Source organism: Hesperophylax consimilis, chromosome 27 (genome assembly GCF_061612785.1).
Source record: "Hesperophylax consimilis isolate HC1 chromosome 27, BYU_Hcon_1.0, whole genome shotgun sequence".
Lineage (NCBI taxonomy): Eukaryota > Metazoa > Arthropoda > Insecta > Trichoptera > Limnephilidae > Hesperophylax > Hesperophylax consimilis.
Window position 1 is genome coordinate 28,457,107 of NC_142862.1, and position 144,179 is coordinate 28,601,285.

The 144,179-nt window shown below is 35.4% G+C and overlaps 4 protein-coding genes and 1 long non-coding RNA gene across 13 annotated transcripts; 2 read left to right on the forward strand and 3 right to left on the reverse strand.

The window, feature by feature from the left end:
* Window positions 1–8,768: 8,768 nt before the first annotated feature.
* spdo (sanpodo) lies at window positions 8,769–39,194 on the forward strand. Its single transcript, XM_089647905.1, has 5 exons — window positions 8,769–8,948; window positions 34,515–36,093; window positions 36,434–36,611; window positions 38,380–38,500; window positions 38,977–39,194. Exons 2-5 carry the CDS (start codon window positions 34,592–34,594, stop codon window positions 39,192–39,194), a joined length of 2,019 nt encoding a protein of 672 aa, XP_089504031.1. The 5' UTR covers window positions 8,769–8,948; window positions 34,515–34,591.
* A 949-nt stretch (window positions 39,195–40,143) lies between these two features.
* Window positions 40,144–47,038, reverse strand: LOC149410895 (uncharacterized). The gene is made up of 3 exons (XM_089648465.1): window positions 46,839–47,038; window positions 45,348–45,429; window positions 40,144–45,152 (listed from the first exon to the last, which is right to left on the reverse strand). The coding sequence occupies exons 1-3, from the start codon at window positions 46,844–46,846 to the stop codon at window positions 43,842–43,844; spliced, it is 1,401 nt and encodes a 466-aa protein (XP_089504591.1). The 5' UTR covers window positions 46,847–47,038; the 3' UTR covers window positions 40,144–43,841.
* Window positions 47,039–55,193: 8,155 nt separating this feature from the next.
* Window positions 55,194–93,457, reverse strand: LOC149410896 (uncharacterized). 8 transcript variants are annotated; one of them, XR_016304977.1, is made up of 13 exons: window positions 93,299–93,457; window positions 87,192–87,309; window positions 86,675–86,788; window positions 85,569–85,677; window positions 82,851–82,928; window positions 82,113–82,249; window positions 81,868–82,024; window positions 81,360–81,433; window positions 81,196–81,241; window positions 77,253–77,591; window positions 73,819–74,600; window positions 56,949–65,879; window positions 55,194–56,819 (listed from the first exon to the last, which is right to left on the reverse strand). XR_016304977.1 is itself a non-coding variant. In XM_089647855.1 (12 exons), exons 1-12 carry the CDS (start codon window positions 93,442–93,444, stop codon window positions 65,826–65,828), a joined length of 2,154 nt encoding a protein of 717 aa, XP_089503981.1. In that variant the 5' UTR covers window positions 93,445–93,457; the 3' UTR covers window positions 55,195–65,825. The 8 variants fall into 8 exon arrangements, 3 of the variants coding, with proteins under 3 accessions (XP_089503981.1, XP_089503978.1, XP_089503979.1); XR_016304974.1 differs by having other exon boundaries at window positions 55,194–56,640; window positions 56,698–65,879; XR_016304976.1 differs by having other exon boundaries at window positions 55,194–56,396; window positions 56,454–65,879.
* Window positions 93,458–93,764: 307 nt separating this feature from the next.
* On the forward strand, window positions 93,765–107,398 carry dgt1 (KAT8 regulatory NSL complex subunit dim gamma-tubulin 1). Of its 2 annotated transcripts, none has more exons than XM_089647856.1 (9): window positions 93,765–93,896; window positions 94,284–94,534; window positions 95,511–95,716; window positions 97,176–97,289; window positions 97,786–97,883; window positions 99,756–100,073; window positions 102,300–102,436; window positions 105,210–105,476; window positions 106,955–107,398. In XM_089647856.1, the coding sequence occupies exons 2-9, from the start codon at window positions 94,397–94,399 to the stop codon at window positions 107,027–107,029; spliced, it is 1,353 nt and encodes a 450-aa protein (XP_089503982.1). In that variant the 5' UTR covers window positions 93,765–93,896; window positions 94,284–94,396; the 3' UTR covers window positions 107,030–107,398. The 2 variants fall into 2 exon arrangements, with proteins under 2 accessions (XP_089503982.1, XP_089503983.1); XM_089647857.1 differs by lacking the exon at window positions 93,765–93,896 and adding an exon at window positions 94,069–94,198.
* Window positions 107,399–110,259: 2,861 nt separating this feature from the next.
* Window positions 110,260–113,716, reverse strand: LOC149410898 (uncharacterized). Its single transcript, XR_016304981.1, has 2 exons — window positions 112,855–113,716; window positions 110,260–110,640 (listed from the first exon to the last, which is right to left on the reverse strand). It is a non-coding gene; the product is annotated as an uncharacterized LOC149410898 (long non-coding RNA).
* Between the last annotated feature and the right edge of the window lie 30,463 nt (window positions 113,717–144,179).

Here is a 144,179-nt window from a genome sequence, read left to right on the forward strand (position 1 = left end):
TCTATCCGATAGTTTGAGAAGTCTGGTTTCGGTACGTAAGTTATTATAATTTATAAATTCGATGGGAATATTCATTTTAAAATTGATGTACCGAAGAAATTTATTTTGTACCTTTTCTAAGGCTTGAGAATGGACTGTGACCATGTAGAACGGTGACCATACTGTTGAATTATATTCTAATTTACTTCGTACTAATGAGCAATATAAATGTTTTAAAGTTAACACATTTTTAAACTTTGCCCCCATTCTCCAAATAAAACCGAGCATTCTCATTGCATCGCTAGTAGTTTCATCGATGTGTAAGTTAAACTGTAGACTTTCGTGGAATAAGATACCGAGATCTAGAATCTGTGAAACTCGAAGAAGATTAGCGCCATTAAGGTTAAACGCAACGCTCGTTGTATTCTACGTGTTCATAGATTTTTATTTTTTATTTTATTTTATTTGGAAAACCAACAGTTATAATAATTACAAAGTATGGTGTATTAAGTGTTAATTATTTAACCAATAATAGGTTTTCACTTAAGTATTTTAATTATTTAGTGAATATATAATATTTATGTAATAAAAAAAGTTACATTAGCCTATTGGGATGGGATGGGGAAGGGAGGGGTATGGGATGGATCTAGTCTGTGTAATGTGTAGCATGTACGTAATAAAAAATAAAAATGATAATATAATTATTTATTGATTTTAGGTTTGAAATTGTGGGGTGCTGAGTTAAATAAGTCTAATTCACAGTATGAAGTATTAAAATTGTATGAAGCACGGTGAATAAAAGCATTTTGTTTTGAGTTCGTGTTACATTGAGGGATGTTTAATTAATTCATTGTATTAAAACACGCTTTTTGCAAGGTATTGCTTTACAATATTAAGACAAATTATTTGTTTGCGCCCGCATATACGCAATATGAATATGAATAAATAGTTTTGTCCATATAAAAACTCAATTCTATCGAGAAAGGCATACAAATACAATATTGTATTGAATCATCGGTACAATATTGTATTTGTGTGCCTTTCTCGAAAGAATTAAGCCTTTAAACGAACAAAACTATTGATTCATATTCATATTGCGTATATACGGGCGCAAACAAATGATTTGTCTTAATTTTGTAAAGCAATACCTTGCAAAAAGCGTGTTTTAATAGAATGAATTAATTAACGCCATCTATGAACACGTAGAATACAACGAGCGTTGCGTTTAACCTTAATGAAATAAGAAAAATAAAGAGGATTTTTATCTTTGTAAAAACTAATAATCTGGCATTTACTAATATTTAGTTGCAAATCATTTTCTGAACACCAAGCAAATAGTTTATTCAGATTTGACTGCAAAATAGCGCGATCATTATCATCTTTAATTATTCTGTAGATCTTCAAATCATCGGCAAATAACAGAACTATGACTTTGCTAAAAATATTTATTATGTCATTGATGAACAAACAAAATAATATTGGGCCCAGATGAGATCCCTGCGGTACTCCACTTGATGCCGCAAATTTGTAAGAGGTGAATGAATCAACCTTTACCGCTAAGTACCTTCCCAAGAGATAACTCTTAAACCATTCAAACATGCTCCCTCTCACTCCCAACAATTTTAATTTACGTATAAAGATTCTGTGGTTTACTTTATCAAATGCTTTACTGAAGTCAGTATATATGGAGTCAGTTTGATATGATGTGATTAAGCCATTAACAATATCATTAGTGTATAATATTAAATTGGAAAACGTTGATCTTCCTTTAATAAATCCATGTTGAATTGGTGAGATTACTCGTTTAAATTGAGATATCAACTTGTCTAGTACTAGGCTTTCGAAAAGTTTGGGTAAAGAAGACATTATGCATATTGGCCTATAATTTGTTACTTCGCTCTTATTTCCTTTTTTGAAAATAGGCGTCAAATGACTAAATTTCCAAAGGTCAGGAAACACACCTGATGAGAGTGACTTCATAAATAAAGATAAACAAAATAAAGAAGAAAAAACAACATAATGAAACTGAGAAAATAACTTACGCACAGCAGAGGGTAGAGGGTTCGTAACTAACAATTTTATTAAAAAAAATCCAATGTAAATTTATTTCAGCAATATAATTAATGTATTTGGAAAATAAAATATCAGTGTCTGAAAAAATATTATTGTATTTTGTGCACGTCCTTCTTAAAAATGAATGTTGTGTGTAGTTAGCGTTTAAGTGTGGGATGTGGAATATTTAGTTTGTTTGTGTGCTTAGTTATGGACAACCACGTCAACAGCGTCAACAGCGTCAACAGCGTCAACAACGTCAACAAAGACGGATATATCTCTTCCATCTTGTAACATTGGTAGTTAATGGAATGCTAATGAGTGAATGTTGAATATAATATTCGAACGGAACTTGAAAATGAACTTTGAAAATTGATGAATTCTTCAAATTCTATGAAACAACTGGCCCTAAGTGTTTCAGAACCGTTTTACTCCTCCTAACCTTTCAATATTAACTTTATATTGGGGATTTCTTATTACTGATCCAAATTCCAATATTAAGCGAACAAAAGAAATATAGTATTTTTATTACGTGTGGTAATCTAATTTGGTTTCAATTCTGAATGGTTGTCTTTTTGCAGGGCGATAACCCCCAATGAAGTGATGGTAAGTTAGTTACTTATAAATAAACAATAGATTCTTACTTTTAATAATCACGGCATCTTCCTTTGCAAAAGCAGAACTAACGCACACCAAAAGAAAAACTGAATAAAAAAACATTGAATCCTATGAAATGTAATTCCACCGATGGTTCTCTCGCAAGAATGGATGGCAGAAAATGGAAAATGCGGTTTATAAATCATTATTGCTTTATCTGCACCATTATTATAAGTAAAAATATAAACATTATGCATGTAAAAGTGTCTAATTAACCTAAAAAGCGGATAATAAAATTTACTAATAATAATGAGTTAACAAGAAACAATTAAATAAATTCTAGGTAGGTACATTGCTTTTGTCGTAAATTTTGCACTAATTGTCTAATCTAATATTGGATTTTAATTACAGTTAGTCAACGGAAGTACTTATATACTTGAAATAATAATATTATCTATTGCTTTCTGATATTTTTAAACTACTCTAACCTATACGAGATTTTCAAAAGGCATTTCAAGTGAACCATTATATTTTGCTACAGATGCTTGAAGGGATAGGTAAACCATAACACAGCTGGTACGTATTAATGGGTATGAGTCATTACCCACAGTTGTTTCTTCAGGCGTACCCCAGGGGTCCAATTTTGAACCTTTATTATTCATTATTGGTTAATTAATAAGCTTAATGTGTAGTCTAAATAATGTGTTTTTAAATGTTATACTATAACTTACACTCGAAATAGGTGTAGAAAGAATATTGCGTATTCCATTAATAATTAAAATTTGAAAGTAGTTACTACCATAAGAGTTCTTGTTTTACAAATATGTAGATGTTTTAAGGCTTTACCTTATTACCAACAATAGATTAGACAATATAATAACAGATTGCGTTCACCACCGGTACGTCAATCAATACATCCTCCAACCTTTTGATATAAAAACCATTAAAAAAGTAACCGACTTCAATAGAAGTATTAAGAAATGGATTATGAACCCGGGGAGGAAGAATATAGATATATTGTTGCATCCTAAAGATCAACGCTATGTTATGTTTTCATCTATTATGTTGTGTTTGGCTTTATTTTGTTTTTGTTACATTTTGCTTTATAATTTTCCTCTCGTTATAAATCCTTCCTTTAAAAACTTAACATGCTTACAAAAAACTTGGCCAAATTTACAATTCACAAAAATAACCATGTACAATGTGACCTTAGAACGGAGTACAGTAATGTCACATAATTTTTAACAGTTACGTACTACGTATAATGTACAATGCGTTCGACCAAAGAAAGTTTATTTTCGAATGTTTCTGGCTTTTTAGTTCAAGGGCTTCATTTCAAATTATGGAAAGAGGAAAGGTGAATTAGGCAAATTTCGTAATTATTTGGAAGAATGGAGAGAAGCTCAGATATAGAACAAATGAGATGTTGAACAGATGAGAGGCATTTGTTTAGAGAGAGACAGCCAAAAACATGTGATCTAAAGTTCCCACTTCTAGTACACAGAATGTACAATCTGGGGGATCGAACTGAATGTGATGCTGCGTTAAAATTTTGGTACATATGTTATTTATTTATAGACCATATCTGTTGAGATTAACAAATATCTAGCTATTCATAGCTGGTCACCTGACACAGCTAAAACCATTTCAAGCAGCCTTTCGATTCTGAAGGGTGGTCTTTCACTTGGGCGGATTATTTTACAGAATTTGAACAGTTCATCAAATTTAAAAGAAGTTGATATTTATTCAATTTCTGTAAGAGTCCTATAGAAGTTCTGTTACTATCCAAGAATTGTGCAATAACCAGCCAATGATGAAAAAATAACATAACTTGAATAGAACATTCACAGAACTTTAATTTCGACTTCGAAATATGATGAATTGTTTTAATTCTCTGAAACCATCCTAGGGCCCAGTTGTATCGCAGAAATTCAAATTTAACATTGTCATCAAATGGCCACCAAGCGCCATTTTTGTTTTTTTTTTGACATTCGAAAGGTCTTAATATGTTATAGCATGTCATGCAAAAAGTGAATCTTTATAAAATAATTAACTTAGCGCCATAGATATGAACGTGTAGATAATAATATATCTTAAGTTTACCTTTAACGGGGACCTTTTCAATGATAAAATACAAAATGGCACTAAATTCCCATTTGAATTTCTATGAAACAACCCGTCCTAAGAATACATAGGTACCTCTGTTGACTAGAGAAAAGATATTTCTAGAATTAGTTCAGTCCATTCAGAAACCTTGCCATATTTTTTTATGTTATTTTTATCTGTATTCATTTTATTTTTAATAACAATATCACATGTAACCTACTTATTTCTAAAAACCGAATGGCCAATACATTAAAGTTTAATGAGCAATATAATGTGCGTGCGAATATTTTATTTTGATGTCTATTTTACCTACCTACCACATTTCTACAACCTGAATAACAACTAATCTCTTTATCTGTCTATTGACACAATTTTCTGTATATAATCGATAGCCGCCATGTTAAAATGGCTCAGCCTAATAGCGTCGTAGCATTTTTTAAATTTTGATTGTGAATATAAAATTATACAATTGATAAAAAACCGTTTATGTAAAAACTTTAATAATAATATTATTATTATTATACCTAGCTCTCTCATTAAAAATTTAGGCGTATTAGATCCATCAAAAAATGCAAAAATCAGTCATTTTAAATACATGTAGGATTACGAAAGATTTTTTAAATATTTATGTTGATTTTAAATGAAATAATAATATTCAATATGATCAGTAGGATTTATAGGCCCTGTTAGGAGCTCTACCGAGCCGAACCCTCTGATATTAAAATATCTGGTTCGGTTCATCCTAGACTTGAAGAAAAGTCAATAGATGTCGCACATTAAAAATTTAAAAAAAAAAAAGTTAGGTTTATCTAAAACACGCTGTCTAGATTGCATTTAGTTCAGGTTGAATCTTGCGATCATACATAAAGATAGTTGCCAATAAAAAAAATGTGCGGTGAAAAAATGAAGACAATGTTTATAGTTCTTATTCGAAGTATGATAAGTTAAATGTGACCGAAGGGGATAGGGTCCCATTAGCTCAGTGGTAGAGCGGTGCCCCGGCAAGACAAGGGTCCTGGGTTCGAGTCCTAGATGTGACCATATCCTTTTCTGATTTTTCTGTTTCAGATTTTCGTTTAGAAATCGCTTATATTGTCTTCAATAATTAAATATTACAATTTGAGGTTTTACTCAATAAAGTTATTCCAAAAAATATAGATATATACACCCAAAGAGGGTTGTTTATCTGTTGTATAAACTTATTATTTATACAACAGATATTTTAACAGGTATTTTAATGTGCTATATATTTCTCGTTTTTGAAGATTTCGTAAAAATAGATATCTTCACTGGGATCTCCCGTGCTGAGGATTTCATTCGCATATTATTAAAAGTTAGAAGTATTGATAATACAAAGTAATTATAAATTTATTATATGGGTTTTTTTCCAGAAATAATTATAAATATATCACATGGTGATCAGTTGAGTGGTTACAATTTCAGTCTGTATCTATTTCTGATCTCCCTATGTTTTGTGTCCAGCTTTTTATTTGTAAGTTTTGAATGAGAGTGGGATTAACGCAACTATAGAAGAAAACCTTTGAGTTTTGTATGGGAGCGGACGGTTGGTTTAATCCTAAAACCGTAAAACGTTTAAATTAATGACAACTTCTTTTAATAGGACATCTATTTGGCAATCTCCGCGGTCGAGGGCACGAGGGCAATTTCAATAATTCATCGAATTTCAAAGTTAATATTCAAGTTTTGTGAAAGTTCTATTCAAGTTCTGTTGTAGTTTCGAGTCGAGATCAACTAATGGAAACTGAATATCAATCCACAAAATAACGGAAACCAATTTCCACGCCGGGCTATTTTAGTTCCGCAAACTGCATAACACATTAGGTATGTAACTTGTAGAACGACAGGCGTTTTGTACAGCAAAACAGAATACTACATAAGGCGAAGCTTAATGGCAAATCACTATTTTGATTAATCTTTGTAACGAATTGGTGTACATTATGAAAACCAAAAAATATGCTTTAGTTAAATTGAAGGTTTTCCTATCGCTTTTCGCTTGAGTAGAATATAAATAAATAAACAAATTACTCAATAAAAGGTATAAATGTAACAAACTAAAAAAATATTTTTTCAATAGAAATGTATGAACTCATAAAGGAAACAACTTTAAAACACAGTATTATAGCTATGATTATCTGTGACAGTTTCACTTGATTAACCTTTTTGCTTTCTTATAAAATTATTTTCAAAATAAATAAAAAACAGTTTTATGCTTGAAATCGAAGTTTCTAGACTCCGTTTGTCAAGCGATTTTAATGCCTATTACCTATAATATAAGGTATATCAAGAATATACACATGTTTGGCTTCTAGCTTCCTTTTAATGTTGATCACTTTCGTAGCAGAATGGTGCAATGGTAAAGCAGGTATCAGACGGTTCACTCGAGTGAACGTTCATTCTTATTTTATTCTACGTTCACACAGCACGTACATAATGATATAGAAATGAACATTCATCCGTCCTTTCCCAGTATGATGCCGTCGAACAATACTTGATATACGCCTTGGTATACGTGAATATATACCTACATAATAAAACTGAAAATTGTACTGAGAGAAATGAACGAGCGTTCTTTCCGTGTTCAGACTATCATTTTTCTTTGATTTTGAGCGCGAGTGAAAGATGCCGAATGCCGAAATCCATTATCTCCATAAATAGTTAAGTAATAACATAGATCATTGTAGAAATGTATTATAAGTTTGTACAGCGCCCGTCGGGTGATTTTGCACAAAAAGTCATCCAACATTATTATTATTATTATTATTATCGACGGATCGGTTTAGCAATGAATTCATCTGTCACTTCTTTAATTTTGTATTCAGACGTTTCACTTCAAGTTAACCGTCTGACTCCTGCTTAAGTAACCCAGATATAACGGGTTTCAAACCCAGCGGGATTTTTATTTTCAGTTATTGAAAATAAAAATAATTTATAGCCTCCGTGGACGAAAAAAAAATTATTTGATTAATTTTGTGTTATTTCTTTAAAATTACTATTTAAAATAATAAAGTTTTTTCACGTCCAAGCATTTTCCAGAGTGGAATATATACCCTCTATGTAAGACAACCATCCAGAATTGAAACGTTGCTTTAAATGGCTTTGGCCGTGTTTTGTGACCAGATCTGAATAGACAGGTACTTCTCCACCTTCATCTCTCCCATATCCTCTCCCCCCCCCCACTACCTTCAGCCTCACAAAATATCCCAATTAGTGATGCTATAGTCTCACTAGCTCCAGATGGTTGGGAACAGTTGGGACTCTTGTGCGGTATTCACATAAAAAGGCATAGAATTATCAAAATGAATGGCAGCTTAAGTGTATTCACAAAACCATTTTTATGTTTTATTTCTATTACTCGTACATAAATCTCAAGGTTTCTAGTTAGTGTGATAATAACTGTACACTTACTATATTTTATGCTTCATTTATTATACATTTTTTTTATCTTTGTTATACTTTTATATCCACTTTAATTTATAATCGTTTTGTAAAATCCTAAAAGGGAAATAAATAAACAAATAGAAACGTTCTTTATTCTATCTATGACTGTATGAGACAATCTCATTATTCTAGCCGACCTCACTATGTATCTGTCTCTGTCTCGCGCATGCGCATTGCAGCAATAAAAGCGCGCGAAATCGGTCGCAGCAACTGTCAGTTAGTCAGACGAAACGGAACACAAATAATAATCCCAAAACGCTCAACTTCCTCGGTTTTCATGCGCTCCTGGTATCCTCTTCTCTGCTTAGATACCTTTTCGCATTCTCGATTGCTTTGCATTATGGCCCGATTGATAATAAAAGCTCATTACACACACGGCCGTAGGTATTTATATTATAGCTCACAAGTATGCCACATTTCGCGATATCGCAATCCACACAATCGATCGGGTAATAGGTACAGTAATATAAATATATTTACTTGTAGGCCGAGCGACATCATCCGTTGTATGAAATGTATGTGTATGTATTATATTCTGCCCCTCCCCAGTCTAGCGCGTGTTCAGTTCTGTTCAGTCGTCCGGCCATTACATCGCATCCTACGCTGACGCCATTATTATATCATCATGAAGTATTTAATCGAAAGTGTACACAAATATCCGTGTTTGTGGAAAGCCGATTTAGCAGACTATAAAAATATCGAATTGAAGAAAGAAGCATGGCTGAAAGTGATTCAAGATTGTGATTTGCCAGACGGTATGTATGTATGCTTTGACAGTTAGTGCGATTAGAACCCAATGTCAAGCTAGCCTACGCTGAACTCTAGTTGTCTCTGGTCGATTGTCGTTGTACCCAATACCTAAGCTATACTAAAGCTACGTTCCGCAATATTATAGGTGTACGATACTTGCTACACAAGCGACGTGAAGATAATATAATACATTTCGTTTTACCGGGCGGAATTTATCGCCTAAATCAACTTGGCCGCGTGTATCCACGGCACACGGCAGTGATGCCATATCCCAAAAATGAAAAGTCCATGTTTTACCATTTTGAAGGATTAAAAAAATAAGCGTTTTATTGAACATTTAAATTAGAAAACTGTGGTTCCTAAGTAAATTATCTATAACATTTTATCAAAAAAACAATAATTTTATAATTTTCCTTCGAATAATAGAAAAAAAAAGTTTTTTTAAAAAAAAAAACACCATAAATAATAAAATCATTAAAAAATCAAATAAAATTATTTGATTTTTATTGTTATAATTTTTTTTCTGTAGATCTCCATTTTAAATTAAATATTCAATATGATCAGTAGGATTTATAGGCCCCGTTAGGAGTTCTACTGAGCCGAACCCTCTGATATGAAAATATCTGGAGTCGGTGAATTATTTTCCCATTTGATCTCTGGTGAGTTGACGTGTTGTTCTTGTATTGTTTTGTATTTATTTTGCTTATATAATGCACTTGCATAATATGGATTGACTAAATGATCATTTTTGTGTAAAAGTTTTAGGAAGGGTTTAGTTTTTCCTATGGGGAAGATTTAACCCGGACATAAAGTCGGAAAAAATACTTCAATACAAATAAAAATTAAATTTCAGATCTATGAGAAGAAATTCTACCACAATTCCAAATTAATAATTGTTTTGTTCTTCATTTTACAGTAGTTACCTTAGGACGGGTTGTTTCGGAGAATTTGAACAATTCATCAAATTTCAACGTTCATTTTCGGGTTCTGTGAAAGTCCTATTCAAGTTCTGTTATTATATCATCGTAGGCTAGTTGCTTGAAAAAACTGAAATAAAAACAGAACTTGAAAAAATCTTTCACAGAACTTGAAAATGAACGTTGAAATTTGATGAATTGTTCAAATTCTCCGAAACAACCCGTCCTTAGTGCACCTAATTAAAGATAATTCATTTATTATTTTACGGTATTCATAGGAAAAATATAAATGATTTCTGAACATCTTCAAATCATGATTAATGATCTACAAAGAAATGTAGGCCCTGCATACAGTACAATGTGCACTGTGCAGTATGTACTGGTGCATCTATCGTATGTTGACAAAGATAATAATTAGATAAAGAGACATTGTGAATCGCACTGAAGTTCAAGAACTACATTCCTGAATTAGGAATTTCTCGGAAAAACCACGGAGGTAGAAATGCCCCAAAAATATGAAAACATGGTAAAAACCGTGCATCTGGCAACACTGATCCACGGATGGCGGGGGGAAGGGGGGGGGACTCTTCTCGCTCTCTTCTCTCCCCAAGCTACCGTGGGTACACGGCTAACGGTAGCGACGGCAATACACGCGGTGGTCGAGGCGATATATCGCCGTACATATTATATGCAGTGGCGGCCGGTGGTCAAAATATGTGGGGGTTCACCGGATTACAACATTAAGTCATAAAATAAATTAAATAAATGTACATACCTATTTATAAAGAAGTTCTATTCTCTGCTCCTTTTGTTTAGCGAAGACCTCTATCAATGCAACACTGATAGTGCGTTCAGTCTGTCCTGGCTCAACGTGTTTAAAAAAGATTTTATTCTTTTTAACGTTGAGAAACATCTTTAGCTTTCAACTGAGGTCATTCCAAAGTCATGAATGGTGCACAAAAGTTTTAGTAATTTCACAGTCTCGGGAAAGTCTTCTAATAAACAAGTACTATAAAAAATTTGTAAAATTGATAAAGCGCCGTTAGCTTTTGAAAAATCGTCGCGGGCGTAAATTGCACAGAGTTCACTTTTACTTAACTTTATTTAGGAAGTCATACGTTTTAAGCGTCACATTGAAATCATGTTCTGGGAAATTTGACCTGTATCGATATTTATTAAATAGCTCATTATGGTGTTTAACTTAGGCACGGTAGCCTGAATCCAATTGCATTCTGATGTCAACTTTTCCTAAAACCTTTAAGCTCAAGACTTTTTGTAAATGTAAATGACAAGAATTATATTTTTTGATTTTTTCAGAAAGGTGAGTTACATCAGTAACACCGCTGATTGTCCAAACTGAATCAACATCGTAAATTCAACACGTAAAACAAAATAAACTATTCAATTGATCACATGCACACAGCTACGAACCTTTGTTATACATTGTTTTGTTAAATGATCGAGTAAACTTTTTCGATCCAGATTTTCACTCTTGTTTTATTATCAGTTCAGGTTTTAGGTGGACCGGCATTTTTTATTATCACTTTGTTTTCAAAACTCGACCTATTGTTCACATTCAAACTCATTCTTAATTTATACTTTGAACAAACACAAAAGTAATCGTAAATTAGTATAACCTGCAATTGATATACCTTATTAATAATTGATATACAAGATCGATATAACCTGCAATTAAACTTAAAAACTTTCGCAGAGTAAAGACATTTTTTAATTCAACAGACCGTGCCCGGCAACGGCGAGTACCTACTGACTAAACTGATAATAAGTAATCTGACCATCACTCATCTCTTTGACAAATTTTATCTTAAATGCTTGTATCGAAGAAGCGAAACATTCGCTGAAAATAGCAGACGGTAAATTGAAACCACGATATCGACAATAACATTAAACATACGCGTTTTAGTTTAACTTTCTACTGAATAAACCGTTCCTTCTGATGTGGTGGTAAAACCCCGAACGCCGTCCATGATATGGTATTATTTGCAAAGAATAGTATGAACTGGTATGTACCCACGCTTTCGACTGTTCCACAGAATATGCGACAAAGCAGTTAAATTTTGGATCGTAATCGAAAACGAACTGCTACGAACATAGGCACAAGTCAAAGTCTGTCTGCAAGTTAAGCGCGCTTAATAAGTAGGTACCTTTTGAATGAGATATTAAAACCGAACCGAGTTTCGTATTGTGATTAGTCATGTCGAAAATCTTGTTGGTTGTTCGGCGCTCAGGAGCACATATTAGCTGGTCGCCACTGATTATATGTGTGTACTTAAACCGTCATTTCACACAACCGTGATCCAAAATCACTCCATTTTTAATGTTCTTATATGTCCTTAAACAGGGTTTCCTCGCTGATATTATCTGACGTATTTGAAAATAACATTAGAAACTTTTATTATTCTATAATATATTATACATAGTTGAAATTAATAATAAAAAAATAAGTATTTAGTCAATGTGTTTGGACCATAGTTGTATGAAATATCGGTACCTACCTATAATTATCTTCGTAATATTTTGACTTCCTTGTACAGCGATATGATAATTCCGTCTTAATTTCGACTACCATAATACTACTATGTGTCTAGCGTGGTAGTCGAAAAGCATGTAAAAAACTGAATAGAAATATATTTTACGAATAAAGGAATAAAAAAAATTAGATTAAATTAATCAATTACCGAAGTCCATTTTGGCAAGTTTACAAGAAAAACAAATTGTTTATTTTTCAAACTATGTGAGTGTTAGCAGAAGTCGGGGAAGACATGACACGATCAAGTGAATCAGATACTTGATTCGGGCCATGTCAAGTGCCAGAATAATAGAAGAGTATGCATGCATGTGAATGCGGCAAGGAGTGTGTGCCAGGATCCTGCAGGGAAACGGCGTGATGATAAGTTAGATCTAAAGGTTGTTGCCAAGTCCTTGTAAATCAAAATAATTTTGTTTCAGTGAAAGAGGCCAAGAGCATGTGGAAAAACCTCAGAGATGGACATCGGCAAGCAATTTCAAGAAAAGGAACTTCTTCCACGACATGGAAATATGAACACCAAATGGAGTTTCTTCTACCTTGGATGACGAAAAAAAACCAACAAAACCTTGATACTATTGACGTGACGGAATCCCATCTTCCTACACAATCAAATGTTACCAACACGCCCCAAGTAGAAGATATCTCTAAAATGGAAATAGTGCAGATTCTTCTACCTTGCATGACGGATATAACAAACCAATCAGATGTTAAAGATGCACCCCAAGAACAAGAAGGTGCTATGGAAAGACTTGAAATTGATGATAATTGCGTAGCTGATTCACCTCGTGTCAAAAGGGAGATAGTTTCACCGTTATACAACGAACAGGAAATGAGAGAAAGAAGACCAGAAGAAAGGGATTTTCAAGTATTAACGAGAAAATTAAGGAAGCATTATATGGAAAATGAAGCAAATGTAGCTTCACATAATATCGCTCTAGAATCTTTTTTTTCGAGTATGTGCCAAACTACGATTAATCTACCGGTGCATCTTCAAATCAAAGTTCAGCGAGGTATATTTAATGTAGTAATGGAGGCTCGGGAAGAAGCTTCACTGGATCCAACACTCCGCCCAGCCGCTGGATCGTCGGCCAATCTCTATAATGTACATATCGACAACTCCAAGGAAGACGGCAGCAGCTCTTCAAATTAACTTCAATGGATCCAATTCTCCGCCCAGCCGCAGGATCGTCGGCCAATCTCTATAATGTACATATCGACAACTCCAAGGAAGACGGCAGTAGCTCTTCAAATTAACTTCAATGGATCCAATTCTCCACCCAGCCGCAGGATCGTCGGCCAATCTCTATAACTTACATTTCGACAGCTCCAAGGAAGACGGCAGTAGCTCTTCAAATTAACTTCAATGGATCCAATTCTCCGCCCAGCCGCAGGATCGTCGGCCAATCTCTATAATGTACATATCGACAACTCCAAGGAAGACGGCAGTAGCTCTTCAAATCAACATCAATGGATTCAATTCTCCGCCCAGCCGCAGGATCGTCGGCCAATCTCTATAATGTACATATCGACAACTCCAAGGAAGACGGCAGTAGCTCTTCAAATTAACTTCAATGGATCCAATTCTCCACCCAGCCGCAGGATCGTCGGCCAATCTCTATAACGTACATTTCGACAGCTCCAAGGAAGACGGCAGTAGCTCTTCAAATTAACTTCAATGGATCCAATTCTCCGCCCAGCCGCAGGATCGTCGGCCAATCTCTATAATGTACATATCGACAACTCCAAGGAAGACGGCAGTAGCTCTTCAAATCAACATCAATGGATTCAATTCTCCGCCCAGCCGCAGGATCGTCGGCCAATCTCTATAATGTACATATCGACAACTCCAAGGAAGACGGCAGTAGCTCTTCAAATCAACATCAATGGATTCAATTCTCCGCCCAGCCGCAGGATCGTCGGCCAATCTCTATAATGTACATATTGACAACTCCAAGGAAGACAGCAGCAGCTATTCGAACCAACATCAATGAATCCAACTCTCCGCCAATCTCAGTGACAGACCAAGCTATAAGCGCGCTATATTCTCTGTTGGCTTGGCCTATTTTAGCGTATCGCTCGCCATACATCCCCATTAGTAGTGTACGGTGAGCGACAAGCCATGACCTTATTGAACATAGTATGAACGAAAGATGTATTATCGCTGTTATTTTTAATTTGTATTTTTTTGTTTGTTTTTTGATGATCATTATCACCCTTGTTTGATAATGATCATTGTTACTTCTATTGAATTGTGAAATTATTAACATCAATACTAGTTTAGTCCTAGTGAGGTTAATAATTCTATGGAAAAATACATTTAGTTTAAACAAGTAATCCTTATTCCCTAACTTAGCAGTATAGTATGTACATAATTAATTAGTGTGATCTATTTACTAATAATTTCTCAAATTTTTCATTTTCTTATAATTCTCTAAATTCTCCATCCTCTTCTTGCAACCCAAACTAGCTATACATCATTTTTCTTATTTCTCTATTTTATACTATAGTAATGTATAGATTCTATGTCCGCAAACTGTAAAATTCACCCGCCATAACACAGGGTCATCCCTAGCATGGAGGGTGAAATATCACAAAAACCACATGTACTCTCTAAATCATGTATCAATAAAATAAATAAATCAATTGTTATTACAAAATAAATATATATTCAATAATAAAATAAAACTCCTGAGCAAATAACAAGATTTTAAATATTAAAGTGATCCTCCTGCAAAATTACCTTTAAGTAACATTTTAATATTACTTACTGCTATTTTCCTTAGAGCAGTCTATATACGGGTGTAACAATACGTACCCGAAGGATTTTAACCGGCGACACTAAGCATATTTGGAGTAAAATTAGATGTCATTTTTTGAAAATTGTAACAAACTACATTATAGATTCCTAAAAGAGAGCTCAGCACGCAAGGTGCAATAGCAAAATTAACTTCAATTGTCTACGATGATTCAATATAGATAAAGGATTTATGGATCTCAGGAAAGCGTTCGACAGCATTTGTTACTAGAAACGATTGAAGAAATTAAATAGTATCTTTACGCAGTGGAATAAAACCTTTCTAAAAAAAAACGACCCCAAGTTGTTATAATTAACAACACTTGGTAGTGATGAAGAAATTTCAGATGTTGGTATCCCCCAAGGTACTGTACTATGGCCAGTATTATTTACTACACTTATAACGACTATTTTCAGTCAATACACCGTCAAATTTTTTCACTACCCAAATGACACGTCTCTAAAAATAAGAGAAAAACTGGGAAAGTGTTAAATTAAAAGCCACCGAAGATATGTATTTATTTAGGAAACAAACAACGTCCATTAAAGTATAAAAAATAAACATCCGTTAAAACCAATAATTCCATCAAGTTAAATGTAGAATTATTATTTGCACCTACTCAATATATTTCAAATGACAAAAAATATATAATAATTATAAACAATTAAAGAAATACAGTTTTCGAATGCACATATTCAAAACAATAAAACAAACTACGGATAATGATATATACGTAAAAGGGGAAGCTACAAGCCAAAAATGTGTATATTCTTGGTATACCTTATATCGTAGGTAAAAGGCATTAAAATCGCTTGACAAACGGAGTCTAGAGACGTTCGATTTCAAGCAAAAATCTGGTTTTTATTTATTTTGTAATTTTATAAGAAAGCAAAAAAGTTAATCTAGTAAAACTGTCACAGATAATCATAGCTAAAATACTATTTTTTTTAGTAGTTTGCATTTATATTTTCTATTGAGTAATTTATATTTTTATTTGTATTTTACTCAAGCGAAGCGATAGGAAAACCTTCAATTTATCTAAAAGCATATTTTTGGTGATCATAATGTCCACCAATTCGCTATAAAGATTAATCCAAATAGTGCTTTGGCATTAAGCTTCGCCTTTAGTTAGTTTCGATACAGTTGTGCATGAATCCTGTAATAGACAGGCTTGGCCTATTTCAGCATATCGCTCATATGCTGAAATAGGCCAAGCCATGATGCGTATATCACTATGTAAAAGAAGTAAGGTTCGTGTGACGGTGGATCTTCTCTGCCTATTACCAAGGGGAAGAGATGCATCTTGATAGAACTATAAACCACCATTCAATCGTAAACGAATTTGTTTGGATTCAATATATCACCAAACTCTATTGTTACAGAAAAAAGTATAGGAATGAAAAAAAAATTTAAACATTTTTTAAATATTTTTTTTATTATTTTTCGTAATTTGCGGAATTTCACAAATTACAAAATTTTCGAAACTGTTTCTGTATGCCAGCGAGTGTATAGATCTATCCATTTTTTAAAACAAATTATAAAAATGAATAATTCATTTTATAGCTGTTCTCGAAACACAGTATTTTTTAATCTTGTTTATTGTTTATTTCATTATTAAAATTTCCTGAAAACGTGATTCTTATGAAAAATGAATGATTGAGATTTTTCAAATTATTTTTCCCATCATCAGAGCAGATACATCGTTAAATAGTATAAAACAAAGCCACTATCTGTCTGTTTGTGCGCGTAATTCTTCTAAACTATGCAACAGAGTTTGATAGGGTTTTCACTATAATTTAGAGAATTTCTTCCGGAAGGTTTATACATATATAATAATGGTAATTATATTTATTAAAAGTAGAGAAAATTTGAGCAACGCTGGGTACTATTGGGATCTCTAGTTTTCTATGAATCAAAATTTGTATCGAATGAAATTCAATCGAATACTTTTATTATCGAAATGATCCGATTGATGAAAAATAATTCCAACACACAATCCTCTTTGGAGCCGTGGACAATTGAATGAGTGTGAATTTGTTATAATACAGAGTTTTCCAATAAGAGGTGTTATTTTGAATAGCCCGCTATTTCGGTAGATGTTACTTTTAAAGCTGTCATTTTTTCACATTTGACAAGTAGAAACTACGCTATTAATAAAAATGGAACGATACACGCTTCAACAACGCATTGAAATGATTAAAATTTACTTGAGTGAATCAAATGCAAATCATCTTGAGTGATGAGGCCCATTTCCACCTCGGTGGCTTCGTCAACAAGCAAAATTGTCGCATCTGGGGCTCGGAAAACCCAAGAGTTATTGTTGAAAAGCCTATTTATCTTCAACGTGTGACTGTTTGGTGCGGTTTATGGTCCGGTGGAGTCATTGGACCTTACTTTTTTGAAAATGAGGCTGGAGCAACGGAGCAACAGTTACGGTGAATGAATTGCGCTATCGAGAGCTGAGTAATGATTTTTTTATGTCCGGAATTGAATGGTATTGATCTGGACAACGTTTACTTTCAACAAGACGGCGTTACGTGCCACACAAGCAACGAAACCATTGATCTTTTACGATTGAATATCAAAATAACACCTCTTATTGGAAAATCCTGTATGTATGTATTTACCTAATTTCTTCTATGCATTAAACCCTAATTTGTAATTGTTTAAGAAATTAATAAATAAATAATAAGTATGTTATCAACAAAATAACGGAAACAACTACCCTACGCCTTGAAGTTTGAAATCCGCAAACTGCCTGGCACAATCGCTATGTGATTTGTAGAATGAAAGGCGTTTGGTTGCAGCGACTCGGAATAGCAAAAACGCCTACTTTACTGAACTGAATACGCCATGGTAATGTTGACGACCTTCATAGCAGAACGGTTATCAATAGACCCATTTTATTACCTATAAGACTTCATTATCTGTTACGTACTCAACTATGTTTTATTTAATTTAATGTTGATTCCTTGCTTTTTGCAGCGCCTGTCACTTTATTACAAACGGCGCGTATTTGGTAGTACCCAGAACTGCCGTCTATTTTCGCGCCAACAGCTGCTGTAGGCCGTTATTATCCAAACAATGGTGAAAGGCAAATAGTAAATAACTCATCTGCTGAAAACTGAGCACGTGCTCTATCACCATGCCTGGCTCAGTGTGGCCATATGTGAGGGTAGGTGCTGAACAGAACTGCCAAAATTTTTCATGGAGAATATTATCCTCTTTATCGTGTAATAAAATATGGTATAAGATAAGATTAGATACTCTTTGGTAGGTAAGTAACCTTCTTATTTTTAATGAATAACACATGGGACAACTGACAACTGCGCAAGAGCCAGTGCGCGACTATGGCATCTCCAATTGGGGAGTTTGTACATCTATGAAAGAATAGCTAAAGCCATTTCAAGCAACGTTTTGACTCTAAGTGTTGGTATTTCACCAGGGCGATGGTAACTTCTTATCTACCTCTCTGGAACGTACCGCAAATATACTATAATATATATGAGTACATAAAACCTATATAATATTAATATAAAATTTACTTGCGCACGCCGTGATCTGGAATCCAAATCTCAACCGCTCGACCAAAGTTTATCAGGAAACCTATTAATATGAAAGTGACATCCCCTGTCGACCTCTGTGGTCGAGGGGTAAGGCTTTTGATCAGCAATCCGGATCTAGCGGGTTCAAATCCCGGTGTGCGCAAGTAAATTTTATTAAATTGATTTGTGTTATTTCACAAATTAATCATTTTATCCTCTCAAGAAGAAGTAATATACTCTCAGAATCGCCCTTGTTTAAGCCCACCATTCAGAATTGAAATGGTGCTTTAAATGACTTTGACCGTGTTTATTGACCAGATCTCAATAGCTTCGTACCTCCTCACCTTCATCTTCCTTATCTCCTTTCCCTCCCCACTATCTTCACCCTCACAACATACCCTAATTGTGGATGCCATATTCTCACTGGCTCCAGACAGGCAGCAGAAGTGTTTTGCATTTTAAAAAAATCTTTATACGGCGATGTCAAGAGTTAGAAAGGTATGTATGAGACGATGTATGAATGTGAATAAAGCAAGGAGTGTGTGCCAAGACCGAGTTGCTTGGCGATCCTCGTGATGGGTAGGTTAGTTAGTTACAGGACAGACTAAAGATATCGGCACCAAATACCTAGGAACAAGGTTTGAGTCACAGATTTCAATGGAAAATATAATATTCGCAAACAAATATTTGGTATTCGCAAGATAAGAAAGATTGCGATAGCACGTGTCTAGTGTCTAGAGTAGACTCAGACTGCAGAGGGGCCGGGGTATGCAGAGAGAAGGAGAAGGGCGAGGGGAAGGGCAGGGCAGCAGCGAACAGCAGCTGCATGGCACGAGTCAACTGTATTCTTTGTAGTCAAATAGGCAGTGGTGGGGAGTTTGTACCTACATACGAGTACATAGTTACCCGGACATATCGCAGGGGCGGTAGGTGATTATATATTTGGGAAATTAACATTTTACAATTGTGAATATTATATAAACTGAAAAAATCAACCTGTGTATGATTGTGTTCGCAAAACTCGAAAAGTAGTCGACCGATATCGCTGAAAATTTCAACGTTTGTTCTTATTAGTGCTGGAGTGTTTAGAGAGTAGTTTGATATGGGTATATAGGTATGGTAAAAGAAGACGGGGACGCCCGAGGAATACTTAACACAATACCTCTGCAGCGGAATAAGATACGGATTGGAATTAAAGTCGATGTAATGTAGTTTTTAACAGTAACATTGTGGTATACAGTGGTGAATAGTGGAAGAAGTCGGAGACGCTCGAGAAAGACATTAGCAATATCGAAGCCTTATGGGGTCCACTAGTTAGTTATAAAATGTAAGAATAATAAAATAAAAAAATTCCCTAGTTAGGGAATTTTTTTCATAATTGTCAGTAATTAAAACAGGTTATTATACCTAGTGTGACGAGTAGGAACTCTTAAGTTGAAATTAATGTGGTTTTCAGCGTTCCATTTTGGTGTAGCCGTCAAGTACCGTATTCCCAGAACTGTTAAACTTAACTCTGTCGTCTCTATAAAACCGGTCATTACTTTGGATTTACTCCTTAAGTCCTGGGAAGACCAAAAACGCATCGAGCATACCTTGTTAGAGATACAATTGAAATTCACAGATATATTAGTATAAATATTAATAAAATATTTTTAAATTAAATGAAATAAAAAAAAAACGATCACAGGCGAAACAATATTGAAGATGTAAGTAATCGTATACCTGGCATCTTTAGAAATGAACCAGCAGCTGTCGGGCATTGAAATAAACAAAGAAAAGCAACAGTTTGAAAGCACGAGCCGCCCCTACACTTCCGACATCCGACCCCCCTAGCTATCAAAGGACCGCGATACCTTTTACCTTCCACATTACTCCCCATAACACTTTATAGAATATTGCGGCAGTTGGCTGTTAGCAGTTGGAACTCTCTCGTAACAAGCACCTTTACCATCGGAATTATAAATAACCAAAATATCGTTGAGTTTGCAAAAATAATTGCCAAAAAAGTTCCCGGTTTTAATAAATATTGTACGCGAAATAATACGTAAATAGATACATAATTATATTGTGCTTTATTATTATTATGTGTTCAAAATAACGGTCATTTTGAAGGGTGAATGTGTTGATAGGGGTTTGGAAGTGTTTGTGAAGTTAAATACTACATACTACGTTGTTTGGAATTTTACAATTATTAAAAAGTAAGTTGATTGATTGTAATATTTTTAATATAATTGTTTTACTGAGTTTATTTTTGTTGGCTAGAAATTATACCATCTTCTGTGGTGGTTTGTACTGGTTTTTAACCGTCTTTTGACGTGTTACGTAAATATTACAAGGATACAACGGAGTGGTGGTAGGGCTGGTCCTGGACTGTATTAGGTGTTGTGTTATTATCAACTCCTTGGTTGCTTGGCTCCTTGGCTCCTTGGCTCCTTGGCTCCTTGGCTCCTTGGCCCTGCACTGAATAGCTGAGTAGCTGTAGAAATGAGATTCTTGAGGCGTTTGTGCGTACAACAATAAGATGAAAGTAGACTGAATGCTGTCGAAATGAGATGTTGAAACGTTATTGCGTTTGGCGCAATTTAAAGGTTACCGTTTCATAAAATTCATGATAATGTAACTTTTTGACAACAACATATTTATTGGTTTGTCCTTGAACCGTGTAATTTTTTGAATTTTGAATGCAAACATCGTCTCACGCATACTAATCTGTTATTATGACTCTTGACATGGCGCGACTTAAGTGCGTGTTTGGTTCACTTGATCGTGTCATGTCTTCTTCGGGTGTCATTACATTCGCGTCATATATTCTCCTTTTGAGGAGGGGAAGGAGTGAACATGGGTCTTTACAAGATATTGTAGGAGGTAGGAAACATAGAGACCGGTAAATCGTTCCATAGCTTGGGTCAATGAGTAGTCAATTTATTTTACTTTTAAATAAGTTTAGGAATTGCTTGTTAGCCCAACGTCCCACGGGAACGGTTGACATAAAATGAATGCTTCAAAACCCAGAAAGTTAAAGCGAAGCTTAATGCCAAATCACTACTTTGATTAATCTATATAACGAATTGGTGTACATTATGAAAACCAAAAAATATGCTTTAGTTAAATTGAAGGTTTTCCTATCGCTTTTCGCTTGAGTAGAATATAAATAAATAAACAAATTACTCAATAAAAGGTATAAATGTAAACTACTAAAAAAAAAAAAAAATTTTCAATAGAAATGTATGAACGCGTAAAGGAAAACAACTTTTAAAAAATACAGTTTTATAGCTAAGAATATCTGTGACAGTTTCACTTGATTAACTTTTTTGCTTTCTTATAAAATTATTAACAAATTAAGTAAAAACCAGTTTTTTGCTTGAAATCGAACGTTTCTAGAATCCGTTTGTCAAGCGATTTTAATGCATATTACCTACGATATAAGGTATACCAAGAATAAACACAATTTTGGCTTGTAGCTTCCTCTTAAGTTCGTTACAGTAAGTTAACGGTCTGCAGCACAGTTTATTGTGGAATTTTTCTGCGCAGGGTCTTACAGCATTTGGTTTATGTCGATTGCTTACCGACCCGTGGGACAACTGCCTTAGTCGGGTACGTTCTGATACACGCTGGATGTGTACATATTATCATAGCAGGTGATTTGAATTGAATGTGAATTAGAAATAACTTATTTTTGTGAATACCACACCCTGGTCCCATCTGCCCGGAGCCAGTAGGACTATAACATCCCCAATTTGAGTAGGCACCTATACTGTGAGGCTGAAGAAGATGGAAAGAGAAAGGTTAGGAAATAAAACTAACTTTTTGACGGTGTCTGAAAACTTGTAGTACAAGCGGGAAACTGGACAATCTACATCACAGTTGGAGTTAAGTATTTTTGGTTTGGGCATTCGTTTTCGAGTAAATCGAGTCCGAATTTTTAAAAATCGCTCGTTAGGATGTTAATATGAGCTAAAATTAGGGGCGATACTGCATACTAATATCTCTTCGAAATTTGTTCCACTCAATAGTGAACTGAACGCGAATAAACGCGATAAGCTCCAATAACTCCAATGAACACGATAAGCGGTGCACGTAGTCCGCAAAGAGCGTTCGGAGAGTTGGAGGTCAGTTGGAGGTAAAAAAGCGGAAACTATTTTTTCGCTTCATGTCTTATCTAAGTATAATGTATAATACCTCAATGCTGTTTAATGTTTTTTTAATACTTTGGAGCGTGCACCTGGCTCCAAAAGTTTTTTTAACGCTTTAGTTTTCAAAAAAAGTGAAAATATAATAATAATATAAATGTTCAGATCGAAAAAAAAACTTTTTTGGGTTCTCTATGTGATCAGTTTCTCGTTTATACTACGAGTTTCCAGACACTGGGTATATTTAATGTTATAATTCCAAGCACCACTATTAAGAGGAAGCTACAAGCCATAAATATGTATATTCTTGGTATACCTTATATTGTAGGGAATAGGCATTAAAATCGTTTGACAAACGGAGTCTAGAAACGTTCGATTTCAAGCACAAAACTGTTTTTTATTTATTTTGTAAATAAGTAATAATTTTATAAGAAAGCAAAAAAGTTAATCAAGTGAAACTGTTACAGATAATCTTAGCTATAATATTGTATTTTTTTAAGTTATTTCCTTTACGCGTTCATACATTTCTGTTGAAAAAAATTTTTTTTTTTAGTAGTTTACATTTATATTTTTTATTGAGTAATTTATTTTAAGCGAAACGATAGGAAAACCTTCAATTTATCTAAAGCATATTTTTGGTATTCATAATGTACACCAATTCGTTATTAAGATGAGACAAAATAGTGATTTGGCATTAAGCTTCGCCTTAATGCATTATGAAAAAGAATAAATTAATCGTAAAAACGTAATGTGGCTGAACTTTACATTCAATTATAATTGATGTTTCTTACAAGCAACTGTCTGTCGGCAGATGGACAATTACTTACTCCTCTGTCTCTCGTGCCCAAAGTGCCCACTGGACATTATTAGTAAAGTCATTAGCAGCTGAGCAGGTACGGTAGGTACCTACACAACAGCAGCTGTATAGTGTTGACTCCCTCACACAAACTAACTCATTCTGATATCGTGTCCCGCTTCCTACCCATCACTACAGCTGTGCAGTCAATTCGCAAAGCTGTCAACAATTCTCAACAAAAGGATCAAATAATAATAATGGTGCTGCCACACGCAAAGCTCACATCAACAGATAATATAAAGCACAATAGCGCTCGCCATACAATCCCATACAGACCCGACACACGTAAAAAGATAACGCGCTATAAGTGTGGTTCTGAACTTCGCTAACCGAATTTATTTTACGTAACCGCTCCCGACGCGATATTTGAAAAGTTATGCGTCCCCCTCTCCGCCGTAAAAAGGAGAGGGGGTCATTTTAATTACGGAGCTACCAACTAAGTTCCGTGTTCCCTTTGACAGCCATGACATAAGCAGCCTAATAATGCATTTCTTATTTATTATGTTAGCTCATATCGTCATGTGTGCTAGTAAATTTAGAAACATAAAAAAAAACTTTATTTGGCAAACATACTTAACATATATTTAAAATATAAATATAATCAATATTTGAATTTGAAGTAAACAAATTTTCGCCCTTTCAAAATTAATCATATTTTTAATCTCAGTATGTTTATATGGTAATATCATTCGGTTTTTTGATAAAAGTTGGACGGCTTGGACGAAAGTTGAGCTTATTTTACAATAATTTATTATATGTCGCTTTCGTCGATCGGCGTGCGAACTGCGAATTTTCTGATTCGACGGAGAGGTTATGTCAGGTTATGTGAAAATGCGCTATTTACGCGCAGATTGTTTAAAATCTAAAAAGTTTATAAATAGCATTTATAATTATATAGTTGGCGGCATCATCATCTGAGGATGAGCTGTCCAACAGATCCAGCAATAGGCGACAAGTATCATCCATTTCGAAAACGTGCTCAAGCTGTCAGTAAGTAAAGTTGTCACTTTGACAGATGAAATTATGTTCCTCGGCCGCTCTCGAATTCAACTGACCCCCTCTCCTACCATAGGAAGAAATATTTGATAGCGTCGTGTGTCGGTAGAAAAGATGATGCGCTGTACATTAACTTTTGATGTGAGCTTTGCGTGTGGCAGCACCATAATAGTATTTGGATGATTTGGCCTCCAAAGCTCTCAACGCTCTAAGTAATACTACCGAATCCGGTCTACCCTCACCGCTTATCACGTTCTAGTAGTGGAACACGTTTCGATGAGATGTTAAGAAAATTGAGTGTTTATATTATAATATAAGTGTAGGTATACTCACAAGTACTTAAACTAACTATTAAAGCCTCAACACAGGATAGCCGCTAGCCGCTAGCCTTACTACTAGCCTAGTGAGGCAGGTAATGAGAATCCTCAATTTATCCTTAACCAATTGTTATGTATTCTATCTATTTACATGTTTATAGTTGCAATTTTTTTTTCATTTTTTTAAGAAATTATTTAATTTCCGACTTTATGTCCGGGTCAAATCTTCCCCACAGGAAAAGCTAAACCCTTCCACACACTTTTCCACAAATGATCATCTAGTCAATCAACATTATGCAAGTGCATTATATAAGCAAAATAAATACAAAACAATACAAGAACAACACGTCAACTCACCAGAGATCAAATGGGAAAATAATTCACCGACTCCAGATATTTTCATATCAGAGGGTTCGGCTCGGTAGAACTTCTAACAGGGCCTATAAATCCTACTGATCCCTCAACATAAATATTTAAAAAATCTTTCGTAATCCTACATGTATTTAAAATGACTGATTTTTGCATTTTTATAAATAAATTTTTTGATAGATCTAATACGCCTAAATTTTGAATGAGAAGAGCTAGGTATAATGCCAGTAACCGAAATAACACAATGTGTCAATAACAGCATGTCATGCTAATATTTTTATAGTCTGAGAATGCCAAATTCTTTTTATCTCATTTCCTAAATCTGTGTATTTTCATATTTTTTCATTAACAGATTTTTGAATATTACAGGAATTTGGAATAGCGACATCAATGATATAAGTTTTTTTTTAAATTTTGTCATGACTATATTGGGTCTATTATTATTATTATTAGCACCTCTAATTGCAAGCTCTGTGGATGAAACACGGTTCTGTATTTGAAATGTAAGCAAAGAATGGTCAGACTCTATATTCTATATTACACCTACTCGCAGGAATTTATTAATTATAAAGAATTTATCGTTTTACTACAGACTGCGGCAGCTGTGGATTCTATCTGTTATTTCATGTTAATGTTCCTGCCGTGGTCGGCGGGTGTTCAAATTTTATACACATTTATAGTCGAGACAAATTCTAGGCTACCTCCTTCTTTAGCCAACGTTTCGCACAGCATTACAGTGTCCATCATCGTGGCAAATAAAATAAATAACTATTATTGGCCGTGAAAATCTAAAAATCACATCCAAATTTTAGGCTAGTTCTGTTTTTCCTCATTTATGTTTTTGTGGTGATAATTACGAATCCTTCCGACAGCAAAAAAAATGGTTGGAATTAAAGTTTTTTTTTTTTTTATAACTCATAAACTATCAACTTCAAAACATTATTCTTTTCTAAAATAATTTGCATAAAATATTTTATATTTTGGGTGATCACAAGTTTTTCCATTCTATATGTCCACAACATGAGATCAAGCCCTTTAGTCAAGGCATTTTATTCGTAATATTACAGACGAAACTTTATTTGCACAAAGAAAAGGTTTACTAACTTCGACGGAAGACAGATATAATTTGAGTGCATTCAGGGCCGGCCCTGTGAGGACGCAATTGGAGCGGTTCCCTCCGGGCGCTAACTTGCCAAGGCGCCAGGATCCAGGGAGCCAAGGCTCTGATAATACCTAACGCCTAACTCTTAGTTTGGCTTAGGGCGGAGTGTACATTATGGTTTCTTGTTGTTTAAGCCGCGCTAACAGGTAACAGGTAAACCAAGCTTTCCCCAAACTTCAACCAGCAATTGTGCCTAAACGGTATAAACGGTTAGCTAAACTTGGTTTCGTAATCAGCACCCCAAAATGCCTACGTTAGAATTAGGGATGTGAAGGAGGTGAAGCGAGGATCTGGTCACTAAACACGGCTAAATCCAATTCAAGCAACGCCGACGTTACGGTTCCGAATGGTTTTCCATCAGGGAGTTACTGTGAGATTTTTTACATTAATTCCACACAGGAGATCCTGAGGAAAATAACTTCCCTCAGGGCCGATGTCATCTTTGAGGATGCTATGGGGAGGGTCTTTTTAAGTATATGAAGGAGATTAAGTTTTGGAAAGGAAAAAGTTGGCTAGGAATTAGGGATCTGTGTCAGTAGAGAGTGACGGACGAATCCATCCCTCGTCGAGAGAGTGCGATTGGAGATGTCAAAGGGTCTCCCTCAGCCGACCTCTCCTGATCCAGCCCGCTACGCAGCTGGCGGGCAGATGCATCCGCCGCTAAAACCTGATAAACCCTACCTATCACCCTACTCGGAATAAAATCAGACATTTGTATATTAAAACAATACCGCCCGCCCGCACAGACACTCTTCTTTATATAAATACATACATAGAAGATAGATTTTTTAATGAATAAATAATAGGCCACTTGCATGGATTTCATAACGACTTGGAAAAAATCGTGTGGATAGATCTTTTTACTAAGATTACGAAAATGTTAGTAAAATTTTGTAGAAATGTACATTTATTTTTATTTTTAAATAAATAAATCCATTATTTGGGCCCGTGTCGTCACTACATGAAAATGTCCCGTCTACTGAAAATGTTCCTATTAATTTTGTAAAATTCCACACTGATTTAATTTTTTTATATGGCATCACTTTGTTTCAGGCAAATTTTGGAATTCGTTCACTAGATTTATTGTTTGTTCTCTGCGAACTTTTCATTTGGTTTGAATTTTTGACAGATGTGAAGAGAACCCCGTACACTTTAGATGTCGGTACGTGTTTTAGAGGTATAATGGTTATGGTGCTGATTTTATCAAAATTAAATTTTATAATATTCTTATTATTATTATAATTTACAAGTACAAGTATATTACATTGGATTTATTAATATAGACGTTGTACATTATAATGATTTATGATCAATAAGATGGATCAAGGAAAAAAATATTTATGAGATGTATGGCTATGTAATCATTGTTTTTTCTCACCTATAAAATTATGTCCCGTCTTTCCGGTTTATAAAAAAAGGTCTGATTTTTCGGATTGAAATTTTCAAAAAATCCCCAGGGTTTCAAAAATACGATTAAAAAAATAATAATAATACAGAATGTCTTAGAATATTTTCCTTAACCAGAAAAAAAATTAAAAAATATGATGCAAGTGGCCTATTGTAAAATTACACAAATTAATCAAATAAAACACGACTTTCGGCTTCGTAGTCAAGGATCGTAAGACCATGAGGTCACTTTGCATTTGCACATTTATTGGAATACCTGCATAGGTACTCGGAACAAAGTACACATACCCTAAAACCTTTGTATCGTTTCAACGTCGCGGTTTGTCAATAGCAAAACGGCAATATTTAGTAAGTGTAACTTGTATATTAGTTAGTTGCTGTATCTTATTTACTGTAACTTGTAACTTGGTTGTTTGCTGAATCTTATCATTCTAAGAATCCGCGCCCTCACAAGAGCGCCCCTGTCTGTACAATGTAAACATATCTAATACAGGGTGTATCGGCACGTACCCGCCAAACTTTAACCAGCTATTCCTTAGCACATTTGGAGTAAAAAATGTTATGGGCACTTTGCTGTCCGGTAACATTTTTTTTTCAATTAAAAACAAAAAACTAAAAAATTTCCTCGCTCCCTCGCTGTCATTGGCATTGCTTCTCGTGTTCAACAGCTGTTATTAGCAAGTATGTCGAAAAGCGTATTCGCTCTTTCGTACACACTAAATAATAATAGTTAAAAATGAGACGAATGGTGCCGTGCCATTTTGTTGTGATTGTAAAAGCGCGCCAATGTAGGTACATACGTATATTATTCAACGAAACTCGAATAAAATATTGCCAGATGGGTTTTCAAACTTTGACAAAGGATAAAACAGTGGTGACATGTGGTGAAAATATGAATAATATTTTTTTATTAAAAAAAAACGTTACCAAACAGCAAAGTGGCCATAACATTTTTTACTCCATATACCTATGCTCAGTAATCGCTGGTTAAAATTTGTCGGGTACGTGCCGATACACCCTGTATATTATTTAGTCAGGTGCTCTTCTCTGTATAAGCTGTGTAGGCTGTATGCTGTAGGCTAGGCGTACAGTAACAATGGGGTATTTTTAAACGTGTGGAATATTAAATTGTATGTTTCTGTAGCACTAAAAATGTTAAAACAATATTTTTTACATTAACTCCACACAGGACGCCCTAAGGAAAATTATTTAAAATTTGATAATTATTATATCATCTTCGGGGATGGTGTGTGGAGGGTTTTTTGAGGAGAAAAAGGATTTAGCATGACATGAGAACCATGTTGTAGGATAGCAACACAAATATAGTGCGCGCTGGTGTGTTTCCCGACTATGCACCGATCCCGAAAGAATCAATGATGCTAGTTCCTGGGAGCATCTTATATTAAAATACCAGTAGGACAGCATTCCCACCTGACGCCAGTGCTCTAAAATTTGCAATCCGTTTGTTGAGATAAAGAAATCTATCAAACGGACCGCCCGTTTCTGTTATAAAGGGTTTTTTCAAGTATTTTTGGGCTCCAGACTGGAGGTGGCGACCAAATTCAACATTTGTGCCCACTTGCGATGTGTACATGGTCAGCAGTTATGTACTGTATTCAACAATCTACAATACGACCAGCCCGGGAGACGCTTACTTTAATCTGGCTTCAATTGCCCCAGTAAATGAATAAACGTGAAAATAAAAACAATAACTTTTTCTTTAATTTTTTCGACCGTAAAAAAGCAGAGAAAATACTCTGACTTACTCGAGTGAATATATTATTTGAGTATGGTAGTAGGTCTCTTTTCTGTTCAGGTTCTCTTCAGTTGTATTCAAGTTAGTTAGTATGAATCCTGTGTTGCTGGTCCTTGCTCCTTGCAGTGTGCTAGAGAGAGGGTGTCCCCCGGAGCGTGGTTCCGGCCACCAACTGCAACTCCGCTTCTTGGGGTCGGTGGTTCGTTCTGCTAATGCATTGAGGAAATATACTCGTACTGACTGACTTTCTCTTGCGTATGCTCGGAATCAACCAGCACGGGTCAGAAGGAATGTACACATTGGCTAAGTTTAATGCTAAATCACTATTTTGATCAATCTTTACAACGAATTGGTGTACATTATGAATACCAAAAAATTTGCTTTGGATAAATTGAAGGTTTTCCTATCGTTTAGCTTAAGTAGAATACAAATAACAAAAAAATTACTCAATAAAAAATATAAATGTAAACTACTAAAAAATATTTTGTTTCAATAGAAATATATGAACGCGTAATGGAAACAACTTCAAAATACAGTATTATAGCTGAGATTATCTGTGACAGTTTCACTTGATTAACTTTATTGCTTTCTTAAAAAAATATTCACAAAATGAATAAAACCAGGGTTGTGCTTGAAATCGGACGTTTTACAGACTCCGTTTGTCAAGCAATTTTAATGCATATTACCTACAATATAAGGTATACCAAGAATATACACATTTTTGGCTTGTAGCTTCCTCTTAAGTTTTATAAAATCTTTAAAATGTCTTGTAAAGTTGTGTAATATTTAAAACACGTTTGTTTGTAATACCCCAGGTTATGTACAGGGTTAAATAATGTTCGTGAACGCAGTACATATCTGTAATCGCACTGACATTTTTGGCTGCTTGCATACATTTTTGTGTTCAACTTTTATCACTAATTTTCCGCATTTTTTTGTGCCTATCTATGAATTGTTTATTCGTCTAATTTATTTGTCTGATTTCTTTTTTGTTATTTCAAAATATAGAATGTATTGCCTTTCACTACCCCTGCATACATTCTGGAATGAACTAGGTATTATTATTATTGTAAAATGTTTTTAAAAAGAATAAATAATTTAATTGAAATATAAATTCAGATCTTCTCACGTTGCTTCCACCTTGAAAAGCGCATCACACGTAGCATAGGAATCTGCATACTACAAATCATATAATATGTCATGTTGCCAAATATACCCGCATGTCATTATATTTCAACGTTTTCAATGTAGCCTAAAATGAAATACCGTTTTTTACAGCAAATGAAAGACTCTTTCACATTTTAATATTATAAACGGACAATATGCAATTAAAAATAGAAGGCAAAAATAGCTAAAGAATTAAAAATCGCTCTCAGATGGTGTTTTTCTTGTACACTTTAATTACCACTTTATAAGAAACTATAACGTATTATAAAGATGACTGGGATTTATTCACAGAATATATAAACCCTTCGAAGACCCTCAATCAATCCTAACCCTGTGCAATGCTTTCATTAGAGATAAACTTGAATATGGAAGCACTCTTTGGAATCCACATTAGAATCGGTTAAAAAAAGACTGTTATTTTTCAAATATGGCCTTCATTACCATCTTAGATCATACGACGTACGTCCTGAATACTTCAAGATTAATACACTTAAAATTAGAAAGCAACTAACTGATCTAATACCTATGTTTGCACAAAATAATTCACGGCCATCTTGACACTACATTATGTCTTAGTAATATTGAAATCAGTGTTCCTAATACCCATTATTTAATAAGCCATAGAACGTTTCAACAGAATAAATTCAAAAATATAATAAAATAGAGTGTGCTGAAGTAGACATTTTCTTTTTTGTTAGGTTTGTCAACTGTGATTCATATCAAAGCTCTCGCAAATACAATTACATTTAACATGGTTGATACTATCACTAGTAACAAACAAACACAACATTGATAACATAATGGATAATATGCTTCACAGTATAAAGATATATTTATATATTTACACCCAACAAGAACACCTTAAGTATAAAATAATGTACATGTATGCACCTACATACATAAATGTGTACACATATATGCACACATACATACATACACACATACACATACATACACACATGTGTAATAATACAATCATGTATCACTTGTGTCTCTATCTCTGTCTCTTTTGCCTCTTGTGTCTCTTTGCACTATTTGTCATTGGAGTGAGCTTTTATATAATTTTATATTTTTATTTTTTATTTTTTATTTACATGTATGCAAACAAATGTATCCTATGTCTGGGTAGATTTTTGTTGTACATATTGTGTATTAAGTGAGTTTTTTTTATTACTAGACTGTTATCACGGAAGTATCATCCGTAAAAACCCAGTACAAATAAAGCTTATTGTCACAAAATGGCAAACCTTGACCAGGAGAACTATTTTGTTCCGACTGAAGCTAAAAAGCTCTCGAAGCGTGAACTCCGGCACCAATAAATTTATTAAATACCTACAGCATTTCCGTCTGGAAATTCTTAGTCAATGCAAAACTTTTCAGCCAATAATAATAATAACATGGAATTTATATAGCGCAGTTTAGTGTCATTTCACTTCAATTGCGCTTAACTACTCGTATAACAAACTTTAAAAAAAATGATAATTCAGTATTAATGGTTCTTAAAATTATTCCTACAGTGTGCCTTACCCAATACAGATCTAATATTATAACACTAAATACACTGTTTATACAAAGTGATGACAAAACTTAGAATAACAATAACAGTAGGACAGGACAAAACACGAATATTAAAACTAAAACATAACATAAAACAGGAGGCAGTTTGTGCTCAGAAATGAGAATTTTCTGAGCAGACACTTTAACATGGTCATTTTCAGCTATCAAGGTCATTTCTATCGTAATGTAATATGTAGCTTCAAAATACATATCTACTTATTATTGTATGTACCTATTTTTTTAAGTTGTTCAAAAAAAAGGTAGCTATATAAAATGCCTAGACTCAGGTGATGTCAGATAGTTATTACCAGTTTAGGTACTAATTAAAGTGCCTAGACTCAGGTGATGTCAGATAGTTACTACCAGTTTAGGTACTAATTAAAGTGCCTAGACTCAGGTGATGTCAGATAGTTACTACCAGTTTAGGTACTAATTAAAGTGCCTAGACTCAGGTGATGTCAGATAGTTATTACCAGTTTAGGTACTAATTAAAGTGCCTAGACTCAGGTGATGTCAGATAGTTATTACCAGTTTAGGTACTAATTAAAGTGCCTAGACTCAGGTGATGTCAGATAGTTACTACCAGTTTAGGTACTAATTAAAGTGCCTAGACTCAGGTGATGTCAGATAGTTATTACCAGTTTAGGTACTAATTAAAGTGCCTAGACTCAGGTGATGTCAGATAGTTATTACCAGTTTAGGTACTAATTAAAGTGCCTAGACTCAGGTGATGTCAGATAGTTATTACCAGTTTAGGTACTAATTAAAGTGCCTAGACTCAGGTGATGTCAGATAGTTATTACCAGTTTAGGTACTAATTAAAGTGCCTAGACTCAGGTGATGTCAGATAGTTATTACCAGTTTAGGTACTAATTAAAGTGCCTAGACTCAGGTGATGTCAGATAGTTATTACCAGTTTAGGTACTAATTAAAGTGCCTAGACTCAGGTGATGTCAGATAGTTATTACCAGTTTAGGTACTAATTAAAGTGCCTAGACTCAGGTGATGTCAGATAGTTATTACCAGTTTAGGTACTAATTAAAGTGCCTAGACTCAGGTGATGTCAGATAGTTATTACCAGTTTAGGTACTAATTAAAGTGCCTAGACTCAGGTGATGTCAGATAGTTATTACCAGTTTAGGTACTAATTAAAGTGCCTAGACTCAGGTGATGTCAGATAGTTATTACCAGTTTAGGTACTAATTAAAGTGCCTAGACTCAGGTGATGTCAGATAGTTATTACCAGTTTAGGTACTAATTAAAGTGCCTAGACTCAGGTGATGTCAGATAGTTATTACCAGTTTAGGTACTAATTAAAGTGCCTAGACTCAGGTGATGTCAGATAGTTATTACCAGTTTAGGTACTAATTAAAGTGCCTAGACTCAGGTGATGTCAGATAGTTATTACCAGTTTAGGTACTAATTAAAGTGCCTAGACTCAGGTGATGTCAGATAGTTACTACCAGTTTAGGTACTAATTAAAGTGCCTAGACTCAGGTGATGTCAGATAGTTACTACCAGTTTAGGTACTAATTAAAGTGCCTAGACTCAGGTGATGTCAGATAGTTATTACCAGTTTAGGTACTAATTAAAGTGCCTAGACTCAGGTGATGTCAGATAGTTATTACCAGTTTAGGTACTAATTAAAGTGCCTAGACTCAGGTGATGTCAGATAGTTACTACCAGTTTAGGTACTAATTAAAGTGCCTAGACTCAGGTGATGTCAGATAGTTATTACCAGTTTAGGTACTAATTAAAGTGCCTAGACTCAGGTGATGTCAGATAGTTATTACCAGTTTAGGTACTAATTAAAGTGCCTAGACTCAGGTGATGTCAGATAGTTATTACCAGTTTAGGTACTAATTAAAGTGGTTTTCACAAAAAATCCATTTTAAATCACGGTCTCTCAATTTTAATTAATTAATACCTTTTTCACTTCTACCCATATTATTAATAATCTTTTCAGGAAAACTGTAATAAAAATAATTTGAAGTGTTGCCAATGCATTACTAGTTATTACATGTGAATCTTTTCATTCTGCTTCAGGTGCAGCTCTTATAAGTGATGAAATGTTGTGACAAATAGAAAACAATAGAGACTGCCCTAAGCAACAAGCCTCCAACATGGATTCCCCAAAGATCACCTACAAGTATTACATCAACCCCGCCTTCTGCGCTCAGAGCGAGGTGGTGTTCACTCAGCAGGCCCCCTGCGTCAGTCCGCGCGTCACCACCTCTCCCAAGGGCAAGCCGGACACCTCGAGCAGGAGGCTTCCACCACTGGGCGCTAACTCGCCAAGAAAAGTTACCCCCAAGACCAAAGCAGAATATAATGCCAGTAACCAAAGAGTCAGAACCGATATTTCAGACAATCCACTGAGAATTACTCAATGCAAGAATGATGGACCTCTGAGATATGTAAATAATAACAATAGAAGCGATACTCCTGAATTGCCGCCTAAGCCTGGCCCTAAACCCAGGCAGGCTTTTACTTCTAACCCAGCAACGAAGAGCTTACAAAGAAATGGTAGCTTAAGAAGACAAAAGGCCATCCATGTCAAAATACACGCTCAAGATTACATTCACAGAAAAATGAATTCGAATAGCAGTCACAAAGTGGAAGAACAATTGGAAGAGTTTACTGGTACAGAAGTCTCCGATAGCAATGCAGAAGAAGAAACAGAGATGATAGAAAGAACTACAGGAAGTACCAGAGTGTTGAAACATAGGTACGCTGAAATCCCTGATGATTTCGATGAGTATTCTCCATCTAAGAAAAGAATCGTCGAAACGGGACCAGAGGAATATAATGTGGATGCACCGAGTGAAGATGAACTCGCGGAGGAAGTCGTGCCGACGGAAATTGTCAAAACTGTCAATGGAAAGATGCACAGATACGCAATCATTGCCTCGGATGAAGAAGAAGAAATCTTGAGACCTCCACCAAACAGCCCGCCGACATTTCACATCACTTCACCCGGGATGTCGAGGAAGACTTTAGAAGCGACGCAGAAACTACATGAACTTTTAGCCACGCCGAAAAAACAAATTAGAAGAATACCAAAGAATTACAATAGCCCCATGAAAAGTTGCGCAAGCTCTCCTTCTCTGAGAAACAATTCGCAAATGACCACACCAAATAGAGCTTTATCTCCTGACTTTAGAAACAATCCGTTCCCGGCTACTCCGAGAAGAATCGCTTCCAGTACTCCGAAACAACATCAAATGACTCCTTCAAAGAGTTGTGCCAACTTATTGGCTTCTCCTCCTTTGCCTAGAAGAAATCATTCAGATATCGCATCACCTCTGAGTCCAAAAGCGCAACAAAAACTAAATTACGGAGTTCCATTGACTGATATGAATTTGAGTATGAGGAAACCGGCAGTTCCAGATTTCTTCGTTAGAGAACACAGCTTTACCAAAAGTAGGGAGCCCAGTTTTATCAAAAGTAGAGAACCGAGTTTTGTTAAAAGCAGAGAGCACAGCTTTATCAAAAGCAGGGAACCAAGTTTCAACAGAAGTCACGACAGAAGCATCGACCTGGACAGGAGCAGAGACTTGGAAGTCGGCAGAGGAAGCAAGAAGCAAATAATCGGACACAGAAGTACAGCCATAATTTCCCCTAGGTGAGAATATTCAAACATCTATATATCCCATGTCCGGTGTCCCATAAGCTACGGATCAAACGAAGCGGGATGAAAGTCAAACAATCAAAATGTTGATTACCTTCTAAGATGTAAGAAACTTTAAACATTGAAAATTCTAGTAAAATAATACATTGATTGATCCTTCGTTTGATCCACAGCCTAAGGGACATTCTGTATATTGCACTGCAATTTCTAAATCTGTAGTAATTCAAATTTGACTCGCGTTCCCCCACATCTCTCAATGTACTAGATAATGATATTTTGAAGACGACCCACCTACTAGAACTTGACTCAACTAAAATGTAACCTCTGTTGACAGGATGGCAATGGCTTCCCGCGGTAGCAGCTCCATCTACTCGTCGGGCACGGTGTTCTCGGAGCGGGGGCTCGGCAAGAGGGCGCTGTCCCCGGGCTGCGCCACGCTGGCCCTGGCTGCCGCCATGCTGGCCCTGTGTGGGGGCCTCGCTGCTGCACTCAGCTTCTACATCATGTGCACTGTGAGTATTGCTAGCTTGACTTCCAATTAGTTCTAACTAGTTACGGGAATAGAGGGATGTTTAGAAACTGAAAACCGGACTAAAAACTGCTGGAAATTGAAGTTAGAGGATTTTTTTTACATTAACTCCACACGATTTCTAGCAGGCCCTGTCATCTTTGGGAATACTATTTGAAGGGTTATTTTGAGGAAAGGAAGGAGGGAATATGGATCTTTAAGAGACTCGTGATATAAGAAATAGAAAACAAAGAGGCCGTCAAATCGTTCTTCAGCCGAGCTGTCAAACTGACATCGAGTCGTAGAAACAACCAATTCTCATTTGACAAATATCACCTGTTTAAAATGTTAGCGCGCGTTTGGCGTGTTTCCAGCTAATCACCGGTGCCGAGAAATCGATGACGCTAGTTCCTCGGAGCATCTTCCACTGAAGTATCGGTAAGAACAAGGACAACATTCCCACCCGACGATTGTGCTCTAAAGATGCAATCTGTTTGCCAAGATGGGAGAATCTATCAAACGGGCAGCCCGTGCACAGAGTCAAGGGTTTTTCTTATATTTTGGCTCCAGACCAGAGGTGGTTGCCAACCAATGGTAAAATTCTGCAGTATCTGCGGGCCCTGTACAGTAGACACGTCCAGCTTAACTCTGGCTTCGGTGGCTTCTGCAATATTAATTGGTATCATTGGTGAACGTATGACTGGGATTGGGACTGGGACTGGGATATTATAGGTATATCGAGGTTCATGTTCTAGTACTTAGTTGGTATAAAAACAGATATCGCGCTGGGGTCAGTGTTCAGGTTGTTGCGCCCGCGGCTGGCTCTCATGTTGAAAGTCAGTGTCTTCAAGGAACTCAATAGGCTCCATATTAGAGGACGATTGTCGACTTTCACAGAATACTGAATGGGTTCACTTGAAAATATTCATCATCATCATTGGTGCTACACCCTTGATGATTCTTGGTCACCATGGGAAACGCTTCCGTTGTTATTGGTCTCTTTCTCACTGCCCTCTTCCATTACCTGTTTAGGCCCTAGGATATTTTACATTCTGTTACATCCAAAACTACACCAATTATGCAGCTTCCGATGAACTTGAAAAATGGCTGTAAAACAAATTAAAAATAGTGCTTGATGGAATTGGGTGAAAGAAGATGGGACGCACAAGGAAGACATAAGTAAACCAAATATTGAGTCCAGTAATAGAATCAGAATAACAGAAGGGTGTGCGATAATATGAATGTGAATGAAGCAAGTAGTGTGTGCCAAGAGTTGTTTGGCGGTCTGCCCTCCATGTTTAACCCGGCGGGGAAACGGCGTGATGGTTAGTTAGTTATGCAGGGCATAAAGAAGGAATGGGAGGAAAAGGAAAACTATCATCATTTACTAGTGTAGCATCTCCGAAGAACACAAACACAATCGCTTTGTTTATTATTTTTCTTCACAACAAATAACACCAATAACGAGCTTCCGTGACAGTACTAGGAATGTATTTCCTACTTCTTGCTCCAAATAACAAAATATGTTCCGTATTTTTAAACAGTTTTCAGCTAGTAGTGATGGTTAGGGATAGTTTTAGATAAATTATGGTAGGAACTAAACATATTCTCAATTCAAAACCAAACAGATGCTGTGTTGGTAGTTGGCTTGGTATAGAGAAGCCTTTTTGGTGGTCAGCCATAATATTCCATCTTTGCCTCTTGTACCTAACCTTATTTTCGTACTTTGTAATTATGATGAGTGTGACTGATGTGATGTGTTTTGTTTGCAGATAGGGCGCCACTACTACCTGGACATCGGAGTTCTGTCTGGCTTCACGTGCCTTCTCCTGGGCTTACTAGGCTTCAGATCCCGCACACACACCCTCCTGCCCAATAGGAACTACATCTCAGGTAATATCTTTACACTATTCTAAAGTCCCTTTTTTTTCAAACGCCCAGAGCGTTTTTCATTTTATGTAGCAACCTACATCTTGATTTCTCGTCAAATCAGTTCCAATTTTGAAAACGGCAATTAAAATTGTTCTTCTAAACTATGCAATGGATTTTAATAGGGTTTTCACTATCATTTAGAGAATTTCTTCCGTAAGGTTTATATTATATGCTTATTATATTTATATAAAGTAGAGAAAAATCTCCTAATAATAACCCCCCAGTAAAGATGGTTACATGTCAGCTAGTTTTAGTAAATAACTAGGAATACTTACAACAGTTTTATTATTTGCACAATTCAAATTTTTTAATTGTTTTTAATATGAATCATAACATACTCATACCAATATTCTCAATTTGTTAAATGTGTGCTGTGGAATTTAGTTTGTCAGTTTCATAAAACTAATTTAATCATAGAATTGCCGATTCTATTTCAGGTTACATCGTGTTGGCAGTGTTCTCGCTGCTGAACTGCGGGGCACTGCTGGCCCTGCTGGTGTGGGGGGGCACAGCCCTGGTGGGCACCCCAGCAGACCTCATCCAGGGGGCCGTGTGGGGGCTGGGGGCTCTGTGCATGGTGCTGGCTTCGGCCGGGGCGCTTGCCTCCTGCTGCTGTAGCAGGACCCCGCCTGACAACAGAGTGCAGGACATATAGTCAGCACCGTAAATGGATGGATGGAAGGTTGGATGTTCAGCAAGAGTGTGCATTCCCTATTTAAATTGCAGATCCCTGCCGCATAAGGGTACTGGTAAACAAACAAGACAAATTGCCTATTATCCAACAATTGTGTCATCAATAGTCTTGCTGGGCAAGTTATTAGCCGTCAAGATTATTGTATCCTGTCAAGATTGCCATCATATATAAGATTATTGTATCCTGTCAAGATTGCCATCATATATAAGATTATTGTATCCTGTCAAGATTGCCATGATATATAAGAATATTGTATCCTGTCAAGATTGCCATGATATATAAGATTATTGTAACCTGTCAAGATTGCCATGATATATAAGACAAATTCATAACACAAAAAAACGATCTCCACAATAATGCCGCCAAACTTGTATAAACACAAAATAAAAATCATAAGTATATTTATTTATTAATCTCATTCGAAATTGACAGTTTTAATTCAACCTTGGTAGCAAGTAGGTGGCGAACAAAAATGTACATATTTACGTAATGGAGCGAGGAGGAAATAGATGGCAAAATTATCGTAATATCGGTAGCCGAGCAAACTCACCGTCAAGAAAGGGCAATACGACAATCGAGACAAGAATAGGCAATACACTACAATCTTGAATCCAAAATACAGAAATCCTGAAGGCAAGACCTTGCCAGTAAGAAATTGTTACTAGAGCTAATATGCAACAACATTTAAATTAATTTCTATTTGTGAAAGATTATTTATTTTCTCCGTCAAACAAAACATGTTATGATTTAAATACTTGAAAAAATAAAACAATTTAGTTATATAATATGTAAAATGTTACATGTATTATTAAAATTTACTGTTTCCATTTTGTTTATTATCTTGTTTATAATTTTAAGCAGTTACATACAACATACAACCATTCCTTACATAATAATATACTATGATAAATACATAATAGGTGGCTATACTTAGAAATTTAAATTATATTTTTGATGGTGAATACTAGTTTTTAATTAGGTTATGTATTAATATTGTTACACTATAAACCAAATAAAATATTATAAAAACCTGGAACTTACTTTTGTTTACGAGTAATGACTATATATTTATGTACTAGAACATAGAACTATTATAAGATTATAATACCATTTGTATACTGAATTAAATACTTGAATAAAATGTTATCAAACATTTACAATTGTATTAATAATTAACATTTTATAGCATCACTGAGTACGAAAACAAGATCAAGAGATACTGATTGAAGATGTTGGACAGCTACTCCTGTCAGAACCATCCACGTCGAACCCGCCACTTAAATGTGGCACTACTTATAGAGGTTCAAGAAGAGGAAAGGAGTGTCTGCAGAGATCCTGCTACTGGGAGATTCATTTTAAATTCAAAAAAATTTACATTTTATAGCATTACTGACTACTTAACAACTCAGAACATTAGAACGTCAAAAGATGTAAATATGATAATAGCGGTCAAGACATTAGAACGTCTTTTCACGTAAACGTGCGAGATTTTACAAAAATCGATTTATTTCCATCACTAGTATACGGGTTGCCATGATTTAAAAAACAGAGTATCGATAATGAATAACGCTACGCGTCTGTATTCAAGAATATCTATGGAACGTAGAGGTGCATTATCTAAGCCGATTGAATCTGTCATCTTGTTCGTTCATAATTTATTGCGTTTCTAAATAATTTATTAAAAATATTTTAGTTTGGACGGTTAATATTTTGAGGTGACTAATAGTTTTTAATTATATTTCTTCAATATATAAAGTGTTATTTCTTTATGATACTCAGAAAAAAGTACATTTTTCACGGCTTTGAAATAATGGTAAGCGATTTTTACATATTTTTGACATTTTCATAAAATGTATATTTAGAAACGCAAATATTTACGTATAACAACACAATGCGATAGTGAATTTCATAATCTTTCCAAAACATTTTTTAGAATGAGGCTACGTTTCCCAAAACATGAGTTATGAAGCTTTTAGCAAAACTCGTAAATAACACATAAATTATCACGTTTTGACAGTTCTCAAAGGAACACATAGTAAATAAAAGTCTTTGTCTGAGAGGTAAAGCACATTTCGTTTTACTTCTGGTGAAATTGACATTTAAAATTCAATTTCTAAATTCTTCCTTGAACAATTGAATTTAAGTGATCTGCCCGGGTCCTGGGGTTAAAAGGTCTTATCTAAAATGACGTAATTAAAATCCGTACCTATAGATCACCCTTCTAGTTATATTACCTCTTTTGTGTTTCGTGTGCTTAGGACTTGCTAGACTATTCTAATTCAGTGCTTTCATATCATTTGAGTTTATTTTCTTAAGCAGGTAGTTAGAATATAATAAATAAATACTTATACATAATTAGTAAAGAGAACAAGTTTGATGTTTTATATAAGAACAGGATATCAGTCATATAATAAACACGTGCATACATTTATTATGATTCATTTTTGGGTTATTATTTTGCTGTGTTGAGTTTTCTCCTTCTTTAGTCAATGTTTCGGATAGCTTTACAGTGTCAATCATCAAATCAGATGTGTACAATTCATTTGGTAATAGATTATAGAACAATGCAGCCACTGCTTTTTAAATCTGGTCACTTAGCACGTCTAGATCCTTTTCAGGCAATATTTTGATTCTGAACAGTGCCCTTTCACAAGGACGATACTGAGAGTATCTACCACTCAGAAATGTACAGAAAATATAAAATATGAAACATATTGTACAAAATTTATTAAATGGGAAAGAATTGTAATGAACAAACAGCAAACAACAAAGATAAGTAACAATGTTTCAAATCCAATTGAAAATATTCTGAGGGTACCGCAAGGGTCAATATTGGATCCCATATTGTTAATACTCAGTGAATACTAAATACATAAATGACACAGAAAAAATACCAAAACATTGCACTGGTTTATATTGCAAAAGATAAATGTGAGAAAGCAATCAGCAATATAAATAGTCAAAATGACTCCTAATAAATAAATTAAAACTAAATATTTATAAGACAAAATACATTAATATAGACAAAAGGTTTATATTAATGACAAAAGATCTTTAAAAAGGTGGTAGGAAAGAGGTATAAACTGAAAGCGCAACATATAAGTACACATGGATAAGAGACGGTGAAGGAAACTATATACATACATAGGTATGAACATGAAACAAATGAAGCTCCACGTCAGTGCAATGTAATAGATATCTTCATCTACATCTCAGTGAAGAAATTACCTTACCGCTGACACTACTTGTCAATCTACAACATACAACTATGTAAAAGCATATTTCCCAGGACACCTTAAGAAGCCACCAACAACTATAGACCGATATGTCTCAACAAAACAACTTAGATAATGACTCAATATCAAAATCTCAGTATGGTTTTAGGAAAAACTTAAGTACTGCTGATACATACCATGATCACACAAAGCTTAGAAGGGAGAAATAAATCTTTGGCAATTTTTATAGACCTGCAAAAGGCCATTGATGCAATAGACTAATAAATCCTAGTCAAGAAACTTTAAAAAATTGTCAAATGCAACTCTACCTATTAATGAGTCACAACCATGTCAGAGCGTTCACGGTGTGTAAAAATTGATTAGCAAAAAAATAAACCTCTCCCAATCAAATAAGGTGTTCCTCAAGGAAGTATCTTAGGACTTGCAATAATGATATCTGCAACTTACACACCAAACACCAAAGGAATAATCATTAGTATTGCCAACAGTAATTTTATTTAATGAAAGCGATTGGATAACCACGTAAAAATAAGCTTTACGCTGGATTGTCCATCTGCAAAAATGTTTTAAAAAAACTCACACATAACAAAACCAAATATTTGATGTTTCCTATAATGGCCAGAGGACAGCCAACTGATGATTATGCTTTCAAATTAAAAGAGTTTCGAATCAATTCTTAAATTTAAAATATATTGGAAAATATGTTTGCCAAGTCCGTTATATATTATTATAGTAAATTATTAGCGTACACAATAATGTGAGCTAACTCAAGATTATTAAATAAATACTGAGAGTATCTTCCAGTGGCGGCTCGTGACTTTTGGGTGTACTAGAGTGCTAATATTAAATAAAATGGCATTATTGATGTTTTCGGCTACAACAACATCAATTATGCCATTTCATTTTAATATTAGCACTCTATTACTCCCGAAAGAATCGAGCCGCCACTGGTATTTTCCACTCTGGAAAGTGCCGCAAACATACTATGTATTATTTTAAATGGCTAATTTAATATATAATAATATTTAATTTATTTGGCCACGTTTCAAAGTCATGTCCTATGGATTCGGAGCGAGGTTAAGGATCTTGAGCGTTCAGCCACAGAGGTTGTCAAACATGATTGTTGTATAAACTAATTTTTAATAAAAGGTATTTGGCATTTCCACATTTAAAATGGCAGAAGTGCTAATGTGCTTCTTAAAAAAAAAGTGCCACCTAACCTTTACAACGCTGGTCGCTTCAACACAATCTATCCCACTAGACGGTACATTTTGACACAATGTATGTATTTTAATGAAACTTCATGGATCACATATTATATGTGACAGCCACTAGATCGGGTTACAAAGCACCACACTAAGTAAATAGTAAATTACGGAGATTCCACAGTTTTTCGAGAATGCATCAGAATGTGAATCTTTAAGTTATCCATCCGGTTACACGAGAAGGAACAACTGTCACAGGAGAAAGGTTTGGCAGTGGTGTGCGTGAGTTTGTGTGTGCGCACATTGTCCAGCCGCTTGCTAGTGTAGTCGCATTGCGGGCAAGCGTACGGCTTGTCCTTCAGGTGGCGTATCTTGTGGCTCTTTAGGTTCCTCGCCCGCTTGCACGTATAAGAACATTCATCGCAACGAAAAGGTCGATCATCCGAATGTGACAACATATGTTTCTTCAAAAGAGACGCCATCTTACAAGTATAATTGCACACATTACACTCAAACGGTCTTGAATCCGTGTGTCCCAATTTGTGTATTTTTAAATTCCCTACTGTTTTGGACGCATAGCTGCATTCGCTGCACGGATATTTCTTCTCAGGCGAATGGACCGCCATGTGCTTTTTCATCTGCTTGGGGAAATAGCAAGCATAATCGCATTCTTCGCATAAATACTGTTTGGCGTCTGTGTGACTCAAGGAATGTATCTTCAAGGTGCGCGATTGTTTGCAGGAATAATTGCACAGTTTACAGAAGAAAGTATGCTCGTTGGAATGCTTCACCTGGTGACTACGCAAGTTACCAGATGTTCTGCAGGTGTATTCGCACAGTTCGCAGGAGTATGGTTTGTCTTGCGAGTGCGTTAGTTTGTGAATTTTTAAATTGTGGAAAAAGCGACATGCATAGTCGCATTCGTCGCAGAAAAACGATTTCTCAGTTCTGAAGTGTCTAGTTTCGTGCTTTCTCAAGTTCTTGGGAGTGGAACCTACGTAGGAACATTTAGAGCATGCAAATTTGAGACCTTCATGCGTCATTCGATGGAGTTTGAAATCGTAAATCCGTTTGCAAGTGTGTGGGCACATATTGCATTCGTACAGTCGCAGGCCTTTATGTGCTTCAGCGTGGTTGTCATATTCCTTTGTATCTTCTGAAGTGAACGGGCACAGTTTACAGAAAAGAATATTCTTTTGAGAGTTTTCTTCACAATCTTGTTCTATTGGATCTAAATCTGTTTCTTTAGAAACATCTTCCTTTCTGTCCATTTCACATTTGATTTCTTCCAATGAATTACTATTTGAGTTGGTTTCTTTTTTTTCATTATTTTCTTCAACATTCAGATCTGGGCATTCCATCTTGATAGTGACATTGTTAACATTTTGTTCAAGTTGATTGATTTCCACTGTGTCTGACTTCACCTGACTAACTTTGATATCATCTTGAGGTGAAGATTTCAACGCCGACTGTTCCATCTGAAAATAAACAAGTCTTAGTACACTGTAAAAGGATGACCCAGGTATAAATACCCAGATATATACAAATGATGAGATGACCTTTGATAAAAGCTTGAGTTTTTGATAGCACCATACGATAATAAGAAAAATGCAAAGTTCTGTGTGTATAACAATTGTTTACAGGAAGTTTATTAGCAAGTGGCAGACACATACGGTTACCGTAGCAGGGTCGGGGGGAACTTCTATGGTGATCATGTCTTCATCTGGTGGTTCCTGCTTAATGCGCACATCGGGACTGGAAAAAGATAAACGCATCAAATCAGGGTTTCATTTTTCCACCACTTTAATGTACGTAAAGAATGAACTCCACGCAGAAAGTTCTGACACTACCATCAAGGAAGGCTCAGGGTCTATGTCATCATTTGGAGGATCTTTACAGGGAAAGGAAAATAAGATGTTTGTTTTAGGAGGGGGGAAACATAAAAGTTACAAAATATTACACAGATTAAAAACGACAATGTTGACCGTCAAAGTGGAATTGTTCATTCACTTGCATATTTAGCAATCGCACATGCAAGCAGTTGGCTTTAGTCTCTAGTCTAAAGAAGATTATTGAGGAAAAAATCCAGATAAGCTGGACATATTTAATATGCACATTTACATAGTATCAGCTCAATTTCAATGAAGAGCATCTATTTGAGTCTTCAGAGAAGGAAAATAATGCATTTAAATAGATTTTTCTTTCAAATATATATTATATACATTAAAATACAACTTTAGAAAAACATTAGTTTTTAAAAAAAACTGCAGACCTTTAACGAATGAATTGACAGGTTTCCTAATGAACTGCTTGTTCTTCAAGTTTCTTACTTTTATTTTTTGTTATCTTAAAAATAAAATAAAAACTGTATGCCACTGTATCGTGCAGTAAATCATGTTAAAGCCAATCAGGGCGTTTATGTAAATTATGAAAATAGGTTTTCAATCTATTTTCATAATTTACATGACCGAACATGGCGCAAACAAAAGACGTTAAATTAATTTGGGTAATTATTTGGAATTGCTGGACACGGATTATACGAAATATTTTTTGAATAAAACCTTCTGATTTACCTTATTTAAAAATTTCCCAAATGCAGTCAGATTTCTTTTATAGTAATTAAGGTAAATCAGAAGGTTTTATTTTAAAATATTTCGTATTATCCCTGGCCAGCGATTCCGAATATTTAGCTTAATTTGAACAAAAAATTTCATTTGAATTGAAATCCGTATAGTAATATTAACGAAATAGCTATTTAAATGTATTATTTTGCTTCACTGGAGACTGCAATAGATGCTCCTCATTGTTATTGAACTGATGCGAAGTGATTTTGTGCGTATTGAGGATGTCCAGCGTACCTGAAAGTGTAACGAAGATCGTTGCGTGATAATATTTCGCTATGGAAGATAATAAAACCAAAAGCAGACCATAATCTATTGTGGGTTGTGGCTCTAAATCATCTCTGCCTATCCTCGAGGGGGCTACTGACACATAGTAGTGAAATACACAAATTACAACATTATTTGAATATAAAACAGTTTGAGATGAAAACATAATAAATAAACCAGAACCTTTCGTGTTAGTGACGCCGCCCGAGCAAAAGTACTTCATAAAAACGTTATTTAATACTTAAACAGTAATTAAAGTATATCAGAATGACTTACGGTTCCATTTGTGTATTTTCCGAAGACACCACAGTTTTGTAGTCCTTTATTTATGTTTAGAAACGATCGTTATAGATGTAGACATGTAATAATAGTGACAGTGACATTTGACAGTTCTGGGCAGAGACAATATAACAATAAATAGCCACAAACAATAAGTATTACGTTTTGTGAGTAACGGGGCAATTTTGAAAGGGGTAAATTTCTAGGAACAAGACATAAAATGAACAAATCGTTTTATCAATAATAGCAAGCTGGAGACAGAACTTTTTGAAAATATTGAACAAAACCGAAGCTGATATATTTAGAATCCGTCATGTTGAAATTTAAGAGAATCTCGCCGGCAATAAATTACACTCATATGTTTTCTCAAAAAATGAAAAGGCATTCGTGCGTGGTCAGCCCAACAATTTGCCGAAGTTAGGCATATATTATATTATTTGTAGGCATAACGTTAGAGCGCACGTATTAATGTATGTGTGAACACCGATAATGATTCAAATTGATTCAAAATACAATAGAAATATATAAATTTGTTTTAGACCACTTTTAATTACACTACCGGTTTCGGAAGCACCCTTTCTTCGTCAGGAGAATATTCTATTTATATTTTTATTGTAAATTATGGCGAGCCACAAAGTTAATGCTTATTACAAATATGTGATTCTAAATAGTTAGGAACACTCGCCCAAAGTCCTCTCTCACCTCGCAGTAATCCTACGATACAGTACACCCTACACAAGCAAGAATAGATAAGATTATCGCCTTCTCATGGAAAAAAAACACCTGTCAGATCGCAGCGACTAGATGTTCGTTGGTTTTTTTATCCCTAGTTATCGATTATTTGTTTTTTTTATTACATACCAATCAATATCTGACGGAAAAGTCATTGGGTCAATTTTAGCTGTATAATCGATGTTCCCACAATCGACGAATTCTGTTTCTTCAGTTGAAGATGAAGGGTTGACGTCTTTGGATATAACTTTCCCGAAATACTTTTTCCGCCGTGTCCTCCGTTTTGGTAAAATCTCTTTAGTATCTCTTTGACAGTAAAATTTATGAGGAATAACACCATTCTTCAGTTTTAATAAGCCACCGACCATTTTATACTTTAGATAGTTTTCCATATCCTCTTCAACCTGAAAATAATATGTTAAATAGCTTTTAAAATAATATATAACATAAAAACAACAGCGTAAAAAGTTCACCATTTTATATATATCTACGTAAGGCATTGGAATTCTCGAAACATTTGGGTAAAGACGAATTGTTCAATAAAACGTGTTCACATCACTAATAATCAGAGATGTGCTTTATTTCAAATAAATCCATTTCAAATGGAAATGCAAAATTCAAAATGGGTATTTTCCATTTTAAATGCTTTTCTAAAAACCATTTTGCATTTTGCATTTTAAATGCTTTTCTCAATGCATTTTCCATTTTAAATGCTTTTTTGCAACATTCTTCCTACTATCTCCACTCATCTTTTTTTCATAAGCCCCAAATATCAGTCGGTCCTCAACCTCGCTATGAGAGATAATTTACATTTGTCAAGTTGCTCCCTGGTAGGAGCCCTGGCAATTGAGTGATACCATTGCAAAAAATACTGATTCAAATACTGAACATGGGGCCATGACGCTGTAATATTAAATGTTAGATAGCAGTTTCTATGTTTTTACGTTGGCAACATTAGTCCCGCGCAATTTTTTTGTGGTTTCATAATCTGTAGTCGTGGTGTTTTTGGATTTACCAACATGTAATATAAAATATTATTTTTTTGGTAAACTAATGTTTAAGACAAGATTTTTTATGCATAGCACAAGGGGTAACAATTATTATATATAAGCAATAATTATTAGCCTGAAACACTCATCTACATTGAAAAATCTCCTGATAAAAGATACATGACGCCAACGGGACTTGAACCCGTGTCCTTTCGATTTCCGGTCGACAGCTCTGACCACTGAGCTATGGCTTCTTATCTCTTACCCGCGAAATTATTCAATATATACTAGTGTTTCATTCAACAATTACTGCTTGTTACATCATGTATCTTTTATCAGGAGATTTTTCAATGTGGATGAGTGTTTCAGGCTAATAATTATTGCTTATAAAATAATCATGTAATATGGTAAGTTTTTAGATTCTCACGGCCAAAAGCATTTTTGTTGTTTGTTTTTGGGGTGTTATGCCGTGTTGCGCTAACTCCTTCTTTAGCCGACGTTTCGGACAGCGTTGCAGTGTCCATCATCAGGGCAGATCCGGTAGATCCGAAGATGTGCAACTGACTGCAACGCTGTCCGAAAAGTCGGCTAAAGAAGGAGTTAGCGCAACACGGCATAACACCCCAAAAACAAACAACAAAAAAATCATGTAATATGTTTGTTCTACATTGATGTCCATTATTAAATGACAAAATTGTTTAAAAATTCTATAATTATTTTAATTGTTTGACCTGAGAAACCATTTTGCATTTTCAATGCATTTTGAAAATAGGTAGTTTGCATTTTGCATTTGAAATGCTTTTCTAAAAACCATTTTGCATTTTGCATTTTCAAATGGAAAAGTTTTGACCCATTTCCATTTTGCATTTCTTTTATAACAATCTCAGGCGAAATTACGTAATGACATTTTATGGACATACGTAATAGGTACTACAACTATGTAATAACTAAAAAATTTCTAACTGTATCTTATTGTACTGTGTATGTCTTAACAAATAAATAAATAAATAAATAAAAAATTTCAAATGGTTTTGGGTACCCATTTTGCACATCTCTGCTAATAATACACAGAATTCACACATAGATCTATTCGGCGGATCTCTTTGCAGACCAAATTCGTCGACGGCAACATACACGCGGACATCCGGATATTCGAGGAAAAAAAAATAGGGAAAAAGTTTAAAATACAGGGAAATTTACTTATTTTGATATTGTTGTCAAAAATACTCAATTCAATCTTGGGAAATTTTGAAATATTCTGGGGGCATTCTGAAATGATGGACTTTGAAATTCCCTTTACATAAACACATTCTGAAATCTAGGGACATTTTGATATGAATTTAAGGAAAAAAATGGCATACCATCACTGAATGACGTTATACCCATCGTCTGCGAAAGTCCATGCTCGGCGAACAGATCTGTTGCGTACTTTCACACACGGATCGGTTCATGACGGACAGCGGACCGAGTCGATCAGTTCATCGCAGGAATATACGGCGGATCCGTGTGTGAATTCTGCGCATAAGAGTCAAGTCAAGTGTCAACAAACTGTCAACGCGCGCCAACAAAAATAATAGAATGATATACACAACCGTATATACTTATAAATATATATTTATAATGTATATAATTATATACGTTATTACTGCAAATAATAATATGGTTAGTAGGTACTTGCATTGAAATGGTCTTCGCAACAGTAGAGACTGGTTGAACTTGATAACGGCACTAGATCATTGCGTTTCATGTTATGGCACCATTTTGTTCGTAGCACTGCATTTTTTGGAACTAGGAAAAATAACTTGTTTGGCGTTTTCAAAGTAGTGTTCTTGCATTTAGGCACAATACAGTACTTATAACATTTGCGTCTTCCCGCCATAATGTTTAAAACGAAATTAAATCTTAAAAACAAGACGAAAAAACGAACTGACGAGAAGACAATACAGTTCGCAAAGGACCGCCGCGAGCCGTTGTGAATTGTGTCTCGTGACGTCACGGATATTTTGAGCGGTCGTTTTCATCCATTTTTCAGCGTTGCCATATCTAAAATACCTAAATGAATGTTTAAAATCCCAAAGTTGGGGAAATCCACAAGTTCCTAAAGAAATAAATCATTCTACCTCAAAAATTAAAACACAATTCTATCGAAACATTGAAAAATTTGGGGAATTCCACCCGAATTGAAAATCTTGTTCGTTTTTATCCAAGTTTACTAAGGCTTGTAATTTTTTGAGATATTGAAAAACGAATTTTACTTAAAAATTGCTTCTAATTAGATATAATTGTTTCTCGTTGAGAAAAATATAAAACAAAATGACAGATGCTTTAGATCAAGGCTGCCCAACCTTTTTAACAGTAGGGCAAAATTGACGATTTTAAAGTCACTGGCGGGCCCATAGACATATGAATTATGTCTGTGGGCGGGCCACTGACTACTGACGGTTCGTGACGGTTACTATTTTTGTTACCTAAGCTTTTTTAATGTCTTGTTTTATGCAACAAACAAATAAACATATTGAAATTTTATTTTCGTTTCTTAAAATAATAAAATAAATAGCATCTACTGCCAAATAACGAAACAATATTTTATGTAACAAAAATCTAAATCCAAGTAATTGGTAGAATCAATGTGATTTCTGACGTAACTAACTAACCATCACGCCGTTTCCCCGCAGGGGTAGGCAGAGAGGATGGACCGCCAAACAACTCGGTCACACCACACACTCCTTTCTGATATTGTTTTTGTTTTAATAATTCTCCTATGTTAGGAGTCAGTTCAGATGTTGACAGTGGCAACAAATCGGACATATGTTGCCCAGTTAGAGATGTGCGGTATTTACTTTTTACAAAATTAAGATTAGAAAAAAACACAAACATACTCGTCCGTTGATCCAAAACTACTTAAAAATTGAAATGCCAATCTTCCTTTGGCACCAATTTCCATAAATCTCCAAATTCTTCTGAAGAAGTTTGTGAATTTGAAAATATTTTTTCTGCAAAAAGGTTTTTCAGTGCAGAATGATTTTTCAGTTCAGTGGTTCCAACTGGATATTGGCAGGATAACTAATTATGGTAAATTTTGGATAGGGCCTGACACGCTTATTACGAATAATTTTTAGAAAAAAACTTTATATTCGCCTTAATTACTATAAAAGAAAACTTTTTGCATTTCGGGCGGCGGAAAATTATGCATTTTGATTTTCAATTGCGTAAAACCAAAATTCACTCCGCGAATCGATGTGGCGACATTAGGAACGCACTGTTATGTTGGTATCACTGATGCATTAACAAGAGCTAAATACGACCGTTGCTATCTTCGTGGGATACCTAGGTTTGTGTAACATGGTTTGTGATACAAAGGAAAGTGATAAGATTGAATGCGAAGGAAATGGATGGTCTAAGCATAGACGAAACATGGAACCACATAAAAGTGTGTCTTTGTGAATCTGCTAGGGAGGTTTGTGGAATAAGTACGCAAGGTAGGAAGAAAGGTGATGCATGGTGGGATGATGAGATTAAAGCACTGGTCTCAGAGAAGAAGAAAGCATGGTTATGTCTGATTGCGGCTGGCAGTGCTTCCAGCGAAGAGAAGTATCGAGCGAAAGAAGTATGTAAGGAATGTAAGAAAAAAGTAAGAGTTGGAGTGAAAGAACGAAAGAAACGCCTGGAAGAGGAAGAAGGAATGAAAATGACAAACCATTTCCAAGAAAACATTAAGTTGTTTTGGAAAGAAGTCAAAAGGTCCCGGAGTGGCCCAGAAAACGGAAGCATGAAAGTGATAAAATCAAAAGATGGAAAAATGTTGACGAATGAGGAAAAAATAAAAGAGAGATGGATGAATTATTTCGAGGAAGTCTTCGAAAGCGAAGTGAGTGACAGTGATTCCAGCGGTGAATCAGATATGAATGACGATGGAGTGAATGTTACCGAAATTAGCATGGATGAGATAGAAAGTTCGATTAAATGTATGAAGAATGGTAAGGCTGTCGGGTTTGACAATATTGCTGCTGAATATTTTAAAGGAGGTAGCCGTATAATTCTCACATGGTTGTGCAATCTTTTTAACCAATGTTTAAAGGAAGGTTATACGCCTTTAGACTGGAGAAGGGCTGTGATAATGCCATTATACAAAGGTAAAGGGTCACGTATGGAATGTGGGAATCATAGGGCTATTAGCCTGCTAAGTTCAGTTGGCAAGCTGTATGGTAGAATTTTGATTGAAAGAGTAAGAAAGGAAACAAAAGATAAAATATGGGATGTGCAAGGTGCTTTTATGAGTGGAAGGGGGTGCATGGACCAGATCTTCTCATTGCGTATGCTCACTGAGAAGTTTCTGGCAAAAAACCAGAAACTTTTCTGTGCCTTTGTAGATCTACAAAAAGCATACGACCGAGTCGACAGGAAAAAGCTATGGAAGGTGTTGTCCAAGTATGGAGTGAATACATATCTGACTCAGGCAATCGCGTCTCTGTATGAGGGAAGCGTTGCATGTGTTAGGGTAAACGGTGGTTTTACGGGGTGGTTTGATATCACAAAAGGTGTTAAACAAGGCTGCGTAATGTCACCGTGGTTATTCAATCTATACATGGATGGGACGCCCGAGGAAGACATGGCACGATCAAGTGAATCAGATACTAGAGTCGGGCCATGTCAAGAGTCAGAATAATAGAAGAGTATGTATGAGACGATGTATGAATGTAAATGAGGCAAGAAGTGTGTGCCAAGACCGAGTTGTTTGGCGGTCCGTCCTCTCTGCCTGCCCCTGCGGGGAAACGGCGTGATGGTTAGTTAGTTAGTTAGTTAGGAAAGTGCCCCTTAATAACGCCTGCTCGCGTCAAGGCAAGAAAAACATCCCAGTTTTCAAATAGTTTACCGGCTACGCTAGGTTTGTGTAACATGGTTTGTGATACAAATCCATTTGTCTTCCACGAAGTTAGCCATAGTCGTATCTACGCAATGTATCAGGGATACCAACATAACAGTGACGTACCTAATGGCAGCTGATTGCCGCCGCATCGATTCGCGAAGTGAATTTTAGTTAACGCAATTGAAAATTAAAATTCATAATTTTCCGCCGCCCGAAATGCAAAAAGTTTTCTTTTATAGTAATTAAGGCGAATATAAAGTTTTTTCCTAAAAAATATTCGTAATAAGCGTGTCAGGCCCTATCCAAAAATTACCCTAATTATTTCAGTCGAACTAATTGTGAAGGATTAACAAAAAAATTTAAATTTTGTTTTGTACTTTGTCCTGGAATCTGCTTTCAAACTACTGTAATAAGCATTTAATTTTATCTTCATACTTTTTGGTGACAATATTGAGCTTCTCTTTCAAATCTTTGAGTATGGGAAAAATTGTATTGTACTCGGATATTGAGTATGGGGAATTTACGTCTGTGAAGAGCTTTTGAACGTATGTAATTTATTTAGCTTACTACCGGCTCCATTATATCATTCAACTTTATGTCCTTTGCACACCACGCCTCCTGGTGGATGATGCAATGATACGAAAATATTTTTCGATCCAAGTAATTTTCAAATTGGCGGGTATTTTGAAAATGGTTCACGCGGGCCACTTATAATTCGTTCACGGGCCACAATGTGGCCCGCGGGCCTGGGGTTGGACAGCCTTGCTTTAGATGATTTTGCAGGAAAAACTTGCATTGACCTACAAATTACAGATAAAACTGTGCTCCAAGCTCATCACGAGTTTTTGCTGTTTCAAACAACCAGATTTTTCGCTTTACAGTTTAGGAAAATCATTTCATTAACCCATTGGCCTCCGAATTGTTTTGTACCGAAGTTTTAAATCTGCAGTGGTGTACTAAATCTTACATAACTTTTAAACTAAACATGCAAACGAAACAATTTTTTTAAATTTACTCGTTCATTGAATTCAGGTATGCAAAAAATATATGCAGTTTTTAAAAAAATAATAATAATATGATTAAACGAGGATATAAAAATATTTTTTTTATAAAACCCATTTTTTTTTCTTTTTTTTAATAATTGGATTAAGAAAAGTTTTACATTAATCATACTTATGACCATAATATATTTTATTTCAATTTGGGCTGATGTTAGCCGCCCACCACGCATTTTACGAACAAGCTTGTCAATTCCCGAACCACAAGCTATTTAAAAAAAAATTCAATGACGCTGAAATATAACAAAATTTCAATCGTAAATATCAGGAAAAAACTGTACCAACGGAGTCCTGCCAATTACTACGAAATGAATGCTTAATTATCTACAGAGCGATTGGCATTTAAAATTTTAAACACAGATGTCAATAATGTATCCCTTTTTCGTTTTTAAGCCGACGACACCAGACCCGCCAGGATGGCGTCGTTTGAGGCCAATGGGTTAACTGAGCGAAGCCTGTTTTGCATTTCGTCTGTCTGCAAATTTGTACATTCTGTTTCCGTTTCAAGGCGGTGGCCGTTTTAATGGTTCAGTAAAGATTTATTTTTCAAATGGGAAATCTCTGTGTGTATTTGTATTTTCTTGTTGTGATATCTACGTGGTACTTAAATTTGAAAAATAATATATTAAAAAATATAATAAGGGGGAAAAGAGGAAAGGGGGTTTATTTCAGAAAAATAAAATACACAAACGGTTTGAGTCGGTAAAGACAAATTTATTTGAACTTTCTCCAGCAATAAGGTCTCCCTCCCCCCCCCCAGCCCCCGCCCCCGCCAGGTAGTTTTGTCTGAATCATTAATACATATTTAATAACACACTACCCTTTTACATTTCCATATTATATTATATTATAGTGTTTTTCATATTAAATTGGCCGCCATTTGAATCAGACCAAACAAATAAACAAAAAGCATTTTAAAAACTATCCGATTGACAGAACAATAATAATTTTATGAAGTATACCTATATTTTCTAAGCGCCTAAAAGAAGAAAAAATATATAAACATGCCTAAATAAATACATATATTCGTGTCATTATTTACGAAGTTTTATTTAGGTCGTAAAATGGCAATAAGTTATTTATTTGGTAGTCAAACCAATGGCGGCGACACTAATAATAATTATTATTATTCTAGATAAAAAATTAAATTGAAACATTTTTTTTTACTTTTTACACTTTTTTTAAACTTTTTACACGCAATATTTTTATAATACAGTCTGCAGATTTGGTTTGAAATTTATAAATATTTTATATGCTTAACATAATGAATATTATGTTCAAAGATACAACATATTGTTATTATTACTAAATATATTTTTTTTAACAATAGGTTCCTATAACTACATAGCCAGTTTTTTTTTAGTTTTCAGTTGTTAAAATATAAGTATTGTAGGAGATGATTATACAAAATGGTGGGTACAAAGGCGGACTCCATAATAAGCGAGTGAGCCCGGCAATTCTATACATTTCTATGTTCAGTGTAAAAACTTATAACAGTAAGTAGGTTCTTGTATGAAGAATGAAAAGCAACATTTCAACATTAATATGTCCGTGTAGTGTAAAATGGCTGATTAATTGAATTGCTAGCAATATCGTACCGCTTTATTTTGTATATATTATATATTAAGTAAAATCACATCAGTATTGCCATTCAAAAAATGCATGGTTCAAACATAAGCTAATATCTTCTGCATTTATGTCAAGTTGCTCTCTGGTAGGAACCTTGACAAGTTAAGTTGACTGAGAGATACATATTTATATTTGTCAAGTTACTCTCTGGTAGGAACCTTGACAAGACTGAGAGATACATATTTACGTTTGTCAAGTTACTCTCTGGTAGGAACCTTGAAAAGTTAAGTTGACTGAGAGATACATATTTATATTTGTCAAGTTACTCTCTGGTAGGAACCTTGACAAGACTGAGAGATACATATTTACGTTTGTCAAGTTACTCTCTGGTAGGAACCTTGAAAAGTTAAGTTGACTGAGAGATACATATTTATATTTGTCAAGTTACTCTCTGGTAGGAACCTTGACAAGACTGAGAGATACATATTTACGTTTGTCAAGTTACTCTCTGGTAGGAACCTTGAAAAGTTAAGTTGACTGAGAGATACATATTTATATTTGTCAAGTTACTCTCTGGTAGGAACCTTGACAAGACTGAGAGATACATATTTACGTTTGTCAAGTTACTCTCTGGTAGGAACCTTGAAAAGTTAAGTTGACTGAGAGATACATATTTATATTTGTCAAGTTACTCTCTGGTAGGAACCTTGACAAGACTGAGAGATACATATTTACGTTTGTCAAGTTACTCTCTGGTAGGAACCTTGAAAAGTTAAGTTGACTGACAGATACATATTTATATTTGTCAAGTTGCTCTCTGGTAGGAAACTTGACAAGTAAGTTGACTGAGAGATACACATTTACGTTTGTCAAGTTGCTCTCTGGTAGGAACCTTGACAAGTTAAGTCGACTGACATCAGTACTAAAATTTTTGTGAAATACCTGTACGTAGTATGTTTTAAAAAAGCTACTATTTGCTAAAAGCTTTGTTTCAAGTCTTTTGAATAAATTGTATAAGATGTGCAGTATGTATTGTGATTAAGTAATGAAACTAAACGTTAATACATACATTTTTTAAAGAAACTAGTTAGTATTTAAGATTAAAGTGATAGAAAAGATTTAGTTGTATGACATGTTACATTGAAATACATAAGTAATAATTATGAAGTATATAGTTTTAATGTTGGAGAATAGTAATATTCCTTTTGTCTTCAAACTCATGAAATGCGCAGGTTCAATTTTAGTGTTTAAAAAATATATTTAATTTTCGTAGTATAAATTGTAGGACAAACACTTCTAAATATTAAATATAATATGCTACAACAAGTCTTGCGTGCGTATCAACAACAGCAAGCTACGTAGGGACAACCTTGAGTATACGTATTATACACTTCAATATATGTAATAATATTATATTGTAATATCAGAGATAGAATATAATATGTAAACTTTATTATATTAGTAAATAAGGACCGTATTGCCAAGAAATTTGGTGATTTCACTTGCGAATTTCAGGCTTTTTTGCTACATTTTAGTGGTGTATTTAAACGTTTTTTTAATTAATTTACATAATTTAGTATTAAAATGTTGTTATTGGGTAGAGAAAACAAGTTTACGTAGGTTATTATTACAAATTCTTAAATACCTTAGAACAAACTCAGTGAATATAATACATAAACAGTTCTGAATCAATTGAAAAATATATATCAAATCTATAGTTAATATTATACACATTTCCTTCTAATTTTCATATTATTTAACATGGTATGTTGAATGGACAGCTCATAAAATGAGTTAGAGTAGAAAAAAGTAACATTTTTCGTATTTTGTAATTCAGTTCTTTAAAAATAAACATCATTTTTAATGCTAGCATACTAATATGGAAACATCCAATAATGCGTCATAATGCAGTGTTCTAAAAACATGTGTAAATATGTTTATGTCTCATTCAGCGTTGAATAAGGGTTAACTCAACGTACATTATAATCTACGCATTCATAAATGGCTTTAATTTGATTAGTTTGTTAAAATACACTTTTTGCAAGTTATTTGTTTGCAATACAAATACAAATAAATAGTTTTGTCCGTATAAAAACTATTCATTCGTGTTCATATTGCGTATGCACGGGTACAAACAAATTCGTCATATTATTTTAAAGAATGGCTTGCAAAAAGCGTATTTTATTTATATAAAATAATTAAATTAATGCCATCTATGAAAGCATAAATTATAACATACGTTATGTTTTTATGTTAAGGTATTTCTACATATTGCTGTTACCGAGAGATAGTGGTAAAATCGGGAACTACGCTTTATTTGGTACTACGTAATTATGAAATTTAAAAAATGTACATTGAAATCTCTCAGTGGTGATTCTATACAATATCTTATGTACAGTTTAAAACCTAGGCAGAGATGTTTATGTTAGGTTATTTATGCTAACAGCGAGTGGATTATAAAAATATAAGTAGTATTGCAAATCTGGCAAATGTTTATGGTGTAAGGTTTAGAAATTAAGTGCTGACACAACTTTTTCCTAACAATCTCCTCTTCCAGTATGGCTTAAGGCGATGCACTAAATAGTAATGCAAAATCATGTGTTTTTGGTTTGAAAATTTGGTCGCCTAGAAATGTTTCAGATGATTTTATTAAATACCGCAAGTAGAATACATCTTGGCCTTTGAAATAATAGAATATTTTTTACAAGTCTTTTTATAAGCACAGAAAAAAATAATTTATAAGGACTATGAAAACTGCTTCAAAGTTCATAATTTCCTACTTACGAAACCATTTTCGGTTATGGTTTTATTGTATAATGTGGCAAATTAAGTTATTTATAAAATTATCGAAAAACATTTAAATATTTATGCCTGAACATCCACAAAATAAAATAAAAGGCACTTTGTGGCCATGTTTTTTTCTTGCCTAAATCAAAACAGCTGGATGGTGTTAAGCGAGAATTTAAGCCTCATCGCCATCTACATAAGGTGTGTTATTGATGGCGGCTCGATTCAAAATATTACATGACGTAGTGCATCGCCTTAATAACCTAAATTAGAAAAGTGGCGCCATTTTGACATTTAAAATGTTAATTTTGCCAATGTATACAGTAACTAATCTAGCTACAAGTAAAATGCTGACAAACTAAGGGGGTGTTACTTGGCCCATTTTAGCTTTCATCAAATTGTGACGAGTTGTCAATCATAACAGCTAATCAAATACTGAAACAAACACCGTTCAAATGTAAGTAATACAACACCCCAGTTTGGCAGTTTATGACAAATTTTAAATTAAATTAAATGAAAAAATGATGACTTATAGAGGTGTTTTAAAACAATCTTTCGAAATCAGAGTAATAATGTTAATTTTTCTAGAGAACCCCAAAGTGTCTCCAGGGAACCCGAGAGGTAGATTGCGGTTAAAAGGCCAAATATATAACGTTCAGATATTATATACTTTATTTCACTAAATGTGCAGAAATGCTACGCTACGCTTTATAGGCAGCTAGTCAGACAATTTACTTACTTATAAGTGCTAGCAGAGGATAGAATGCCAAACCTTCTATAATACAAACTTAACCCCTATAAGCCGGAGCCCTGCATTTGCAGTGCTAAAGAATTGTGCCCACGCACGTCACAAAGCACTGCAATTGCAGTGTCGACCTTATACATTCATTTCGCCTTTGGATATTACTTCTACTGGGTTGTTTGTTAATCACAAAAATTCAAGTATGATATTGTCTACATTATTTATTGAATATTCTTGCCGGCTCCTACGGGTTAGCTAAAAAGGTGGTTTCAAATCCATTTTCATATTTACAATTACTAAAGTTTCATGGCAAATGGTCTGTTCTCCATTTCACCGCTGAGTACCTACCTATGCTGTGAGACAGAGCTGGCTATTCAGATCTGGTCAGCAATCTGTGCTATTTTTTGTAAAAAAAAAATTGAATACAAAATAATTAGACAACATTTTATCCTCTCTTCATTATCCTTCTTCGTATATCTTCAACTCGCCTTAAAAACTAAACAATCGTTCAAAATGAATTTCCACAGAATTCAGACTGAAATTGTAATTGCGACTGGAGTATTGTATGAGAGAGAGTCGGCATAAAAACTAGACAACTTTTTTTATTTTTTTAATTTCTTTAAAAGAAAGACAAACATTCCCGGGTTACGAATAACCTGACAATATTTGAAAATCTCCTACTACCACCAAAGTAAGCTGAAAATGTTGCTTGTGTTGTGATGGGAGGATTAGCCAGCCGAGGAATTGAACACTGTACGCCTGAGTGGGACACAAGCGCGATGTCAACTCAGCCACCGACCGGTCAAATAAAACTGCAGGTATAATATACAGAGTATGCTTGATTGTCCAATATCTCTTCATTATCATCTGTTATCCCAGATAATACTGTTCCGCCATCCCAATACCAGACCTTAATGTAAAGGACTAAGAAAGAAAAAGGCACAGAAATTTTAAATCCAATAAAAATAAACCCCGTTTTGACACTTTACTTGCTCAAATGAAGGGTAAAATATACTCTGGCAGGCATGACCAACCGGCGGCCCACATTGTGAGCGACATGGGAGAGGTTTAGTGCCCCTGGTTTGACTTTACTTGCTCAAATGAAGGGTAAATATACTCTGACAGGCATGACCAACTGGCGGCCCACATTGTAAGCGACATGGGAGAGGTTTAGTGCCTCAGATTTGACTTTACTTGCTCAAATGAAGGGTAAAATATACTCTGGCAGGCATGACCAACCGGCGGCCCACATTGTTTTGTTTTGCAACCGTTTCCTCCAAACTGAACTCTCAGAGCACTAGCATTTCAGTGGAGAAACATGGTGGAAATTCATTACCGTAAAATGGGGCGACTTTGATGCACTATTTTATATAAGCTTCTTATAACGATACACCAATCACAAAATAAATTACGAGTTAAAATACGCTGGTACTTATATTGTAAAGTATATCAGTGTCTACTATTATAATCGTTGATGAATTTATAAAATATATTACTTTTCTGTCTGAAAACAGCTTTACAATTCAACCATCAATATTTTTTAATATAATTAGAAACAAACTAATTTGAAACTTATTTTCGAAGTATCATTGTATCCACGATGCACAAAAAAAATCATTAAAAAGAAGTGAGTAATTTCTGAGTGGTAGTGAGAATTATTCAGATCCCGCAATGAAAAAGTCGCCCCACTTTACTGTACCTATTTTTAAGTGGATTTCTACTTCGATTTAGGATTGTCATCACATGACTGCCACCAACAAACTATTCATTTCATTCAATCCGCTTTCTTTTAATACACTACGAAGGCATATAAATGTAACGCTCTAACATCTACAAACGATCATTAATCATTCACAAGTCGCCGGTTAAATAATTGACCACTTGGAAATGCGGATCGAGTGACTAAAAACTAATGTCAGAGTTAAAATCGAATATCTTTATAATACCTACCTATCTAAAAGATTAAGCTTTAAACGTTTTCTGTAGCACAATTTGGTTAAACAAGTACTCGTTGATCTTTATTTTTACCGGCTTTTATAGTTTTATTTGCCAAATAATTACTATTTTTGATACTGTAAATATCAATTTAATAGGAGCTTAAAATAATATTTTTTTGAAATTAAAAGGTTCTTCAAAAAAAAAAACATCTAGTACAGAAATCAGCCCAAATGGGTTGCTTTATTTACTTGTGTTTTAAACTAGAAAAATAGAGGACATTAAACAATTCAATTTTTCACAATTTAAGAGGCCACTTTGACAATTTTAATGATAATTATCAAAAAAAATAATCTTTTCCAACCTACTATGTAAATGTAATGAAATAAATGTTTTAAAATAAAAAAATCATAAAAAGGTTTTTTTGGGGTGTTATGCCGTGTGGCGCTAACTCCTTCTTTAGCCAACACAGTGTCCATCATCAGGGCAGATGTCGAAACGTTGGCTAAAGAAGGATTTAGCGCAACACGGCATAACACCCCAAAAAAAAATAACAAAAATACTTTTGGCCGTGAAAATCTTAAATCATATTTCATAAAAAGCCGTTTTTTGTCGGAATTAAAAATTTATATCTGTCAAATTTGTGTTCGTACGTAAATCGGTTGTTTGAAATTTAAATTTAAACCCACAAAAACAGTTATTTTAATAATTCATATTTCATTATATGTGCATAGTAAAAAAGGCAAGATTATTTTTTTAGTAATTACAATTAAATCACAAATAATTGCCACTCTTAAATGGTGAAAAATCGATTTCTTTAATTGCCCACGTATTATAATATAAAGTGGCACAAATCCGTACTAGATTTTTGCTACACCTTTGATTAAAAAAATAATTATTCATTTCCAAACTTAAGTTTTGCATGAAAAAGGCCATGCAACTGTTCCCCATAAGGATATTTTCAAAAAATCAATTCTTGAATGTAACTACTTATTCTGGGGAAACTACTTATGGTAGTTTTTAAATATAATAAGTTATGTACTATTTTTAAAAATATGTAAACACATTATCTAGTAAGACGGTACCATTTAAAAAAAAACAAGCTATTACGAAAATAGAATCAGCTGGCGTATGGTGAAAATTTAGTGTCGGCGATCAAGAAGTTAATAGTTTTTTTTCTTCCATTTATGTTAAAAGCAGTGGCGTCTCGTGACTTTCGGGTGTACTAGGGTGCTAATATTACAAAAAATGCCATTATTGATGTTGTTGTAGCTGAAAATGTCTTTTTTTTCTTCGAATATTCGTTTTATTGTATGAAAAATTTCAGGAAAGCAGTGCGGCGCACGGCCAAACTAAAATCTTTGTACAAAAAATTAAATTTTCAAAAAAAAAAAACGTTTTGGACTAAACATCAATAATGTAGAAATTTTCAAACTTAGCACTCTATCACACTCAAAAGTAATATTTTTTTAACATCTTATACACATAATAAATTATTTTGCAATAAAATCTTTATATAAATGTGAAGTCACTACAGCAGATATGTCACTGTATCTGACATCATTGTAGCAGTTTCACTGTATATGACAACACTACAGTATAGTTTTCAATGTATCTGAAGTCACTACAGCAGAGTTTCACAGTATCTGATGACACTGTAGCAATATACTATTGTCACTATATCTGACGGCACTATAGCAGAGTTTCGCAGTATCTGACGACACTATAGCAGAGTTGTCACTGTATCTGATGTCACTATGGCAGAGTTTCACAGTATCTGATGTCACTATCGCAGAGTTTCACAGTATCAGATGTCACTATAGCAGAGTTTCACAGTATCTGACGACACTATAGCTAAGTCACACGGTACTGTGATGAAAAAGTATAAAATGAAACCATTTTTAGCTTTACAAAAATTAACAAAACTAAAATGAAATACCAAATAAAAAAAACAACTGGGTTTCAAAATTTCAACACTTTCGTTTAATAAAAAAAATATATAATATAATTTAGAATACTAAATTTGTCCGTGACTTAAGTCAGATGTTGCTTACAACTAACTAGCTTACATCATAGTATACTACATATTTGATTTTTATTTATTTTATTCACAGTCAGTTTTTCACATGTTAACATGTGGATTAGCACAACACATAACATTCAAAGAAAATCTCCATCAGCAATACTGGGCATTCTGGGCAGTCGTTTGAAGCTAATTGAAGGTGCAAACAATGTGCTTGCAACACATTTCGATTGCCTGTAAGTAGTAAGTTGAACTCGCCCACATCCCAGTTATAAAAACCAACATTATGGAGTTAAATAGCCAAGTGCCATTTACGCATGATAATCTAGCCGCATTCGGAAAAACAATAATATTATAATAATGTTCTCAAAGGATCAGTTAAAACAGTGATGCACAACCTGCCGAGCATCTTTTCTTAGGGCTCCCTTGGCTTTATTTGGATTTTATTGCAAAGCAGAGAAGTACTCATAAATCGATAAATTGGCCCTCCAGCCAAAAAGGTTGTGCATCTCTGGGTTAAAACATAACATTGTAGAAAGTCTATCACTTTGGAAGAAATTACATTCAGACTTCGAAAGCAAAGTATAACAATACATATTGGATTCAAATTGCAAACACAGCAAACGAAACAGCATCACTTTGTACGAACCACTAATTTATTGATATATATATGTCGCACCAGTTTTGCTTTTACCGAAGATTTCTTCAGGACAGAGACAAACCAGTTGGCGACAAATATATTCCTAAATTAATCTTTAACACATGGCGATTGTCTTGTACATAATTTAATTTAAATCAGATAGTGGGAGGAGAAATAATGGCTGGTGTAATGAATGTTAGGTTACTAAGAAGCAAGTTGTGTTCATTGATTCAATGAGCAGAGGTATTCCACATTGGTATTCGCACTTCTAAACCGGAGCACTTTAGCAATATCATAATATTTGAACGTGTTTAACTAAATATCAGACATGATGTAATCATTAAAAAAAACCTAAAAAATACTTAAGATACAAAATTAAATAATAATAAAAAAAATTGTAGCTAGTTTGGGCCCAACTGAGTGGACCCGCCCCGCGTCCCAGGTAAACATCAGGCGACACCGAGTAGAGACGGTCACCTACTTCTACTCGGGCGCTAATTTTACCCGCATCGCGTGGGTGTCTAAAAATATGTTATTGGCAAATTTTATTTTGTTTCAAAATTGCACATTATTTTTGGTTATCAACTTTATTGTCCCAAATGATATTGCTCTTTTATAAAACATTCCAATTATCATACACAACGGTGTGACAGAACTCGAGGAAATGTGCAAATTCATACTAATTTTATAAGTTCTCCACCTTTTATACAAAAACAAATAATTACACTAAACTTTGAGAAACTCATATTGAATGCACCGCATTCTTTCATTCCTAACAACAATTTGAGAACCTACATAAAGAATGGTAACAAAGATAAGTAGAAATTACCATTCATTTACAAATATTTATTACAAAAACAATAAAATCATACAACTGCACTTATTAAATGGTACAAATACTAACCACTTCCCGAGATATAGAAAGTTAGATGGACATTGGATGTTAATACATTATTGGGGTACAATTTCTAGAGATTCCTGTCCGCTTTCAAATCCGAATGTTGGAAACTACCATTCCATCTGCAACAAGTTATGTATTTTGATATGCAGGTTTATTCAATGCAGTGGTTAGTATTTTCACCACTCAACAGAAGGGTACATGTTTGGAAATCAGTCACTGAACTAAAATAACTTTCACTTCAAATGTTTCTCTGTGAAGAACAACTTTGGATCATGTATGACGCAAGCAGGATTATTGAAAAAGAAAGGCGTGCTTTCAAATAATATTGATTTCATGACCATTAACCCTTTGATTGTTGGTGGCAACATTTTTTCCATTTATTATAACAAAATGAGAAGAAATAATTGGAAGTATCTATCGATATCCAAAGCACATACAAATACACAAAAATCTAATAAAAATATTTCTAAATGTGAACATTGAATCAGTATTCTTTAAATGATCATGTCATCAATATTAATAAAAACATAATTTCTTAATAATTCTGTATCTATTCGACCGAGGTATTTCAAAACAAATTAACAATACTTTTCAAAAGCACAAAGCTGTACATTAAAAAAAAAAAAACACTTCAATGGTGATTTTTTACAATTATTAATTGTCTCTTTGCCGAAGCATATTTTCCAGGTGTGAATACTTTATGCCTGCCATAAGGGGCAGGATTCGCTACGCACACTCGGGTCACTTCTGATAACTTGGATGCTGTCCGTTCCCCATAACGATGCCACTCAAGCCCTGTAAATATAACCAAAATACCTCCATATAAATGTTGCACTTTACCAAATACCAAAGAAATATATTTAAAATTGTATAAAGTAAAGAAAACAACAACTTGATTAGAGTGACACGGAAGCTACCAGATTGTAATGCTAACTAACTCTAACTATTATCTCAAAACATGAAAGTCTGTTCGTGTTATTATTAATCAATATTCAACATTCCATGTATGTACTACGAAAACTATTCGATGAAAAATTAATCCAATGTGCTTAAACATTGAATAGATAATTCAATTCACGAGACGTCTACTGTGTGTTACTTTTGCAAAAGGTCTACAAGTTTAAATAATATAAGAGTTCATTGTTGTCTAACTATTGCCATAATGCTTTAAGAAAGTAGTGACACTTTCTAGTTCAGGTAAACATGTATGAGTTAGTTATCACTTGACCTATCATGTCCCAAGTCACAATATAAGAGTCCATTGTTGACTAACTATTGGCATAATGCTTTAAGAAAATAGTGACACTTTCTAGTTCAGGTAAACATGTATGAGTTAGTTATCACTTGACCTATCATGTCCCAAGTCACAATATAAGAGTCCATTGTTGACTAACTATTGGCATAATGCTTTAAGAAAATAGTGACACTTTCTAGTTCAGGTAAACATGTATGAGTTAGTTATCACTTGACCTATCATGTCCCAAGTCACAATATAAGAGTCCATTGTTGACTAACTATTGGCATAATGCTTTAAGAAAATAGTGACACTTTCTAGTTCAGGTAAACATGTATGAGTTAGTTATCACTTGACGTATCATGTCCCAAGTCACAATATAAGAGATGTATGAGGTTTAAACCATTTGGTATATTATATATTTAATGAATACATTAATAAAATGCCGGTATTTGGTGTACAGTGCGGTAAATGTAAGGTATTCTGGCCAAAAACTACTCTGTTTCTTTCAAGTGTAGCTTAATTTAGTGCTACTGTTTATTAAAAACACAACCTTCTGCTATAACCAATAATGAATGCAGTCGTCACTTACCTTGTTTTCAAATTCGGCAACTGGCCAAAGTGTGCAACTTATTCGTTGCAGCTCATCAACTTTCATAATAAGGTTTTTACATCTAAGTAAGTAAGAGGATAATCGCAAATAAACCAAATTTTTAATTTCATTACAACTTTTTGTTGATAAATATCACCCTTGGATTGGCATGGTTTACCGATTGTACATCATAATATAATATTTATTGCAAAACACAACATCATTTGACTATTGTTTTTTATTGCTTTGCTTTGTTTTGGGAATGGGAAATCGGGAAAACCGTTTAAAACATTTCTAACTGATGAATAAAAAAAATATCTAAAACATAAATATGAAGACTTTAATTTTTCTAGCTTATTTAGGCGGAGTGTGGATGATTTACAAGGATTACCTTCGTGGAGTTCTATGAACATAAAATATAATTGTTGTTAAGATTAAGACTACCCAAAAACCCGGGGAGTTTAAGCACAGAGCCGAGGGCAAATGACTTCATAGTTACTAAACCCAAAGGTACATGAAATATTATAACAATTGGGAGACCAGAAAAATAAATTGGAAATATGAAAACAACTTGAGTCATAAAACACGAGGTCTGTTTGTTTAAATGATTGAAAAGTGAAGTTATCAAGCCCATGCTAGAATCCTAGCACTTATTTTTAAAACCTCAGGTCACCAATTTAAGGTGAAGCCGCAATCCTGAGGTTAAAATGATAAAGGTGAAGCCGCAATCCTGAGGTTAAAATGATAAAGGTGAAGCCACAATCCCAGTGTCAGTAACTTTTAAGTCATAAAACCCAACAGAATCAAAGCCACAAATCCCAGTGCCATAAAAGCCAAGCCAATATTGAGACATATTCACGAGAAGAGATAGTTGAAGTGAAAGATAAGCGGTAGGACTTAAAACAATATGAAATGAAATAAGTTTGAAAACAACAAAAGATTGAAATGGTTGATTTGTTAGGAAAGTTAACCCAAAACCTGGAGGAGTGAAATATGTGTAAAAAGATTTAAAACTAAGTATGTATGTATTGTGGAGGGAACCTCGTGACTAGGCAGTCAGCGCTCGCCGCAGGATTCACCAGGCTGAATATCTCATTGGCTCGGTGGCTGATGTGAGATGGAAACAGAACAGTTCATGGTTCAACATGTCCTGTGGCCTGACAGCACAAGTTGACTAGGCCAAGACTGGGAAACTAGCCGATATGATTAGGCCAAGACTGGGAAACTAGCCGAAATATGTGTAAAAAGATTTAAAACTAAGTTTGTATGTATTGTGGAGGGAACCTCGTGACTAGGCAGTCAGCGCTCGCCGCAGGATTCACCAGGCTGAATATCTCATTGGCTCGGTGGCTGATGTGAGATGGAAACAGAACAGTTCATGGTTCAACATGTCCTGTGGCCTGACAGCACAAGTTGACTAGGCCAAGACTGGGAAACTAGCCGATATGATTAGGCCAAGACTGGGAAACTAGCCGAAATATGTGTAAAAAGATTTAAAACTAAGTTTGTATGTATTGTGGAGGGAACCTCGTGACTAGGCAGTCAGCGCTCGCCGCAGGATTCACAAGGCTGAATATCTCATTGGCTCGGTGGCTGATGTGAGATGGAAACAGAACAGTTCATGGTTCAACATGTCCTGTGGCCTGACAGCACAAGTTGACTAGGCCAAGACTGGGAAACTAGCCGATAAATCATTTTCAAAATAATAACTTAAAGATGTTAGTACAACCCCTGAAAATGTTAAGATAGATATACCATACCAACCAAGTAAGAAATAAACCAAAAAATGTATACAAGGATTTTGTATTTTTTCTTTCAGACTTCCGATTCTGTTGTGCTGTGAAATAGTAGAATATATGTATTGAACTATACAGCAAGTATCAGAGGTAGGATTGAACTCTTGAACTCACAGATGACAGTTCAAGCCACAGTTTGTAAAGCACATCCATTCAGCCACCAAGCCAGTGAGTTGGTAATAAAAATTGACATACAATCATGATTGGGTTTAGCAGAGGTTGTGGAATAAACAGTATAAACAATAAATGAAAGTTTGGACCAGAATACTCCGCCCGGGACCTACGCACATGGAATAGACAAAAAGTGAGATCATTATAATATGTATTTACATCTGGTATACAGTTGGCTGCACAAGTGTTCAAACAGAACACTGTTGCAGCAGACTGTACACGGTGTTATGTTATTGGGGCACTTCACCTCTAGAACCTTCAAACGGTGAGACTAATTAAATAATTCCACGTCTTTACCCTTTTCAGAGGCAAGTCAGGTAGCAAGTCGGCAAAGGGGTTAAAAATGCTATAAGTTTCAAACAAAATAAACACACAATTAATCCCTTGAAAATTAGTACACAGTTAGTGTTTTAACAACCTTACTAATTATTATGGGAAACAGAAAATGTTATAAATGACATTTTCACTAAATATCTACCTTAACTACGTTACATAAAAAAATCAACTATGTATTTAAACAAACAGCTACGTCGTGCATATAGTACATAATAATAATAAATAAAATGAATGCATCGGGTACAGAACATTAATGTGACAAACGTATAACTCCACTCCATCTGTTACTTGATTTTACTTTACTGACAACTTATGTATTTGAAGCTACAAGTAAGAATTGCAGATGGGTACGGCCGTACGTGGGGCATTTCAATGTCTAATGGGGGTAAAATGTTGCATTTGCCTTCACCATCACCTTCAAGTTAAAACAACTCAAAAATTAACATTTTCTACTCGTGTGATTATAACATGTACCTGTTAAAAACTATTGAAAGTTGTTGAATGTAATATGACGCAGTGTATTTTTTGCAAACATCAGTTAGAAATGTTTTGAAACTGGTGTACATATTTTGAAGTACAATAAAAGTCAAAATAAATTTTAAATAAAAAAATGTATTATGTAACAAGTAAGACAGTAGGTATGTTGTATTTGGGAATTAATATCCAAAATAACAAAATGTATAATATCGCTAACGCCTTTCACAGAGTAAATAATTGCATTTGAAAAAATATATATAATATATACAAAACTGTGAGTGGTACCCCTCAGACTAAAGTTATTACTTAGAATAATACAATCAAGAAACAATAATTAATCACAAACTATTTAGGAATGCGCCAAATATTCCCATTAATTCTTGCTTAAAGAACTAACCTTAAACAAAATCATTCAACGTTCGTCAAAATAAATTGAAGTTAATATTTGGAAAATCATTCAAACCATTAATTTTGGTTATGGAAAACAAAAAATTAAGATTGTTTTATAAAAAATATAGGCATTTATGATAAAACTATAACTGCTCAATAAATAACACTATAATTACCTATTGACTGAAATAAGAGTGGGTATTTTCTAAGTAAACATTTATTAATATTTGAATGTGTAATAAAACAATAGAGTTGTGTTTGACTAAATGGATTATTGACAGTGTTGTCACAAAGAGAAAAGAGTGCATATACATAGTTAAATGTGTCGTAGAAATTACGTAATACGTCAAATTTGAGAAGAAGAGAAAAATGTGTTAAATTCACATTTCAATCAAGCGAACAGATAAAAACGAATCAGAAAAGAAATTCAATTCTGCAAATAAAAATGATGTGCATATTGTAATATGGACAAAACCTTGGAAAGGTAATATTAATCAGATACCATCAAAATGGTTTTGTTAACTTTCATGGTAAATATTTCCTGCGTCGAGCTTTTGTTGTAAAACGGTCAAAATACAACCGACACATCTTGAAGGGTTTAAAACTAGTTAATAAATAAAACTTATTCAATCAATGTTTCTTTTAAACTGAGAATTGTCTTCAATCGTACACTAAAATAAACCTAATAAAGATATTTAAGTCGCAATATTAAAGGAAGTTCAAAAATTAATTATAATATTTATGTAGATATCTAGTTAATAAAGAAATACGTATTCACATAAGTGTCACAATCAGGGACACTTAAAGAAATAAAAAACATTAACAAATAGGTAAACAAAATATAATGTGATTTTATTAAAATAGGAACAATACAGTGGAACCTTGCTTAACGAGTATAATTCGTCCAAAATTTTTACTCTTTTTTAATGCGAAAGACCGGTTAAGCGAAACAAATTTTCCCAAATGAATCCATGTAAAATATGATAATGCATTCCATGCACATTTTCTCAAATGAATCCATGTAAAATATGATAATGCATTCCATGCACATTTTCTCAAATGAATCCATGTAAAATATGATAATGCATTCCATGCACATTTTCTCAAATGAATCCATGTAAAATATGATAATGCATTCCATGCACATTTTCTCAAATGAATCCATGTAAAATATGATAATGCATTCCATGCACATTTTCTCAAATGAATCCATGTAAAATATGATAATGCATTCCATGCACATTTTCTCAAATGAATCCATGTAAAATATGATAATGCATTCCATGCACATTTTCTCAAATGAATCCATGTAAAATATGATAATGCATTCCATGCACATTTTCTCAAATGAATCCATGTAAAATATGATAATGCATTCCATGCACATTTTCTCAAATGAATCCATGTAAAATATGATAATGCATTCCATGCACATTTTCTCAAATGAATCCATGTAAAATATGATAATGCATTCCATGCACATTTTCTCGCACATTTGTGGGAGCTGAAAATATTATATTGATATTCTTAAAAATGGCCTTGAAAGAATCAAATTCTTCAGGTTCCTTTACATTCCTGCGAGTTTCTGGAGAGAAATCATCTCCATATTCCGAATGCAATTACATATTAATTTTCTCAGAAATTGCCTAAAGAATCATATTGCAAACTTCCGAAGAGAAACCATTTCCATGTTCTGAAAGCATATTCAGAACATGGGGTCATTTTTTTACAATTTGTTTCAGCGAGGTTCTACTGTATATATTATTTTAAGGACCCTAGCAATTTACTTGCAATGAAAAATTAAATAATTATAATTCTTGATGATATTCATTCAAAATGTCTTGCATTATATCAGTGCTTCTCAAACAAACTAAGGGGTAACATTGATCTATTTATCAACCTTACCTAAATCATGCTGGTTAGCTTAGCTTGGCTTCTTTCAAATTCAATCAAATTATTTGATGACTATCAATTTGACAAAGTGCCATTTAGAATTTTTAACATTTGACGCTAAACGCCAATTCTCGGCTCCTCTCAGTTTTTGTTCAATTTGTTATATGAACAAATAATAAATAAATAAAATGTACAAAAATATTAAATTAAAACACTTAAGCTAAGAACACAGTGGATATTAAACCTAAAAACAATCATTATTATTAGCCACATAAAAAAATTAAAAATATATTTTTTCAATCTAAAAATAATTTGTATGATTACTTTTAGATTATTTTTACACAGTGGGAAATTGTGTTTGTTTAGAATTATATATTATAAATCATTCCAAGAAAAAATTGTCACTTGATTGCAGACCTAATCAAAAATTATTTGTCCACAGTCTTCTGTAAATTTGACAACTTAAATGATAGAAAATTTTCAACATTTTAAATAAATGGCTGCCCTGTAAAATTTGGCTGGATTTCTGCATTCAGGCGACAATTCATGCAAACAAAACCAAGTAAGTAATATTTTCGTATTTTCTACAAATAAATTGATAACTCTTCTATCAAAATATGGTACTTTCTATGCTAAAAACACATAAACTACATAGTTTTACCTTTTTAAATACGCATTGTTAGGAAATTACATAAATGTATACAAATATGTATACGGTATTAAACTATCATTGTAATTACAGTCAGCTAATTGGCAAATATAAAAATGTTTAAGAACAGAAGACTTAAATATGCTCCGCAAAATGTATTTAACTGAAGTCATTATGTATACATTTGAGAGTTTGTAAAAAGCCGACTGTAATTAATACAAGATGTGTAATATATTATTTATCTGTCAGGGTCAAATCAAGGTCAAACACATTGAATTATTAAAAAATATATATTAAAAATGGAAAATGTTTCGATGTCGAGCCAAAAGAGCTATTATCTACTTACTTTTAATACCCGTGTTAAATCTAATATCCGTTAAGACAAATATAGGATACGCAAAGGAAATCGACAATGCTCTATGACCCAAGTGTGGTTGTTGTTTCTCTGTGATGTGGAAATTTTAGGGAATACCAACATTTGCATTTGACATATACTGTAGCCGCTTCAAATCAAAGGAGTGCAACATACTCTATCTGTCTATCTGCTATCTGCTAGATAATGGGTGAATGGCGCACTACGGCGGAGGGGGGGGCGGTGGCGGCAGGGGTGGCGGTAGAGGGGGCGGGGGGGGCCTGCCAAACACGGGGGGGGCACCCTGCGCAAAGTACATGGGCGGCGGAAGATATGGGCGCGGGTACATTCCGTAGGGTGGCGGAGGCCGGTAGGCCCCCCCCATCATGGGGCTGAATTGCGGGGGAGGGTGCCTGCCCCCCTTCTTGACACTCGCCCCGCCGGGAAAGGGGGGATTGTTGATGTTGACGTTACCACCGAAATGGTGCATTCCGCCGCCGCTGTTATTTCCAAACCTATGATCTTTGTTACTATTGCTGTTTCCCTGTTCGAAAGCAAAAGACTTTTGTTTATTGAATTGGCCATTGCTGTTTGGATGGCTTGAGCTCGGCCCTTTGTTGTTGGAGTTTTTAACATGGCTACTACCTTGACTTTGATTGTGACCCGGGTGGTTTTGATTTTGACTCTGATGGTTTTGATTTTGACTCTGACTTTGAACTTGATGATTTTGAGCAGGAATCTGATGATTTTGAGCGAGAATCTGATGGGTTTGACCTTGACCCTGACCCTGATTGTTAAATGTGTTTGTATGTCCCGACTGTGACTGTGAAAGTGTGTTACTGACCTGCCTAGACTTGGCGGGCGGCGGGTTGTCCCCTTGCTGCGGGGGCAGGGGCCTTTTGCGGGCCCCCTCCACCATCTCCTTGGGAATCTTGATCTTCAAAACAGGAGGAACGGGAGGCTCCGTCCGCAATCTTTCTTTGGGTATTTTAATTTTCAAGCGAGTAGGCGCACCGGAGTCTTGCGAGGATTGATTAGAAGACATATTATGCACGGCGGCCACGTTTGAATTGGCGATGGCTTCGCGCGGGATGGTGATCTTGATGGGTGTGGAGATGTTGGGAGTGGGCAACAACAGCGGGTGCTGCTGCGGCTGCAAACTGCTACTATTACTAGGGACATCTGATTCTCGGCGCTTATCTTTACTCTTCTTGTGCTTTTTCCTATCGTCACGCTTATCACGATCTCTATGCTTGTGTTTCTCCTTCTTCTTCTTCTTCTTGTCCGATCTATGTGGGATGGCTTCCTTAAGAAGGGAGGACACGAGGGTGGGGTCGGTCTCCAGCGCGGCTGGGGCGGGAAGCGCGGGGGCGGCCAGGGCCGTCGGAGGGGAGTTGAAGGGTGAAAGGGGCGGGGGGAGGGGTTGCGGACGCAGGGAAGGCTTACGCTGCTCCGGGGAGAAGAGCGAGGGGGGTCTGGCGAGGGGAACTGGCGGAGGGGCTGCAGGCACGACCGGAGGGGCGGCAGGTGGGACCACGGCAGCGGGGGGAGGAAGGGAGGCAGAGGGCGGAGGGATGGAGGGAGGGATGGCCTGCGGAGGCCGAGGACGCTGTTCCGGGGGCGGGGCTGAAACAAGTCAAGGAATTAAAAACAGTGCATACCGCTGGTTGCTTAGTAATCGGTCGCATAAGATAGGATGGAACTACTCAAGGAACTAAAATTGATTGGGACTTTCAAAATTTTATCTGGACATTATAGTTGGACTTTTTCCAAGAAATTTTCACCGCCAGCAAAAATATAAATCTCCGTGATCACTCATAAAATTTTTTAAAAAACACCTTTTGCATCGAATTCTAGGAATCACTTCCTTGCAAATATAGTAGTGGGGGCACGGAACAAATTGTCACTGCATGTCACATCAATGCTGCTCATATAGGTTTATAAAAAACTCAATTGGATTCTTATTTAGAGATAAGAAAGGATTAACTTATTTTTAAATTTAAAACAACTCAATTACTGTAAGGACGGGTTGTGTCGGAGAATTTGAACAATTCATCAAATTTCAACGTTCATTTACAGGTTCTGTGAAAGATTTTTTCAAGTTCTGTTTTTATTTCAGTTCTGTCAAGCAACTAGCCTTTAATGATATAATAACAGAATTTGAATAGGACTTTCACAGAACCCGTAAATGAACGTTGAAATTTGATGAATTGTTCAAATTCTCCGAAACAACCCTTCCTTAATCTTATTGTGAAATCAGAATGCTGCTTGCTCATTAAATCTATATAAATAAAAATGTTAAAGTTCATTTGTTCAAAATCTTAAATCTCCAAAAGTTCACCGATTGCTTTGAAATTTACACAACATTGCATTCAAATACGTTATGTTTTAATATGCTTTTTTTTTAAAAACAGCGTCATCTGTTGGACGTAAAACAAACATGCGCTATTGACCAGTGGCGGCCAGCTAATATGTGCTCCCGAGCGCCGAACAACCAACAAGATTTCCGACATGACTAATCACAATACGAAACTCGGTTCGGTTATAATATCTCATTCAAAAGGTACCTACTTATTAAGCGCGCTTAACTTGCAGACCGACTTTAACTTGTGCCTATGTTCGTAGCAGTTCGTTTTCGATTGCGATCCAAAATTTAACTGCTTTGTCGCATATTCTGTGGAACAGTCGAAAGCGTGGGTACATACCAGTTCATACTATTCTTTGCAAATAATACCACGTCAAGGACGGCGTTCGGGGTTTTACCACCACATCAGAAGGAACGGTTTATTCAGTAGAAAGTTAAACTAAAACGCGTATGTTTGATATTATTGTCGATATCGTGGTTTCAATTTACCATCTGCTATTTTTCAGCGAATGTTCCGCTTCTTCGATACAAGCATACAGGATAAAACATGTCATTAAGAGATGAGTGATGGTCAGATTACTTATTATCAGTTTAGTCAGTACTCGCCGTTGCTGGGCATTGTATTGTCTGTTGAATTTAAAACTTTTCTTACTCTGCGAAAGTTTTGAAGTTTAATTGCAGGTTATATCGATCTTGTATATCAATTATTAATAAGGCATATCAATTGCAGGTTATACTAATTTATGATTACTTTTGTGTTTGTTCAAAGTATAAATTAAGAATGAGTTTGAATGTGGAATACATTAAGAACAATAGGTCGAGTTTTGAAAACAAAGTGATAATAAAAAATGCCGGTCCACCTAAAACCTGAACTGATAATAAAACAAGAGTGAAAATCTGGATCGAAGAAGTTTAGTTTACTCGATCATTTAACAAAACAATGTATAACAAAGCTTCGTAGCTCTGTGCATGTGATAGTTTATTTTGTTTTACGTGTTTAATTTACGATGTTGATTCAGTTTGGACAATCAGCGGTGTTACTGATGTAACTCACCTTTCTGAAAAAATCAAAAAACATAATTCTTGTCATTTACATTTCCAAAAGTTTTGAGCTTAAAGGTTTTAGGAAAAGTTGACATCAGAATGCAATTGGATTCAGGCTACCGTGCCTAAGTTAAACACCATAATGAGCTATTTGATAAAAAGCGATACAGGTCAAATTTCCCAAAACATGATTTCAATGTGACGCTTAAAACGTATGACTTCCTAAATAAAGTTCAGTAAAAGGTGAACTCTGTGCAATTTACGCCCGCGACGATTTTTCAAAAGCTAACAAATTAATTTAATTTTACAACTTTTTTATAGTACTTTATTATTAGAAGACTTTCCCGAGACTGTGAAATTACTAAAACTTTTGTGCACCATTCGTGACCTTTGGAATGACCTCAGTTGAAAGCTAAAGATGTTTCTCAACGTTAAAAAGAATAAAATCTTTTAACACGTTGAGCCAGGACAGACTGAACGTACTATCAGTGTTAAGCATTGATAGAGGTCTTTGCTAAACAAAATGAACAGAGAATAGAACTTCTTTATAAATAGGTATGTACCTTTATTTAATTTATTTTATGACTTAATGTTGTAATCCGGTGAACCCCCACATATTTTGACCACCGGCCGCCACTGCTATTGACTCTACATGGATAGTAATAATAAATTACAGCAAGATGTGACAAGCACAGTCAAACCAACTACGCTCCAACTAACATCTCTAGTAATTACTTTCTTAATAATTTTTCAGTTTTAACGTACTGTGTCGCATTATTTAAAGTAGCTCAAGTGCTATTTATTTGACAGAAAATATGTGATGCATATTTTGACTCTACCATGAGATAAGTATTAGTAGTATAACTCACGTTGAGTATGCCTAGTGGGGTGCCTGGGCTGCGGATGTCGCGGGGGCTGGCGCACCCCATTAGAGGGGGCCCACCGGCTGCTGCTGCCGGCCGTGGGGGCCGCGCCAGCCGGGGGGGCGGGGTTGGTTCCCGGCGGAGCGGACGCGCTGGCGGGGGCGCTGCTGCTACTGCTGTTGCTGTTGTGCGGGGGCGGGGGGGCGGCGGAGACTGGGGGGTGGCGCGGGGGCGGGGCGGCCCGGCGCAGATTGGCTTGGCGCTCGCGGTACTCCCGGTAGTCAACCTTGCTGGGCCCGCCAGAGGTGCTGGGGCAGAATAGTGCCTGTTGGCGCTTGTCCAGGTCTAGAAAAGAGATATTATTTTAATGCTAATTTACAAATGCAACAAACAGATGACTATCACCTAAAATGGAAAACAAGTGATAGTGGTTTCATTGTTAATGTAAGTCAAAATGATCGTGCACGTGAGATATTAGATATGACAAATTTTTAAAATCTTTTACAACATAACTTTATTTACAACATAAATGATCGTTTACTAGATCTAGCAATATCAAATTATCCTAAATTGTTCATTGAGAAATGTAATGATCCTCTGTTACCTGTCGATAATCATCACCCCCCTCTTTATATTAAGTTAAATATATGTGGCGTCGAGCCGAAACCCGTTGAAAAAACTCTCAACTACAAAAAAGCAGATTTTGAATCTATAAATTCTCATCTTTCGCATGTTGACTGGTCTTTTTTGTCTGACGTTAATACCGACGATTCCTTAGAAAATCTATATTCAATATTCTCCACCACTATCAAATCATATGTACCACTATTTACTCCTAAAAAACATACATATCCAACTTACTTCTCATCAGAACTAATAGCCTCACTACAACAAAAAAAAAAACTTCATAAAAAATTCAAAAAAACTCTGAAGAAAATCGACTATACAAATTTCAGTGAAAGTAGGAAAAAATGCAAAGATCTCTCTAAAATCTGTTATAAAACATATATAAATTCTATCGAGAACACAGCCTTAAACTCGAACAATCTCTGGAAATTTATTAAAAAAATAAACAACGACAGCACAGACTATCCTCCAGAAATGCACATGGACGACAAATACGCCAACAATACGCAAGACATTGTAAATCTTTTTTCTGATTTCTTTAAAAATGTTTATGATGATGAAACACTAGAAGAAAATATTCCTTCATACACATTCAAAAAAACCACACATTTAACAGACTGCTACATCACCGAAGAATCTTGCAAAAAAAAATTAAGTTCCTTAGACATAAACAAGTCTGCAGGCCCGGACTCCATCCCGCCAATTTTTCTAAAACAGTGCTCCTCCGTATTGTCTAAACCACTAACCATTTTATTTAACCACCTACTATCCTCTGGATATTTTCCCGTCTACTGGAAATCCAGCTATATTATTCCAATATTTAAAAAAGGTGACGAGACTGACATTTCAAACTATCGACCAATATGCATACAATCTGTATTACCCAAAATCTTTGAATCTTTAGTTTTGGAAGAAATATATCCCACACTAACAAAGTTAATAAATGACAAACAGCATGGCTTCATTAGAGGTAGATCAACTACAACAAATTTACTACTGTTTCAAAACTATATATTGGAGTCTTTTTCTAAAAATAAACAAGTTGACTGTATATATACTGATTTTTCGAAAGCCTTTGATAAAGTGTCTCACAAAGTACTGATCCAAAAACTTCATGCTATAGGAATCAGAGCAAATATGTTAAGCTGGTTCAGTAGCTACATATCTGGTAGAACTTTACTTGTTAAAATAAAATCTTTTTTATCTAAACCATTTTTGGCCACTAGTGGCGTACCGCAAGGTAGTCATCTTGGCCCAATTTTATTTATTGTTTTTATAAATGACATAGTCAACTGCTTTAAAAATGTCAATGTACTGCTATTCGCCGACGATATTAAATTATATAAAGAAATAACTTCCTTAAACGACTGTCAAGTTCTTCAATCTAATATAGACATGCTAAATAACTGGTGTTCACAAAACAATTTATATTTAAATGTAGAAAAATGCAAAATTTTGACCTTTTCCAGAAAAAAAACATCACAATTTTTTGGCTATTCAATAAATAAAACAAATTTAGAAAGAGTAAAGGAAATGCGAGATCTTGGCATAATAATGGATGAGAAACTAGACTTTACGGCCCACATTCAACAAACTGTGAATAAGGGTATGAAAACATTAGGTTTTATATTAAGAACAATTAAAAACTTTGAATCTTTACAAATCATAAAACTATTGTACATATCCCTTGTTAGAAGCCTGATAGAACATAACTCCATAGTTTGGTCGCCCTTCTACAATGTACATATTCATAATGTTGAAAGAATTCAAAGAAAATTTCTACGCTTCGTCAATTTTAAACTTAACATCCCTTTAGAACACATAAATTGTAGCAGTGCGTACTTCTGGACGGGCAGTTCCTACTCGATTAAGATAAACATTGGTCAACATTCTACAATTGGCACTACTGTTTCGAGCTATGAGTGCGGAGAGCACTTCGTCGAGCTCAGTTGCTTGCTGGACTCGGCAGCCTACGGTGTGTTCGTCCGACGCTGGAACAATGAGGGTCTACTGTGCAAACTACGAAAGGTCTTTTTCACTTATATTTTTTTAACAATGTACTTATAATTCAAATAGGGATTACTCATTTTAACTTCTTGCGTAGTTATTTTATAACTCGCTGGCGCCCGCTCAGACATTCCTTACAAGATTTAAGTGTTTTAAATTCATTAATGTCACATGTTCGTTAGTCAAAAATTTTATCAAGATGGCGTTTAATTCACGTACATTCTTGACACGCCCTGAGATAAGTTATTTGATAGAGTCTCATGTTTATTTTATTTGATTAATTCTTTTAATAATTGTTTTAATAAATTAGCGTCTGTTGATATGTAAAATATTCTATTATTTAATCATCCTTATCAGTTCTCATCACTACCTACCTACATTGAGTTAGTGCGTGTGCGTAGATGACTAGATAATTGTATTCGGTAATTTACCAATTAATGTCACAATCGAAAGATCCATCATTAATTTATACAATGAATCTCTTCATCACCCACCCATTGGCAATAATGATACAAAATTACCAGTCATTATTGAATCATTTAAATATTCCGACATTAGAAAACAGAAGAAAAATAAACGACCTAACCTTTTTATTAAAATTATTGAACTCTAAATTCGATTGTTGTGAACTCCTGCATTTAATAAATCTACACATACCTACACGAACAACTAGGCAAATATCAACATTTTACATACATACATCTCATTCCAACTATAGTTTTCACTCTCCAATACAACGTTTACACAGTCTTGGTAACAAATACTTAAATAATATAAATGTATTTGACAATAATTTGAACTTGGCCAACTTTAAACGGAGTATGTGCGAACTATTTTTACCTAATTTGTAAACTATTGTTATACTTTCTTATTATCATTATGGTTGATTTTGTGGATTTTGGAAGATTTTATATTTTTCGTCTCACTTACTCTATCCATACCTATATTTTTAAAATTCTTATATTTTATGTAACATATTTTGTCAACTCTGATATTTTTTTATGTAACCTGTATTTTGCTAACACTGATTTTTTTATTTTTTTTTTATTTTTTATATGTAATCTGTATAACTAAAAAATTAAGATGTACATTATTATAGGTAAAAGCCCTATGGGCGTTTAAATAAATAAATAAATAAAAATAAATCACTCAACAACTATTTGGTTCCTAGCATTACCGACTAGCAGCTGAAGCATCGATATACAAAATGTCGTACTGGACTGTAGCTTCATGAAATCATTGACACATTATATTTTATAAAACAGACTTCAGAATGATTTGAAGACAAATTTTAACATCAAGTGTTTTAACTTACCGACTTTCTCCAGTTCTTCAGGTGGTATTTTTCTAGGTTCTTTGTCCTGTAAGAAATACATTGACATGAAAAATTTGATAAATCCAATAATTTCACCGATTTTAATATTGAGAAAGTAAATTGAAATCTTCTCAGAGCGTGGAAGTGAAACAGGTTATACTTACGAATGGAGAGGGGGCGCTGCTGACAGTATTAGAGCTCTGCTGCGGGGAGCCCGTACCGGCCTGCAGGAGCGCCACTGCAACACACACACACATTTAGCTTTTAACTTTAATTCTTATTTGTCAAGAGCTCAAGCACTGGGGCCAGGTAGTGCTAATGACCACCAAATCACCAAATAAAGATACAACACCAAGCTACATGCTTCCGTACTTTATAATAATTCTACAAAACAGAAAACCGAACAGTTCACCTAGTCAAAGCTTTTTTTGACAAAGAGACGATGACCTTCATAATACTTTTGTCTAATTAAATGTATTTTTTAGTTAGAAACCATCGGTAACCAATTTTAAAAACTTACATTCAAAATTTGAATATTTTTAAGTGCATTTATCTGTTTGTAATATTAAAATCAGAAAGAATCTTTCATCTGCTTCCAAAAGCAGTATTTAATTTAGGGATACATTCAGAAACAGCCAATCTATTTGAATGTGAGGGTTATGTTTGTTTTACCTTGAGAGTTGGATATGGACATGATCTTCTTCTTGAGTCTTGAGGGACAGCGGTCGAAGATGTGCAGAAACTCCGAGGTGAGGTGCTCCAGCAGCTCGGCTGTCACGGTGCGGTCCACGTAGTTGAACCAATGCTTGCCCTCGTTGGACTGAGGGATCTACAATACACACAGACGCAGAGTCAGTAACGGGCCGCTATTGTAGGGATGCCTAGTCTAGTCTGCCAGTAGGGGACGGTGTATTTACCTCCCAGTTGCTCCACTTGGAGGCCAGGTGGATGCAGAAGCAGGCCACCACGGTGGGCCGGTACTGCAGGCACATGGTGGTCAGGTGCAGGCTGTTGGACGCCATGAAGTACGACGTCTGCGCTAGGTCCTTGGAGGCTGCAACAAACACCACCATCAGTAACACAGTAGAGGTGACAGCGCTAACGTAGTGTTGTTGAGGGGAGACTCATAGAGAGGAGTTGGCTTTCTGTAAACTATGTATTTATTCAGAAACCTGGCTCTAGTGGCCGATGGAACTATAGACAAACTACGACACATCTTCTACCACCCGGGAGTGACCACTCGGTATGTACTTGACTTCAGTTAAACTTTGATGTAACATTGAGAAGACAATGACAATAGGAAATATGTACCGAGAAACAATTAAGTTCATCGAAGTAAACTTTTGTTATTCGGTGACTTTAGAGTGAGCGAGTCTTTAAAGCAAAATGCGAGGCATAACACATGGAATGACTGAGGGAACCAATGAAATAGAATACACTAGATGAGTCATCTGCGAAAATTCTATTACGTCAGTATTAGAGCTGTACATTGGTAGTCTGTTTTGTATAGTTTCTAACAGATTTGCTTTCATACCTATATGCAATATCTAAATATTAAATAAGGCCCCCTACAGTTGGAGGAATGAGGTGTGTCGGGTTATCTGGTGTATTCTAATTCAATGGTTTGTTTGTTTGTTTGGCTGGTTGTATAATACCTTCTTGTCCGGGCCCGTTGGTGAGGGATCCTCCGCTGCGGACCTCTCCGAGGAACTTGCCCGAGCTACCTTCCTTTCCTTCCACCACAAACAAGAAAATAATAATAATAACACTCTAATAACATCAATTATAACAAAACACATGTCACAGCCATTCCAAAACCATCCGTGAATTTCGTGTCGCTGTATTCCATTGCGCTTCCATCAACAACGATTACGTAATATGAAGAAACCATTCAACGTTGTAACCTCTCCCTCTACCTCATGATGACGCACGTAAGAAGGAGAGGTTACAGCAAGAACACATTCCAATTGCATGCAATACTTGACGAGTCCAAACTACTTGGCAATTGGAGAGATATTTTCAAGTAGAATACGGCACTGTACTAATGTGCAGCAATCTACGAGAGATTAAGGTGGGGAAATGTCTAGTAAATGCAGGATTAGTACGGATGATTGCCGGCAAAAGCATTAGATGTATTTTAGTTGGTATTTTTATGGGAAAGTAATGTAATATGGAAATTATGTTAATAAATAAAAAAAAACAGTATGTATTTAGAAGAGTAATATTCTAACAGTAGAAGCAGTCTGTAGAGGCTATGAATCTGTACAAGTCTTAAGAAAAAAGAAGGTAAATGCATTCTGATAAAACTCAAAATCGTCATAAGAGTATATATTAAAAAAGCTTTTTTTTCATTTTAAAGAAAGATAAAACATTTCAGAATAACCCGACAATTTTGAAATCCTCCAAGTGGGAGGAAATCCTTCATTTCAGGATGAAAATGTTGCTTTTGCAATGATGGAGGGATTAACTAGCAGAGCTATTTCTCTTGGGACATGTACAGATTTACAGCCTCTACGATCTGTAATGGCCCCGCTGATGGGCGTTTTAAACTATGCCTTTTTCATCCAGTTTTCATTTGGATTCAGGATGAAAAATAAATTCTGTTTTATTTTGGTACCGATTTTAGTAGTTTGGGATGGGGGACATTATTTGACATCTGTCATTGTTTACATAACACATTTTATGTGGAAATGGTGCATATTTATTTAATTTTGTATTTAAAGTATTGATAGGGAGTATTATGTATTTATTACCGATTGTGAAAGAGTATTACTGTTTGGTATTGTGAATTCCCCATGTATTTTTGATGATTTGTTGAAGGCCAAAGGCAAATGCTTCCATATGATCTATGGTTATATTCAGGGTGTTGCCATTTTTTGACGATTTAGTAAAGACCCAAAATATTATTTCTTATATACAGGGTGTCCGGACACTCGTAGTACAAGCGGGAAACTGGTGAATCTACATCACATTTGGAGTCGATTTTGTAGTATATTTTTTATTTTATTTGAGCTTTCGTTATCGAGTAAATCGAGTTTGAAGTTGATTTTTTATTTTTTATTTTTTTTAATCAAATTCTTATAAATTATTACTGAAGATCAAAGTACCCAACTAATTAAAACTATTTGAAAGTAAAACAAATGAAGAAACTCGGATTTGAAGCATTATTTTGAAATCACCCTTCATTTAACCCGGTGTAATCATAAAATATTTCTGCTCTGCAGGGTTAAAACATCTGTTATTCAACCCTAAACACCAGAAAAAACTTTAACCCTAAAATAGCCGAAAAATATTTTTTTTTTGTTTTTTTTTTTTTTTTTTGAAAATGCTCAAATCAAAAAACTTTATGTTTTTTTGGGTTCCCCATGTGGTGTAGATTCTCCAGTTTCCCGCTTGTACTACGAGTTTCCGGACACCGTGTATAATGACAACTATCGGTATTTTTTTTTACATTAGCTCCACACACGACCTGAGGAAAAAAATTTCCTTAGGGGCCCATGTCATCTTTGGGGATACTGTGTGGGGGGAATTTTTAGGGAAAGGAAGGAGAGGAAGTTCTGGGGAGGAGAAAGGTATGATGGGTGGGTAGGAATGTGGGGGTCAAAGTGTCCAGGAGTGACGACAAGAAATCAAAAGATCTCCCGATCTGGCCCGCTACACAGTAGATGGACAAAGGCATCTGCCACCAAGACCTAGACAAACCTCACCCCATGAACCAGTGCACCCCTGCTAAGTCACCAAACATAGCAAACCACTTGGGTGACCTATGGCAATGGTTTTTGTTATTTGTTTTTGGGGTGTTATGCCGTGTTGCGCTAACTCCTTTAGCCAACGTTTCACATCTGACCTGATGATGGACACTGTAACGTTGTCCGAAACGTTGGCTAAAGAAGGAGTTAGCGCAACACGGCATAACACCCCAAAAACAAATAACAAAAATACTTTTGGCCGTGTAAATCTTAAATCATTTATGGCAATGGTGTTGGTTATCCAATAAATGATAACCATACTCGCCTTCCAAATTGAAATTGAATTGTAAGTATGAAAATAATGATTGTTACCATATGGGGATCGGTATAAAAACGCATAGTGTAAAACACCCATCAACTATGGATACAGCGACCCAAAAGCACAGATAGACCAAATAAACAGGTTAAAACTTAATAAAAAGTTAAGACACTGCCAAACATGATAACCACTGGACTACTACTGTAGGTACTGGACTGAGGAAAACTTAAAGTAAACATAATAATATTTCACTTGAATAATATGTTAGCAATCTTACCTCAGTGTATTACAGGGTAACACAGCATAATGTATTGATAGTATGTATCATGTGTCGTGTGTGTATGGTGCTACAGAGTGTAACTAACCTCTGATGAGGGAGCAGGTCTTGACCACGTGCGTGTGCGGGTGGTCGATAGCCACGTCGAAGCCAAGAGTCTGCAGGAGCACGTTCTCATTGAACACCAGGTCCTGGGCCTGCACACAAACCGAATGTCATCTTATTACAAGACCTGAATGGGAGAGTTCAGTGAATTTCACTGGGTAGGTACAGTTATCTAACAATACTATCTTATGTGCGTGGCCAGAGGGGAGATGCGTATGACTGTAAATGTTGTAGGGTTGAGTCAATCCATCATTTTACACAACACGGGTCAAAGTCAAAGTTGAACAAAGTCTAAAGTACCCGATATTTGTCAGGGTACCTTGGTTTGATGTAGGTAGCAGTGGCAGTCTGTGACTTTTCAGTGAGCTAGATGAGTAAGATTGAAAAATACCACATTTATGATGGTGTTGTAGGTTGTAGCTGAATCAATATTATATATTTTTTTAATTTCTATTTTTTATATGAAGATTTTTCAGCTACTACTCTAGCTCACCGAAGTCACAGACCGCCGCTGGTGGGTAGGTTGGGTAGGTTGGGTAGGTATGTAAATTGTTTTGACCGGGTGTCGAGCCTCTCTCTCTCGACATAGAAATACAGACGGTTAATCCGAAATGGACTATCACTGCAGTTTCTGTTACCTGATACATAGATTACAAGGAACTTATTGTTTATGCAGTTACTATTGGAACTGCATAAACAATAAGTTTGGATTCCTGGTGGCGAGAAAGTTAGTCGGAATGATAATACGATGCAGGGGCCTAACTACAAAAACTGGTGTTTTGAGTTTAACATGGTTTCGATAATGCCACAATAATATTTATTAGTGGCACGAAGCTCTATCTCATTCGTACAGCCGTTTAAGAGATACAGTTGGTCGTATGGGTGGGCATATGAGCATTCATATGCCCACCCATATTTGCGTTTATCTTAAAACAATGTTTTTGTATATAGGCCCCTGTGATCGTGAACCCCCGTATGATGGCTCGCCACGCTCATAATGGGTGCAGAATGAGCTTTCAGCCCACCAATAACTCGATTGATCATTGGCGGTTTGTGATCGGGTTAAAGTTCGACTAATGTGTGGCTTACCTGTTCCTGGTAGTGGTCAGAGCGCACATCCAGCGCCTGCGTGCTGTCGCCGCGGTGCAGGCAGATGTGCGCCACCTTGATCACGTGCTCCAGCTTCCTGGGCTGCTCCTCCATCTGCCAACACCACACATATTCTCCACTTAGTACAAATGCCATCTCTTGTTAATACCCACCTCCTCAGAACAGACTTCATATTATAATAAAAATCTGCCCCCTTCCTAGAATAGTAGCTTTAACACATGAATTCAATTCCCAATAGTGTGATAATCGCCCATTTGTTGATATTGAGGACTACAATCTTAGTAATGATTTCCGAGATGTACAGTTATAAGTGTCAGTACTTAGTTGCTAGCTACAAGTCTTTATTGTAAGTCACTAGAAATAGATCTAGGTGTCTGCAAATGTTCAAGTAATTTGACAAATTTTATGAGTTTGTCAACATATTCAGTAGTCTGTGGCGTTGTTTGACGCAATTGTTACGGGATTATTTATAATAATTGGTTGGTTGGTTGGTTACCTTTGCAGCGAGGAAGAGAGCGGCGGCGGCCATGGCGTTGCGGTGGAACTGCGTGAAGGAATGGAAGGCATAGAAGCGGTGCATGTACACAATGGCCGTGTTGATACATAGCTGCGATCTGAAGGTTACTATGTTAAGGAAATATACATCGCCAATAGACAGAAATACACTAGATAAGAATGAAGGGAGGAATACAAATTATATATAATGTTGCGTTATCATACATATGAACCAAGGGGCTAAGCTTGATAGTTCTTGTTATCCAGTACTCGACGACTACACAAAAAATTAACGCCAAAAACCTAATTTATTTAACCAACATATATGCTGATATACCCGAAGGCATAATAAATAGTTAAAATTACATTTTAGTTAAGGTTAAATAAAAGTAACTTTTTTGTTATTTTTTGCACAAATGGGTTGTTCCAACTTATAAAAGGTAACTGTTGAGAAGTGAGTTAGTTAAGAGCTTCAAAGATGCACTCATAGAGGGCAGTGCAAAGAGCTTGCTTGGAAATCCACAAGATGGCAGCTAGTAGCCAGTAGTGGCAGTAGTCGCCAGGGCCAGTGAGAATGCTCCCAGACAAACTTACTGTTCCAGATCTCACTTAGCCAGCTTCTATTAGGTCGACTATTGAGTCACCATTATAATACGCAAAGTATTAATAAATCCCTGATTTAACACAAAGAACCTATTATTTATAATCTCCTTCCATGATGAGTTGGAGAACTGTTTGTGGGAATACAACAGTAACTAAATAATTACAAAATAGTAACTTTAATTTGACCCAGCGATGTTGAGAGTTCCAAGTTAGATTTTGGTTTATGTAAAACCGTCAGCTGTCGCTCGTCACCAAGGAACAAAATACTGTTTTAAGAAAATTAAAGAAAAATGTCTGACAAGCCCGGTTTTGGTAACCAATTGATTTTAGTATAATATATGTTATAGTCCCAACTGCTCCCAATCGTCTAGAGCCAGTGAGACTATGGCATCCACAAATCGGGTATGTTGCGAGACTGAAGTTATTGGGAAGTACCTGGCTATTCAGATCTGGGTATGATTTGAGATTTTCACGGCATTTGATGAATCATTATCAGATTACACATCTGCCCACAAATGGACACTGCAACGCTGTCCGAAACGTTGGCTAAAGAAGGAGATAGAGCAACACGGCATAATACCCCAAAAACAAATCACTATAACGGCTAAAGCCATTTCAAGACACATTTTGATTCTGAACGGTGATCTTTCACCAAGGCGATATTGAAAGTATCTACCACTACATATGTATTATTTTAAATTAATAAATTGGGAAATAACATAAATAAATCAAATAAAATTCACTTGCGTTGGCCGAGATTTGAACACGCAACCTATGAATTCATGGCCAAGGTCACTTCAAGTCAGGGAGGCCGGAAATAGGAAGAAGGAATTCAAACCACGAACCAATCATTTTATGTGGAAAGTGATTGATTTTATTGCTAAATTTAGATGTTCAAAAATATGATTAGGAATTTCATTTGACTCATTCTCATTACCAACAACATCATAACAACTGAAAACAAATCAATTCATTCAAACGTATGTACACTTCTATTGAAAACTTTATACTGGCATTGTTATATTGTACGAAACAGCCAAAATAATATTCTAATAAAAATAATATATTAACAAATATAAAACCTACTCTTTGAAATTGTATTAATTTTTAAAAACTTTATACTTCAACCACTGTAAATAAACGTCGTAAACTTCATTGTTCACAAATGTCAAAAACGACTGCAGTGTTTATTTTGATTTAAATACAGTCAAACGAGATTAGAACAGCAATAGCGAGTTCATGGCTATAATGAACAATTACAAAACAATATTTTAGTTCAGGCTTATTTTCATATAATTGTTGGCTGTTATAAAGAGATCGATTCACTGATATACCATGCAAATAATTTTGTCAACTTGAATGGGTCGTTGGGTATGAAAATAAATAATTGGGAATTATTTTCGAAGTAAGTAGTAACAAAGGAGCGGTATATCGGGACGGTTAGCTGCCCGGCGCACAACGGAGGCTGCCCGTGAATTTCCTATCCCGTTAGGGATGGATTCATATTTTTATGGCACTACCTGTGTAAGATTGTCGGCTAAGTGAAACATTGCTATCCATCGGGCACTTTGTAAAATTTGTCATAAAATCTGCAAAAGTCATGCGAAATTTTAGCTTTGCAAATTAGTTCCCTTTGTGTTACAACTGATCATCAATTTTGTTTTAAAAACCAATAAATATGTTTATGAAGGTAGTTACGAGTACTTACATCGCACTGGATAAATTTATGATAGTGATGCACAACTTTTTCAGCAGTGAGGCCGCTTCGCCTATTTTAAAACAGCCCGCGACCTACAAGTGGATTTATTTTTGTTTTCCTCGAACGGGAGGGGGTTGACAGCGAAATTCAAGATTTAGGGTTTCTGTTGATTTTTTAGAATTTGGTGTTATGCAAACGGGTTCTTCTTTAATTTAGTTCAATTGAGGACACGCAGCGTAAATTATCCAAAACTATATTAAAAAAATATTCTCAGCCAGGGTTTTCAAGAATTACCCCCAAACAATTTGATTTTTCTCTATAGCCAAGTGGGCTGTATGGAATTGATATGCGGGCCGCAACAAATGGGCCGCGGGTAAAAGTAAAATTTTACAGCCCAAAACAATAACAGTCCTACCATTTATTTATGACAAGTAAGACTTTACAAGCAGTACGATAGGCACAAGCTAGTGATAATAAGATAAGACAATTTAGTGTTATTTTTCTTAGAAGCCTTGAACCAGGTGATAATGCGTCGATTGTTTTGAGGAGGAAATTGAGAAGCACGAGAGAGAATTCTTTAAAACAATCATTGATTATAAATTTGGTTAATAAAGTGAATTTTCAAAATATACTGTACATTTGCGAATATATTGATAGAGATAGGTATGTAGGTACATACGACTTTTAAAAAATAAATGTAAAACCTCAAATCGTAATATTTAATTATTGAAGAAAAAAAATAAATTAAGACAATTTGGTGGTTCTTATTCGAAGTATGATACAGTTAAATATGACCTAAGGAGATGGGTCCCATTAGCTCAGTTGGTAGAGCGATGCCCAGGCAAGGTAAGGGTCTCTCGGGTTCGAGTGCCAGATGAGACCGTATCTTTTTCTGTTTCAAATTTTCATTTAGGAATCGCTAATATTGTCTTCAATAATTGGGTATTATTTAGTTTTCAGTTGTGTGATAAAAGAGAATATTTCAAAAATATTATTAATTTCCCAATCGAATAACATTTATTTGAATATGAAACGAAAATACTTTAAAGTAAAAAAAAAAACCCTCAAGAGTGTAACCATTTGGAATCTGTGCCATACGGACCGTTGGCGTTCTAGGGGTTAAGCTATCATTAGAAATGTGGCAAACGTTTTTAAAAACACTTCCTACCGCAATGCACACGCACACTCATCACCGGCACTGTACGGCGTGTGTACTTAAATACAACTAACATCTGCACACATAAACATTGTTACGATAACAGATAATATACAGAATGAGTAATTTCTGAGGTAGTTATGATAGTAAACCAATTCCTGTGTGTGAATTCCAACATTTTATTATATTATGACCTATTGATAAACCACACAGCAAAAACATAGCGTGTTATCGAACCATTCTTTGTTTTTCCTTATTGTTATCATTACTTGTAAGTTACTCTGCAGTTAAACGATAATTTGAATATTGTTTTATTAAAAATGGCAGTAGGCATACATAATCATACTTAGAGAGTACCCCCTATTTATTTATTTCCCCGAAAACAACTTTTAACCCTTAGGATACGACCAACTACAACAGCAGTTCTGTGAAATCCTGACTACCTTCAGGTGCACTGCAATTTCCAGAGTGAAGAGCTAGGTTTTAGAAGTTTTGAACGCATTTCAATACTGTCCATGAAGATTCGTAAGTAAAACGTTGACATTGTAAATGCCTGTCAATTATTTCCAATATAATTTTAAATATTGTATTTGGCTTTGAGATATTTACAAAATATAATCTGTCTTCTAAGGGTTAATCCTCCTGTCCTGTAACTCTGTCATAGTCCCGGGTCAATGGTGAATGACCCGCCCATTGAAATGTTTATATTATTATTAAAATGAAAATAATTTAATTACAAAATAAATTAATAACACAAGATTTTATTTTTGAATGGTTTCAATGTTTGCAGCTTTCTGCCGTTAACATTTTTTTCACACTGTGATTTTTTGTTGATTTTGCAATGAGTTTATGAAATGTTAAGGGGTGGTGAATATTGACACATTATCTATTTGGAATTTCCCATAATAGTTACAGTACCTACTACCTACCTAAGTCAAACGAAAGTAAAAGTTGCCGGGCGACGGGTAATCGGGTCATTCATGACCCGAAACCCGATTAAAGAGCGGGTGGGTTTTCGCAACCCGCTCATGAAGCTAGTGGGTTGTGTAAAACAATCGATTGACCCAGGTCTACTCTGTCACCCTTTTTTAGATGCATCTCCTCGCTAAGTACTATATTAGGTAGTATACCTTTGAAAGAACAAAGTTTTGCATATTTCGAGTTGCGATATGTCCCCTGTTCAATGTAATTTGAATCAATATGAAAAATGTTATCTTAAAAATAAGAGAAAGAATAGTAGTTAACGAGTTCTTTGGTAGAATGACAAATGCAATAGTTAATATGGCAATAAAGGACAGAGCTTTCTTGCGAAATGGCAGGGTGACTTAAATAGAACAATGAGTCACCACTGAGTAGGTACCAAGTCCCTGGTGAAAGTTTATTATCAATGCCTTGTCAAACAAAACCTTGTAATACATTTGAGAAATCCGCATTGTTACAAATCAAAATAGAACACTAAACATGTTTTCATGACTGAGTTGCCATAATGCACGTCAATCTAAACATTAAAATTATAATGAAAAATAAAAATGCAGAATTTTTGACATGGACGAAACCAATTATGGCAACTTATAAAAGATTAAAGCGCATTCTATTATGAACATATAAGTATACAAATTTAGTATAAACACATCTGTCTCGAAATATCTGCTTATTCAAAGATGAAAACTGTGTCAATATTTGCAGTGGAATTCCAACTCAGCCCACGAGGATGCAAATAATATAATATAATGGTTAAAGGGATGTTAACCAACTCACATGTTTTCGTGATGTCTTTACAGTTATGTTTTATCTAAACATGTGTTAATCAGAGTATATTTACTTTGAATTACATTGCTTGACATATGTGTGAAAATGCTCACAGAAATAACTAATATTTACGGAATTTCTATTGCAATCGATGCATTATGGTATCTTATGGATGTTTCCGATCCTTACAACATGAATTTCTCTCATATTTGCTAGAAATTTCGGAGATCTGAATGTTTTGAAGAAATTGCAAACATGTCAGACATGAGCATTTTGAACACCAAACATGAATAGATTGAAAAGACAAGATTTGGTAGGTTTACGTAAGCCTGTGTTGGTTGTACTACAATAAATGTTTAACATAATAAGTATAAATAATGCTTTCATTGATGGGCATGTCTGACGATTCCCAAGAAAATAAATACAAGAAAAATGAAGCAGATTGTAAAAAGGAAAGTTAGAGATGAGAACGATCCTCGCGGCACGAACTGAAACTAGAAATAAAAACCCATAGTATTCGCATTATTTCAATGAAAATAATGATAGAATGTTTGTTGGTTCTAGTCTTCTCCGCTTGATGGACTATTTTGACACTTCGGACGTATAGAAACTGAAATAGCTTCACCAAAAGTTGCCTATAGTACGCGATCCTAACCTCGTGTAAACAACGTCAATGGTTTGACAATACACACGCTCGTAAGGTCACGCGACTTTCAATGAAAAATTCAATCAAATGCACTTATTTTCGTCAGAACTTTCACCAGGGTTTAGTTACAACCGTGATTCACCATCTACGGGGGCATTGGGAGGAACAATTCCTGGAAAACACACGACAAATAGCACCGAACACAAAAACAAATCACGTCGTGACACTTGAACCAAACACATCGAAAAAGGATACACTTGCAGCCGTTGTCCCATATCCTGGATGAGATTAGCAGCTTGCTGACGATAAGCGAGCTCTTTATCTGCATCTAAGCCACATTTTCTGCTTGGAGAATTGATAAGTTGATCTCTTGTAAAGTACCATTTCTCCTGGCCAGCCATTGAACTGCCGCTGCCGCTTCTCGGACTGGCGGGCTAGCGAGAGCGGAGAAGAGCGAGACAGCAGACAGCTTGACACTTCTTGGAATGTTCAGAGGAAAGCGAGATAGCTGTAAATCTGTTAGCTCGCGACTGTTATCTCCCCTCTTCCTCGCCAACCGTGCGCGAGAGAGCGAGACAGCGTTACCGGATATGTACAACGGTAACATTTAACATCTTTATACTTTATTTCCACCACATAAAGATCACGTTATTGTAATTAATGCAACCATCTGTGCGTTTTTAAATAATTCACTTTTATTTGCCGTAAATTATTCACTTCAGTTTTAATCTGTCACAATGACTTTGTCACTTTATCATTTGTGATGAAACGATGATTAGACGCCATTGCAATATTTTCTGCGAACTTGTGGTGAGTTCTCCTGATGTTAAGCGGCGATCTGTAATATTCACAGGTATGGAAAACACATAAAAAATAATTCATATTATGCTAGAATGTGTGAAGATTGAGTTAGTAATATTTTTACAGTGATTTCGTCTGATTTATGGCTGAAATTAAAACATTAAAATGACGAACCTCAGTTACGATGTTATTCTTCCGAAAATGGCCGACTCACCACCATATACAAACTAGTGTCAACAGGGTCGTCGAAAATTATAATTTAAAGTGTTTTCCCTTGAAATTCGATATAAACATTTCCAAAAATCACGAAAGAATGTTTCCTAGTATTTCATATATTCAAATACTTCAATTAACGTAAATAATAAAAGTCAAATATAATTTTGAAGGTGTCTAGGTAAAGGCGGGAATTTCAAATTTATGTGTTTTCGTTCCATTTCAGGTTTGACGATGTTTCGCCAGATAAACTATCGAGAGAATTAATAAAATGATAGTGTTCTTCTCAGGGATGATCTTAAATTGTTATTAAAGTGAAAGTAACAATTGAACAGATAAATGTCAAATAATCAGCAAACAATACCTGTCCAGGGTAAAATAATCAGGATGGTGGCCCCATACAAAGTGACGCCCAGCGGATCTCGGAAAGCTATGACCACCACAAAGAGTGAGGAAGATGCCCTCATTCGGGCCCAGGTAATTATATCTATAATAATATCAAGAAATATGAAGTCCTGATTGTCTAAGGCAGTAGAATGTACAACTGTTAACATTGAAGTGACCTGTAGACCAGTGATGGTATGTCTGGGAAAAGTCCCCAGATCTGTGGGATTTTGAATTTCAAAGGGAGAAAAAAAAAATCTTTTTCAGGGGGATTTTGAAGATGACGATTTTATGTAAAATGCATTTTGTTCAGTGGCCATCTATGAGTGATGTGTTAACAGCTGATGTGAAGAAACATAGTGGTTTGTGTTTATGAAATATTATGTGTTGATAAGGGGATTTCACTGTTTTCATAAACTAATGTAGATATCTGGCTATGGCCCGGTATATCAGTAATTTTATCTATATAATATAATTTATTTAATGTAGATATAAGCAACACGACCGACACGTCTCTCATAGCGAACATAAGATGGGCCGGTGTATCGGCTGCATTTTAAGCCTGGCTAGAGAGATATTTATATTTGTTAAGTTGCTCTCTGAATAGGAGCCAATGCAAGATAGATAAACCTAGTGAAACCATTAATGCTGACATACTGGCTTGTATTAAACCTGTACCTTTTTTTTGCATTTTTGCCTACTTTTCAAGGTTGAAGTTCCGAATTTTTCGAATCTGGGGAGATTTACTTTTTGGCATACCATCACTGCTGTAGACTGTTAAGGGTGCACATTATTATTATGTGATAGAAAGTTGTCTTCCACACTGCCCACATTACATTTTATATTACATAGTGTGTGCACTGCATTATTATTATGTGAAAGAAAGTTACTTCCCCACTGCCCACATTACACAATGTGTGCACTGCATTATTTATTATGTGATAGAAACTTCCCCACTGCCCACATTACATTTTATATTGAAAATAATGGTAGTCAGTGACACTAATTTGAGAAGTGGGTTTGGGGTGTGAAGTGAAGGGAGTATATTCAGTGTATTGGTCGGTTACAGGTGTATACAGAGGTGGAGGAGAAGTCCAAGCTGTGCGCGTACCGGCGCCACGCGTGCCACCTACCGCGGCTGACGGGACACGTTTACTGCGCGCAGCACGTGCTATGCGACCCGGCCGCCCCCTACCGGCGCTGTCGCCACGCCACACCCGGCGGCCGGCGCTGCCACACTCCCGCGCCCGTCACCAACTATCCTCGGGACCTGGGGTGAGTTGTCCTTGCCCTTTCTATCCTGCAACCACTATTCCTGGGACCTGATGGCTGTGCTTGTTCGACACCTCTTTTGGACACATTTGAAAAGCATGAAAATTAATAGTTTTTAGGTTTCGGACTAGTTGTGCTCAACTGCATGGATCTCTTCAAGACTCAGGTTCACTACTTTATTTTTCTTACCAAAACCTTATTTAAGAACCTCTGCAAAGCATCCGCAAATAAGTTAAAGGGATGTGATTGGCTATTCAAATCTGATTATCGTTGGTTTTTGATTCTGAATGGTATTGCGATATCTGTTGAGCCATTTGACTAGGTCCACAACACCTAGATCAAACAGTGCTCATATTTTACTTTTAAAATCCATGTTCATAAATTTATTCCTGCGCTCCCAGAGTTGAACCTCTAACCTCGCCATTTAAGTGAAATGTATTCACCACAACAGCTGGGGGGTTATTCTGTATCTAAATCAGTCAATTTGCAATTTGATGGGAGCACTCTCCCCAATAAATACTCCATTGAAATGCTTGGAGTTACTATATCAGACCAGCTCAAGTATCGGGGATCCATAGAAGCCCGAGTAAATCAGGCCTCCAAGAAGTTGGGCGTCTTGTACAGGGCTAGGAGATTCTTCAACAGTGACCAGCTGCTGACCCTGTACAAGTCTCGAGTCCGCCCAACTATTGAATTTGGGAGCCACCTTTGGGCTGGTGCCCCAAAATACTTAATAAACCTGCTTGAATCTGTGCAAAGGAGAGCGATCCGTCTGATTGACAATCCGTTGTTAACAGACCGATTGCCTTCTCTAATGCATAGACGCAATGTAGGCATGCTGTGTCTGTTCTACGGGTATTTCAATGGAGCCTGCTCCAAGGAGCTAGCAGCATTGATTCCTGATGCACCGGTGCACGTGCGCGAAACGCGACGGACACGAACTGAACACCCGTTCACGGTTGACGTTGGCTTCATGAGAACGGGCCGTTTTTACGACTCGTTTTTGTGTAAGTCGGCTCGTATGTGGAACGAGCTACCGGCATCTGTTTTTCCTCCCTCCTATAATCCGAGCCTCTTCAAGGCCCGCATTAACAAATCCCTTCCTACAGCCCCTACCTTATTCCGCGTCACAACGCCGCCCAACCGGGTGGTGACATAGTTCCCCTGTCTGTACACTGCACAGGCAGGGAAGCTCTTGTGAGGTGTCACATAAAAAAAAAAAAAAAAAAAATTAAAAAAAAGTCGCATCAGAGCTTCTTTGGTGTCTTGATCCTCTTCCTGATCCATCTACATTAGAACTCCTGTTATGTAAGTTACATGCGACTAATTTAACCCTGTCTATAGACCTACTTTAAGCTAATGCAAAAGATACAGAATCACAGTTTGTTGTTGGCTGCTTGTAATAAAAGATGATATATGTAAATGAACTATGAATGAATGTTGGTTTGTGTCTCCGTTGCAGGTTGTGTTTTGAGCACGCTCGAGCCAGCCTGGCCACGCGCACGCGCTCGGTGAGTCGACACACGCTCAAGCCTTCCCCGGAGGGAATGCTGCTGTCATTAGCGCACTACGTTAAGTGAGTACCAACAAACCCTGCCACTCAACTAAACATTTCTTCTAATTAATTTGTAGTTAAAAACAAGTTAAAGTTTCACAACAAGAACTTTTTTAAATTCTGTTTTGGCACATAATCACCAGTACCATATTATATATATACATATATATTATATTTTTCATTTAAAATACACCAAATCTATATTGTGTCGGGTGCGATGTCATGACAAATGAATTTTGTCATATGATAGATACTCAGTACTGAATTTTGTATGCTAAATTTGAGACATTATTATGTTATGTTTCTGCATTTTAATGGGCAAACTAAGAAAGCTCTTAGTAATGATCCTCGCACATTCCATTGATACCGGTTCCGTTCCCAAAAACAGATTTATTTTCTGTCAGGTTTTTTTCATAAACAAACTCACGTATGAAGCCGGTTGGAATGGGGTAAAGTACCACTGTGCTACTATTTGACATGAATAATAGCATTATAACAATGTGTGTGTTGCTTGCAGTCCCGGAAGGCCCCGCACGGAGTCGTGTGCCTCGCAGGTGTCTGTGGTGAGCGACGCCTCCGACCGTCCCGACTCTCCCCTGCACACAGATCCCTTCAGTGAGTACCAATGCACGTCCGTCTCATTTCCTTTGCCTTCATTGGCTTACCAACCTCTCCTTTAGCATAGGAAGTCTTGGCTCAGGGAGTGGAAACATGACCTGCAAGAGCCATCCCAATCCAAGTGTGAGCTACTGTCCTCTGGCTGAATGACACTGGGAAAGTGTCACGAACGGTAACGGTACCTCCGGGATACAGGGTTGCATCTAGTAGAATAGACCTTACACCAGCATTCGGGCCTCTGCTGGTGTGAACCTTCTATTTCCCTAAATACTTGTGGGATCAAAAATGGTCCATTGAAACAAAAGCTAGTGGTCTAAGAGAAGAGAGCTGAGGCCACCTCGGTGGACTCTTTCCTCTCGGAGCCTTCGGGGAACCAAGGGGCAGTGGAGAGGAGAGCTGAGACCACAATATTTTCTTCCCTCGTGGCCCTTCAGGGAACTTGGGTGACTTTCGATGGAACAACCCTTATTGCTAAATGATACTCTAGGGCAGTGTTCCGCAAAGTGTGCTCCGCGGCACACTGGTGTGCCGTGGCCATTCGTAAGTGTGCCGTGAGTCCCGCGTCACTTCTCACAAAGTTCTCTGTAAATCGGTCTTTACTTTTCTGTGCGGCGCGGCGGCGGGAGGTGGCGTGGGTGGGACTCGATCGCTGCGAAGTGGCCGTGTGCTACGCCGCTACGCTACATTATCACGTGTGCTACACTACATAAGTGGGGTGCTATTGCTACATTATCACGTGATTGCGCACGAGCTATCGGGGTGCATGAGCGTGACAACATAACATTACGATTTCATGGAGCTTAAAACTGATCGGACACTAAAATTAAAATTTTCTGAAACAGAGTTAGCACATTTTGGCTCCACGTAAATAATGAGTATCCACTGCTGTCAAAGCGAGCTATTGCAATTCTATTACCATTTGCCACGACCTATTTATGCGAATTGGGGTTTTCAACTCTCACGATAAAGTAAAAAAAAAGAGAACGCCTGAGGACGATCGACGAAGAGATGCGAGCAGCGTTATCAACGATTGTTCCAAATTTTGATCGTCTGTGTTCAGTTAAACAGGCTCACATTTCGCATTAAACATCTTTTCGTGTTATATTGATTTTAATAATAAATATTAATAAAATATTCTTTTTGGTAAATTTTGGTTCGGAGTGGCCACGCGTATTACGAATAATTTTTAGAAAATAACTTTAGATATGCCGTAATTACTATAAAAGGAAACTTTTTGGCTTGGTGGCGGCGGAAAAATATGCATTTTAATTATCAATTGCGTAAAATTAAAATTCACTTCTCGAACCGATTCGGTGACAGTTCGCGGTCATTCTGTCACTGTTATGTGATAAATATCAATCATAATTACACAAACCCGGCTAGACAAACCCTGCTTTGCCAAACAAACCATTCAAAACCTGAGATGTTTTTTTAAATTATGATGTCATGCAGCTTTCGTAGTTTAACCTCAAAGTTCGCCGTTATTCGTAATAAGCCTAGCCAATCCTATCCAAAATTTACCTTGTTTTTTTTTCTTTGGTGTACCGTTAAAATTTCTTGATTAGTTAGGTGTACCGTGAACATAAAAAGTTTGCGGAACACTGCTCTAGGGGATCCATACGTGGGAAAACGGGGACCTGGAAACAAACTCAAAGGAATGAGTTGAAATGGGAGAAAGCACAATGGGGCCATGGTCTTAGTGCTCATGGGAACTATCCATATACCATCTCCTCTTTAATAAAAGTATATTTTATTTAGCTATAATTTTTTTCATTTTATATCTAGCGGTATACCTCTACTACAATAATATGCTATTCCCTACATACATATTAATATTTATTATTTAATAACCTCTCCAATCTCCCACAGAGCACGTAGACGCGACGGAGGTGAACTCTTGGCTGTGCCCGCGGGTGCTGGAGTGCTGGAGCTCCTCCTCAGACAGTGAGGTGCCGCGCGCCGGGGGCCCGGACGAAGACTCCTCAGGGGCGGAAGACACGGGGCTGGACGGGCAGCCGCTGAGGTTTGCCGGGATCTACTCTTGCGAGGAGGTGGTGAGCGAGACGGGGTCCAGCCTGCGGAGACTGCAGGAGTTGTACCTGCAGCAGCTGCGGGGGCTCTCTACGCGGCTGCGAGAGGCCCGGCGCACCTACCTCACACAGCTCAAGCGAGAGAAGGAGAGCAACTGTAAGTAACGTCTTAATCATCCTTCTTATTCTCAACTTCAGTATGACTGATTGTACCAGTAGCGACTAGTGGTCAAAATATGTGGAGGTTCACCATGTCATTATGCAAACATTCTCGTAAAAACTCTGTGATATCCAAAACAAACTACTGTTCTAAATAATTCCGCAAGTCCGCCTCATATTTATATACATATTTATTTAGTGTTAAGGGACATACTTGACTTAATAAAATCCAAATAATGTCAGGAATCACTGGTTAAAGTAAGTTTAGCTTGTCCCTTAACCCTTTTGCTGCCCGTATGTAAACACAAGATAGATACTCCCACGCCAAGGATTTTAAGAATTTTTTATATTGCCTCATTACTTATTATCCTTAGCACTTAGAGATTGTAAATTATTACCAAAACAAAATAAACTTGTTTACGTTACACTCTTGAAAAGTCTAAACAAGATATCTTTATGAATTGATGCATTATTTGACGAATAAAAACTATCTATGAAACATCAACAAACTTCGACCCGCCGCCATTATCAAATCAGTAATCTCACCAACACATACAGACATACTATAGTAATATCAGTATTCACATCTCTGAAGTGGGACCTCTGTGACATTTCTCACGATACACTTGTGACAATATTATTGTTTTAAACTTCATTATTTATTAAACTTTTATTTACAGTTTCTTATCGTATTAATTATGTTTATAGTTTTTATTCGAATGGTAGACTTAAAAACAGGAATGAATACACAATGCCACATTACACTGGGAACACATATCGAGCCATTTTTCTGCGGCTTTGTTGTTTTGTATTCGCACAAACATGGCCGGCTCTGTATGGCTTGGATTGTTTTGATGTTACCGGTATTGGCTCAGACGTAATGGTGTGTCATGATGAGAAGAATGAGGAGTTGAGTCGAGTTGAGTATTTTTGAGGTGTTTTGCGATTAATTGTCTTATCACACATAACTGATAATCGGAGAAGCTCATACCTGAATTTTTTATGCTGTTGTGTACAGTAAAAGAATTTAACAGATATAAGAAAGAGACAATATTCCCTTATTTGGTCATGAGACAAGAAGCGTCGAGCCATGATAGAGGGTTAAACAAAAAAAATATTAGGAAAAACGACAAATTAACACAATAATTAGTTTCTAAACACAGATAATTAAAATAAAATGTATATGATTATTTTTTCACTCGAAAAGCGGATATAACAACTTATTTCATTTAAAATAACAAAACATGTTGATTAACACAAAACTTATTTGCACTAAAAATATGAGTAGTTAATAAAAACAATTTGTTAAAATAATAACGTTAGAACCACGATTCGTTGCAGATTCTAAGTATTCGCTAACCGTCGAGATAAGAAGGAACCACGTGATACACTAACACAACTACGCGCGCGCGGGGAATTCAAACACTGAGAGGGGAAATATTGTAGTCTCCAGTTTGACGAGGTCTTTCATAATATAAACAAAATCATTTGTCACATCTGTGTAGAGATGTCGCTAGATAAAGGTTCAAATTATTTTTTAAGCCTAAGTTTTGCGCCATCTATACAGAAAGTTCCGAGATATCGCAAGATGAAATTAAAATCACGCATGATTGCGCGCGGCAGCGAGGGCCCGGAATCTAATCAAACATAGATGCGTACGGCAGCCTCCGGGTTAACACCCTGTGTAAATGATACTAATTGTTAATGCTTTATAATATAAACCACTCGAGTTTCGTATTGTGATGAGGCATGTTGGAAATTTTGTATGTTCTTCGGCGCTCGGGAATTTTTATACTGGCCGATAATGAGGAAGTGCGTAGCTCCTCGGCTTCTTAGACCCTGCCGCCACTGATTGTGACCCCCATCCACTCCTCACTGTCCCGTGCGACACAGAGAACTAAGGACGCTTGTGATTGACCATTCCAACGTATCGGTGACTTTGCCAGTGACCAGAGTTTCTCCAGTTTTGAGTTCTCAGTTTGGCGAGCAAAATGTCCAAAATACCCATAAACTCTATTTAGTATACTTTCATTTCCCCTCTTGAATAAAAAAAAATACCCACAAACTCTAATCAGTATAGTTTCATTTCCTGCTTGAATGTACACAATTTTCCTTGTTGGAATAGGCCATTAAAATAAACATATTGAAATAAGCTCTTAGAAGCTGATTTAAACAAGTCGGGCAAACCTTTAAATAACATCAATGTGTATTGATTGATTTGCAGGCAGCATTACGGCGCAGGAGCCCCACACGCTAGAGGAGCGTCACGACCTCAGCACGCTCAAGGCTGCCATCGCCTACCACCGTAAGACAGGTGTGGACGCCGTCCTGCAGAGGAAACTTCAAGAGAAGAGGGCCAAGGTACATTCTCTTCACACACTATCGCCAATCCGTTTGATACACTCCTTTGCTCAATAGAACATATTATGCAGCTTGATTTGTTAGCTTTTGTGTTTCTTCTCTTCTGCTAGATAAATATCTTTGAAACCGGGTTTTCAATAACTCACAAAATTTTCTTTAAAATAAACACAATTGTATAAAGTAGTACACATATGTACATACATTCATGCACACATATACAGGGTGTATCGGCACGTACCCGACAAACTTTAACCAGCTATTCCTTAGCACATTTGGAGTAAAAAATGTTATGGGCACTTTGCTGTCCGGTAACATTTTTTTTAATAAAAAATTTACTATTCATATTTTCGCCACGTGTCACCAATGTTTTATTCTTTGTCAAAGTTTGCAATATTTTGTTCAAGTTTCGTTGAATAATGTATGTACGTACCTACGTTGGCGCGCTTTTACTATCACAACGAAATGGCACGGTACCATTCGTCTCATTTTTAACTATTATTATTTAGTGTGTACGAAAGAGCGAGGACACTTTTTGACACACTTGCTAATAACAGCTGTTGAACACGAGATTCAATGCAAATGACAGTGACGGAGTGTGGATTTTTATTTATTTTTTGTTTTTAATGGAAAAAAAATGTTACCGGACAACAAAGCGCAAATAACATTTTTTACTTCAAATATGCTGAGGAATAGCTGGTTAAAATTTGTCAGGTACTTTTATTTATTTATTCGAGACACAAACAGTACTTGCCGATACACCCTGTACCTATACATATACATATATAAAACACACAGGCATATGCTGGTTAAAATTTGTCAGGTACTTGCCGATACACCCTGTATACATATACATATATAAACACACAGGCATATACTTACATTATTTGGTGGCGATTTTAAATTGATTAAATCTTTTTATTTGTTTTGTTTCGTCAGGTAAGTTATTATTACAGTAGAACCTCGTTAATTCGAAATCCAGCGGACATCAAAAATCGAATTTCGAATTAACGAATTCCCACGTATTTCGAAATTTTATGAAAAAAAAAAAAAAAAAAATACGCCGAAAATCGGATTTTCTCGGCCGCCTCTTCAAATCCGGGTGGTATTTTAGTTGTAAATTCGTATTAATACCAATTATTTCTTTATTTTCGCGGTCGATTACCGTGGCGGCCGGCCCTGTAAATTCAGATATTCGTAAAAATGCTATATATTTACGCGTAAATCGAGATTTCGCTGCCGATTTCGGTCGCGGCCTACCCTTTAAATTGAGATATTCGTAAAAATACGATATATTTCCGCGTAAATCGAGATTTCACGGTAATTTTCCGTCGCGGCCGGCCCTTTATTTCAAATATCTGAATTTGAATTCGTAAAAATACGATATATTTCCGTGTAAAACGAGGATTCGCGGCCGTATTCCGTCGCGGCCGGCTCTTCAAATTCAGATATTCGAAATAAATTCATAAAGATGCTATATATTTACGCGTAAATCGAGATTTCGCTGCCGATTTCGGTCGCGGCCTACCCTTTAAATTGAGATATTCGTAAAAATACGATATATTTCCGCGTAAAACGAGAATTCGCGGCCGTATTACGTCGCGGCCGGCTCTTCAAATTCAGATATTCGAAATAAAAATATGATATATTTCCGCGTTAATCGAATTTTGTCGGCAGTTTTTCGTCGCGGCCGGCCTTTTAAGTTCAGATATTTGAAGTAAATTCGTAAAAATATGTCATATTTCGGGATGGATCGAAAATTTTCGGCCGATTTCCATCGCGCCGTATTTTTTCAACGCGGATATTCGAAGTAAAGTTAGTAAAAATACGATATATTTACGCGTAAATCGAAATTACGCGGCCGAGTTTCGTCGCGGCCGACCCTTTAAATGCAGATATTTGGCGTAAACTCGTAAAACTACGACATATATCCGCGTAAAATGTATTTTCTCGGCCCTTTAAACGGATATTCGAAATAAATTTGAAAAAATACGACATTCCAGTGTAAATCGATTCAGATTTACAAAATAATAATACTAATTAGGACGATGTATAACCACGTAAAAATACATTTTTCGGCGTTTTACCGCCACGGCTGACTTTTAGATTCAGATTTACGAAATATTATGATTTATTTTCGCAAAAATCAAATTTTTTCGAATTACACGAACAAATTTTCGTGCGCGGACAAAAATAAATTTCGAATTACGAATTAACGAATTTCGAATTAAAAAAAATTTTGTATGAAAAAATTTTTCAGCGGAAATTTTTTTTGCGAAAATTTCGAATTACGCGTTTTTTCGAATTATCGGGGTTCGAATTAACGGGGTTCTACTGTATTAAGTATACGAGTAAAAGATCTTAAGTTTCACTGTCCAAATGTAGTTATTGTTTTTGAATTTCGTCGGTAATGGTCGGTATCCATAAAAAGAGCATATTTTGTAAGTATGCACTATAATCCGCCGCTTTCACTAATTGGTACACTTGCCCGCTTTTTAGGATGGCCAATTATTGAGAGATACTGTATTTTTAAATTTTTGAATTAATGTTCATTTAAATGTTATGATTTTACAAGTAACAGGTATTTCAATAGAAAATGCTCTAAAAAAAAAAAACTCGAGCATCATTGATCCCGCACCGATGAACAACCGAGAAATACTCAATTGTGCACTCAACATTTATACGACTTGTACTACAGCTCGTCTGTGGAAAGAAGGCAGGGAAGCCCCTACTACATGCTCCACCCTCCTACTACATGTGTTGTGTTATGTTGCAGATAAGCGAGGGCGTTGTGAGGGGAGGCGCGGTGTGGAGCGGGCGCTGCCAGTTCTGCGAGGGCGGCGTCAAGTGCAGCCTGGCGGCGGTGCCGTCGGCGCGCCACTGCGCCAAGCACATCCTGGGCGACCGTCACCAGGTCCTGTTCCGGCGCTGCGGGGCCCGGCGCGCCGGTCTAGTGTGTCGCGAGCCCATCCCGGCCCTGCAGCCCAGCGACACCTGCACCCTGCACCACCACCTGCTGCCCTACCAGACCTTCACACTCAAGGTACCTCCCACTTGTCTGCTTTGACTGCTTCGTCCACTGCAGACTGAGACTGTTATATAGGTAGTTCAATAGAGCCTGATGTATGGAGCCAGCAGCATTGATCATCGGTGAACTCCACAGACACAAGTGGAGCACCTGTTCGTTTGGGTCGTTCCTTCAACTCTTTTTTGTGTAACTCAGCTCACATTTAGAACTATCTGCTGGCATCTGTAATTACGCTCTGAATTTATTCTGCGGTAAATATACCATTACTTTATTGTTTATGTATGTAGTTTTTTTTTTATGTTATGTTGACATTGAATCACTCCCGGTATTTATGTAAAAAAATAAAAATGTTTTTATTAAAGTTCTATAGAAATAGTCATAATTTTTTTGTTTTTTTTTTGGTCAATTTATTTTTTTTAAACATACAATATAACACAAAACCTTAAATAAAAATTAATTGTAATAACACACTATCTTCACCTAAATTCTGTACAGTGTGGTATTCCTTGAAGCACTCTGGGACATGCAATGCTACTTGGCACCATTTAAACTCCTTTGCTCCCATTGAAACAATACCCCGAGTTAGACTCGCAAAGTTTATAAATCTTGATTCCGAATCATTTGTATAGTCTTGGATATCTGATTCATCAGGTTCTGCCAGAATATCCTCGATTTCATTAAGATTCAATCGTCTTCAATACAAAGTAAAAATGAATCACAGAATTATCTGTAGATTGAAATAAAAATAAATCTTCAATATTGATTATTTTAAAATTATTTCAAGAAACATCCTTTGATTCTGATCTAGAATGAAAGAACCCTTTATCTTTCAGTTGTCTTAGTATTGAGTGAGGTGTCAATGCATAGTACTTAGTATTGAGTGAGGTGCCAACGCATAGTACTTAGTATTGAGTGAGGTGTCAACTCATAGTACTTAGTATTGAGTGAGGTGTCAACGCATAGTACTTAGTATTGAGTGAGGTTTCATTGTATAGTACTTAGTATTGAGTGAGGTGACAATGCAAAGTACTTTGTATTGAGTGAGGTGTCAATACATAGTATTGAGTGTGGTGTCAATGCATATACTTTTTACGTAAAAATAAATACACCCTAAATGATGGCGGCTCAGAATAAACAGAACTAACGGAATGGGTTAATAAATCCCATCCTACAAAATGGGAGATCCGGAAAGAATACAATGCTGATTTAAGTGCAATAAATAAGTTAAGAAAGGGAAGCTTTGATTGTTTAAACATGAGCGGGTAAGCAAGGAAGGGAGTGTAAGAAAAATATGATGCAAAAAAAAAGTAGGAAAACGACCAGGAAAGTCATGACACAATCAAGCGAATCAAAAAACTCAATCGGGGTATGTCTAGAGTCGGAAGAGTATGTGGGAGATGATGTAGTACGAATGTGAATGAAGCAAGGAGTATGTGGGCAATCCATCACAGTTTCATGTCTTAGAAATTTCTAACCATGTTATTCTTTTGCAGAAACATGAATCGGATTCTGAGGACACGGCCATGGAAACGCCGAGCCTCAACAACTCCTCGGACGCGCCCACCTGACGCTGGAGAGCCTCCACCTGCTTCATCCAGTCACTGCCCGGGGCCCGGCCCTGAGCAAGCACCAAACACAGCAGCTGCCATTTATTGATCATTCGGCCAAATGTTGAAATTGAATAACTTCGCTTCCCAACTGCGGTCTAACGAAACGAAATGGCTGTTGAATGAAGCTATTGTATCAGTTTGATGTTATAACCGAATGAGACTGCTGAATTAGTGGCACAGTAGTGTGGACTTAGAAGGGAATTGACCATTACCTAATGTTAGTATGTATCGCCTTATGTTCATCATTATTACATATTACTAGAGTTAAAAACCAAAGTTTATTAAAACGCAATCATATTTGTAAATATAATCAGTTTTTTTTTTAAATTATTTATTATTTTTTACTGTAGAGAGATAAAGTACAGATAGAGGTGTGTAGCAGAAGTCGGGGACGCCCGAGGAAGACATGGCACGACCAAGCGAATCAGATACTTCGAGTCGGACCATGTCAGGAGTCAGAATAATAGAAGAGGATGTATGAATGTGAATGAGGCAAGGAGTGTGTGCCAAGACTGAGTTGTTTGGCGGTTCGTCCTCCCTGCCTACCCCTGCGGAGAAACGGCGTGATGGTTAGTTAGTTAGTTGTTGTTTGTCATGAAGTTATCTCATTTACTCCCTACTTCTGGTGAACTTAACCCCTCAGGCCCCGGGCATATTCTGTCAGAAGAACGGAGTATTTCCGCTTTGCTAAAAATCCAAATAAATTGATTATTTCTGTAATTTCTATCCGAAAACTAAAAACTCTTTTTGAAAGGTGAAGAAATACACTTTCAAACTTTATTATTGGAAATAAATTTACAAAGTTTTCAAAATGGCTAAGCTTACATTATTTAGACTAAACACTGAACTAAATTATTGATTAATCAATTAAAAAAACACACATTTTATTAGAAAAATGCATTAAACATAATTTGTCACCAATTTTTTGTCATTTCGTTTAAAAATAATTAATAAAAAATTCACAAAGTATCATAATTTTTTTCACAAATTGTGGTCGGAACCTTTTGTTTCATAGAGGTGTACATTTAAATTCTTTTATCGTTAACCTCTAGATTTAAATATAAAGCGTGGTGTTTTCTCTTTCTAACACCGTTTAGATCATATTTCTCACCAAGACAGACAGCAAGGGAGACCATATGATCTGATCCCAAAAGCGAACAAATTAGCCAGAAGGTTTAATAAAACATCTGCCCTCATGATAGACACTGTAACTCTAAGAAAAAGAAGGAGGAAGCGCAACGCGGCTTAGGGGCCGTTCAAGTATTACGTAAGCAGATTTATTACAATTATTTACCCCCTTGTCACCAAAAGTAAGCAAAGCTCTTACCCCCCCCCCCCCCCCTCCCATGCTTACGTAAAAATTGGTACCTATATGCATTTTTCTGTTAGTGTATTCTGTTTTTTTATTGATTCATAAGTAGCACTTATAAAATAGACTTAGGATAGAGGACTTTTGCACATAATATTCATTTAAACAAACTTTATTGACACAATGGGAATCCCCGAATATGTATTCGGTTTTCAAACATAGACAAATGTGTGGGTTGCCAATGTGTAAAAAAAAAAAACTACTGCCGAGCAGTGCTGACGTAATCACTATCTCGACCCCCCCACCCCCCCATGTCATTAAAAATAAGCAAAGCAAAGACCATCCTGCCCCCCTATAGTGCTTACATAATACTTGAACGGCCCCTTAACACAAAAATGAATCACAATAATAATTTACTAAGCATTTTCGAATGTTGAAATTCTTACAGATCCATTTCATTGATGGCCATAGACCTTATGTAACTTGGCCACAACGGTTTTCTTTTAAGCAATAAGGACACACCTGCATTGGTGATCTACTGATTGGTTTTACTAATACTTCCTATATTTGTGCCACACTCCAGAGTGTGACAAGAGTAGGTATAGAACCCAGATAATTAGAAAAAAATATCCAAGGTATTTTATTTTCTACAACGATTTAAAATGTTGCCATTTTCGTTTTTCTGCCAAAAAGACATGTTGGTTTTTAATTGTGAATTTGGGGACGTTGACATCACGGCGGGCGACGTTTGTGACAGCCCTTTCATCAGCCTGTAACTTTCTATGTCATAATGACGTTGTAGCCAGTTGGACCCTTTTTGGAAACTTTAAAAAACAATCTAAAACCATTTCAGTTTTTAAAATCGATAATTATGAAAATATTAACAATTCACATTTTTAGTATTATTTTATTTATTTTATATTATAGAAACAAATATGATTTACAGAGATGAAACAATATACAAGAATAAGATACTTCATGTTGTGTACCTATGATTCCTTGTAATGTCTGCTAAGTGGTATGTTTCTTCCTTAATTACCAGGTGACGTGTGTAGTATATAGGTGTGTGTGTCTGTCTGTATGTATGCGCATTGAACAGTTTAAATTATTGACATGATTCCACTTTTGAATTTGGGCAGTGAATCTGAAAAAATATCAATGTTAGAGTTAAGACAAATATTATTTAGCTCGGTTAATTGGCGAATTAGATGCTGTATTTGTTTTATAATTAAACATGTGGAATAGCACTGTATCTCGTGTACGTCTCAAAGGTATGTTAAAGTTAATAAGGAACAGAAGTTCGGTACAGTCAATGTCATTGTTTAAAATTCTGTATAAATATTGAGTCAGCTACTGCTCGTCTTCGCTGCAAAGTTTCAAATGTACACTCAAAGTTAATTATAATGATTAGAATCAGAAAAATTAGCTTCAAGCCATCCACACATTAATTTCTAACGGTATTCCTAGTTTATGTGAAATACCCCATATAAATGAATGTGCAACTGAAGATATGCCCTGCATGAATGTGACGGCAGTCTTCCAGTCTTCCTTCATTATAGCCTGTCATTCGAGACAATACATTGTGCCATTCCAATATCACAGTAAATTCTTACATTGTAATCGTAACCCTTGGGGTGATTTTGCACAAAAACGCTATACAAATCATCAATCTATATTATTATTATTCTACAAAAGACAAAGACATAACACTAAATCTGAAGTGACCTACCTACCTGTATCGGTATGAACATAAAGGATGCTAGCAAGTAATATTTGTACAGCACCTTTGAGGTGATTTTCACAAAAATCACACGATTACAAATAATCCAATTAAATTATTACTACATAGTGGACTATTGCTAATGTCTTTCTCGGGCGTCTCCGAATTCTTCCACCATTCACTACTGTATACCACAATGTTACTGTTAAAAAACTACATTACATCAACTTTAATTCCACTCCGTATCTCATTCCAGTGCAGAGGTATTGCGTTAAGTATTCCTCGGGCGTCCCCGACTTTTCCTACCGTTCTCTAAACACTCCTGGCACTAATAAGAACAAACTTTGAAATTTTCAGCAATATTGGTTGCCTACTTTTCGAGTTTTGCGAACAAAAACATACCCAGGCTGAATTTTTATATAAAACGTGTACCTGGCATTGCTATGGATTTTTCTTTAGGCCTTTTTAAGATATACAATTCCGTAGTACATCATTTGGATGCATCTCATAAGGTTTAGCCAGCGTTAGCAATGTAAGCGCCTGAAAATATTTTGTTTACAACTTGATTACAAAACATCGACTTTTCTCTACTTTCTATAAATAAAAATAATGATCATGGATGATAATGAAGACCCTATCAAAAATCCGTTGCGTAGTTTAAAAGAACTAAGCGCACAAACAGAGAGACGCGGATAGCAACTTTATTTTATACTAGGTATTTAGAGAACAATCTATTGTTGGATTTTGAAATGAGAATATTTTTGGTTCCTAACATAATGCCCTTTTTCCACAGTACCTACCTACCTAACTTTCCTAACTATCACTATTTACAAACTTGATTTTAAACTGCTTATTTGAAAAATGGAACAGAAAAAATGAAAATCGAATTCTTTGATTTTGAACAGAAAGAAGAGCATTATATTTTGTTTCTGGTTGGTGATGTTGGTTGTGAAGATAATATCGTTTTTTTGTTCATTTTGTTATAATTTTGCGCTCTAAATTATTATCGAACTTTCATTCAAAATATAAAAAATAGTGATTGTGTTCTGTGCCCGAATTCCTCCAGCAAATGTTCTCGTGGTCAGTGATTTCATTATCCTACATTCACTTTCATCCAAATGCTTCAGACATTATATTATATAATTCATTTGATCGTTGTACATCAAAAATGGGTTATGTGCACAGACATAGGAATTAATAGACGAGAAGATAATGGCGAGGGGTAAAATCAACTGTTGAAGAACGAAGGGAGTGAAGCTGACTGTGATTCGTCAATAAATCAATCTGACAGTAAATAGGCATCTCGCATTATAATATCACCATTTACTTCTTAAAAGTAAAATCTGCTTTTGAATGAATAGACATTTTTACATGGGAGCGCAAATTACTCGCCACGTTATGAACTAATTTGCGAAGTCCAAATTCGGCAAAAAAATTCGGTTTTATTTTCAGAGTCGAATATTTCGTTTAAGTATTTAGTGTTTTGTGTTTCGCGTCCAGACGTTTCTCGATGTGATAGTAACAACTGATTCATATTATACGATGTGAATATGCTTAAAATAAAGTAAAATAATGCTTATATATGGAATGTAATACGACAATTGGGTTTATTATCTTTTTCACATCTATTTTTACAAGTTTTCATAGCATAAGTCAACATTTTGCCGTGTTATTTCGTAAAATGAACCGATGATGCCTCGACCATAGTTCGCACAAGAATGATGACGTCACGTTTTCAAATTTCACTTGAGGCCATACGCGAGCACAGCCGGCTCCAATGGAACCGGTATGGGGAGTGGGGATAATACGCTTTTAATCACTTTAGGGCAGGTCTACTAATATTCATATGTCTATGGTTATGTGATGATTTTGACGAAAATGAGTTAAATATACAGTTTTTGCATTTTTTTATCCGCCTTCAACAATTTGTGCCGTATGATAGGAACGAATATTTAAGGTGATAGAAAAAGAGTCATGTGCCAATAATCAAAATTTTGCATTTAAATAAGAGCCACGCAATCTTATTTTACATGACCCATATTTAACCTTTTAACCGCGTTAATTTGCTCCGTTTTATCTATACCCGTACGCGGTACATATTTTCAAATACCTATGCACGCAATTAAATGTCAAATTAAAGCATTCTGGCATGATTTATTGGACTATACACGGTGTCCGGAAACTCGTAGTACAAGCGGGAAACTGGAGAATCTACACCACATGGGGAACCCAAAAAAACATAAAGTTTTTTGATTTGAGCATTTTCAAAAAAAAAACAAAAAAATATATTTTTCGGCTATTTTAGGGTTAAAGTTTTTTCTGGTGTTTAGGGTTAAATAACAGATGTTTTAACCCTGCAGAGCAGAAATATTTTATGATTACACCGGGTTAAATGAAGGGTGATTTCAAAATAATGCTTCAAATCCGAGTTTCTTCATTTGTTTTACTTTCAAATAGTTTTAATTAGTTGGGTACTTTGATCTTCAGTAATAATTTATAAGAATTTGATTAAAAAAAAAAAAAAAAAATCAACTTCAAACTCGATAACGAAAGCTCAAATAAAAAAAAAATATACTACAAAAACGACTCCAAATGTGATGTAGATTCACCAGTTTCCCGCTTGTACTACGAGTTTCCGGACACCCTGTATAGACAGAACAGATTATTCTCCACAATATGATAAAAAATCCTTGTGTGTCAACACTCTTAGATGTTTATAAAAACAAAAACATAAAATTTCATACAAAGACGTACCGTATTTTTTTAATGTGGTCCCGCCATTCACTCGGCGTGTGTGTACATAGGTGATAGACACAAGTGGGACACCATGAGCACTTATCATTTTTAGTTATGAAAACTTTTTCTAAAACTGAACACTTAAATTTTATGTCACAAAATATAATAACAAAATTGGACTAACGCCATCCGTTGACAAAATTGTAAACTATAGCACTCGAAGGCGCAAAGAGGCTCACTTGATTATCGATGTTTTTTAATGAAATACAATTTTATTTTCGAGAAATTCTTGTAGATGTCAGCATCGTGATAGTTCTACAAATGTTCAAGCTAGCGGGAAATAAATTTATGTCGAATGACCGCTGGAATATCGGCATTCAAAGTTTCCGTATCAACTGTTGATACAGCCGCGTATGAGTATGGACTTTTTGCCGTAGCAACAGTTGATACGGCCGCGTGCAAAGAGTTAATCTAAAATTCTCATAATATGGCAGTACATAGTGATACATCAATCAGTTAGGACAAATAATGTTAAAAATAAGTAAATCCTTAAAAACAAGCAGGTTGGTTGGCCTAGATGCAAATGAAAACAGCCAGAACGAGTGCGTAAGTGATGCTAAATAGCAGCAGCGTCACGGCCATTCTCAGGAGCAGGCTGGCTGACTGCACGGTGAGCCCCACGCTCCGGGGGCTGGTGGAGGGCTGGGTCTCCATGACCTCCGGGCCCTGAGAACTGGGGAAGGTTTTAGTGCTGACGTTATTGCTCATTGTGATGTGGTCCACAAAGACCAGGAAAGGAGCACCCTCGGGGATCGCTTTGAATTCAACGCATATTTTCTGTAACAAATTAAGTATGTTACAATAAGTGGAAGGAAGAACATTATTATTAGGTACATCTATATTTTTTAAACTGTGCCCTTCTCACTAGGGCAGGGGTCGGCAGACCTTGGTTCTTCAATTCCAGCTTCACCTGCACTCCTCTGCATCCTCATTGGAAGAGCACGACACACAGCTGCCAAATCAATATGGGGACCAATTGATTTAACTTACTCTCAAATGATAGAGAAAGTACAAAAGAAGTTTCTGAGATATTTATATCTTAGAGACTTTGGATATTATCCCTGGTTATATCCATCAGCCTTTTTGTCTGGCATGCTGAGTATTAATAGCCTCACCGATAGAAGGTAAACTGCTTTGCTGACAACAGCATATTAACTTTTAAACGGTAACATCTGTATTCCAGATATAATAGAAAAATTTGAGTTTTATGTCCCCGACAATTACACAAGAGCGCGCAGGCACAGAACCTTTGTCGTTCCAAAATGCAGAACTAACTTACCATTAGTAATGCCGCTCGGAAAAAAGATTCTGTTACTAAATTACCTGTCCCCTGATATAGATACTTTCCAATTAAATATTAAACAGTTCAAAAACGCAATTATTACAAAATAAAATAAAATGTTTATTTATTATTTGTTATGTATAACTGTAAATGTGCATTTAAAATAAAATAAAATAAATAAATCAACTAAAACGGAAATATCGCTATTCAGATGCAAAAATATTCTACCCACTGGAAATGATAGCTAGATGTAGTCAACCAGAGCCAAGTTAGCTTCTCAGAAGCTGGGCGTACTGTGTACAGTAGAGTCCTGTAGGGCCTGCAGGTAGTTCACAACTTGCTGACCCTGTACAAATAGCAAGTGAGCCCCCATAAATAAACCATTCGCTATGTGGATACATTCATATACTTACAATGTAGATCCACATTTGTCTAATTTAATAACCCTGCACACACATCGTATTCCAGCCGCCTACAAAGGTGTGGAGATGAGGTCTCATACTCCTGTTCCATAATATTTTAGCACATAACTTGTTTTAAATGGAGTAATATTTATGTCATATAACATATATACAATATAACATTTTCCTATCATTTTTGGCAACCGAAGTGCTATGTATAGTATACCACTTACACTCTGATAACATTTTCCTATCAACTTTATGGTAAGGGTGAGCAGGTACTCACGATGGGCTCCACTTTCAGCTCAGGGTAGTTGAAGCGCACGGGGAAACTGTCCCAGCAGCTGGTGTTGGAGTAGGTGAGGCTGCCCAGGGTGTGGCGGCGTCCGTTGGTGACCAGCAGACGGAAGGCGGGCTTCTGGCTTTTAAGGAACACGCGAAGCAAGCTCTCCTTGTTGCCGTCCATGTCGCTCCGCGTGCCGCGGAACAGGTGGCAGAACTTTAGGTCCTTGCTGACCTGAACACATTACACTGAACCAAAGATGTCTCGGGAAATTTCCTTAGATCATTGAAAATTCCCCTATATCTGGAAAAATATCACCTACATCTAGGAACAAAAGTATTAAATAGTACAAAATCGTTATTTTTAATGTGGGAAATTACTAAGAATTTATACCGATTGGATATTATATGTTAAGTTGTATAAGTAAGATGTTTAAGTAGTACTTGGAAGGGAATGGCCGACAAAGATGTCGATGAGGTTCGCTATCCATCACATCGCCAACCCTTCGGTGGCGCAAAGAGGAGGACGGAACGTGATCAATGTCGAATTGGTACATGGAACATTAGAGGAGGAATGGAAAGAAAGATGAACGAACTGTGTGATACAATGGTGAGCAAATGTTTGGACGTACTGTGTATAACAGAGAGTATGAAAAAGGGTAGCGGTACAATGCAGCATAATGACAGGCTCGTCATTTGGTCTGGGAGACCAGATACGGAGAGGGCTTGTCAAGGTATTGCAGCGCTACTGTCTCCCAGAATGATTGAATGTATGTTGCAGTATGAATGTGTAAGTCCGAGAATAATGTGGATCAGATTTAAAATCGGTTTGACAAGGGTGTTTCTTGTTATTTGCTACGCCCCTGTTAATTCTGAAAGCGATGAAGTGAAAGATGATTTTTGGACTGGTGTGAATTGATGTAATGAGGCTAAAAAATATGAACGAAAGGATTATAATGGCAGGCGATTTGAATGGGTGGGTGGGAATTAGACGTGACGGATTTGATTCGGTCTTAGGTATGTTTGGGGATAAAAGAACGAATGACAACGGGAACAGAATACTTGAAATATGTTTAGAGTGGAACCTGTTTGTGTCGAATACTTTTTTCGATCATAAAGGTATCCACCAATATACGTGGGAAAGAGGAAATGAGAGGTCAATTATTGATTTTGTAGTAATTGACTCTAGGTTGAGAGCTGTTACCGAGGACACAAGAGTTTTCAGAGGGGCTGAGGTCGAAACTGACCACTTTCTTGTAGTGTCAAGAGTAAACCTCTTTCGCGGTTGGCGCTCTAAAGTGAAAACGGTACTAACTCCAACAAGAGTCAAAATAGAAAAACTACAAAACGATAATGTGAGAAGTAAGTATGTGAATTGTGCAGATATAAGATTGAATGCGAAGGAAATGGATGGTCTAAGCATAGACGAAACATGGAACCACATAAAAGTGTGTCTTTGTGAATCTGCTAGGGAGGTTTGTGGAATAAGTACGCAAGGTAGGAAGAAAGGTGATGCATGGTGGGATGATGAGATTAAAGCACTGGTCTCAGAGAAGAAGAAAGCGTGGTTATGTCTGATTGCGGCTGGCAGTGCTTCCAGCGAAGAGAAGTATCGAGCGAAAGAAGTATATAAGGAATGTAAGAAAAAAGTAAGAGTTGGAGTGAAAGAACGAAAGAAACGCCTGTAAGAGGAAGAAGGAATGAAAATGACAAACCATTTCCAAGAAAACATTAAATTGTTTTGGAAAGAAGTCAAAAGGTCCCGGAGTGGCCCAGAAAACGGAAGCATGAAAGTGATAAAATCAAAAGAGGGAAAAATGTTGACGAATGAGGAAAAAATAAAAGAGAGATGGATGAATTATTTCGAGGAAGTCTTCGAAAGTGAAGTGAGTGACAGTGATTCCAGCGGCGAATCAGATATGAATGACGATGGAGTGAATGTAACCGAAATTAGCATGGATGAGATAGAAAGTTCGATTAAATGTATGAAGAATGGTAAGGCTGTGGGGTTTGACAATATTGCTGCTGAATATTTTAAAGGAGGTAGCCGTATAATTCTCACATGGTTGTGCAATCTTTTTAACCAATGTTTAAAGGAGGGTTACACGCCTTTAGATTGGAGAAGGGCAGTGATCATGCCATTATACAAAGGTAAAGGGTCACGTATGGAATGTGGGAATCATAGGGCTATTAGCCTGCTAAGTTCAGTTGGCAAGCTGTATGGTAGAATTTTGATTGAAAGAGTAAGAAAGGAAACAAAAGATAAAATATGGGATGTGCAAGGTGCTTTTATGAGTGGAAGGGGGTGCATGGACCAGATCTTCTCATTGCGTATGATCACTGAAAAGTTTCTAGCAAAAAACCAGAAACTTTTCTGTGCCTTTGTAGATCTACAAAAAGCATATGACCGGGTCGACAGGAAAAAGCTATGGAAGGTGTTGTCCAAGTATGGAGTGAATACAAATCTGACTCAGGCAATTGCGTCTCTGTATGAGGGAAGCGTTGCATGTGTTAGGGTGAACGGTGATTTTACGGGGTGGTTTGATATCACAAAAGGTGTTAAACAAGGCTGCGTAATGTCACCGTGGTTATTCAATCTATACATGGATAATTGTATGCAAGAATTGAAAGAGGTGGGATTGGGTGCGAATTTGAATAATTTGAAAGTATGTTGCCTGTTGTATGCTGATGATGCGGTGCTGATTGCTAATAGTATAGAAGATCTACAGTCTCTCGTGTCTAGGATGAACGAAGTATGCATGAAGAATGAGTTAATGATGAATGTAAGTAAGTCTAAAGTAATGGTGTTTGAAAGAGAGAGTACGAAAACAGTGTGCAATATAATTGTGAATGAGGAATACTTGGAGCAGGTGGATGAGTTTGTGTATTTAGGAAATATGTTTACGAGAGATGGGAAGGCTGACAGAGATATTGAAAGAAGGGTAAATGCAGGTAATTCCGTTAATGGAGGGCTGAACGCCGTTGGCGCTAACAAAAAATTGTCCAAAGAAGCGAAGTTAGCAGTCCACAACGGAGTGCTGGTACCTACTTTGATGTATGGAAGTGAGGCATGGAACTGGCAAAGAAAGGATGAAAGTAGATTGAATGCTGTTGAAATGAGATCCCTGAGGCGTATGTGTGGTAAAACCATGTTTGATCGTGTGAGGAATGTGGAGATCCGCAAAGAGTGCAAGGCTGATGTAAGCGTAATGAGTAAGATTAAGAAAGGGACGCTTAGATGGTTTGGGCATGTAGAGCGAATGAGCGAAGATAGGAGTGTAAGGAGGATATATGATGCAAATGTGAATGGTAGCAGAAGTCGGGGACGCCCGAGGAAGACATGGCACGATCAAGTGAATCAGATACTAGAGTCGGGCCATGTCAAGAGTCAGAATAATAGAAGAGTATGTATGAGACGATGTATGAATGTGAATGAGGCAAGGAGTGCGTGCCAAGACCGAGTTGTTTGGCGGTCCGTCCTCTCTGCCTACCCCTGCGGGGAAACGGCGTGATGGTTAGTTAGTTGGATATTTGGTGGGGAAAATGCGGGGATTCTGCAAAATGAGAACTGACGTACCTAATAGACCAAGCGACCGATGACCGTAAAAATTCTATTCGATAGGCCACCACCAATGAGTACTGGGTATTAATTAAAACCGCATAAAGTTAATAAGAAAACGCGTTCTGCCAGATTTCTACTCGGGAGGAATCCTGGAAACGGACGACTTTCGGTGTCATTTTTGGAAAGAAAATATCTGACGTGCTACCTTACTAAAACTAACAACTAATTAGTTCTTTATGATAAAAAAATTAGTTCTGCCAACTTTTGCAACGTGAGAAGTAGAAACCTGGGAGTGGTTTATTTATGCCTGGCAGACTACCTGAAACGTCACCTCCAGTGGTGTTAAAATATCTAATCTGCCAAAATTTAGGTAAAGGTTTCCTCTTTTCGAATATGTGTGTCAAATAATCGAGCGAAAACTGCCTTTCTTCTTACTGATACTGTTTAATAACTTACTTAGCTATCGAATTCACCGCAACTATAAAGTTGGCCGAACGACATAATCGAAAAGAAATTTACCTAATTTCTAGAATTTATTTCGTTCAGGTGGCGGATGAAATGTCGCATTGCCAGGTGATTTTTAGGTCATCTGTCAGGCGCTTATTACCTTCAGAGGCAATAAAATATCTCATCCCCACCCGAATGTAACGGATGCTAGAATTAGGTATGATATAGTAATCCCTCTCTACGAATATATATATTTCTACCGACATACCATCGAGGAGAACCCTGTGACAGACGCGATTATTCGAGCAAAAAATGCCTGAAAAGTCACGGACCGCTACTGCAATATCTATGTGATATAACGCAAAAATATTATGTAAACCGACTCTTGAGAGGGAGTGAAAATTTCTCAAAAAATATTTAGGATTTGATAGGGGACTTTCTATGTCTCGCTAAAGGGCCTAAATGCCTTTGCTAGGTGACCTTCTATGTCTTAATTTTAATTCTTCAAATTATCATAGGTCTCATAGACATATGAATATTAGTAGACCTGCCCTAAGTGATTAAAAGCGTATTATCCCCACTCCCCATACCGGTTCCATTGAGCCGGCTGGGCTCGCGTATGGCTTCAAATGAAATTTGAAAACGTGACGTCATCATTCTTGTGCGAACTATGGTCGAGGCATCATCGGTTCATTTTACGAAATAACACGGCAAAATGTTGACTTGTACTATGAAAACTTGTAAAAATAGATGTGAAAAAGAGAATAAACCCAATTGTCGTATTACATTCCATATATAAGCATTATTTTACTTTATTTTAAGCATATTCACATCGTATAATATGAATCAGTTGTTACTATCACATCGAGAAACGTCTGGACGCGAAACACAAAGCTGGTTGGTTGCTGGGAAGTAAATTATGAACATTTATAAAAGTGTCTTAACTAAATACTCTGAAACTAACTACGACTCTGCAAACAGAAGAAATTTAGTTTGACGAATTTGGACTTCGCAAATTAGTTCATAACGTGGCGAGTAATTTGCGCTCCCATGTAAAAATGTCTATTCATTTAAATGCAGATTTTACTTTTAAGAACTAAATGGTGATATTATAATGCGAGATGCCTATTTACTGTCAGATTGATTTATTGACGAATCACAGTCAGCTTAACCCCCTTCGTTCTCCAACAGTTGATTTTACCCCTCGCCATTATCTTCTCGTCTATTAATTCCTATGTCTGTGATAGGTCTAAATGCCGTTGAAAGGGAACCTTCTGTGTTGTTAATTGTGAAAGGGCCTGAATGTATTTGATAGGAGACCTTCCATGTCTTATTAAAATTATGAAAGGGGTAAATGTATTTCATAGAGAACATTCTATGTCTTACTGAATACCACTGATAGGGGACCTGGTAAACATTTACGGTCGCAGGCCAATGCCTTATGCCGGCCACAGGGCATAGGCCCGATATAGAGCCTAGGCCCTGTGGCCGGCACTGAGCCAAACGACGCTGGTAAAAAATCTTAAGAGCGCTGTGTTATGGTACGTAGGTATATATTTGCGAACCGAAACGCGAACCTAGCCACGAATTGCGGGAAAGGAACGAAGCAACTGCAAACGGCGTTTCGCGACATTTGCTGTTGCTTCGTTCCTTTCCTATAAGTTGAGGTTCAATTCGGCTCGCGTATGTTTACGTGTATTAGGTGTATTTTCAACACTTTGCCTTCTCGGCATGTTGGCACCTGGAGCGGACTACTCCATGTGCTCCTCCACACGGTCGGCCCTGGCTGGACACGCTCTACGTCCTAAAATATTACCGGGAACCTTCTTTAATATGTCTTGTTAGTTACGAAAAGGCCTGCGTACTTTAATAAGGCCTAGAAAAAAGGGTCGTTGTTCGAAGACTTACCTCCAGAATGATATTTTCTGAATCCCAGCTGACCGGCTTATCGCCGTGCGTTGCTTTATCAAAAAGGAGAAACTTATATCCATCGGCGTCGCCGCTGTGCTCCGTGAACATGGAGAAGTCCTGGTTGCACCAGCCCTCGTACACATACTGCACCGCGAACACTCGGCCTATTCCAAAGTTCAACAAGCACTGGATTATAACAACATGGACATGTAGCATTGACATCTCACCATCAACGTGCATTGGTGCATACGCTACTAAGAATTATAATTATTTACGATACAAATATGTCAAAAGAAAATCTCATTTTCATTTTTTCTATCGATTCTATCTACTATTCAAATGTTTTCGGCTTTCGAATTTGTTGTCCGCTTACCGCTATGGAGGATTTTTGGGTAGGTACCACCTATTTATTATATTTAAAAAACTACCTCTACGAGGTTTGTTCACCCCGCAGACTACAGTCCGGAACAACTTTTTTCAACTCAACTCATAACAAATGGCGCAAAATCGGTCCTGAGCCAAACGACGCCTGGCGCCAGTGAAAACCTCTGGGACTCTTGTATTAGGTGTTAGGTATTATCAGCGCTTCTTAGCGCTTTGGCAACTCAACGCCCGAATTGCCCAAGTGCACCGACCCCTGAAATATAGTTTTGGCGCTACGCTGTGTGTTCACAAATGTGAACACAAACTAATGAATGAACTATCTACGGGTCTTTATTATTTCTTTAGACTGATTTGTGGATGGTTTGAAAACTCGGTCATCATGGAGAGCATTCATTTCTATGTTCCCGATGGTTATCTACGTCACCGATAACATAGACTATTTTATCTCCCGGCCTGCAGAACTAACTTGCCTGCAGGTCATGCCTGTGGGGAGAGCAATCTTGCTGTTGAACAGAATCAATTCGGATATCGACATGTTTTGCATCAATGAAGCTTCCTTTAAAAGGCAAGCTCTATTATCACTGGTATAGTTGATATATACACTGTTAATATTACCTAATCTAAGAATTCTTATTACCTATAAAAATATTTTAAAAACGCATTGAAATTGACAATTTTGTAATGTTTTTGAAATGAATAAACAAAATTGAATTGAAAATGTGCTAAAAGATGGCTTTCCTTTCTACTTTAATTTAACATTTTAATCTTATTTTGTATATTTTTCATGTAGTAACCCTACCCCTACGTTCAGTGCTCACGCCTTCTTGTGCGTTGTACCTTCGCCAACTTCCCGTGAAAGATATGTCTACAACTACTTATCATTAGCAGAAGTAAACATGTAACACTGAACACAGATATAGCTTGCCTCCTGCTAATCTGACAGTGACACAATACCTATACAGCATCATGAGATACGCTGAGTCACAGTGGCCTGGGGCCATGTTACCAATTGTCAGTCTATTGACTGTTACCTGTTCTTGTTCTACCGTCCTACCCGTCGTGAGGTCTGTGCGTGATAGGTGCACACAGCCCGACTAGACCACCTACAGACAGTACACCTAATGTGGTTCGATTGACGCTTATCATTCCTTCAACCCAGCAGATACCTATCTACTTCATAAGTGTGTTAGTGTGAAATATATATTATCACTTTCTACATGAAATACATCTTCTGCAGTTCACTCTCCATTCATCATAGCAGTTTCACTTTTCATTGTGCATTGTAACAGGCAACAGATAGGTTGTAGGTAGTAGGCGGTAGGCATTGTAGGCTCTAGGCATCTCGTGCAGACTGCATTGTGTTATTGAGACCTCTCATCTCATCTCCGTGATTTGTGTTCTGTGATCTCAGCTCTGTGGGAGGCTGTTTTGACGGCTGAGGCCTGTCCTTGAAGTATTAATAAATCTACTAGGTATATAAATTTGGATGTATGTATCTATGATGTATGTTTCAATATTACGCTTAATTTCAGCACTGGAATGAGATGCGGGGTCACAAAATGTTAAATTTGCCTTTTAAAAACGAAACGTACTGGCAACAAAAATGTTTTTTATCATCATCATCTTTTATTTCTCTACAAATTGGGTAAACAAAAAAAGTGATGTCTGATATGAAATGTAATATATTTTTATCTCTTATGAATATTTACTTTTTTTTCTAAATAAAAAAAAATCTTTAATCGACTTCAATTAAAAACGCTAGAGTTCTGTGCGATGGTCCCGATAAGTTAGATGTTCTATGACTTTCCAAACAATAGTTAACTTACTCTAGGTAGATAGAAGTAGGTACACGGAGTAGGTGTATTTGGGAATCATCTATGTTTTTACGAGAGATGGGAACGCTGATATAGGAATAAGTATATATGCAGGAAACTCCTTTGATGGAGGGCTGAACGCAGTTGGCGCTAATAAACGTGTTCAAAGCAATGGAGTAGTGGTACCAACCCTGATGTATGGCAGTGGGGCATGGAAATGGCAGAGGAAGGATCAGGACGGCCCTGGCGCCTAGCGCCCGGAGCGGACTACTCCAATTGTGTCCGAAACCATGTAAAACCATGAATTACTGTATTACAGTGTGGATGTAAGAGTAATGGATTAAGAAAGGGGCGCTTAAATGGTTTGCGCATGCAAAGCGGATCAACGAAGAAAGGAATTTAAGGAGATTGTATGACGTGGAAGTTAATGGTAACATTTCGGGAAAGCACCAAAGAAAAAAGTGTTTCAACACAAATAATAATTAAATTACTTACACCAAGTTTACTTAAATTAACAACTTCAAAACTTTAGTCCAAAGCATGTATAACCCCGAGCGAGGCCGGGTACACGTCAGCTAGTAATATTATAATGCCAAAACTAGACACGATTATGAATTGTCCAAGGTTGAAAGTTGGGCGCGTGACGCGAGGAGCAAGCCACCGATGCGATGGGCTGTATTATTTTAGATTTAGATAATTCAATATGATTATATCTTTAGACAGACCTGATGAACTAGGATCCTCCACTCCTCACGGAGAGCCAAGAACTGACCTTCCTTCCACAACTTGTCCAAAGTAGGAAAGTACCAGAAGTATCAGAATACACTGTAGACAGTTGATAGGTTGATGCACAGCTCTTCCAGAATTAATATGGCATGTATTTTTTACATTAAAGCGATGCACTACGTCGTGTAATATTTTAAATTGAACCGCTATCAATAACAACCCTTACGTAGATGGCGATAAGGTTTAAATTCCCGCTTAACACCATCCGCCTGTTTTGATTTATGCAAGAAAAAAACATGGACAAAAAGTGCCTTTTATTTTATTTTGTGGATGTTCAGGCATAAAAATTTAATTTTATTTCGATCATTTTATAAATAACTTAATTTGCCACATTATACAATAAAATCATAACCCAGAATGGGTTCGTAAGTAGAAGATTTTGAACTTTAAAGCAGTTTTCATAGGTCTTTACATTTTTTTTTTTCTGAGCTTATAAAAAGACTTATCTAAAAAATGCTCGATTATTTCAAAGGCCAAGATGTATTCTACTCGCAGTATTTAATTAAAGCATCTGAAACATTTCTAGGCGACCAAATTTTCAAAACCAAAAACTCATGATTTTGCATTACTACGTATGGCATCGCCTTAATTCCACACGTGAGGCCCTAGGCCCGGGAGGACGGTGGGTAAGAATCTGTCGCGTGTGTCCGGGAGTGACGTATGAATCTATTGACCGGTCAGTGGCTGAGTTGGCATCGCGTCTGGGTCTCACCCAGGCGTAGTGTGTTCAATTTCTCGGCAGGCTAAGTCCTCCATCACGACATTAGCAACATTTCCCGCTTAATGTGATGGTAGTTGAACATTTTCAAATATTGTCAGGTTATTCGTAATGTTTGTCTTTGGTAGATTGAGAGAATGAGAGGTCAAAGAGTCTCCCCCAGCAGGCTTCTCCAAAACGTAAAATGGTTCATTTTCTTTTCATGTGGCCTCTCGTAGGAGGTCTCTGAAGAAATGAAGGAGCGAACCTGGGTCTTGAAGAGACCCGTGTTGTATGAGGAATGAAACACAGTCAAACCATTCCACAGTCCAGCTGTTGGATACAAGAACCCTTCCTGGTTATTAACATATGGACATAAACAGAGATGTACTTTATTTCAAATAAATCCATTTGAAATGGAAATGCAAAATGCAAAATGGGTATTTTCCATTTTGCATTTTAAATGCTTTCCTAAAAACCATTTTGCATTTTGCATTTTAAATGCTTTTCTCAATGCATTTCCATTTTAAATGCTTTTTTGCAACATTCTTCCTACTATCTCCACTCATCTTTTTTTCATAAGCCCCAAATATCAGTCGGTTGTCAACCTCGCTATGAGAGATTTACATTTGTCAAGTTGCTCCCTGGTAGAAGCCCTGGCAATTGAGTTTTTTTATTTTTTTTTTTTTATTTTTTTTATTGAATAAATAGTTAATACATAATATCAAAAAACAAGTCCTGCTAAGCCGATTGAATTGGCTTGTCAACAGGTGCTTAAAGTTAGTTTCAAATACATTTTTTAAAGTTATAATTTACATCTTATATCTACAGAATTAACAATTTTTTCATACAATATTTCATACATATTAAAATAAATATTTTTTTTCCGATAGCCAATTTTTCACCATATATTTAACCTTATTCATAGATTTACATTGCTTTATAGTGTCAGGTAATAAATTAAATATCTTCGGTATGTTGTATTCAAACGTTCTCTGTCCGTATTTATTATTAAATTTCGGAACTATTAACCCGTCATTGCGCGTGAATCTAGTACTGTATTTATGTTCTAATTTTTCTTTATGCTGCGGGGTAAATATATACTGAATTATGATTTTTTGCCATAGTATAGCCTTAACAGGTAAAATTTTGGCACTCTGAAACAGCAACGGTGTATTATGTCTCTGTTTAAAAATATTAGGGACGACTAGTAATTTTACAATTGCGTTTTGTACAACTTGGACTTGTTTCAGGTTGGTTATACTAGTATTTCCCCATATGGTTAATCCATATCTTATAATAGATTCTGCCATTGACATATAAATTATTTTAAGTGTTTCAATTGATAGGAAAAAATTTAATGTGTACATTCTACCAGCAATTGATCTGAGTCTTTTACAGGTTTTTTTAATATGTTTGTCCCATTTGAAAAAGCAATCTACTGTAACACCAAGATAGACATATTCTGTAACTAATTCTAAGCTTTCACATTTACAATTAGTCGGGATATTTTTATGGATGCAATTAAAACTATGAGAAATAATATTAGGATTAAATTGAAATCTGGCATTAGGTGATCTTATATGCATAACTTTGGTTTTTTTAGCATTTATTAATAGTCCTGCATCATGTGACCATTTACAAAGTTGATTAAAGTCAATTTGCATGAGTTCAATTGCAATTTTTAGATCTTTATGTGATATGACCAATGCCGTATCATCTGCAAATACAAAATGTTTAACAAAAGAGAAAAGTTTTTTCATTATAGTTACATAAATTATATATAGTGTAGGTCCCAATATGGAACCTTGTGGAACTCCTGCAGATACATTCTTTGTTTTACTAAAAGTATTATTTATTTTGGTACATATTTTTCTATTTCTAAGATAATCTTTAAATAAATTTAACACATTTCCTCTTATTCCAATTTTTTCTAAGGTTTCTAGCAGTTTTTTAGAGTTAATTGTGTCAAAAGCTTTAGAGTTATCGATAAATAACACAATAACATGTAATTTATTATTTAATTGATTATTTATGTAATTGGAAAAATCTTGCAGTAATTTTTCAGTATTTTTTTTTCTTTGAAAGCCATATTGATTTGGATCTATGATAGCGAATTTTTCAATGTAATTATTTAATTTATTTGATAAAAATTTTTCGAGAATTTTTTCTAACGCAGGTAGTATACTAATAGGCCTATAATTTCCCAGTTCAATGTGTTTTCCACCTTTAAATATTGGTCTAGTAATGCTACATTTAAATTCTTGTGGAATTTTTGCTTGCTTTATTATCGTATTGATTAAATGAGTAATTATTGGCCCAAGAGTTTTTATATTTCTTTTTAAATCAAACATTCTTATATTGTCAATACCTGTGCTTTTAGAGTTTTTCATTTTTTTAACAATGTTTTCAATATCAGTTATAGTAGCTCTTGGTATAAATAAACTGTGAGGCAGTTCTTCCAGTACAACATTAGTAGCTTTGTGATTGCATTTATGTAACATGTTGCTGATGCTATCCGAGAAGTAATTCACAAAATCATTTGACACAGAATCCTCAGTTCTATCTTTTAACATATATCGTGTTATTGTTTCATCACAATCGTTTTTGGGTTTACGTCCTAAAATATTATTTATCACATCCCAGGTTTTTTTTGTATCATTAAAACAGTTTTTAAATTTATTATTATAGTAGTTAGTTTTATCTTTATTTATAATTTTATTGACAAGGTTTCGTGATTTTTTGTATTCTGTTTCATATGTTTTGTTTGTTGGTGTACTTTTCCATTTTTTTATATTGTTTATCCCTTTTATTTATTTGACATAATAATTCACTGCTTACCCATTCATTTATTGCATAAGGTCGTGTTTTCGGGTTTTGCACTATCGTTTTAGAACTACTCTTGTAAAATTTATTAAATAAAGATTTTATTTTTTCATATAATGAAATACAATCCTTATCCTCTATAAGTTTACTCCAGTTATAATCTCTGATATGTCTATCAATATCCTTTTGTGAGATGATTTGAATATACTTATTTGCAAAGTCTACCTGACGTTTATGACATTTTATATTAATAGCAGTGATAAAATGATCGGCAATATTATTTTCACAGACGCAAGCTGTTATTTTCTTGCCTCTAAATTTGGCAAATATATGGTCAATACACGTGCGAGTAATTTGTCCATTTGATACAGCTTCTCTGGTTACTACATTGATGCATTTAGTTAAATAATGGTTAGTAAGTAAGTTTTCATACGAAGTTACAATATTATCTTGTTCATCAAGCAAATTAAGATTTATATCTCCAAGTAAGATAATATTTTCCTTACTATTAATTGTCTCAAGATATGATGATAATTCCGTCAGAAATGAAGATTTACTGAAATTAGGAGGTCTATAGATAGCTATTATATTGACTTGAGTTTTGTCCTGGAGTATGAGCTTTCCTGATATATTTTCAAAATGTATTGATTTTAATGTTTTTAGTCTAAATTCAAATTTGTTTCTTATATACAATATAATTCCTCCTCCTGACTTATCAGTCCTGCAGTAGTTATATGCATTATATCCAGGAATATTGTAAATACACATACTTTCAGTTTGAATAGATGTTTCACATAGCATCAGAATGTCAATATGCTTCAAACAATTAATTAAATATATATGCAATACATCCCAATATTTTTGTATAGATCTAATATTTAATTGAATACAAACAAGATTATCAGACGAATTTATGTTTTGTTTTTTTATCCAATCTTCTAAATTATTTACTGTACTACTTTCTATTTCATTATCATTATCTATATAAGAAAAATTATTCTGCGCCATTTAATTCGTGATGGTAATTAATTGTTTTCTTGTTTTGTTTAACAGACATATTTTGAGTATAAATTGAACAATTTAATGTTAAATATTTAACAAAATAAAAGTGATTGTATTTGAAGCTAATTGGTACAAGTAATTTTTGATAAAGGCTTAATAAATATAAAATAAACTGTATGTTCACATCTAGTGTTATTTCAGAATATTTTTCATATTTAAAAAAAAATTTAAAAGCTGTTTTTATAATTATGAATGTGAAATATAGTACACAGTGAAAAAATGCATGTTTAAGTAAACAAAAAAATGTTTTTGAAGGTGACGTTATGATGTTACTATTAAAAAAATTATGTAATATAATAATGTTATTTTTGTTAGTTAATTTGTGATTTTTTATAATTTTTATAACGATATTTATGTTATAAAATGTAATAACACTAAATCTATTTTGAGACAGGTTTAATCTTATTTCTAGTCAATATTCTATTTTTTCTTTTGCTAAAAAGCTCATTTTTTTATACACAATACATTTCGTTTTATCGTTTGCAGAATGCCTGATGTCAATATTCCAGTTCATTTTTTTATTTTTTTTATCACAATTTTTACATTTAGGTTCTTTATCTTTGTTAGCACAATCTTTGTAGGAATGATCACCAGCACAGTGTGTACACAATGGTTTGTCCTTTTCTTTATGAAGACACCTGACAGAAGTATGTCCAAAGCCCAGGCAGTGATAGCATTGCACTAGAGGATGGGCATCCTCTACTTGTATTCTCTGGTATCCCACATAGATTTTACCGGTATATACTAGCCTTCTTCTTATTTCAGTACTAACTTCTATTATGTAATTAGATGTGTTATTATATTTGTTTTTCAAGATCTTTTTTAACGTCATCTCAATTTCTGGTTTATCTATCATCACATCCTTGATATCTTCATTCTGTTCGATTATATCTTGTATAATATCATCCTTATTATAGTCATTAGCAATGCCCTTAAGTATTATAGTTGGTCTTTTCTTTTTAATTTCTGTAGCGCTGATGTCTTTGAACTCGTCTCCAATAGCTTTACTCATTTTTTCCGCATCGTACTTTGTCGAACATTTTATAAGTATTCTATTTTTAGATATCGCATTAACACCAATCACTTTTGCACCAATCTTACTTAAGTTAATTTTCTTCCTGATTTTATTTTGTATATTTTCTGAAGATTCGTCAGCATTGTTCGATGAAACTATTAATTTGTAATCACTTTCCAATGTTTTATTTTGGTTTTCAGCTACTTTGCCGTATCCAAATGTTGGTTCGACTATTTTTCCCTTTGCTTCAGATAACTGAAGAGTTAGATGTCCCATCCAGTTAAATATAGCACTTGTTTTTGTTGTAATTAAGTTAATTTGTTCTTTATTAAATTTATTCACTTTATCTTGAACACAATTCAATAAATCATCAATTGCCTCCTTCGCAGAATCCATGAATTGATGTGGATTCATATTTTTTTAAAGTAAAAAACACCGTTTTTTTAATAAAAACCTTAATAGGTTCTAGATATTTAGGATAAACTTTAAATTTCGTTATGTTTCACTGTTTGTTAATTGTTTAATTCACTAAATTGTTGTGTCTTATTGACCTTTTTTCACAAACAATGAAATAGAGCACAGATTCACTTTTTTTAAGTTTGAAAACACACAAACAACACACGATCGTGAAATCAATGTATTCTGCACTTTTTTACTGCTTAAATATAGCTGTATTTGCGTTTATTTCTTTAAATTAGTATGAGCAAGGATGAAACGTCAAGTCTGTAGGTAGATAAAATTATTCAAGTGATAAATTAATAAAGTGATACCATTACAAAAAATACTGATTCAAAAACTGAACATGGGGCCATGACGCTGTAATATTAAATGTTAGATAGCAGTTTCTATGTTTTTACGTTGGCAACATTTGTCCCGCGCAAATTTTTTGTGGTTCATAATCCGTAGTCGTGGCATTTTTTGATTTACCATCATGTAATATGTTTGTTCTACATTGATGTTCATTATTAAATGACAAAAACTGTTTGATTGACCTGAGAAACTATTTTGCATTTTCAATGCATTTTGAAAATAGGTATTTTGCATTTTGCATTTGAAATGCTTTTCTAAAAACCATTTTGCATTTTGCTGGAAAAGTTTTGACCCATTTCCATTTTGCATTTCAAATGGTTTTGGGTACCCATTTTGCACATCTCTGGACATAAAGTACAGCACTAATCCCACTACCGACCCACTATACCGAATCCTGGGTATAGTGGGTGGGTAGGAGTAGGTATCGGGACTATAGAACAGGTAGGCAGGTACCTACCGGGAGAATCATCGGCGTGAAAACTTACAAATACCTTGTACAACGGGTTATGTGTAGGTAGCAATTCTTCATATATTCGTACCTCATTAGTGAGATATGGTTATATATGGGTTATATCATGAACAGTGGCGTAACTTCTAATTTTAAACCTCCTTATTAGTGTTTTATTTTGAGTGAGTAAAATAATAATAATAAAACATTTATCGCCAAAATTAGAAAACCTACACCAAAACAAATTATTTAAACAAACACTTTATGTACAAGAAAAAATTTACATATCCTACACAGTTATTTTATACGGAATGTAATATCATGAATTTAAAACAACTATTTATCCTACAAACGCTATGCAGATTTTTTTAACAATATTAGTTCTGCGAAAAGAACGCAACAAATTCGTAGTACAAGAATTGGCTCTGGTCTGAACTTTATGGCAATTCACCCTTAATCCTCATTTGGGCAGAGACATTATTTGTACCAGGCTCCACTTCTATTTAATAGCCTTCCAGATCACATTAAATCGTCAAATTCCTTGTGTACATTTAAAAAGAATGTTAAATTATTTCTTCATATGAAGCGGTTACTTTGTGATGTGACATTATAATTTAAAATTAAACAATAACTTTGTAAACATCACTTATAGGTAAATACTTAATATCGACCGGCATCAGGACAGTATAATACTGTATTGTACTGTATTATATTATATTACTGTATTATACTGTCCTGATGAAGCTACGGTTGTAGCGAAACCCGGTCGACATTAAGTATTTACCTATAAGTGATGTTTACAAAGTTATTGTTTTATTTTAAATTAAATTATTTCTGCCATCCGAGGATTTCCAACATATTCTTTCATCTTTGTCCTTTTAAACTGTGGCATAATATTTTGAATAAGTTAATTTTTTCATCCTTTTCTTTTTTTGTGTAAATTTTTTTTCTCTCTTTCTTTCTTCTCTGTTTTTAAAAAAAAATAGTTTGTTACACATTTTTATTGCAATTAAATATCATGGTCACCCTACATGTTTACAGCATTATATTGTAATGAATAGGCTTATAGGTACCATGTAGGTATCCAATTCGCAGAAACGTCAATGTAACAATATTGTTATCTTATTATTTGAATTATTTTTTTTTATATTTGTACTATTTTAAATCTCTTATAATCTTTGTACTATTTTTTTAATATTTTCTAAAATTATTAACCTCAACACAGGTTTGTCCTAGTGAGGTTAAAAATTATAACTTTAAAAAAAAGATACAATGTAAATAAACAATAAATAAAAATAAATAAAATAGCTTATTCTAAATCAAGGCTGCCCAACCTTTTTAGCAGTTGGGCGAAATTGACGATTTTGAATCACTGGCGGGCCACTGAATACCTGACGGTTCCTATTTCCATGGGGGGGGGGTTGTTAGAGAATTTCTATAAAACATAATTCCCCACAAAAAAAAATTCAAAATGAGTGCTCCCCACAAAATATTTTAAATCCATGGGGGGGGGGGGGTGGCTACAAGATTCAATTTCGGACGCAAACAATATTATATCAAAAACCGGTGTATTTTTGTTTAAAAAAGTAAGTTCAACAGGTTAGATTTTTTCGTCGCTCATTATCGTTCTGAGTAGCCTAAATAGCGATAAATCGCCTTCGTTGGCAACACTGGTGACCGCGCGCAAGCTGCATTGTTTGTTTTACCGCGAGCCCGCGACACTTTTTCAAATTGGCGGATTGGCGGGTTTTTTGAAAATGGTTCACGCGGGCCACTTATAATTCGTTCGCGGGCCACATTGTGGCCCGCGGGCCTGGGGTTGGGCAGCCTTGTTCTAAATAAATGAATTTCACTACCATCCTAAACACATGTTTTAACAAGCCATGAAACAAAATATAACACCCACTTATATAGTGAGAAAATGTTGATTGTAGAATTGATGGAGTGGTACATACTTTTAGTATCGCCCTGGTTGGCTTTAGCCGTGTTTGGTAACGAAGCCTAAAGCAGTTGAAACTCTTGTGCGGTAGGTACCTGGTGCCGTCGGAATGTGGACAGTACAGTCCCAAGTGTTGGTGGAGGTCGGCCGAGGTTAGAAAACCCACTTGAACTCTACACTGTACTCACATGACATAGGTAGGCAGTAAGCACCTACGAGTACATTCAATAGAAAGTTCACTAATGAATCCGGGTAGATTATCACCATAATATAATGTAGTTACGCCCACTGAAGTGATAACTGCTAGAAGGCGTGTCCGTCTACCACAAACAAGTAGGCTCAACTTTTCCTTTTATCGAGAACCTATGGCTCTCCTCATTTGTCTCTACAAATTAACATAAACCTGTTCTTCAATAATTGCTAAATTACTTTGTGACGTCATTTTAAATTACGTGAAAATCACTAACTTTGTTTACACCACTACTTTAATATATTAAAATTATCAACATATTTTAAAACCAAAGGTTTCTTTATCAGGATATATAGATATTATTATAAGAATAGACATGAAATAAGTACCTTTAGACAAACATATTACAATATCTTTTCTAAATAACAAATGTAGATCCTAGGAAATAAATTGTACAGCGCCCTTGAGGTGATTTTTCACAAAAACGGCGCTCTACAAATTATCCAATTATTATTATTATTATTAAGCCATGGACCTGAAAACCTGGACGGAACAATTCGAGAACAATTTGAAGCCGCGGGGAGAGGAGATGAAGGAAATAACTAAACCTACTTCATTTTATTAATGACGTATCCCATTCCTTGTCTTATTAAATACCCTATAACTGCGTTAACAATACACTCAGTTTGAAAGTAGTCGTACAAGATGGCTGCCAGGCAATTTCAATTCGTACAAAATCCCACGAATGTTCTGTCCAGTTATTATTGTAAAAAGTAATTATGTAAAACAAATAAAATGATTATTGTATTTAAACAACATAATCAAGGAGCGGCCAATACGCTTAGATAGCAACAAAATATCATGAATACATTTAGAATACACAGACCAAATATTTAAAAGCTGTGACGTACTTGATATACGCCAATTATATGATAAAACACTACTAAACTACATTTTCGACCAAAAAAACAAACCCCAACAAACACAAAATATCACTAATAGACCGGTCAGACAAGCGTACAAAGAAAACATAAAAACTCCGACGGTAAACACTACCTTTGGACAAAGACACCATAAATACCACGCTATTAAAGCATTCAACAGTCTTCCACTTGAAACAAAAAATGAGGAAAATAAAAATAAATTCAAAAACAAAATAAAAAAATGGATTAAAGAACAAAAAGACAATATTACCAAAATTCTATAACATAAAAGAATAAAACATATACACGCAACACAAAAAAATATATAAAACACGCAACACGCACAAACACATAAATCATTATAAATGCCGATTTACATTCTCTTTTAATATTTTTCTTTTAGTGTGATAATTATATTTTAATTTTTAATCTTTATTTTTAGTTTAAATTTATCTTTATTTTAATGTTGTTTTTCTTTTTTTTTATGTATAAATTCTTATATTATAAAATGGGGGCCTCAGCACGGGTAAACAACCCAGTGAGGCCAACATTACTGAATTAGAATATGAAATATTGTAAAATAATGTATCAACAATAAAAAAAAATAAAAAAAAGAATACCTAAAACCAAGGACGAGCTGTTTCGGAGAATTTGAACAAATCTTCAAATTTCAAAGTTAAGTTTCAAGTTCTGTTACTATTTCAGTTCTGTCAAGCAACTAGCCTATAATTGTATAATAACAGAACTTGAATAAGACTTTCACAGAACCCGAAAATGAACGTTGAAATTGGATGAACTGTTCAAATTATGCGAAACAGCCTACCCTTATTGTTTTAAATATTTGGTTATTAATCATAATATTTCATTGACTTTTTCTAATTTCTAAAATTTCAAGTTTGTTAATTATTGAAATATTACAAAGGCATTGTCAAAGGGGTGATTTGTTTCCAAAATGTGATTCGCAAATTGAGAATAATTATTTTTACTCAAACACCTCAGATTTCTACAATATATAAAAAAAATTCAGAGGTTAATTTTGAAAGACATCCCGCGAAAACCATCGATATTTCCAATCACGCAGCAGTTATTTTAAATAAAAATTTCAAAAAGAATGCACTGTTACAAATTCACAAAGACCATTTCAATTCAACAATTTCTACAAAAATAAGTAACCGGTCAAGATCACGTGGTAACTTAGAAATCCCTGAATATAAAAGTAGTGCTTAGCAACACCATTATACTTATCAAGGTATAAACAAATTTAATGCACTATTGGAAATAAATAAAAAGGTTTCAAATCAGAAATCAAACAACTAAACAATTCATAAACCCAGTTCTAATTTCATTCAATGAATTTTACACGTTCTGATTATATCTGGTTTTAATATATCCTCTAAAAATATCATATCAGCTTTTTGTGAAGCGGGAGGAATAATATGTGATCGTGTTTACATAATGCATTTGTTGTTGCTTTTTATTTTGTGCCCATTTTCTACAATATTGGAATTCAACAAATTAAAATCTACTCTGTACCTAGCGTCCATTATTACCTACCTAATAAGTACATTTATTTTCTTATTTTTATTTCCATTTCTTTTGTTTTCTAAAGTTTAAAAACTATGATGTTTGTATTATGTTATCAACCGAAGTTTATTATTTAAATAGGTTATATTTCTATTCTGTTTTGCGCAGATTAGTTATCATCTATGTTTATAACTATCTCTATAGCGCCGTTGCGCCACTCCGAAATTCAAACACCAGAAATGATTTCTTAATTTTGTTTGGCAGTTTTCCTTTATAGCCTTGAACTAACTGTATTTCTAAATATATTGTAATATGTTTGTATATTTATTAACAAAATAAAAAAATCTATATTTGTCAATAATTAATTTATAGACTCTCAGATTATTTACAATATCATCTCTATTCTTGTTATTTAATTTCTTTAAATGTTTGTTTTTTATTTATTAATGTAGCGTTAGGGATGTTTTAAAATGAATTAACATATCTGGTATTATAATAGTCCTGTCGGTGGGAGTTTCTGCCTTAGTTTTTGCAGAAGGTAAGCTGAAAGATTTAGTTTGAGATTATAATTTAGAGGTTGATAAAAATATCCAAGTTTTCGACCTTGGGTGACCTTGGCGTTAGTCGCCATATTTGATGAAATGTCCCAAAAATAGTTTTTTTCTAAATAATTCCTCAACGGTTGATCCTACGACAAAATTAAAAGAAGATAAAATACTTACATTTTAAACTGGAAAGTTTTTCAAGGTTTTTCAATAAGTAAACGTAATGAATTCGTACTGTCCGCGAAATAAATGATTTATTTATTTATTTACGCATTTCGAGAGCCGGAAAGCTACGCGGAAGATAAAAAATTGCAAGCCTTATATAATTTTTAAAATGTCGTCTTTTTATTAATCTTAAATATGGTTTTATTGTCCTGACTGCGATGTTCCCCTTTGCCTGCCAGAATGCTTCAAAAAATTCTATTAACACAGATTTGTCCTACAACCAGGATTTTGTTTTGATTATTCCTGCAATGAAATTCAAACGCTATAAAGAGGTCTAACCACAAATGGACATATTTCCATCTAGCTCATACATATATGTTAATAATGTAAAACAAAGTGTGGAAGGGCTTTCCCAAAAATATTAATTTTTTTTTACTCCCAAATTTTTAAAAAATTGTGTGCCGTAATATATATGGAAGTCCCCGCTCTCGCTAGTGAGGAGTAACAACATATTTTTTTACATTTTTAGAATATGTAACAATTTGTCTAATTACAATTTGAGTTACACCGGTAGAAAGATGAACTTGCTCATCAGATGAAATGTTTTAAGAAGTCTACGAGAAGAGAAATGTGTTCAACAATATGTGAAATCATAACACAACATCGAAAGCTTAATTCTCACCTAACTTCTAGTTGAGGTGTAGTTGTTACGGTCTGCAGCTGTAAGGGAGACGATTGGCCTGACGCAGGATCGGCCCCGAGCCAAACGGCGCGGCGCGGAGCCTAGCGCGAGTCAAATGTCAAAACCAGCAGACGCCTTGGTAGGTGATCGCTATACTCAATAATATTCGGATTTGTATTTTGTCTAGCATCGTTTTTGTGAAAAATAATCTAAATGGCGATCTGTTAGGACTGTTAAATTACTTCATTCGCCGACGATACATACCTTCCCTCTCTCCATCATTTGAAATGATGGCCAAGAACCCTCGACGGGTGAAAGCCGGAACCGTTTGAAAAAGAAATATATAATTGATTTAATTTTGTTGTCATCTTCCGTTGATTGTTTTAACCAACTGATTAAACGAGCGCATAAGTTCCTTACAAAAATTCACTGAAAAAAATACACCTTGACCAGAAATTTGTCTCTTTTTTAAATGTTTATAAAATTTCTTCACAGAGTTCGTTTTTATTATTGTAGGCACAGCTAATACTGCTAGCAACCTGCCAGTCCTACTAGAGGAAAAACCTTAGATGCACTTGACGTCATCAACAGGAATGGTATTATATAGGTACTCTCTGTGTAGGTACCGGATTCTAGTGGGTTGAATGCAATTGCTAACATCTGTTTGCTTCGCGCAAGTTGAGAGAAAATCCCACTTGCTAACTAGCTACGTGCTCCTTGCTTCATTCACATTCATACTCTCTGTGTAGGTACCGGTTTGATAACTTCCGTGACAACTCATCAAAATTTCAGTTCAACACACCTTTAAAATGTGATATAAAGCCCTGAAAAGTGGTGAAATTCACTAGGTTAGGTTCATGGGTTAGTTCTTTCATCACTTTCAATAACAATCACTTTTATTTATTTATTTCTATACATACATTACAGTGTCTACCAAATATCTACATTTGTATATAATACATAAATTTAGAACTGTTTTTAATATATTATGGTGTTGGGTGTGAGGTAGGTTTGAGTAGGTGACACTGTGGTGGGTAATGTTATATGTTTCGTGAACACCTCACTGGGAGAACCTGTGCTGAGGTGTTTACGTGGTTATGGTTAAATGGTACATGTATTTATGTGTATTGGTTAAATTTTCTTATATTAGTGTAAGTTGGGATTTTAATTTTTTTTTAAATGGTTATTGTACATTGTTATTTAAAGAAAAAGGAAAAAAATATTTATTTATATGCACATTTTTTTTTATTTATTTTTTTTATTGTTGATACATTTTTTTTACAATATTTCATATTTCAATTTAGTAATGTTGGCCTCACTGGGTTGTTTACCCGTGCTGAGGCCCCCATTTTATAATTTAAGAATATATACAATTAAAAGAAAATAAAAGAAAAACAACATTAAAATAAAGATAAATTTAAAATAAAAAATAAAGATTAAAAATTAAAATATAATTATAACACTAAAAGAAAAATATCAAAAGAGAATGTAAATCGGCATTTATAATGATATATGTGTTTGTGCGTGTTGCGTGTTTTATATATTTTTTTGTGTTGCGTGTATATGTTTTATTCTTTTATGTTATAGTATTTTGGTAATATTGTCTTTTTGTTCTTTAATCCATTTTTTTATTTTGTGTTTGAATTTATTTTTATTTTCCTCAATTTTTGTTTCAAGTGGAAGACTGTTGAATGCTTTAATAGCGTGGTATTTATGGTGTCTTTGTCCAAAGGTAGTGTTTACCGTCGGAGTTTTTATGTTTTCTTTGTACGCTTGTCTGACCGGTCTATTAGTGATATTTTGTGTTTGTTGGAGTTTGTTTTTTTGGTCGAAAATGTAGTTTAGTAGTGTTTTAACATATAATTGGCGTATATCAAGTACGTCACAGCTTTTAAATATTTGGTCTGTGTCGGTTAGTTTATGTTTTTTGAGTATTACCTTTAATATCGTTTTCTGTGCGATTTCTATTTGAGCGATAGCTGCGTTTGTTGCTCCTCCCCAAGCAATTATTCCATATTCTATTATTGATTGGCATAGTGCATAATATATTGTTTTCAATTGTTTTATTTTATATATGTTTCTTATGTTTAGGAAAATGTGTATTGTTCTGAGGAGTCTATTTGTGATTTGTTTGATGTGATGTGTCCATCTAAGATTATGGTCAATTAGGATTCCTAGATACTTTATTTGTTCTGTTTTTTCTAGAGGGGGGCAATCGCAGATGTTGGTGTTTATGCATTCGTGTATTTTTATGGTGTTTGTATTGTTTTTTGGCTGTCCTGTGTTAGTTATGCTGTACGTTGTGAATTTTGTTTTCGATATGTTTAGTGTGAGTGTATTTGAGTCCAACCATTTTTTCACTTGCGTGATTCCTAGATTCGCATTGTTATAAACCTTATTCCAATCCTTAGATTTAAATAATAAAACTGTGTCGTCTGCGTAACTAATTATTTCTCCATCTATTTCCATGCTGCAAAGTTCATTTATGTAAATTATGAAAAGAACGGGCCCTAGTATGCTTCCTTGTGGAACTCCGTGTGTAATCGGCAGTGGTTTGCTAGTATAGTTATTAATTTTGACTTGTTGTGTTCTGTCGCTCATCTAGCTTATTAATAGTTGTAGTTCTTTGTCTTTGATACCCATATTTTCTAATTTTTTAAAAAGTGTTTTGTGGCATATTGAATCAAAGGCTTTAGCCAAATCTAAATATATCGCTATGCATTTAAACCCTTGATCTAAGTTGCTATGTATATAATCTATTGTACTTGCTAAAGCTTCTTTTGTGCTTCTTTTTTCTCTAAATCCATATTGTTTGTCCGAGATTAATTTGTTTTCTTCCAGGTATTTTATTATTTGGTTTTTTAATAGTCTTTCGAAAATCTTTGATAGAGAGTTTAACAAAGTAATTGGTCTATAGTTAGTTATTTCCATTTTATCTCCGGATTTATACATAGGGATTACCAGTCCTTTTTTAAGAGTGTTAGGAAAGCAGGCATGTGTTATGCTAAGGTTGATTAGGTGTGTTATAGGTTTTAATATTTCATTTTTTATTATTTTAATGCAATCCGTTGTTATCTCATCTAATCCAGGAGCAATCTGGTTTTTTAATGTATTTATTATTTTGTTAATTTCCAATTCCGAACTTGTTTTTAATATAAATCTGTGTTGTGTTGGTTGGGTATCGATGTTTGATCTGTTTGTTTGTGTTAGTGTGTTTGTGCTGTGTTTTTTACGATTCGCTAAAACTTTCCCTATAGTTGCAAAAAAGTTATTTGCGTGGTTTGCCATCATTTCTATATTTGTTTTGGCATCTATTTTTTTCGAGTTAATATTTAGATGTTCGATAGTATTTTTTTGTTTGTATTTTTGTGTGTATGTAACTTCCTTTAATATTTTCCATATTTCCTTTGGGCAATTGTTTGCTTTTTTAAGTTTTTCTTTGTAGTACATCTCCTTAGCTACTCTAATAATTTTCGTGCATATGTTTCTATATCTTTTATAGTAATTAAGTTGTTCCATGTCATACGGTGTTTGTTTAATTTGTTTGTGAATTTTGTCTCGTTTACGAATACAGTTTAATATTCCTTGTGTTATCCATAGTTTAATTTTTTTTGCTTTGTGTGTAAGTTTTATATGTTTTATTGTAGTGTAATTATTTATTTCTTGCGTTAGCGTATTTGTAAATGTATTCCAGGCTTCCTCGACATTATCTATTTGGTATAATGTATTCCAGTTTATTTTTTGGAGTTTTTCTTTTAAGTTTGAGTAGTCAATTATTTTTTTTGTAAATATTTTATGTTGTTTCGAAGTAGTGTTTTCGGTGTCTATTGCTATCATATTCATGTAGTGATCAGTGATTGTGCTTTCAAGTACTACTGTTTTGGTTTTTAGTTTTGTCTTGATCATTATATGGTCTATGCAGCTTTTAGTGTTTTGTGTGACCCGTGTTGGGACCTTTATTATTGGCTCCAGTCCGTGTTGTGCTAGTATTGCTAGGTATTCTATGTTTTGTGGGTGTCCGTTTTGTAGAATGTTTATATTAAGATCTCCTATGATGATGATATTTTTGTATTTGTTGAGATCATTTAATGTATTGTTAAGATCAGTTAAGAAATTTGTGATGTTGTTTTTGGATGGAGATCTGTACATAGCTAGGATACATGTTTCTTTTCTATATGTAATTTGTATGCAGTTGGAGTCGATTATGTTTATTTCTTGAATGGTTGTGTTATTTTTATCACTGACGTATATAACTATACCATCATTTTGGTTTTTGTGTATTTTTGTATGGTGTGTATTATAGTTTTTTATTGTTTTTGGTATGTAGTTGTCATTCAACCAGCATTCTGTCAGTACAATGACATCAAAATTATTTTCAAGCTGTTGGAGGTATATAAAAAATTCATCAAAATTTTTATTGATCGATCTAATGTTTTGGTGTAATATATTAATTCTATGTTTTTCTTTTGTGAATTTGGTCCAGAGGTTAATATCATTTGTACTTTCACAGTAGTGTTGATTGTCCGAATCTATATATTCCATGTAATCTGCCATGTTGGTGTGTATTTGTGTAAGTATGTGATGTGAGGTTGTGTTAGATGTACAGTCGTGTTTATGTCAGTTTATTAGATATATCGTTTAGGTGTTTTATTTCCATAACCTTTGAGTCTTTGGATTTTCTGACGAGAATTTTTCCTGATTTTACCCAAACATATTTGTAGTCTTTTTCTTGGGCTCTTTTTCTGGTGTTCCAGTGCAGATTTTTGTAATATTGGGTTAATGCCGCATTAAGATAAACATATTTGGCTCCTTCTCCGTTGAATTTTTTTATCGGGTCACTGTGTTTGGATGCTAACATGGTTTGTGCTTTTGTGGTATCCTTAAAATTAATTGTTATTTTTGTTTGATCATTTGTTTTGTTTGTTGTGACTTTGTATGTATCCTCTGGGGACATCGTAACGCCTGCGAGTTCAGCGATCCGTGTAACAGCGTGGACTGGGGATATGTTGTCCTGTAATTTTAGGCCGTTTATCTCTATGGAGTTCAGCAGGGCTGCTTGTTCTATATCCGCCAGGTGGATTTCTACCGTAGATAATCTGATTTCTTTATCCGCTAGTTCCTCCTTGATTTTGTTGACGGTGTTTGGAATGTCCATGATTTGTTGAAGTTTTTGTAAAATGTCATCATATTTGTCATTGATGAAGTTCGTGAACATATATATGTACATACACCCACAGACATAATTCATATGTCTATGACATACACCCATGTAAAGGTGTGTTGAATTGACATTGTGTTGAGTTATCAATTAACCCTATTTTTGTGGACAACGTTCTTTGACTTTAAATCCTCGAATACTGACTCTTTGTGAGGAGTTTACATATTGTGTTTAATTTAAAAATTCAATAAAAAGATGTATCCTATTATTAGTGGTGATGATGACGTAGATGCGTTCTTGACAGAGATGTACTTTATTTCAAATAAATCCATTTCAAATGGAAATGCAAAATGCAAAATGGGTATTTTCCATTTTGCATTTTAAATGCTTTTCTAAAAACCATTTTGCATTTTGCATTTTAAATGCTTTTCTCAATGCATTTCCATTTTAAATGCTTTTTTGCAACATTCTTCCTACTATCTCCACTCATCTTTTTTTCACAAGCCCCAAATATCAGTCGGTCCTCAACCTCACTATGAGAGATAATTTACATTTGTCAAGTTGCTCACTGGTAGAAGCCCTGGCAATTGAGTGATACAATTACAAAAAAATACTGATTCAAATACTGAACATGGGGGCATGACGCTGTAATAAAATGTTAGATAGCAGTTTCTATGTTTTTACGTTGGCAACATTTGTCCCGCGCAAATTTTTTGTGGTTCATAATCCGTAGTCGTGGCATTTTTTGATTTACCATCATGTAATATGTTTGTTATACATTGATGTCCATTATTAAATGACAAAACTGTTTCTTTCAACAAAATTCTATAATTATTTTAATTGTTTGACCTGAGAAACCATTTTGCATTTTCAATGCATTTTGAAAATAGGTATTTTGCATTTTGCATTTGAAATGCTTTTCTAAAAACCATTTTGCATTTTGCATTTTCAAATGGAAAAGTTTTGACCCATTTCCATTTTGCATTTCAAATGGTTTTGGGTACCCATTTTGCACATCTCTGGTTCTTGACCCAGTAGGTAGGTCACGCCACCATGCCAGTACAGTGCCAGTACAGTGCCAGTACAGTGCCAGTACAGTGCCAGTACAGTGCCAGTGCCGGAGCAAGATGTTGACTCAGCCATTCAGGGTCAGTAACCCCACGCAAGGGCATCGTGTAATTGTATTCATAAATAAAGAACCAAAACAAGTTGGTTCCTTCAAGTATAATATGAACAGATAATGTAAAACAAAATTAATATATTATGCCCGGGTCAAATTGATTAAAGGCGTTTCTTCTAAATATTATCTACAAAATCTGGCAGGACAGGAGAAGTAGGCACGTACTTCTTTAACTAATTAAAGTATTGTAAGTACCTAATAAAGCGCTCTTATGAACCTGTGTAAAACAGCACATAATGCGTAAATAACAAAGTAAAATGAGATCCTGTTTAGGTAATACAATAATGGAATTTCAAAAAAATAAATTATTAACATGTGTATAAAAAAATGTAATTGACTTACGATAAAAATGAGGTACACATTAAATGCTTACAAGTCAAGTATATTTCAACTTGAAAAGATGTCTAAGTGAGAATAAACTGCTCTCATGTGCGGGTAGAACAGCAAATAATAAATCGGAGTTGAGAACATTTTTAAATACCAAAGCAAACAATGAGGTCCTGTAATTAATACAATATTGCAATGATAAAAGTATATAAGACATAGTAAATACGGTTCCATGATAACTCAACACAGTGACAATTCAAAACACTTTAAAAAGTGGTATAAAGTCATTTAAAACGATGAAAAAAAATATATTTAAATCCAACCTAACCTAACCTACTTAACCCAGTTAATAAAGTTTTTGTTTCATCACTTTCCATGACTTTATATAACTTTTTAAAGAGGTGATGAATTATCATTTTGATGATTTATCCTGTCACCAGTAAATGCTTAGGGGTAGGTATATAATTGAGGAAACTTAAGTTCGCACACATTCGCTTACGACCCGTGGGACGAAGGGCTAAGTCTGGTTATCGGTCGGTAATACCCTGATTTCGGTCAATTAGTTAACTGATAACAATCCATTTTGTTCGCTCTAACGTTGTTTGACAGCAGAGCTCAGTGGTTTATTCATGGCAGAGCTGTAGTTGTGTATTAACATAGCAGTAACAACTGTTGTTAGTGGGTGCTATTATAAAACATGTGTAAGTACCTACCTGCTGTGATAACGTAAACACAAGTGGAAGCACCCACCACGCGTATTTATAGGGAAGACGTGACAGTGTTCCACAAGCGTCTGTAATTGAAGGCAAACGAATGATGACCTTAGATTGAGAAACGCAGAGCCGATCTCCGTCTACAGGATGAAAAATGCCCAATGCGTGATGCTGGAAAACCTCGGATAGGAAGAAGCCAGTCCTAAACAA

What these genes read in the sequence shown, in the direction of transcription:
- LOC149410896 (XM_089647852.1), bottom strand. Translation starts at nt 93,444, where the DNA reads ATGGCTGGCCAGGAGAAATGGTACTTTACAAGAGATCAACTTATCAAT. An exon ending in GACCTGCTCCCTCATCAGAG is followed by an intron (nt 82,929 to 85,568) that starts GTTAGTTACACT and finishes TTGTGGTGGAAG; the next exon opens with GAAAGGAAGGTAGCTCGGGC. An exon ending in CCAAGTGGAGCAACTGGGAG is followed by an intron (nt 82,025 to 82,112) that starts GTAAATACACCG and finishes TGTGTATTGTAG; the next exon opens with ATCCCTCAGTCCAACGAGGG.
- LOC149410895 (XM_089648465.1), bottom strand. An exon ending in CCGACCCTGCTACGGTAACC is followed by an intron (nt 45,153 to 45,347) that starts GTATGTGTCTGC and finishes GTTTATTTTCAG; the next exon opens with ATGGAACAGTCGGCGTTGAA.
- dgt1 (XM_089647856.1), top strand. Translation starts at nt 94,397, where the DNA reads ATGTCAAATAATCAGCAAACAATACCTGTCCAGGGTAAAATAATCAGG. An exon ending in AACTATCCTCGGGACCTGGG is followed by an intron (nt 95,717 to 97,175) that starts GTGAGTTGTCCT and finishes TCTCCGTTGCAG; the next exon opens with GTTGTGTTTTGAGCACGCTC. An exon ending in GCGAGAGAAGGAGAGCAACT is followed by an intron (nt 100,074 to 102,299) that starts GTAAGTAACGTC and finishes ATTGATTTGCAG; the next exon opens with GCAGCATTACGGCGCAGGAG.
- spdo (XM_089647905.1), top strand. Translation starts at nt 34,592, where the DNA reads ATGGATTCCCCAAAGATCACCTACAAGTATTACATCAACCCCGCCTTC. An exon ending in GCTTCTACATCATGTGCACT is followed by an intron (nt 36,612 to 38,379) that starts GTGAGTATTGCT and finishes TTTTGTTTGCAG; the next exon opens with ATAGGGCGCCACTACTACCT. An exon ending in CAATAGGAACTACATCTCAG is followed by an intron (nt 38,501 to 38,976) that starts GTAATATCTTTA and finishes ATTCTATTTCAG; the next exon opens with GTTACATCGTGTTGGCAGTG.